Source organism: Nesoenas mayeri, assembly GCF_963082525.1.
Source record: "Nesoenas mayeri genome assembly, chromosome: 4".
Taxonomy (NCBI): Eukaryota; Metazoa; Chordata; class Aves; order Columbiformes; family Columbidae; genus Nesoenas; species Nesoenas mayeri.
Window position 1 is genome coordinate 9,466,547 of NC_137540.1, and position 144,179 is coordinate 9,610,725.

The 144,179-nt window shown below is 40.1% G+C and overlaps 1 protein-coding gene across 1 annotated transcript; it reads left to right on the top strand.

Annotated features, from left to right (window-relative positions):
* Positions 1-63,076: 63,076 nt before the first annotated feature.
* Positions 63,077-105,480, top strand: UGT8 (UDP glycosyltransferase 8; the record flags this gene model as incomplete). The annotated part of the gene is made up of 6 exons (XM_080344355.1): positions 63,077-63,213; positions 80,595-81,418; positions 99,146-99,288; positions 101,752-101,828; positions 103,255-103,474; positions 105,117-105,480. Exons 2-6 carry the CDS (start codon positions 80,597-80,599, stop codon positions 105,478-105,480), a joined length of 1,626 nt encoding a protein of 541 aa, XP_080200481.1. The 5' UTR covers positions 63,077-63,213; positions 80,595-80,596.
* Positions 105,481-144,179: the final 38,699 nt, after the last annotated feature.

Here is a 144,179-nt window from a genome sequence, read left to right on the forward strand (position 1 = left end):
GGGTAACCTAACTGACCAGACTGTCGCTTACCTTATCCTTAATCTCATCATTCCCACCTACAATGTATATTCGTATATAATTTCTAATTAGATGGGAGGTACCTGAAGGCAGGAACAATGTCTCCGCATGTGCAAGAGCCTGTACGCTAGGGTCTCAGTTCTGATTTTTGGGTGTTGCTGCAATACTAATGATAACCTAGGCTTCTAATTAACCTACAAAACGTAGCCTCCATTTGAAAGAGATGTTAATTAAATGCTTACTGGACGTCACATAATGCTAGCATAAAGAGCTTTTTTTTTTTTTTTTAAGACTAGAAGAGATTCTCTTGATTTTTTTAAAGGATACATAAAATATTCAATACAGGACTGAAAAAGTGATAAAAGATTATTAAAATAATGAAAACTATATCTAAATCTTATTTCCTTTTCTGTTTAATTACTAAATTAACCTCAACTGCTACACTGGAAGATTCTAGTCATAAGAGTGATTACTACAAGAGAGTTCAGTCTGAAGTAGAGGTTTTATACCAAATATCTTATTGAAAATTTCAGTGTAAGGACTCGATTCTGCATTACAGCTTCACCATGAGCCTTCTGAAAGAGTTATTAGGCCAGTTTAGCTTTACTGGCAGTTCTCATCTCCCTAACCACATATACCACTTAAAGAAAAAAAACAAACCCCACAAACAAACAAGAGAAAACCCAAACCAAACCAACAAACCAAAAAAACCAACACAAAAACCGCAACAACAAAACAACATCCAAACAATTACACAAACACAGGCCAGGATGTTTTTCATATCATTCATTCAGGATTTTCACTGTTTTCCATGAGCTTAACTTTCAGATCAATTGGGAAAATTAGCTGACCTGGCTTTTTCTGAAGCTGCACACATTGTATTGATAAGAGCACCTATTTATATTCATATGAATATGTAAATATTACAAATATATCTATAATACAAACATGCAAAGTGTTGACCGAGGGCTGTAACAACTTGTTCTGACTATTCGGTGTCAATGACAGCATTAAGAGGTTGAAACATTAGCCCTTGCAAGCGCTGCAGTCTGAAGTCTGTGTTGAGTCTTCAAGAAGGTTCGTCAAACTGCTCAAAGTCATCACACGGTGGCTGTCAGAGGAGGGAAGGTGAAAAAGATGAAGTAGTACAGAAAGCACCACGTGACAACACCTCGAGTGCTGGACTGGCCTGTCTCTTTTAGAATGGTACTGATACTGAAAGGACTAAGAAATGGGCACAAAGCAAACTATCAGGATATGCAAATTCACATGCCACGCCAGTAATGATTCTTGACTTATTTTTCTTCTTCTTATAGAAAAGATGTACTGACAGATCTCTAAGCTGATTTGAAAGTAAAAATCCTGGTTTTTACCTCTTGGTACCTCACATGACTACATTAACTTCATTCTGAAATGCAGAGCATTTTGATTTATCTCCTTTCAGAGGTCGGCCCATGCTGTTGTATGTTGCAGTATTCTGTAACTAAAGGTCATTGAGATTTATTTAACCTAGATAATGTGAAACCTGTTCTAACAATGATCAAACATATGCAGTAATCTACCTAAAAGCAACCACGACAAAGAATTCTAACCTTTTTTTTCTTATTTGCTCTTGAGAGATAGAGAGCTTCACTGTCACTCAAAATTAATTTTAAGGACACACTTATCTTACTTAAATCAGTGTATAAAAGACCCAGAACTTCATTCTATATTCATCTGAAGTTAATGATCTCTATTATTAATTAGGCAGAGCAAAAGTTTGCTGTACTGGAGGATTTCTGTTGCCCTCAAGTATTTTGACTTGCTCCATTATTTCTGAATTACAAAATATCTAAAGCATTCCAAGAAACAGATCGTAAAACAGAATCAATTATTCTCACAAACAAGCTTCTTTTATGCAGCATGGGGGTGTAGAATATTTGTGATGTTGACATTCGTGACTTCGTAAAATCCAAACTGTATACTTTGTACTAAGGCAGCCTACTCAGTGAGAAGGCTCTGTATGTACTTGGCTGTTCACAAGGAGATATAAAAGGAATAATCAAATACCAGAACTGAAAATTTAAAGTGGGGTAGGGCAGCCAAATCTGTATCTTCTACATGAGCAGCCTGAGAGAAGTGATTGTACACGAGTGTTACAAAAGTAATAGTTGAAATAGGGTAATTTGAAGTGTTTTTTCAGCTAATTACATATGAAGACCACACAACTTTTATTACAAGTTTTAATAAGATTTACTTCTGTAACCTGGTCAAGGACCCGATGAAACTATCAAGAGGCCTCAAATGGTTCTACTTCTGTTGGTATTTTACGTATGGATCTACTGCTCTTGGAAACAATGGGATGGTCTCAGATTCTCGCTTACCGTACTCACTGGCATGGTGGAGAGAGCAACAGAGCCCAAGTTCTGTGTGCATCAACCCAGCCTCACACAAGGGTAATAAAAGGGAGTGAGGGATGCAGCTCTGCCATAAGTGCATGGAAGCCTTACTATTAGACTGAACAAGTGTTTTACTTTTCCTATTTGATGAGTTAATAGAAAGAAAATTCAATTAAGCTTTGATATCAAAAGGTCCCAGAATTTCTTTGAACTGTAATTTTAAAAATCTCATAAAAAGATACTACTTTTTGTCAAACACTTTGTCTTCCACTAAATAGAAAACAGAACAGAAACATCCATAAACACGCTTAATCATGTTATTTTGAGGTGAATACATAGGCCTATAGTTTTTGTGTCTCAATTTTTTGTCATGCTGGCTCAAGTCAGGATATGCTGAATCTCTTTCTATCACCACCATCTAAAAAGTGATACATGGATTAATGGGAAAATACTGTGCAAAAAGTGTCACAGACAAGTTTCATTTTGAATCTAGTTTTACGGATCAGTTGAAGTCAACAAGTAATGTAGAATGGGTAATTAAAACACAAAATGCTGTAGACACCCCCACCACAGTCATTACAGAAAAAAGGGAAAAGTTGATGCATATTTTAAAACAAGTATGTATTGTAATTAAAACTTATATAGCTTTATGTATGTACCAAATTTCTTACTCCTGTTGCACTCTAAAAATACTACACTCTAAAAAGTTTGTAAACTTACTGTTTTCTACATTACGTCTTAAAATGAGATGACATACAGCATGTTGCTACCTGTAATGTACACTGTCAATATTTCTAATTTAAGTTCTGTGGGGTTTTTTCCTTCATGCGTTGCTACTGACAACAATACGGTTCACTCCTGATCTTTTAAATGAAATCTGGCTAGCTATATAACCACATACAACACATCATTTTTGCAATAATTTGACAAAACTATATATATTTTTCTAACATTTTCTGTTGCTAGATTGCTTAGCTAACTTCTCAAATTGAAAATCAAAGTAGAAAGATATGATTTATATATTCTCCAGCAGGTTAAACTTGGGAGCTATTGTAATGTATGGCAATGCCCCCTTAAATCAATGTAAAACATTTAGATCCTTCTCTAACATGGGAAATAGACGTTTTCTTTTTGTGCTTGCACGTTAAATAAAAATCTCTTTCTGTTTATTTTTGGATAAAAACCAGACACTATTCCTTGTTGTGAATCTGCCAGCTGTCAAAGATAGAGATGTTAATATACTACTGCTAGGTACAAAGGTAAGATGGCATAAATATGGAATAAATTTCCTAGGAAACAAAATAAAGCAAAAGAAAAGGAAGATGAGGGGAGAAAGAAGATGATGAAAAAAACTCCATTTTCTTGATTCCCTCCAGTATTTTGGAATGAATAATTTGAAAGAATTAGAATATTAAATTGCAGCAAAACTCTAGTAAAGACTTTTAATGGTCTATCAATGCAATGGTAGCAAGATACTACTAAAATGTAGTACATTTAGAATCTATAAAGCAGAATATTTAAGTGATAACATCAAAGGAAGTCAAGGAAACACAGTGAGACTAATTTAGCGTAAGTCAGTCTTTGGTGTAATGCTCTATTACAAATAATTATGCCATTAAAAGATTACAACAAGAAATATTGGGTGAGCAGTAGCTGGCTGAGAGATGGTAACAGGAGATGTTGAAAGTAGAAGCTGAAATGGGGTCACTATTGATATTCTCCCATGAACTGTCTCACTTCATATTTTCATTAATGAATGAGATAAATTAAAATCATACTGACAAAGCAAATCAGCAATCTGAAGATACAGTGTGTTCCTCCTGACATTCATTACAGCATACACCAGAGAAACATGATTTAAACCTCAGAGCACTGTTAAAGAAGTAGCAAGAGGGTGTTAAACTATCCACAAGTAAATTCAAGATGGAATTCAAGACAAGAAGTCTAACACTTTCTTTAATGTTCAGCTTTATAAAGCAGTTGTTGCATCGTATACATTTGGGAGAATGATAGAAGTAACTATGAGTAATCAAATCTACCCCCTTCCTTAGAAGCAGAATCAAGTATTCTAATGCAATCTAGAAATAAGCATTACCTAATTGTTTCTGAAGCTTCTGAAAAAAGGGTTTCTACAGCTTTCCTGGATTCCAGAAGCATTTTATTTCAATAGCTCAGTATATCCCTACAGTCTGAGATGCTTTTTCTAGCCCTCAGCATTTCTTTCAATGTTTTCCTATAATCTCTAATCCTTAACCTTACACCACCTAAGCAAGTGAGGTCTGTGTGGGAAATGCATCTGAGTTTGCCCTTAATTGTTTCAAGTCAATAATTCATACTTGTAAATAATGTTAATTAAAATAAACTTTTATAAAAGTTATTTATACACTAATTTACAACTCTGCTATTAAAGCAAGCAAGATATTATTAGCTTAGCCTGTTGTTTGTTTTTTTATACTGAGACATGTACCACTAGGGCAGGATGAAATGGAAGGAGACGTTGAAAAGGGTGCTGCAGGGTTCAGCTACAACACACTGCAAAACAAACAGCAACTTTGGTCACTGAAATGTCAAGTAGGTAAACTGCTCATCAGCAGGAGCACCTCCTCTATAAAAGTTTAAATCAACAAAGGATGCTGTTGCTGATGCTAGATTCAATTTACTACAAAAATATCAATACCTAACATTTACCAAGATATAATTATATCTACAGTGCTCAGGGATCCACAGTACTGAGTTTATCCACTCCTAACAAAAATGGTTACATTTTTTCCCCCAGAAATGGAAGAGAAAATAGTAGTTTTTGACAATAAATTATTTTGACCATTATGCTCTACAGCATAAAACAAGTTTTCTTTCACAAGCCATTAATACAGAACAATTAAACTCTCAGTCTCTACTGACATAGAATCATAGAATAATTTCAGTTGGAAGAGACCCTCAGGATCATCAAGTCCAACCATAACCTAACCTAACTCTAGCACTAAACCATGTCCCTGAGAACCTCATCTAAAAGCCTTTTAAACTCCTCCAGGGATGGTGACTCCACCACTGCCCTGGGCAGCCTGTTCCAATGCCTGACAACATTTTCATAAAGAATTTTTTCCTAATATCCAATCTGAACCCCCCTGGTGCAACTTGAGGCCATTTCCTCTTGTCTCATCACTTGCTACTTGAGAGAAGAGACCAACCCCCTCCATGTTACAACCTCCTTTCAGGCAGTTGTAGACAGTGATAAGGTCTCCCGCATCAGTCTCCTTTTCTCCAGGCTGAACAGCCCCAGTTCCCTCAACTGATCCTCATCAGACTTGTGCTCCAGCTTCATCACCTCCTCTACACTCTAATACCTCAATGTCCTTCCTATGATGAGGAGCCCAAAACTGAACATAGTATTCAAGGTGTGGCCTCACCAGTGCCAAGTACAGTGGCACAATCATGGATAAAGATTACAGATTATCAATGTGCAGAAAATTTTCCAAGATTCAGCCTAAATAGGGGCAGGAATTAAATAAATAGTTGGGCATTGATTTTAGAGAGAGAGCTGCTTAGTTAACAGAAGCTTTAAAAAGTTCAATGCTGTCATCTGCCATAACTATAGCAGACCTCATCTTGGAGGATGCTGAGTCCATGTGTCTTTGTGAAGTGGTGTAGGACACAACATTTCTTAAAAACGAGGAAATAATTTTTAAAATTGTTACAGCCTTTGTGCAAATTGAGCTCTTTTCTAGCTTTTGTTCTAAGGTGTCTCAAATCTACTATTTCCATGAACAAGCCTCCTCCTAAAACAAAATTACAGAAACAATATGATTTGTTTCTTTACACTCTAAATTCACATCCCAACTACAGGACTACAAAAATGCTGATGATTATAAATACACAAGTGAGAGCACACACTTTCCATCAGTAGAACGTAATTCATGTTATGTTTATTAGCCTGCGTTTTGCATGCACTTTGCTAAAAAATAAAAGGTTTTCAACAGTTCTGATAATCTGACAAAACTATCCCTCATACCATTCAAAAATGTGCACAAAAATTGCGGTAAAGGAAAGGATTAGCAAGAACATTAAGTTTTCATTTAGTCCACAGGGTACATAGCTGACCACATGTCTAGAATTATATAATTATACCCACCAGCTCAGGTAATCTGGGACACAGCAGATCTACATGTTGAAGAAACTGAAAAAGAATGATTTTTATATTTGTTTCGTCCCTGGGAAAACAGCATGGGGAGAAAGCAGTAAAGCTGCTAAACAAACACGATTTTAGTTACAACTACAAATCCATTTCTGAAGTTTTAATGGATATTAAAGCCATTTCTGAAGAAAGCACACAAGAAAACAGGCACATGCGCTTATATAAGAGTGGTAGATCATACTTTAAAAAGCTAACTTGGAAATGTTTGAGGTTTCTGTTCAAACTTGTTCTTAAATACTGTATAAACTGGCATATATTCAACAATGTCACTAAAGGGTAGTACAGTAATCATGCATTCTTCTTCCTTCTGGAAGTACAAGAAAAACAGTTCTAAAATAAGATAATAAAGAGAGAAAAAGAAAACAGTACATAAAATTAGCTTCCCCAGGTTTTCATGTTTTTTCATTAGCAGTTTAGGATCTAATCTGCCTCCAGTGGTGGTAGCTTCAGGAGTAGTGAAATACTATTTCCTGGTGTATAGCTGCAGGTCAATTTTTTCCCTCCTACATAATAGTGCTTTTTTGCAACACACGATCACATCATCATATTAGCTCCTGTTACTATTCTCCCACACATACATAAATCAGTCTTTATTCTTGGGTGTGCTGCTTTATGACACATTACCTCCTGCTCTGATGTCTGCAAATGTCAACAATACCCCACCCATCACTTATGGTCTGTATCCCAGTCTGCTGTACACCTGAGCACACCCACAGAGCACGCACAAATCTCTGGCACTTCCAGCAGCTTTCTTTCAAAAGGAAAAAACATCCAGGTTAAATCACCATTGGAAGATCTCTTCTTCAGTAACATACGCTGCATTAAACATACGGTAATTTGTTTTGGTGAGTTGTGACGTGTTTGAGGGATGTCATTCCTCTCTGTGGCATCATCTAGATTAGATGATTTGGGAGTGCTTTCAGATTCTGCATATTGGATGCACACCCTGGCAGCATCCCAACTCTGTTTTGTAATCTGACTTCATTATGTATTCTATGCTGTGACCTCCATGCAAAACAAACAAGCAAGCTCCGGATGTGCAAGATGACGGAAGAAACAGTACCTCAGGCAAGTGTCTGATCTGGATGACCTGGGAACAGGGCATAGGGATTTGCCAGACAGTGCCCCAGTAGATAAAGCCTGATATAGTCTAATCTCTTTCAAGAAAAACTAGTACCATGGCAGGTTGCAGCCCGTGAAAAAATAAGAGACTGAGAGCACCAGTAATGTTACATGATCACTTTAATAATTACTTGGATGCCCATCCTGTGTGATAGCTGGGTTGCTATTCAGACACTCCCTACTTAAATCTAAACTTATTTTATTTGGCATTTTGAAAAGTATTGCAGTTAATTAGACTTCCTAAGTCGGAGAGATAGTGTGCTGAATTACAAACTGTTTAGCATAACCACCATGGTGTTTGACTGCAACTCACCTTGCTCTAGTGCCAGCACACTTGTATTTATTTCCTTAACTTGTATTTTAATACAGGGTTTGCTAGTACGAGTTACATTGTTTTTATCATTAAGCAGCAAAAACAGTGGATGATCTTGCTGACTAGCTAGCAAGGCAATACAAAACACTAAATACTATAGCAAATACCTGATTTCCATATTGTATTTGCCGCTATCAAAACTAGTTTAACAATGGTTTGAACCCAGAACAAATCACACTTAGTTAAACCTTGGTCCTTGTTTGAAAATGCAGGAGAGTATCTAAACATGAGTAGACGAATAGAAGCCACAATTTAGTGTATGATACTGCTCGGTCCTTGTGCTGCTATCTAGGGTCCCTAAAGAGCATGTTGAGGAACACCACCAAGTATTTTTCATTCTTTTTACTCCTCCTTCAAGTATATATTTTTAAGACACAGGCAACCTCACTCAAGGAACATAGGCAATACAATTGATAAGTGGGATAATAAAAGAAAATAAAAGCAGTGACACCACCAGCCCCATGAGACAAAGACAGCTAGGATGATAGCAAAGGTTATCTCCAGTAATACAGTAACTATGCAGCTGCGGAAACAAACTGTTCTACCTCGCCACAGTAAAATATGCAAATAGGCAGATGTCCTAAGGGACCTTTCAAATTGTTAAAGAATTGTATATGTACAGACTGCTGAAGAAAGGTTTTTCCAGGGGAACAGACTGGAATACCTCTCTCTTTCCCTTTGCCTCTCTTTTGCCCCCTATTTAACCATTTCACAGTATCACAGTATGTTTGGAATTGGAAGAGACCTCAAAAGATCATCCAGTCCAATCCTCCTGCTGGAGCAGGAACGCCTAGGTGAGGTCGCACAGGAACATGTCCAGGCGGGTTTTGAATGTCTCCAGTGAAGGAGACACCACAACCTCCCTGGGAAGCCTGTTCCAGTGTCTGTCACCCTCACTGAGAAGAAGTTTCTTCTCAAATTTACGTGGAACCTCTTGTGTTCCAGCTTGATCCCATTACCCCTTGTCCTATCATTGTTTGCCACTGAGAAGAGCCTGGCTCCATCCTCATGGCACTCATCCTTCATACATTCAGCTCTCTTGCTGTGCCTATCACCACAATTTCTTAATCCTCTAGTCTTTGAGAAGCAAATGGAATCCAGTAAGAGCATAATTAAACCAGCTGTTCAGAATATTTCATCCTGCTGACAGAAGAACAAGTTATCATGTGATACAGACAGAGCAACATAAAAAGACTGAGAAAAATAAAACCAAATCCTCAGATGACCATGTGGCCTACACACATTTTTTTCAGTTCACGTGCTCTGGTCTGGACATTGGCATAGAGTTGTTTTCCAGGACAAATACTCATCTTTTGTATGGTGGAACTAAACAATTAGCTCAGACTCCATGATACATAACATTTGTTTAAGTAAACAGAAAAAATCTTTCACAAATAGTTATTACTGAATAGCAGAGAGCTTTACTCCTACAACTACAATCAATACTCTTTCTTTTCCCCTTTTTATTTTAAAGTTAAAACAAATGCCTTCAGCCTACTTGCTGCAGTGGGCAGCGTTTTCTGGCAGCTGAGGCTACTCAAAGACATTTTAAAATGTATTAAAGAATACTGTCACAAACACTTGCTCAGGGACAATATTCTGTCAAAATCTCAAACAGCATATAGTTATGGTCTTAAAAGAAACTATCAAGTTCCAAAAACATAATCACTCCCTTTATAAAAGAAACTGTGCCTAATTATGTGAGTTATCTCCAATACAGACATTGTGTATTCTCTGGAAGATGAAGTGGCAGAGGAGGTTTGCATACATTCCTTTAAATGCCCACTCTGTCTGGAAGGGAATGTGTGTTGCTAAGACATTCTTCAGGCTTCTGAGAGTCAGCATCATCTACAGCCTACTGCAGTAAACTGCAGAAGAATGACAAGCACGTAAGTAGAAGTCTGTGTGTGTGCGTGTCTGTGCAGATGTGCCAGTGTGTGTGCAAAAGTGCAAATGCAAACAGTCTGAAGTTAGTTGAGATCCTGGCCTGAGTTCAGGAGTATTCAAGACTGATTTCTTTTTCCTAGAGACAGAACAATACAGCATGTGGAAGCAGAAAAACAGCAATGAGGATAAATCCTCTACCTCCACAGTGAGCTGCTTAGAGCCTCAATGAGGTTATGGGAGCATAAATTCAGGGACTATCACTTTCTGAGGGAATCTAAACTCCTCAGGGCAAGAATGATTTCACCACCTTTCCCCAGAGGTATTTAGTTTGATAATGACACTATTGAGACCACTGACCAAATTTTAAAATTAGAATAATGTTCCACTGTTTTGATTCTATGGCGACCCAGCAGGCTCTGCATAACTGAACGTGCCATGGGACCTTGGAGCTGTTTATAACATGTACCCAGCATGGGCAATTCATGTCATTTCACATTAAATGCAAGCACTGGTTTGTGCTCAAGGAAATAGCTTCTGCAGAAAGATGAGAGTGGTGCAATGTGAATGCCGAAGAGTTTTGTCCTTTTCTCAGGAACATTACTTCATTGTGAAATGAGATTCTGAAGCCACAATAAGCCTTCTCTAAAAGGCATGGAAATAGATAACACACAAACAGAAAGAAAATCAATTCTTTCCTCACAAGTACTTAATTTGCATCCCAATAGGATTTGCATACTCTTGAAAATTTTGTGCTTATGCATAGGCTACTTTACTGATAAACACTCAGTAAAACAACCAAAAAAGTGCTATCTGGATTCAGAGCATGAAGGGTCTCCTGGGTACTACAGCTGCTCAATGAACCAAGCAAATGAACCAGCATAAAGTAAGAGCAAGGGAGATTATTTCAGCAATCTCCTGTCAAAAGCCCAGGAAACCTCTTGGCACAGCAGACTCAATGACTGCTGCAAATGACAATATCTGATCCACACAGGGCATCAGGTTTATCATACCTTTTTTGTACAATTCCCCTGCTCCCACTATTTCTGGCTAACCACTTAGGTAGGTGTGAGTCACCCAACTTGTCACAATTGTTGACAGTAGTTAATGAGCTGGTAGGAAAAGGATTTGCAACAAATTTGCTGAACACCACACCTTTTTCATGACCTGAGAAAGCTCTGAAGGGTTCAGACTGAGAATACAATCATAGGATATTAAAAACTGTCCTTCATTTGTTTGGTGTAAGCATATGAATATGATTTAGCTGCAGCCTTGCCTACTGATTTTGAAGTGTTTATCCCCTTTCAACATTGTCACCTCCACATTTGCTTTGACATGAAATTTAGAGTTTCATAACCATAAATTATGGAGCTGTACTTTCTGTTTTGTAAAATCTCAGAAAACAAGTTATGCTGTCCTGGAAATGTAAGGAGGACTTCATGCTGAATGGTAAGTTAATCATGAAGTACACCCTTCCTATAAATGTCTTATGAATACGCCCTACTCCAGCCATACAAATATATATCAGGTAGTTAACAAACTAAAGATTATTCTTTCTCTCTCACTGCTGGTTAGGGCTTAACTCATATTGCACAATAAATAAATTTTTTAAAAGCAATAAGCAAATGACACACAAGGCCTGACAAGTATACACCCAACTCATTTTCAGTATGACACATTCCTGTATTTAGCAGCTTTTCATCATCTTTTCGGTGTACATGGTAGCTAAAATATCACCCTGAAAACCATAGGAAGGATCTCAAATTTTCATTTATTTTTTTAGAATCCAGAATTAATTTTTAAAGTAATCTCAATCTTTATCATCACATCAGACAGAATAACCATCCTTGATATGTGGATCTTTCAACCTCAGCAAGCCCAGGGAGAATAGCATTCTCAGCAGCCTTTGGGAAGTGAGTTTGTCTCAGACTCACTGCTCAGCCTGGGATGTGGAGGAGAGCAAGACCCTAAAAGTCACAAATGCCTTCCTTTCCTTGCTTTCTGCTACAGGATTGCTTTGTTCTACTTCAGTCCAAAACTCAGTTCAGTGTTTTTGCTACGCGTATGATTTTGCTATCTGCAGGGATGTGGTACAGGATGTGTATTGGGTAGAAAGAATGTAGACTGTAAGAAGAGAAGCAGAACATACAATTGTTCAGGCATAAGACATCAGTGACACCTTCACAGCAATAAATCTCTGTAGCAATCGAGGCAGCAGGACTGATGTGGTATCAGTGACACGTGTTATAGTTCTGATGTCCCAGTTGTCCTCAAGATATGACATAGTACATAGAACTTAGCTCTCTGCAGGAGAGCAGGAAAGGATATATTCACGTCTCATCCCTGTTCTGTTTTGCAGAATACAAAGACCTCAATACTGGGATGTGATTTCACCCCTCACATAATAGGCATAAATCTGTGTGGAGGTGCATCACAAAGAACAATTAACTCCTTTGCAGATTATCTCACCATTATGTCAATGAGGGTACCAACTGCAAAACTGTAACAGTGTGTTTAATTACAATAAAGTCTACACACTGATGTGCAACAGCAACCACAGTCTCTCACTTTTCTCAGCCAGATTAGAGAATTCAGACATTACTTGATTATCTGGCAAAGGTTTAGATTGAGTATTAGGAAAATATTCTTCCTGGAAAGAGTTGTCAGGCATTTGAACAGGCTGCCCAGGGAAGTGGTGGGGTTGCCATCCCTGGAAGTGTTTAAAAGGCATTTAGATGAGGTTCTTAGGGACATGGTTTAGTGCTAGAGTTAGGTTATGATTGGACTTGATGATCCTCAGGGTCTCTTCTGACTGAAATGATTTTATGACAGCAGCACCTGAAGTGTCTCGCTATGGCACTACATGACAGATGATATGCCATAGCTCAATAAGCTCATGTCTCAATTGAGAACTGTGTTCATCTAATATGAAATGAAACTGTGGCTTGTAAAAGCATCCAGTCATGACATCCCTAACTGCAAGGTTGACAAACATATAACGTAAAGCACATCAGTTCGAGTACAGAATTATAAACAGAAGAATTGTGATTTGCCTGCTTGTAAATGAAAAGCACTGATACATTTTCACCATCATCACATACCTCCAATGATGGCCCACACGGATAGCTCAAACTGACTCTCAGGTAAGCTCAGCTGAGCATGTATCCTGTGTCCTGGATTCTTCCTTGAGGCACTACTCAGCTGAAATCAAGTAGGCCTATCCTAACTGATGATTATTTCGGCTCTAGTGCATTGCACAAACATGGCTTTTCCTCTCCCATTTTCCCAAGATAACTCTCTGCCTTTGCTGCACTCCCACAGAGGACTGCCTGCCATCTCTCCTCTGACTCCAATTCTCTGCTCATGCAGTTTTATGATTCTCAGCCTAACAGCACTCACCCTTGCTTTTTGTCCTTGTCCAATGACAGCAAACAGAACACAGTACCAAGCTGCTGTGGTATGGTTTTCCTTGCTTCTGTAACATACCATTCCCCAAGAGTCTTGGACTGTTCCTTTGACACTGCAATAGTTGATTTCCTCTGACCTCATCACTGCTATGTATGTGTCACAGTGTTCTTTTAAACATCCCTACTTTCAAATAACGTTACCTGTTTCGGTCACTGGAAACTGCTGATCAATAGCTCATTAGAATCGGCAATTGTTTTGCATCATTAAGGATAAGTTAGCAGTTTAGGGCTCCTTACTAGCCCCAGCACCCTTGCCTCTCACAAAGAATGGACTGTGGTGGTGCTTGACTGCATCTGACTTTAATCAGTAACTCTGCAGCAGTGCTTACGTTTCAGAGATCTCTCTTGCTGATACACAAGAAGCAGTCACAGATTTGCATAATGTATTCCTTCAAGTTCAACTGGATACAATAGTGTAACAGAATACAATGTAGGGTAGTAATACAGCGATACAAAAGAATGCCACATACTACTCAGAGAAACAATTCCGATTATTTTTGTAGCTAAAAAAAAAAGAATTGTGCATGTATGTTTTCAGGTGATGATTGTATAAAGCTAACAATATAAGTCACAATTTAATTATGTAATAAACACTAGTTGGCCATGTAGAATCTGAATAAAATCTGTGTCTCACAAAAGCTTTTGAGGGTCATGATGATGCAAACGATTTGTTTCTTGTCTCAGAGTTACAAAACGGGACAGGTCTAGGAATGAGTACAATCTTTCAACACTATAAGCATATTAAATACTTATATAGAGGAGGAAGTACAAACATTTTCAATCTTTAGTACACATAATAAAAGCTCAGTTTGGCTCTGCAACACACTTCTACCCTCACATGTGTCTTACCTAGATATGTGTCTGATTGAGGAACAGAAAGGTTTCTGCATTCACTCTTTCCTTTTGACACTGCAAGGGAGAAGTCTGAACTGGCAAAGACGTCCTTTTCCCTGTGCAGTCACCCAGTTCAAAGCAGCACAGGACACAGAGTTAAGATTTATGTTATCCTGATGGCAGGATAAGCTCACTAGTGCAAGAGATTGAGCTTCCAGGCTGAAGCTGGCTTATATATAGCTGCCACGCAGGACCAGCTTCTGTTCCTCTGCAGCTGGTGTAGACTCAACCTGTGTTACCTTCATCCATTGCTACACTATTCTGACTTCCAAATTTCATTCTTATTTTGTCTTGAATGCCTTGGAGTATCACTTATATTTGCTTAAGTAGAAAAATAGTTATTTTCTTGTGTTTTTTTTTGTTTGTTTGTTTTCATTATATATAAAATTGTATTAATTCAAGGGGAAACAAAACAAATCAAGAGGTAAATGACATAGTTCCTATACTGTAATATCTTACCAGATAAATGTATCTGTAAACTGTTTTTCCATGCAAAGTGCATGCCTAAGTTGTGAATGTGGCTGACTCCTTAATGCTCCCTATTAATTCTTAGCATATCAGAGTTTATGGGATATAATTCTTATTCTTAATTTTATTCCTTCCCACTCCCTGCCCCTTATTCACAGGTCAGGAGGAGAAAAAGGTACAGTATGACCTTTCATACAGCACAAGCTACAAAATCTCATACGGCAACACCAAACTGTTTGTAGTTCAAACATACCTTACAGATTGACATAATCTGCAAATTCCAAAGTTATAAGAGAAAATCTAGCCACACCCTGTTTCAGTGGCAAAATTCAGCCGCAGTGAAAGGATTATACCAACTAGTTTATTTTTTGTTCTCTGGAGAAATCACATTGGAATATCCTCTCTGTACTTTCATAGCAAGCATTTGGAGGATGCTCAGAACTTTAAGATAGATGAACCTGTTTCTGAGCTTCCGCATAAAAACTTCAGAACAGAAAGTCATCATTCAAATCCCTACTTGTAAAAGCAAAGCTAGTTAACTGCCTTTAGGCATAATCTTAAACTTTGTATATTTAATAATTGTATTGTTATTTGATTAGTTGAGATTTGTAATGTCATACAGCACAGAAGACTGTAGGGAATAGTACAAGAAGCAGTGGGCAGGGAGAAGAACAATCACTAAGTGTCACTCATTAGGTTAAAGAAAGTTTTCCTTCGCAAAATCTTGTGAAAGATAATCTTACCTCAAAAACAATGACAAATCCCTGTCACATCCCTACTCAATTTCCATTTTGGTTCTCCATTTGGAAAAGAGAGCTTTAGGCACTAAGCTTCTGATATTAATTGTGCCAAAGTGTCAGTGAAAAAGTGAATGACACTGATAATAACAGGGAAAGATCTCAGTCCCTTCAAGTTCTTATTTTCATGCAATCACTCCTTAGTATACTAATGATAGAGTAGAACAGGTACATACCTGAGGCATAGACATGCATTACTGCCAGAAAGTACCTAAAAAAATTTTAACATTGCAAAGTCAAAAATTAATTATAGAGTATTGAAGTTATTTTTGCTCCCTTGCATGCATACACTACAGCACAGTCTTCAGTTACAGGCAGAAACTGATTCCTGGGGTTCTCAGTTCCAGAAACAATCAGTGCCACAATCACCTCTGCCTCTTATGAGATTAAATTGCAGGAAAGAGTTTCTTAATGATTGCAGTGCTGGACTGTGGTATATACAGCACACAATCTTAGCAGAATTTCACTTCTAAACTCTAACAAGTCTCTATGCAGTATTTAAAGATTTGTCATGTTTCTGAAATATATCTGTTTTTTCAATAAAATATTTCTATATGAAATGCCAACTTCCTGCTTTTCAGAATAGAGACAGTAAAGGTTTAACAATGCTTATCATTTTCTTCTTTAACATTGCCAAGTATTGCATTCTTCCTGATCTCTCTTTTAAAACTGCTTAGGTCTCATAGCCAAAATCACAACATTATTAGTTATAAGCAGGCAAAAATACCTGGAGAATTTCAGATCAAGCTGTTGAAAAGAGGAAATTCTGTAACATGCTACAAGACAGGATTTTAGGATACAAAGCACCCTGCGGTTTTAACAATAGATGGCACTATCACTTTTTGGTGTAATTAATACTTATGGTCTATGTGTATTTATTATTACACTATACAGGACAAAAAGATCTAGGTTTTCCACATGTTTAACATTTGTTCTTGCTACACAGAAATACAGCACCACCTTCAATAAAGGATTACACTTATTTTACTTAAATGTAGCTTAAAAGAAAAAAAGGGAGTGGAAAACTAATTTTATGGAATAAAATTTTTTGAAATCAAATCTATACTGAATAGTAAAAACCAGAAGCGGACAGAAAACACAGTAGATATTTTCACCAGTAAAGCATATAGAAGACAAGAAGATTGTGAAAATATTTAGCATTTGCCTGATTTTGAACTGAAAAGGAGCTTGTCTTAAGTTCCAGCATTCACGCAAGGGATGAAGCAATCTGCCTGGCACAAGGGTAAACTGAAGGAAGAATTGCCTGACATGAAGCTGGAAGATTGTGCTGCTCCCCATTCAAAACTCACATTTCCTGTTCTACTTAAAGCAGCACCCAAAAGTGCATTCCTCTGTGCTGAAGTTAGAGATGGAAGTTGGCACACTTCGGTGATTATACATGAATATAGAAATCTAACAGACACATTAAAGAAGAATGGAAGAATTGCAGTTGCAAAAGTTTTTGAGAAATAAACTACTGAGCAGCAGAGAGCACTTCTCAGTGGTAGTACAGAGCAGTGTGTTATATAGTAGAGCCAGTATTTGTAACAGGTTTGCACTAGGTGTCATGACACCAGTTCCAGTAGTCAGAGATGCCATTCATGTTGGATTGCAGATCAAATCCACAAAATTATTCAAGATTTCCAAAATACCCTAAATCGTACTTAATTTCCCATTGGTCCTTTACAACAAATTAACTGCACGCTCATCATCCGCTACACATTGATACCCTCAGTTTTGCCTGATGTTTCATAGTATAATTTATTGTATTCCCCTTGCTCATGCATTTTTAACAAAAGATGTCACTAGTTGGGCCTCTCCCTGCCCATCCCCAAAAAAGCAGAATTATGTGTTAATTTGAAAAAGCAGATGTCATCAGGATATACCTGCTTTCAAGCCCTTATTTCTAAATTATTTTAAAATGTGCCAGTATATTTCTACAGAACCATAGTTCAATCATTGCACATTTTATCTCCAGAGGGACATTGCATTTTATTAACTAGTTGGCATGTCTGAAAGTAGATCATGCCCACAGCACAAGCGTTTTTTGAAACAAATTACAAGACACATTACACTGGAGAAAGTAAAGCTCATTACAAAAAGCCTCAGATTCACAAAGATACTTTATCTGCTGTACAATTAATAAGGAAATGCCTGTAACTACACTTTTGATCAGTTGCTTTATAAGTAAACTGATCAGCCTTTGTACGTTTATGCTGTCCACCGCTTTAGGATCATTCCAACTTGGTATCATCTCCCCCGTGATGGGAGGCAACAGTGGTTTTGCCTGCCTACAAAAGCCAAGCCTCTTCTCCTGTTCTTCCCATTCTGTAATGAAAACTGCTCCCAGACTTGGCTGCTTTCACTGGAGTCCTGCCAGTTCAATTTCAGGCATAGAGGGCTCTCTGGAACGCAGGTATTTCCAAGGTAGTGTTCAGAAGACAAAAAGGAGGCACCTCTAAACTGCTTCTAACGACAAGTGAATGAAAGGAGCTCTAACAGTAGTAGCAGATGTCAAGGCGTTAAAAGGATCCCTACCACCATTGCAGTTTTGTGATCAGTGCTATCATGGAGCACAAGATGCAAGGGTCAGTTATTCACACAGCTGTCAAGGTAGCAGCAAAACTCCTCATCTATTAAGGAGCCCTTTAGTGCCATTGTATCTAAACAGAAGATTTCAAAAAGACTTCGATCACTTTGTTGTGACAGCTGTACAAACCGCTGTGAAGGAAGGTCAGCAGCCAACGTGGAAATGCTGTTGGTGTGCCAGTTAGTGTTACGTGCTCTATTTACAGTTACATAGAGAAAGGAGTTAGAAGCATTTTACTTCTCTTCTGATTAAATAGTCTGCCTGCTACCATACTGTATGGATCAAAAAGACACTGACTGTCCCATTACCACTTACCTCACTTCTCATCACTATGCTCAGAATGGGTTTTAGAGAATCGCATCTTAAATTATTTTTCTGCTCTCTCAAATCAACAGGCAGTGACCTTCAGCATCTCTAGCCACTTCCATTCTCTAAGCCTCATTTTGTTCGTTCTCCCACTGTCTGCCCTCTTTGAGCCCTTTCCCAATGTCGGCATTATGAAGATGGCAGAAATCAAATACAATACATGATGCACATGTCTATTGCGTTACCCAGTGCCGAAGAGTACTAAGAAAACTACTCTGACTTACAGTTTAATCTTCAACTAAATGTCAATAAGATTAATGAAAAAAAAAATAAAATCAACCCAGTAAAAGCAAAAAAAAAAAAACAAACCAGCCAGGAGAGTTGAATGAACCTTTACTCCAAAATTGCATCAGTCGGGATTGCTACATTTCTAAGTCACTAAAGTAATTCCAAAGCACACAGCCTTTCTTGAAAATTACCCTTCAAACAGAACTAGGAAGTTACCATCATCTTGATTCTCCTTTTTCACATTATTATGTATCAAAAGCTCTATACAATGGCAGCACCATGCCTACTTGCTGCAACTTCAAATATGCAGAATTTTTGCCTGTACTCACAGCTGGACACAAGCATCAGCAATCTATCTTCACCCATGCCAAATATTTGTTCCAAAGTAACCTAGAAAAAATGCAAGACTAAGACTCACAGGAGTTTTGTAGCTTAGTTACTAGATCCAAACTCTTACTGTGTCCCACTGCAGAGGATTTTTGTTGTTGTTTGGGGTTTGTTTATTTTTTTTTTAATCAGACCATAGAGCCACATAGGAAGACATCGGTCCCTCTGACAGTGGCTTAGAATTCTGAGAAACTATTTAGGACACGCATGGAAATACAGATATGTAATGAAAGAAGTGTCGCAAGGTAGTGTAACAAAATAGTGAGGATAAACATCAATAATCTCACATTTCTGCAAGAAGAAAATAATCCAAATCACCTAGTATTGTAACTCAGATACAGCCTAAGATGAACCACTGTCTACTATTTAAGAAAACAAAATGTAGTTATTGGCAGGAAAATTTAAAAGATATGTTCCCAGAAGACAGAGCAGAACAGTAATAATAGGCACCAGTATTTGATTTGTTCCACTGAATCATTTAACAATAGAAACAGAACTTCAGTCAAGGCAACCATACATAACTCATTTACAGTTTAGAGCCCATTAGCAACATGATGCAGTATACAAGTAATAATTTAATTTTAGTTCACAATTTTCTCTGCCTGTCTCTCTCATACACATATATGGAAAAAGAAAAGGATGCATGAAAGCAATATACACTTAAGTAACTCATAACTCATATGACAGATGCCTATAGCAAATAACACTGTTCTATTTCTTGCATCAATTTCACTGATTAAAGTGATTTATAGACTAAATCCTGTTGGAAAAAAAGAGTAGCAAATATTATAGAAATACATGCTGTCACTGGAAAAAGAAAGTTACCCAGGTGCCACAGTAGTCACACTAGAGGGGATATACTAACTCCACTAGAAATATGCTGGCTACACCACAGAATGGGAAAAGTCAAATGACTTCAAATTGTTTAGGTAAATACTACCAACATATAAGTCTGTTAACAATAGTATCCTATGCAGTCCACAGCTTTTAGTGCATTAAAGGATAGCCAAGAAAGGAACTACAAGGAAAATACTCTTTTTGGAAATTCCTTGCACTGTTGTTAACACTTAAATAACAAGAAAGCTTAGTGTATGAGAAGCATGAGAAGCACATTAATCTGTAGATACGTCTCACTGATGTATAGAAGGTACACTTGCCATGCCACACTTCCAATCTCAATAGCGCTCCTTTTTATGCTCATAAAAGGTGGCAAACAAGTTAACAACCTATTGGTTAAAGTTGGATTAAGTGCCACTGCCAAAGCATTCCTTATGACACATAGTATTAATTTCATACAAATTATACGTATTGCATAATCATACAAGAAAGCCATTGTTATTTATCACTCAGAAACACACACTTAGCAGAAACCGTCACGTACTTGATAACTACAGCCTATTAAAAGATAGATTATAATTATTTTCAAAGGAAGTTGCATCCAATTTTGCTCAGCTGCATTTGGAACATTCATTACCCATTACTCAGGAATTACGCTAAACAACTGTTTACCTGTCCAACTTGCATTCCCTGTTTCTAGAGAAGACACCATGTACCAGTGTTACCTCTCATGAGACTGCAAAATGTTAACTCCAGAATTACCTTTTACCTGTAAGAATGTGCATTCATAAAAGATTGTTAGTTTCTACCTTTTTCTTCCTATACTTAAGTTTGCATTTATGATTTGAGATTTGGAGTAAGTTATACATGAAACAGCTTTCAACCAAGCTCAGCTGGAAAACAGCTGGAGATGGAATTCAATAGGTGGGCTTGGACCAGAAAGTGATTCAACAGGACCAACTTCTGCAATGACACCTGAACTAGACTGGGTATTTCTGCAGTTGTGACAGGGAAGGGACTTGCACATACATAGACTTAGACTTCATATACAACACATGAAACAAGAGCATAAGCAATTAAACAGGATTATTCGGCCAGAGAAGGAATAACCTTATCAATTAAAAAAAGAAAGTTTGAAACAAAAGATAAAAGGATAAAAGAAGAAAACAATGCTGTGTCATTTTATGTTAAATCTGTTACCCCTCCCCCTCTGGAAGACTTGGATGCTTTGTGCTATTTTAATGCTCAGGCTATCATTTTCCAAAAGCGCTTGAATGAACACTGAAGGACAAAGGTATCATTCTGAAGGGTGTAGCTGTTTGTAGCAAGGTAGCCCTGAGATCTTTATTCTGTTGATTCAGTGTCTCTTCCGATCAGATGAATGATAGGAAGTGCATCTATCAGCAACTTTGCAACTTCATCTTTATTGCATAATCCTATGCCAAAGCAAGCAGGTCAATCCACTGATGGCCTGTATCCTCACCACCAGGGGTACAGCCAGAAGAGGATATGGTATTTAATGAGCTACAAAATCTCTCATACACCCCCAAATACACATGAAGTCTGCTTTAACTTCCTGAATTCTGCCTTTGAAAGAAAACTGGAAGGGAAGATACTTCATGACATCCAGCTGCTTTATTGTTTAGATGACCCAGATTGTGTTTTCACACACACTTACTCAGCTGAGCTATGAACTGGCTTCTTTAGGGAAAAAGAATCATGCAGAGCATTAAGGGTGATTAGAAGACATCTCCTTTTTCATTTCTGAATTCAGAGGAGTCCTGCAATGTTCTAAGAAAAATTGGTGAGAAAGATCAAAGAAGGGAAGGCAATTAGCAGATTGGCACTTATCCCTCTTCAAAAGAAACAGTTTTGCAGCTTTTGTTGATAAGAACAAACTACTGTCATATTTTAAGGGGCTTTTAGCAAACTACCATAAATCACAGGGGCATCAGTTTAAGGCTTAGGAAAGATGTCTGTTTATTTTAAAATCTGAATTGGTGAGAAAAATTTTCCCATTCTGGTGAGGGATGAGACTCACTATTCTAATTAACAGTTAAAGATAAAAAACCAAACCAAACCAACCAAACAAACAAAAAAAAAACCACCACACACAAAAACATAAAAGAAAGGACAGTGCAGACTGTATAGCATAAAAGTTTAGAAAGTCAACACCTAAAAAAGGTACACCCTAAATATTACTGCTACTTTTCAATGAAGCCCAAAGGAAACAACAAACCCCCCAGTAGAACCCACCTTGTAGTACCAGTACATAAGTTTCATATTGAAGGTTCCACTTCTGACTGAAGATACAAAATGGCTATGAGACTGATAAGAAGAGCTTACCTGATTTTTTGAGTTCTAGAAAGCATTAAAAGCACTTCAGTCCTCATGTAAATAGAGAAGAGGCTATGAAAACATGCATTAACTAAGCACAGGCATTGCAGAGTGCCGTATAATCAGAGATGTTTGGTAAAAAAATCTTGTTTGGGACATCAAGTACAAAATTGCTGACAACACTTACTGGGTTGTAAAGCAGACCAGGAGACTAGTGGGTACCTTATGAAGGAAGTTTTATGCAGATGTATGAACTGGTATGTAATCAAGAACAAGGCATTAAAGCTATTGCTTGTGTTCCTATTGAGATTTCTCCTCAGCACTGTTATGTGATGGATGGTCTTGTGCAAGTTTTTTTTTATCCTCAAAGGACTCAAGAATGTCTTCAGCCAAGCTAAAATACAGCTGATTCAGTAAGACAGAACATGCACACTGAAGCAGAAATGCAATTTCCCCTTTCTAGCTACATGTCTTATCTTAAAATATATGCAAGGCAATTAAGACCCTAATTATCCTATCGAGGTTGTGTCCAAAAGAGGACTTGTGGATATACTGGATCAAAGAATAAGGAAACAGCTGAAATTGGTGCACTTCCATTATGCAAGACTGGAAAATGCAAAACCAAAGACAGATGAGGCTGGCATCTGCAATCTCAGACACACAAAAATATGCCACATATTACAGAAGAGTGTTCTGGCTTGCAGCTAAACTTAGAACTACAGCTTGAAACAAAAAATGAGTTTATGTTACTAGGTGAGCCAGCGAAAACAGTATTAATTTGGTGTGTTGTAGTACTTAGTCCTGAAAAAATGTTATCAACAGGGAGCTACAGTTAATGGCTGTCAGCTGATAACTTCCAGAGTACTGAATACATCTATACCTAAACCTCAGAAAAAGCAGAGCAAGAGAGATGTAGGAGATGCACTGCAAGTGTGTTTCATCCAGGGCTTCTCTAAAAATAAAACAACAACACCAAAAAATCACCACACCAAACAAAACACCCCAAAACCACAAACAAAATAAACAAAAAAATTCCACACTTCTATTTTAATTATCTGCTTATTCATGGAATGGCATGTCCTTATTTATTTGTATAGACTCCAAACATGCCATAAAGAAGGAAGCTTTTCAGTCCATGGTATAGGAAACAGTCACAAAGTGCTGTGACTTAATGAACAGCACTGCTGCGTCCACAAGGATCACAGACTGATCACTCTGTCCTCAGTTATCTGTGTAATGCAAAGAGCAGCACCAATACCAAAGCACTTTGGCTCATACCTGGCAGACTAACGTGGGACAGGTGAGGTACCAGTGCAAAATTTGTCGACAATGATTAAGGGAAAATTTAAGAATGAGTGGGGAAGAGGGGACACTTAATTCTCTTGCTGTAAAAGGTGGTGGCCATTCTTAAGGCGAAGACAACAAATAACGTCCAAGGGTGGAAAACGGCCCACTCACCAACGTCAGACTGACTCACACTACTGAAGTTTGCTCCACCCTAACATAGTGGCTCCAAAGATCATAGCCTGATCCATCACTTTGAGCAGGTGTTCTCTTTGTTCCCATTCTCCTCCTAAGTTATCACAGTTACATCCAGGAAAATCTGGCATACAGGTGGAAAAATACTGTATTTTTTTATTTAATAAAAACAACCAAACAGATTCTTTTTAGGACAGCAATATATCTTGTCACCAAACAATACCATGGAACATGTTTCCAGCAGTGCTCCTCTCCCCTGGCACACACAACAATCAAGGAAAGTATACAGGGACAGAAATCAGGGATGGCTCTAACTTGGCACTATAAACTCCCAACCCAAGCACATTATCTCATAGAACTGAAAGCAAATGTGTGACAATTCTTAGGAATTCTGTATCATGTCGAATACAAATAACTTCCACAAACAATAACAACCTCAACCACAACAGTCCTGGTAGCCTTCATGAACAACAGTAGCATTGTGTTGTCTTGAAGTATTAATAATAGCATAGCTGAAATAGCACCTAGAATTTCCAGTTTAGGAAAAAACAAACAAACAAACAAACAACAAACCAAAACCAGAAGATGTCTTCACTTATGCAGGTGTCCCAATGATTATCACTATTACTTGGGCAGTTTTTGTGTGAAGCGCTTGTGAGGGCATGATTAATTTGGAGTTGGTTTTGGCTGGTTTAAAAAGGGACACAAAGTAAATGTTTTGTCTTGCTCCACACACAGTGCAGGTACAGCCACAGAATTATTGTTGAGAAGCCTCCTGCAGACCTGCTTTACTCTATCTTTAAGCCCCGATCTGACAGAAGTCTCTAGGTGCCTACTCTGCTTACCCCAAACCACATCATTTACAAGCAACAGTAACTAAGGGATGACATTTTGGCTGGTTTGCAAGTTTTCTTGAAGATAGTCAGCTTTTTTTACTCAGCAGGAACTGAATAAACTGTCTGTAAATACCCTGATTGAGACAAGGCAAGCAGGACCAATTTGGGAGCTGGAGGAGATCCCAGATGACTGGTCAGTCTGAGGAAGTCTCATGCTTTGGCATTTGACACTAAGCAACTACAGTCACAGAACTTTCAAAGACAAAATATTTTCAGCTTTTGGGCTTGTAATCACTGCTACTTGAAAGAGCAATATTCAGATGGGATCTATTTCTTCTGTTTCCTTCTGCCATTTGAAGATGCTAAGCCTCTTCCTGGAAAGTAAAATGCTACATCAGAAAAGTGGTAGGCAGCACTGAAATGGAGATGTACCAGCAACATGCTCTAAACTCACCACAGCATTCAAAACTGTCAGGTGGAAGATTTTAAAAAACAATAGTCAGGCAGTTCAAGAGACACCTGGAAAAGTCAGGGTAGCAGAGAGATCGCTCTCATGGTAAGCACCAAATAAGTCAAGCTTTTGTACTGGGCTATCCTAGAGAATGCATATTTGACATAGGAAAAATCAACAATAAATATATTTATGGACATTTGGTCAATATGCAGCTGTTAATGCAGTTTCAGTTCAAGTGATCTAGTTCTGAGTGAATTTAGAATAACATTGAGTTTGGATGCTCACACTAGAACGGTCTAGATATGATAGCTCAAACAGGCAATAAAAAATTTATTATCCCACTTATATTGTAGGGCCTGGGCACCTACAGGATCCATATAATTTGCTTCTGTTGCTGATAGTGGTCTTTTCAGTTTAGGTATCTAGTTTAAGGATCAGTAGACAATTAACAATTGATAAGCAGCTCAAATAGCTCACTTGATATCTCTGTCTCCAAGGCATACTCCCACACTGTCAGTGTCTCAGTTCACTCTCTCAGCTACACTGAACAATAACTCCAAATCAAAACAGAGGCAGCTGCACTAACAATGTCAATAAGAATAAGGCTTCACTGCTACTTAAAATTTAAAAAAAAATAAATAAAAATCAGCATTTATTGGCTATATTTCTTTTAACATTGAAGTCTTATAATGTGCTCCTGGAAACAAATTATTAAAAGCAGATGAAAGTGTTCCAGAATGCTTGTAGATTGCTGCTTAAGTGGATTTTAATAATTGAAAATGGAAAATTTTATCATTGTTCACTAGAACCTTGTCAGAATGAAAAGTTGCAGAGCTGAGGTTTCCTTTACTTTAGCATTTTATTCTTATTTCTGTAGGATTAGAGGGAGTTCTGGCCCTCTGGTTTCTTCTAATTAAATTATTTAAACTATCTAATAGGCTTTTTAATTTTTCAAGTGCAAAAGACAAGGTAAGAAGCAACTTTGTAAAGAAAAAAAAGGACAGGCTTGTTGTTATATAAATTATATCGGGCACAAATCAAAATGCAATACGTGCATCTGTCACACAGTCACAGTCCAGGAAACAGTAGCCTGCACTGTGTGCCAAGCGGCTTGGAGGTCACGGCACCTGCTACATACACCTCTTTCTTCTTTCTTGATGGAATCAGCATTCCTCGGTCATTAAAACAATGCAGATAACCATATAACCCCAGGGTCATGTTTCCAGATAAAAAGTTTAAAAACCAGTTCTCCCAATTGAAAGTGGTAAAGCACATGAATTGTCTCCTGCTGTATATTTTTTCCTCCTCACCCACCATCATTTTAACTCTTGTTAATACATGTGTTCCAGTCCTTCTGGCTTTTACATCTTTCTGGGGTTTTGCCAGTTCCTGTACCAGAATTCTTCCCTGGAAGAATCAAATTACAAGTTTTTGTCACTGGACCCAGCCCTAGCAGCTAAAAAAAAACCAAACCAAAACACACACACACACACAAGAAAACCCAATAAAACACAAAAACCTCCCATCTGAACTGTCTGGTAGAAACAGAGGCCAGCTACAACACAGATAGGAAAATTAAAATGCAAGTGATATTGGAGTCAGTGATCACAAAGAACAAAAAATGCAATTGAAAAATACAACCTTGTCTGATTTAAAATTCTTCTAAACACATACTCACTTTGCATCTCCCATTCATTTTCCCTTCTGCAAGCCACACACATTTTCCTATGAATCTTTATTTCATGAGGCAAGAATCATCCCTTTTAGAAAATAAATTAAAAAAATAAATGCTTGGATTAGTCAGGCCTTACTGACCTTCCTTCATGAATAAACAATGAGCTTTTCCAGAATGGTCAGAGAAATTCATTATACACAATGAATGTGCTGCTTTGTTGTCAGACAAAAAAATCCAGTGCAGCATCAAAGCACTTTGTTCTGTGCTACTTTCACTTAGCACACTTAAAATCTTGAACTTCTGGAGGGACGAATTAACCCATCCAGGCAAAGGACTCTGAATACTTGTCACACACGAGTCTCAAAAATTACATTGAAATAGACTACATGTAGCACATTTGCCTTGCTGAAGCCCTTGCCACTGAGGTGGATTTAATAAAAATGGGAATATATTAATTCGTTTCCCCCCTTTTAGATTTGGACCTTTAAAAGAAAACTCAGATCCTTTCTGTGTGCATTCTGCATTTTTTTTCCTCCTAGTTGAATAAAAGTGAGGAGGCATTAAGACTACAGTAATTCCAATTAGTCAAATGGTTTAAAAATAACAAATTACACCTTTTTTCCTGTAGACTAACATCCTTCATTGAAGTGTTCCTTTCTGCTTTCAAAATATTTGTAGGCAATAATAGATTTCCACTTAATTATTTCTTTGAATTTCTATAGAACTGTCAAGTGGAGTACAACAAACATCTCAAGTGATATATACCATTTCCAAAAAGTCTTTAGAAAACAAATTATATTTATGGTTTAGGACACTAGATAGGAAAAAGGCAATATAGAGCAGAAAGAAAACACAGAGTTGGGACTGCTTCTGTCATTAATGGGTTTTATAATATTTCCTAATATAAATGAAGTTGATAATTATCTTTTTTTCTGGAATTTTCAGAAAGATTTACTTGTTGAAAGAAACTTTTCATACTGTTGCTGCAAATATGTCTCAGTTTCAAAACAGAACTGTGGTGGAGAGAGATACCAACTTCTCTGAAAAACACCCAAATAGGTTTGTAGGGAGAGGTGCTTTTCACAAAGCAGTGAAAAAACTGTTCAGTTTGTAACATATCAGGTTACATGGCAACACGCAAGCTGTTATTCATGGAGAAACACATACTTTCTATGAGTATTTATTTAGAGAGGAAACAAGAAGTTACAGCCTACTGACAGCCAATGGGATGTGTAAGAACATACTCCAAGGCAGTCTCCTGCCAGTAGCTATTTCTACAGCCTCACCCTCTGCCTCTATGCTCAACATCTATTTTGGAGAAAGATGTCTTTCCCCTACCTTTTGGGGGAGAAGTAGTCAGGGCGTGGCAGAGAGAAGGAATGAAGAAATATACCATCCTGTTCCACCAGAACCTCATGTTGCCATTTTCCTCCCTACAACAGCTAAGGAACAGAAACCACAGTCATAGTCTATACTTAGCGCTTGAATTACAAATGTCAGTCAAATGACTAGACAGTAGTTAAGCTGCATTGGTGAGAATAAGGATGGACCAGCTTCTCACAGAATTTCTCTTATTTCATTCATATTATTCAGTTCTTGACATGTTCATACTAATAATAAATTAGTACTACTGACTTGTCACGCTTCATCAAACTCTTGTTTCATCATCACATGGCTGGGACAAAAAACAGGGAAAAAAACTGATTTAGTATTGGCAAGTCATTTGCAATGTATTTATAACCAGTGCTGTAATAAAAAGTGATTCTCCAAGTTAGAGGGACACATAACTACCTTCAGCTAATGAGCTGGATTTGGAAAACAGAGGTCAAAGTTACAGTACAGATGAGGTGGGAACAGGAGAAAATCTACTGAAACATCAATCAATCAAATCAGACTAGAGTTACAGATGGCACATATTCTACCTGAAAAGCCAAGCTTCAGAAAATCTACCTCTCTGTTACTCCTAAATAATAGCAATTTTTATGGCTAAAAGCATGTAGCTTTCCTTTACTACTATTATCTGCAGGCTTATTTTCCAGGGCCATTCACTATCCACGCCTCTTCTTGGGATTCCCTTTGCTCCATATAAGAAGATCTGAAGTTTGTGGGTATTGACTTCTTTCAGGTCAGTTACTCGTGTTACTTAGTATACCCTCCATAACAAAAGCAAGCACTTTTTTTGGTTTTTTTAAACACAGGACAGAGCCCTTTTCTAAGAACTACATACAGACATATTAAAAACGAATGGGGTTTTCCTGTTGATTGATTGATTGTCATGGTTTGCTCCTTGCTCCATGTCAAAGCTCCTTGGAAGCAAGTTAAAGCTCTTCACATGACAATTGTGTTGGCACCACAAATCATTCCCAATCACGCTTCTTCGAGATGTAACAATATAACCAAGAAACGCCTCTGGCAAATACGCCTTTCAGGTACACTATAAGTTAAAACTGTTCACTTTTAATGAAAGAGCACACCAATCAACCAAAGGCAGAGTGAACTAATCATACTCTTTCTGCACATTAGTTTGCATCGTCAACTTTTGTATTCAGAATAGCTATTCTTCTGAGCTACAAAAGTCTCACTGCTGGTTCTACTGACTAATGTCTACAAAGAAAAAATCTTGCGTTTTGGTCACTGGTTGTGTTCGCCTCGAGAGTTATAAACAGCATTGGCAAGTCATATTGAACTATGGATACAACTAAGAATTGTTCAACTCCATTACATAGCAGTAGTAGATCAGCAACAGGCTGAGTATTAGTAGAGATTGTGGCTGGGAATTCTGGGCTGATGAGATGCTGAACACACTTGAGCTGGATTCAGTTAATACCAAATATTAGAGCAAATAAAGTCCTAGGTATTAAAACAAACAAACAAAACAAAACCACAAACACCAGACAAACAAGGAAAAAAACCCGAAATCTGCCCAAAAAACCCAAATCCCACACCAAACAATCAGACAAAACCTATACATCTACTTCGGGCAGCAGATGAAATACTGTGAGACTGTCTTTGCATCCAAAAAAATAAAAATCAAGTATTTCTGCCTACTAAACTATGCCTAAAACACCACCACCACCCCAAACAAACCCACAAACCAAAAACCCCAACAACCAACCAACCAACTCCAAAACACCACCACCACAAAAAAATCAAACAAAACCCACAACACACAGAGCATACTTCATTTATGGTTACTTGTTTTTACACGTGTGATGCCAAGAGAATTATTTTTTTAATTACAGAAATATAACCTATCCGTCTTAATTTCTGGGTTCTGTTGTTTTTTATTTTTTAGTACCTACTTGCCATTTTCTATACTATGTATTATCTATAACATTATGAGTATGTAAACAGATAAATATTCGTATATAGAATATTACTTATACAGCCTCTTCTGAATGATAGCCATTCACCTATCTGAGAAGCAAAAGAAGTTAAAACAACAAGGTGTTATTTTTAACTATATAGCTAACTCCTACTCCCAGCAACCTCAGTTCCATTTGGGTTAAAAAGGAAGAGATCAGACTCTAGAAATGGAGCCATTGCCTAATAATACTAACCTACATTTTCTGTGAAGAGCTGACAGCACAGCTAGTTCTTTGGGTCTTTGTTATTATTTCCTTCTCCCAGTGCCTGAAAAGATAACATAACCAAAGCTGTCCTTGTATTATGCTTATCTGCATGTTAGGGCATTACTTGTTTAATAGCAGAGAAAAACTGAGAGGCTGCCAATTTTTTCCAATTTCACAGGCTATATAACTTTCAGCTGGACACCCTCTATACGGATTGAGAGGTATGAACATATATTTCCAAAGCAGGGTACAGCAGTGTTATCTCTGCAATGAAAACATTTTAAGAGACAGAATGTCCCGCATCTGCTATTACTACAATGAGAGCATTAATAAGATACAAGCCTATGAAACATGCTATGGAAAAAAATTAATATGCAAAAAGATATTAAAATATAATTAAGAAGATTTAGAAGACAAGTTTACATTGATAAAGTATTCTGTGTACTTACAACTTGATCATACTGCTTCAATCCTGTAAGTCTTGTAAACATAAACTAAGCCAGCTTATTCCTCAAATAACATTTTTTTATTTAAAACTGAAATGATTACATAAATCACACCTTTGCTTTTCTATGACTAAATAGTTATGCATGATTTGCTGTTATTTGCATTTTCAGACACCTAGAATCAAAATAATAATGCTTTGTCAAGATACATAATCACAATGTTAAAGAAATGCTTCTAACTATTTTTAGGGTTCATATTTTACTTATTAAAAAGCAATTCTGCCCATTTAATTACAGGGGAAACCACTTCCATTTAATTGTTATGTTGTGACTTCACACATCCTTAATACCACATAATTGTGATTAATGCATAAATTATCTGTATCAGAAGTGATCGCTGACGTAGTTGCATTTAATTATTTTTGCTATTTTTACCCCTCCCAAGTACTTGATAATTGGACTATGGGAAAATTTACTATTAAAAATAACTGACGGAAAATCCTGTTTCAAAAGGGCAGCCCATAGGTTGGATGGAGTAGCCTAAGAGACGCCTGGAATCATAGAATGGTTTGGGTTCAAAAAGACCTTTAAAAACCCAGAACCCTGTCCAGCCTGGCCTGGAGCACTTCCCGGGATGGGGCATCCACAGCTTCTCTGGACAACCTGACTCACCACACCCATTGTAAAAAGATTTTTCCTTATATGTAATAAAAATCTAGTCCCTTTCAGTTTAAAACTGTTGCCCCTTATCCTGTTGCTACAGGCCCTGGTAAGAAAGTCTGTCTTTTTTGTAAGTCTCCTTTACATACTGAGAGGTAGCGATAAAGTTCCACCTAACTCTGATCTTCTACCTTAGACCCCATCTATTATTATTCCCAATATTACTTACACCCCATTCCCATAGCAAACTTTCATACGGACTGAAAGTTCTGGTGTACACTGCCCAGTGAGGAAGGATGAAGGAAAGATCTCATTTGTATGCAAATATGACTTTGTGCATTGTAATACTTTACTGTGAATTAACAAATGTAGCTATAGCTGACAAAACCTAATGCAAACTCTTGGTTTTCTGTTCCCCATTCTCAATATCTTGAGTCCAGCAGCACTACTTTTGGCATTTCTGGTGCACAAATATTACATTATGCTACCTAGAGAGTACCACTGAGCACAGAAGGCAGCTATAGTCTTGATCTAGGAAGAAACAGAACTGTGAAGTAGAAGTGCTGTGTATTCAGAAGTGATTAAGCTAAATAATGGGTGAATACTTAGAATAAATTATTGCATTCTTTCATTATTTTCAAAATATCATTATATTCCTGTTACTGAGCTTTAGAAGATTATTTCATTGTTTTTGAAAGGATTTTAATACAACAGACATTTAAAAATAATTTGTAAAGGTTTTCTGAATACTATTAATACAGACAAGCTTGCCTACACATCATAATCCCCTGAAAGAAAAAAAATAAAACAAAAAACCCCACAAACATCTACACAAAATGCTGCTGTGAGACCTTGAGAGGACTGACCTACAGTCTGCTGCAATGCTGCGAGCGATCGTGCTACTCAAGCTGTTCAAATTAGGCTCTTCCTGCTGTGGCAGCAGTTCCAGGGTGCACGCATGACTGAACTTTCAAAATGAATTTTTTTATAATATGGACCTTTTAGAAACAACTAAGACTTAAGAATTCAGTATGCATCACTTCTTTTTCTCTCCTATATATGAACAGTAGTGCTCGGAACAAAAGTGCAGCTATATCTATAGTTTTCTATTTACTAGATTAACATTGTTTTTACAATAACTACACAATATTAAGGAAACTTTCTGGACCTTCATTTTAATGTGAACAGTTTAGAAGCTGACCAGCTCACACTGGAGGAAAAATAAAGTAACTTTCAATGGTATTATCTGGGATCAGACCAATTTGTCAACTGTGATATTTAACCTATTCCACCTACGCTTATTTTCCCCAACTAATCAGTACTAAAATACAATACCTCAAGATAGGGCCCAGACTTATCCCCATGGAATTAAATTGTGAAAAGGTGACATTTATAGAGGTTGGTTTTGTGGGATGATCATGTAACATATTGCAGATTCATCCCAGAGCTGGAACAAACCTCTGAAAGTATGACCAGAACAGAACACAACAGGAACTGAAGCCTAATTCACCTGAACATTTGGGTATCCAACTCTCCCTGAAACCAATGGATAGTATGGCTATAATTCAACTAGGCATCCTAAAGCTATTTTGGGAGTTCCTGCCCAACTGTCAGATTTTGCTGTAGAAAAATACACACCTCTTGTAGGTCTTGTGCCATCTGCCAGCTCTACTTGATATTGTCTGCCTCTCTACTTCCCCCTGTCCTGCCTCCAGTAACAGTAATTTTTAGCCTGTGGAGCAACATGATCAAATTGTGAGGATGGCCTGTGCTTCTTTTTAGCTCTGCAATAACCTTCTCTTCAGGCAATCCTCCCAATTTTTTTTACTAATCTCATTCAACTGCTGATATTTTTTTTTTTGAGCAACCAAAATTCCAAAGGGCATCCTTAAACACCTACTAAACATAACCAAAGCACGATCTTTAAATTTGTTAAACATCTTCACATCAAACTTTTCCTCCCAAATGAAAAGTTTTGACATTCAAACACAAAATCTGCACAAGAATGACATGGCCAGTACAGTATTACATAGGTTAGTTTCATGCTGAAGTCCTCAGAATAAACACAGGCAGAAAAGCTGCAGTTGTCCTAACAGTCACACTCCTGCTGATCAATCAACTAGGTCCGTGATTTTCACCAGGCTGCTCGTCCAAATAACAGCTAACAACTGCCTACCCTTTCAACAGTACTAATAACTTTTGTAATTGAAACTGAGTTAACTCTGTCACCATGAAATGAATTCTGGTTGGAAACCACCAGGTTCACTAAAACTGAATGTGCTAGATAGCTGTGATCGTAGAAATAAAAATGACACTTTTACACAATCATTTTTCAAATTATAAACACCCATATTTTTGATTAATACATAGAAATGTGTATATTGATCAACAGAAAAATAAGTCTATATCTGATCAGAGACACATAGGTGTCATATACACAATCAGGAGTTGTACTTTGGATTTTGACTGATATGTTAACCTCTGCTAATGACTGTCAGGTGTACAATAGGTTACTCATTAAAACACAATCTTATATCTAAGTTAGAATATCATCTCTACTCATTAATTTCTATGCACTAACATAAACGGAACTGCAAACATTCCAAACTTGCCCAGTACAGGAAAAACAAAACAAACCAGCATCCAACAGAAAAACAGGGAAGTTGAAACTATTCTAGTTTTCCCAAGATGAATCACCTCTAGAATTCTCCTGCCCTCATGCCTCCCCTCAAAAAAAAAGACAAATGGAAAACAAAACCAACCAACCCACCCATTCAAGGAAAAATCTAAGTTTACAAATGAAAGCCATGCAGTTTGTCATATGAAAGAAAAATGCCTTGGTGTAGCTCACTTGTCTGAAATACCACATCATTAAAAGTCCATACCTTCATACCCTCTGGTTTTTGTGTATGTGTTTTTTATTTGTTTTGTTTTAATTTATTTTGTTTTTCCCTGTTACTATAACTTCACTCCAATGAAGCTAAATAACTGGTTTCCCTGGAAGAAAACCTTGTGGAAGACAAACCTATGCTGCCCATTAGTAAGAGGCCTTTGTTCTCCCAAGACCCAGAGTGCAGCAGCAGTGCTTTACACTTCTTCATGCACAAGAAAGCACCTCTGGAGTCTTATCGCTGTTACTGCAGTGGATCTGCAATGTCAACTATATGGAAACACCACAGAATATCACATAGGCAGGCCCTATGTACAGAGCCTGCCTTGAGCTACTAGCATGCCCTGGAGTCAGTTCTGGCAGCTCAGCTGAAACCATTAACTCATTAAGCTGAAGTTTATATGCCCTGGAGTCCTGTGATGATGTTTTCTGCTCTGTACAGACAGAAGGGTAGATTGCAAGTCCCATTTATTCACACATAAGAAGCTGGGTTTTTTTCAGTTCCCCTTCCCAACACTAGTCTACCTCTGGAATCAGCCTTGCTTGGGTATGTCTCTGATAAACAATGAAGGCAAGATAACAACCAACAGTCAGTGACAGATGAAGCCCACCTTCACACACAGGTGGCACTGGGCAGACTTTTAAAAACAGCTTGTGGTCCCAGGAAAGGTGATCACCTCTTTGAAAACATACTCTGAGCATATTCACAGGCAATGAAAAACCCAAATCGGATGGCCTTTCCACAGACAATGAAAGCTGGAAGTTCACTTTAATTCCAGCTTTATTTTTTACATAATTCTGACTCTAACTTTAAATGTGTTTGTTTGTTTGTGTGTGTTTGTTTTGCCTTTTTTTTTTTTTCCCTCCACCAAACACAATACCTAGAAATAGTATTTTGCAAGAGCTTGTGACTCACAGGAGCCCATTAGCACCTTCCTGACCACTGAGGATCTCTAGTAGAGTGTACACCCCTTGACAGACTTTGTTCATATCTTTAACAATAATAGGAGACTAAGAAATTGTTTCCACAGCAAACAGTATTTTCTGCTTGCATGGAAACAAGACATAAGATGAAAGGTATATTATTCAGAAAACCAAGCATGTAAGTACAGTTTGTTCTCTTGTTCTGTCAGATGTGACTGTCCTGTTCATTGTATCAGTACAATTCTTCGTCTTTTTAGGACCACAGCAAAGATTAAAAATATATATATATATCCTCAGCAAACAGTGCAAATCAAGAGCACGTTAAACTCTTCAACGAAACTGCACTGAAGTGAAAGGTAATCTGTATTTTATTTATTTCTTAGCAAGTAAGAGGGATTAAAGTGCCAAATGCTAAATGATAAATTAGTCCCTGCATCCTACCATTCCAGTTCTAACCAACTGCACTTTACCAATGCTCCAGAGTTCACGCTGCCCCACCAGCACAAGGTCAAGCCTCACTGAGAAATGCCTTTCTATAGGAATAATCCCATTAAGACAAACTTTTGACTTGGTAAATCTATCAGACTGGATTTTCAACTTCCACGAAATCTTTGTGTCTGCACAACCTCACAGCTCTTCCGGGCTTGTTGCTGCTATGACACACCTGGTTACCAGGTGTTGGACAAAGGACTATATAGATGAGTGAGACAATGTTTGCCCAAACCCAGAATCCTTAATCCCATGAGAAATCCTTCATGCATATATATGAGTCTCTGAGGAAGTTATCATCATGACACACAACAGGATTTGCAAGGTAACCAGGTCAGGCTATTGATTACTTTGTAGAGAGGAATGCAAAAGAAGCAGGAGCACGGCAAAGCTCCAAGCCACTAACTTTAGGGGAATGCCAACATTTTTAACAAGTGAGCAGAAGCAACATCAATGTTTCATTACTGGCATCTGCTTTGTAATCTCTAGAACAGATTTTCAAATAGTGGTCTCTCAAAAACTCCTACAACCAGAGCTAAAAAGGGAAAGCCATGCAACACAGACCTGACATAGAGTTTGTTAAGAATGAAATGTTGAAATGTGAGAGAGAAGAGGACATCCCCTAGGGACTTACTCAGCTGCATAGTGGCAACACCCATGAAAGTACAGTTTATGAATAGTCAAATTCAGTCTGCACCTTTGAAACTACAGTTTGCTTACTATATATTTGCTTACTTCCAACAGCTGCAAATCCTGGGTAGGGCACAGTAACTGAGCTATTCAGAGGTTTATATTAAAAAGCCAACAGTCTCCTAAAAACGCTGTAACATTCATAGATGAAGTATTAGAAGACTTGCTGAGTCAAACAGAGATCGCTTTTCTTCACAACCTCTTTCCTCGTCTGCTATCCTCATCATCAAGGATTCACCTTAGAGCTTAAACCAGAGTTACAAACTCTGCTTCAGACTTCTCACCAGCAGCCACCAAGGAACACAACAGCCAGAAGACATTCACGTCCTCTCTCTGCTTGGTCGGCTGGCAAGCGTGGCAGCAGAAGGAATAACAGGTTCCGACATTGCACATCCCGAGGCTTCGGAGGGAGGCAGAATTATTCCAGTGGCAATTCTGAACATGCAGAGAATGTGCTCAGCCTTGCAAAAGCAAGGTCCAACACACTGGATATTGCGCAGCAACAGCAAAGGAATTATTTTTTTGTGAAAAGTAGAAGCTTTACCAACATTCAACGTCACCATCAGATGTCAGAAGAAAGTGGTAGATTAAGTGCCCATGGGCAGTCAAATTGTCTGAGCTGATTAGAAAAGACAGAATATGTTCTGTTATTCTAAGCCACATTTTAATGATTTTTTTTTTTTTTTTAAGTAAGACTTTTCTAGGATTTGGAGGACTCCTCACCAAATCTAAATCTATTCCCAGACTAGTACTTCAGGCTTACTATCTTCAAACTGTTATTCTTTTAAGTGGTATACAGGCAAATTTGCCCGAAACATACATAATACCTTAGTTACAAGGGGACATGGTCATAAAGACCTCACATTAGAACCTAATCTGCTGGAGAAAAACAGGAGAAGCTGTTTCTTTGTTTATTTTAAACTTGTCTGACATTGAAGTTATTTTACATTTTTAACAATGTAACATTGTTACTTGGGAGCACAGAGGACAATTTGGACTTTTTCACCTATGAATCTCTTGAGTCCAGATACTCCCGGAGACAGAGTTTTGTCTGTCTCTATATAAATGGACAGAGGATATAATATTCATGACCCAACCTTCTTAGCTGCTTCTCCCTACTACAGAGTTAACTGAAAAAGAGTTAACGCAAGGCCAGAGACAGAGCTGCAGAATTGCACAGCATATGCCTAAAGTAATCAAAATTTTTAAGACTACTTAACATCTTCTGATCCTTTGCTACTAAAATCAACTCTTCATTTGTGTCTAGACAAAACGTTGTTGTGTGGGTCCAACACCACCAGGGTAAAACCAAGTATGCAGCCACTAGATATTGTGTGAGGAAGCAATTTTGTTACAATTAAAAAAAAAAAAAAAGACTGAAAGTATCAGGACCCAAGTTTTGCTGTCATAAAGTAAACAAAATTCTGCACAAGCCATCACTACCAAAGCAGCCAGTGAATTAAATTGCTCCATGCCCACCCCAGTCATTTACTTTAGCTTACACTGGAGTTTCCCCTGAGAGCTCTGAGAGGCAAGAATGATTTGTAATAATTTGAAGTGTTCAATCTTGCTATTCTGATTGCTCATCTTCTCACTTTTTAAATGTACCTTTCAAACTGAACACATTGTGAAGAAGCTGCTAAATATCCTGTCTGTATTCATATTCATTTAGACATCATCTTTGGGGCTGTTAGTTCACAGCTGTTCCTTGGAACAGTTTTGTTAGACCGGCTGAATGAAATCTCATTAATACTTTTTCTAAGGTGTAGAAAAAAACAAAACAAAAAGCCTTTTGTACCATAATATTGCAAGAAGATACTGCTATATGCCCTCTCTTCTTTCCAAAACAGAAGCATCATCAGTTTTGAATCTGAGTGCTTCCTTTAATGAATGTGCAAAATCAGTTATTTGGACTTACCAATTATTTATATTTAACACTACAGAAGAAGCAATGAGAGCATGAAACCAGGCACCCAGGGCAGCAGTACCACCATGCTCTTTACACAAACAACTGCACTACTGAAAATAAACAGTCTTCATTACCTACAAACAACCTGGCTACATAGTGCTTTCTGAGGCTTTCCTAATCACAACAATAATACCCATTATTTCCTACGGATATGAATGAAATTTCACCTTTACTGATTAATATATTAAACAGAATGTTGTCATATTTAGTATTATTACAAGCACTGTAAAACAGATTTGGAAGAATCAATATTTAAAAATATTGCAGTGGGTTTTCTGGTTTGCTTTTGCCAGTTTTCTGCATGACCCTTTAAATGAAATTATAACTATATATTCAAAGCTGCAAAAGATGCATTTGAAAAACAAGAAATCTGACTAAACCCTGACTTTACAAGAAAGAATACATAATTTTCTTGAAAAAAAAACAAAACAAAAATCTGTACAGGCCTTGACTTTAAAGGAAAGGATGAGAGCATTCTAGGAGTACATGTTTGTGACTTGTACTAAAAACCAGGATATTACCTATAATGTTATGTATGCTATTCAGATGCTATCACAAATCAGAACAGCAAGCATACTACTACTACAATATCAGGGGGTTAAAGATTTATACAACAGATTTTTGTTATTTCATAGCATTATTACTCACTAATCTTATAGGCACATCTTTAAGACCAATGATACAAACGTCAATATTTTGTTTATGCTAATAAATAGAGTTGTATTCTTTACTTAATAACCTTTCACTGAACAGACATAAACACTATATACTTATTCTATACAGCAACAGCTTGGGTGAATTCAAGGGTTCTCAAAGTCCTGCTTGGTAGGAGCGGTACAATGTACGTGAAAAGTGGGCTTTTAATAGCTCATATGACTGGTTAATGAGTGACATTACAATAAGTCTGCTGTTTGTAAAACCTTGAAAAGTGTAACTTCCTGGTATCTAATATGGAGTGCACAGTGTTTAATGACATAGTGAAGTCACAGACAAGGAAGAGATACAACAAAAGTCTTTTAAGCAAATGTAAAAAATCCCCTTAAAATATAAAAATATAAATTAGTATCAAATGGGTGGGGTTTTAAATCTCAATTGCACATTGGATCATTAGATTCTTACGATTATTCTTTAGAGGCCTGGACAATGCATATAATTTATATTAACAGGAAGAATAGTTAGAATTCTCACTGTAAGGTAATGAAAGAGCAAATTAGAGCTCCACAGACAAAAGCAACTGAAGAGTTACTTTCATTGCCCCATCAGCCCTCCTCAGCAAAAAAGCAGTTTTGTTTGCTCATGAGATAAACATCACAAATACATTTCTCTATAAATATACAAAGTAATTTTAAAAAAGACTTTACAATGATTAAAATACAAAACATGAAAAAGTTCAAAGCTGTATCTTGATTTTGAACTAGATTAGACCTACATTTTCCAAACAGCATTTCAAAGCTCTCACTTAGCCAACAAAATCAACAGCCAGGTTTTCCATACCCGCCATCCATTGTGGCATGCATCTAAACTGTGGAGCAGTTGATCACTGCTCTTGACTAACTTTGCATTTCTGCTCTTGTTATTGTTCAGCTGTACCCTCTAGAACTGTCTTCCCTGTTCCTTGATCTTCTTTCAACAAGAAGAGGGGCTAGCGTGCCCTCTGAGTTCGCACGGATGTGGCCAGAGCACACCCCTATGGTCAACACTGCTAGAATACAGTCACAGGTTCCCCACTGTCCCAGCACTTGCTCAGAAATTTGGGATTCTGCCCTTTAAAGATTAAGAAGCCAAACTACAGAGCTGGACAAACTATTGATTAACACAGAGATCCAGGAAGTTCAGATAATTTGATGAGAAGTTCCTAGTCCTAGTACTATTTTAACTGTGAATAATGGCTAAGTCACACTTCCTTACGCTAATGCATCCATTTAGTATAGCTGTGTCAGAGTGTCAGAACTTAAAACATTAAAGCATAACTAATTTGGTCCTGCAATGTCACAGTTCATGAATCATTGACAGGATCACAGCATGGCTGAGGTTGGAAAGGACCTTTGGAGGTCATGCTCTGATGCCTTTCAAGCATACTTTGGTGCTGTCCCAGTCTCTCACAGATCTGACACTGATATAGCAGACTTCACAGACTCTCTGGCCAACCTGTGCCAGTGTTCAGTCACCCTCACGGTAAAAAAAGTGTTTCCTGCTGTTCAGAATGTACATCCTGTGCTTCAGTTTGTGCCAATTGCTTGTAATCCTGACAGTGGGCACCATAGAGAAGAGCCCATCTCTGTTTTCTCAGCACCCTCTCTGCAGATATTAAAATTGTACACATTGATAAGATGTCCCGAGCCCTCTCCTCTCCAGGCTGAAGAGCCACAGCTCTCTCAGCCTTTCCTTACAGGAGAAACGGTCCAGTTCCTTAATCTTAGTGGCCCATTGTTGGACTCTCTCAAGTATGTCCATGTCTCTCTCATACTGAGGAGCCTACAACTTGACACAGTACTCCAGGTACAGCCTCACCAGTGCTTAACACATTGGGAAAAGCTACTACAAAGGCAGTGGTAGCTCTGTACAGGAACTGTGTAAAATAAACAAAGCCAACTTTTCTTAAGCATTCCACGATAGAGAGGGTTTTCTAATACCACAGAAGATTACCATTGTCTGACTTGGCTTAAAGGAAGATCTTTACTTGCATTCCTGACCCAGCTTTTAAATACAGTTAAAACAATTTGTTCCTTGACTATATAGTTCAAAAGAGAAAGTCTGAGTGTAACATTATAACATCAAGTTCCTTCCCAATAAAATAATTTCCAAATAGCTGGATGTTTAGTTTTGGTCACCTTATATTTTAAACAAATAAATGCCATTCAATAGTCAGAATATCAATCACTATTCAATGCGCAGATGATGATACAATCTCTACTTTCACTGAACCCTTTGCATTTTTCTCCTCAGTAGCTTTTCTGAATGACACTGCAAAGTTGATGGCATACCTTCCCAATCCTGCTAAGGGAAACACTTAAAATTAGTTCTCTTTTATGCCTCAAAGATGGATGGTTAAAGTTTAGGAAATAAGTGGCTTTATGTTAATTTCAAAAGGCGCTCAGTTGAGACAGCAAAAGATCAAGTAATTTGAATGAGGTCACAAAAATTTGGCAAAGGAAGGAATTGGAACTATATCTCCTGAGTTCTGGCCTGGAGCCTTTTGAACTTAAACTATGAACTTGTTGATTTTATTGACCATTTACACACATAAAAGCAATGTACACAAAAGTACACAAAGTTAGCAATTATGCATGATAATGTAGCTTCTATCAAAAATACATTAGGACTTCCCTAAGTTGTGACTGCATGGCAGCAACTTTTTTTTTTGGTGGGGAGGAGGTAGCACAGTTCTCATGTGAAATATTTTCCAAAATATATTGCTGAGCAGTTTCTAAAATTATTTTGTAGACCACGGTTTTGCAGAGAGGTGAACCAAAAAGCCAATATAAATCCCATAAGGTTACTTCACCATTGTGAACAAGGTACTTATGACACAGAATTTCAGTTTCATTTGAAAAATCCTGATACAGATAATATATTTCTCTTACAATAGATTGCAATGACTAAGCAAATGACAGCAGGGTGGGAATACAGTCTCTGCTACAGCTAGCTTGATTTATCACGTTACTCTAATTACCTTGACTTACTCATTGTTGGGATCACCTTTCTATTGTGGAAACTTCAGGCAGCCCCAGGCTTGGCAGACTTCAATAAGTATGGGAGTACTAACTCAATACATAATTAAACTTCCAAGTCCAATGCTTTTTAAAAACATTTGTGGTAAAGCATGACATCAATGGATATACAGTGGGAATAGGTAATGTAGAGATGCTCACTCCTATTATACCCATATTAATTTCTTATGAATCAAGCCACTTTGCCTTACGAAAGTTCTATAGGCTTCTGGCAAGCCACCATTTATTTTCAGATTTCTCCTAAGTCAGTAAGAGTAAAACAAACAAACATTACAGTCTGAGTTCTACAATAATCCCAGTAACTAACATCTTTCTTCATTGACTCCCATGTGGCCAAATAATTTGAAGGTTGTCCTCACGTATTGTTTTACTTCTGCTTACAAAACTACATTCAGCTGTTTTATGCTCTTGTAGTGAGATAAAATAGCTTTTTATCTGACTAATCTACCTGGTTAAGGTGGATCTGTAGCAACTTTGGTTCACAAGAATGAAAGAAAACATGTGGAGAGAATAGTTGGATTTGCCCAGATCTTATCACATTTGTCATCAGTTACACATCCGAAACCCCATTTGATGTAAATACTGTTAAGGATACCATATTTCCCAATATGATTTAAAGGCCTGTCCTGTCCCTGCCCCACCCCACCACCACACTTTGTTCTGTAGTGTTTTTATTATATATGTATGCTCAACATACAACATTTTTTGAGATACATTCACTTATTATCAGATAAAATATGCTTTAATGATGATCCATACTCATTCCCTGATAAGCCTTAGCATGCATCTGAGATTTGTTTAGCATTTACAGATATTCGATAAGCAGAAAGATCCCTGGCTTATCTGTCAGTGGAACAGCACAGACCTAAGTTTTACCTAGTACACACACTGAAATTATGTCCAAGACTAATTTTATCTGATCCCAAGTTTGTAAAGCTAAACAAAAAGAGCACTGTCCACTCATGTTCTGAACCAAACTTCAGATGATGCTCTTTTCTAGTGTATTGCTTTCAAGACATTCTGCTTCAGAGGTCCTCTGTTGACTTTTACTATCTTCTCAAGACATATCTCAAAAGAGAGATGGTAGCCAGCTTCTTATGTCAAGGAAGGCAATGAAGTTGCTGTTCTTCCCATGGAAAATGTACTAGGAAATAATATTTTTTGAAAACCTCCTATAACTCCTTACAGATTACTTAGACCATCACAGTAATTTGTGACATTTGCGTATTCATTTTGATGCATAATTTATCTACCACTTCCACTCCCCAGAAAACCATTATTTGATGGAAAGAAATCATGTTTGTGTTAAGCTTTCCTCCCACTAAGTACTCATGAAAAGAATAACGAATCTTTGACAATTACTGCTCTCCAGGTCCTCATGATACTTTGTCACACACACAGGTGACTTCCAAAGTATACATCTGAATCCAGTGCTCCACATATAGACAAAATCTAATGCTGCTTAAACTGATGCTGCTTTAGTTAGATAGGAATCTGGCACAGATGCATATCAGTGCACTGACATTTACAGGTGTGTCTGAGGGAAAATCCAGTCCACCCACTGTAAATAGATTAGGATGGCATTGATTGCCAAGACAAAGTTCAGGCTATGACATGATCCAGTGATTTTTGCCTGAGAGTAAGCATGTTAAGCACTAAGATTAAGAAGGGAAATGTCTTTACCATACATTTGTTATTGTACCATTAACAAGAAGAATTGCAATGTTTGTTCAGATCTTCCTTGGGATTCAAAGCGAGTTTCTCCATACAGATGACTGGCAGACAACATGGCTTAAGAGTGTTATTTAAAACCTAGAGGTTATGTAGTATCCAGTACCTGATGTCCTTGAATATGGTACAGGAAATCTGAATGCTCAGCTTAGCTCACAGCACATGAGTTTGTTACTGTAAGATTCCTTACACAGTATCACATACCAAGAACCCTTTCCTTGCTCTGCCAAGTCTAGGAGGTAATGTTTAAAACTATGGATTCTAAGCAGGAAGTATGCCCCTGTGCAGAGAGCCAGATTGAAGCCTGTATTTAAGCCTCACTGAAGTCCTTTTGGTATCTCACAAAGTCACTAACAATTTCATGGTTTTATGCTGAAATTCTCATCCTAATTTCAGCAGAATGTTTCAGAATCAAGTGGAGAGAAAGAATGAACATTTGGGTTCACATCCGTCTCTCAGTAAAGACTACCTTCTTAAAAATATATACATATATGTATATTAATACTTACATATATACTTACAATTTCCAACTGACAGAGGAATCAAAACAAAATGGGATAAAGTAAAAGCAAGAAGGGTAGAACTGGAAGAAGAGTAAGATAAGGACAGACCAAATAAGAAGCAAGTGGCACAGAGATATCCTGAGTATAATAGATAGAAAATGTATAGGAATGGAAAAATAAGCAAAACAAAACAAAAAAATCCCATGGACAGTGCTTTGCATTCGAGAGTTCTACTTGATAGGTTTCTGTAAACACATTTCATGGGGTTCCCCTCATAGCTGATCTGCCCCGAAGGAGAAGAACAGATGAAGTGCCTCCTATGGCAGCTAATTCTGAGGTATTTCTGGAGCTTCATCCATTTTTTAATAGAAATGTGTAGATACACCCTATAACAACCCTCTGTTTCTCCCTGAAATATCAATAAATGCCTTTTTTATATCAGTCTGAATAAACCATCACTAAAATCACATTTGGGAACATCTTAGCTTTCAGAAGAGCTGGCTTATTGTCAATCAGCTTAGGTATTCAGATCAGTGGACAGTCAACATTTCTTTCACCCTAGCTGCATTATAGTGGAATCAGACTCACAGGAATGTGTCACACCCTTCCGTTCTAATGGAAGATTAGCACCTCTAGTGAAAATAAAGAAAATAACTTAATCTAATAGCCATCACACAGAACAATCCAAGACAGAACAAACAGGAAAAGAAAGCATCAATACAACTATGATTGGGAGATTAGGTCATTCATCAACCACCACATAATGGCACAAGCATCAGTCTGCTATTGCGAATGAAAATCAAGTCAGTCAAAATAAGAAGTTGCACAGAATCAACTGACTTGCAAACACATAGAACTGAAGATAGTAACAGTCATTATGCCACATCTACCTTGTTGACACACAAGGCCTTCAATAAATGACTTGCTTTTATTTAGTCTTTAATCTCATCATAACCTGCAACTATACAAAATGCTAGCAAGTAAAAATGATACTGTTTCACAGAGCAGGGTTTTATCTCGTGGGTGATGGTGTTGGTTTTTTTGGTTTTGTGATATACAAAGAGCAGAAGAGAAGCACAGTTCCCTGATTTTCAGGGCTAATCTGCATTGTTGCACGCCCCAAGTGAGCTGAAACTTGACCAGGTAAATATAACCTCTAAAACCCAATGAATTAGTCTACAACAGGGATATCAAAGTGTTAACTGTAGTATCTTATCACATATAGCTGTTATATAAATTAACTATTTTTCTAGCACAGTATTTGACATTGCAACACTACATAACACCAACCTTTACACGCAAAATTAAAAAATAGTATTATATTATATCTTCCAACCTTTAACAGCCATTTTTTCTAGTGGTGTGACTACTTAGTAAGTGTTTCATCTACTAGGTGCTGCAATTTTGGAAGAGGAGCTAGTATTATTTTTGGCAAGGCTCATGTACTTAGATTTACTTGCATTGTTCCTGCCTCAGCAATGTTCTAGCTACAACGCATTTCCACAAGGGGTTTTGCTTACTGTGCTTTTGTTTGCCCTGTTTCAGTCCATAGATTTTCAATCTGTGTTTCGTTTCATGGCATATATTGCCATGGTATCAGGTGCAATGGCATGTAATTTACGTTGCTAGTGTCAAACAGTGGTAGTCCTATGCATTGCATCCACACATGAAAAAAAGATGCTTAGAGGTTATCAACCCTATCCTCTCTCTAGAGTCAAAAAATTGTTAGCTCCTGCTTGTATGTCTTTGAAAATAACTTGTCTGTTTAAAAACACGAGTGGGATATTTTCCCAAAGAGTAAATCACATCACCTACAGCACCGAGAAACAGAATTTGTTATTTGCTGAGCCAAAGTAAATTTCCTGGATAGCTGTATTTTCTGTACGTTAATGATCAAGAACCATCTTTCTGAGGGCTGTGCTTGGCAGACCATTACTAAAAACACAAGGGAACTAATGTAAATATAATCTGGTTGAATTTTGTTGCCTAAGTCCAGACAAAATATGCAGTTCCTCTCTACAATATGCCCAATAAACATACAATATAAATTCACAAAAATTTCAACAGAAATTTATGGTCACTTAATTTCCTCAAAGTTACACCAGAATTTAAAAGTTTTTCATATGCTTCTTGTGAAACAATTGTGATGCTACTGTCTGTCCACAGCTGGAAGTGACAAATCCTCTGTACTAGACAGAACCCACATGTTTCCAGATATATAATGAATCCTTATCCTTCCCACTACATGGCAATACAAAGAGCTATTAGATTAGTTGCCATACTGAAACAAACATTTTCTATATATGTATATATATACATATATATATATATATTATTGTCTGTTAACACTGTTGTAAAGTTTGCTCAGAACTGTAGAACAGTGGTAGGGTTTTGAAGTCAGTATCAGAATACAACATATATGTCTACACATGAGAAGAGTTGTTGGGAATATTTAGAGAATTTCTGAAGGTTTAGTGTAAAATAGCTTGTTTAAAATAAATTAAAATTTTCCAATAAGATATCTTATGATAATGTATTAATATTTAAAAATCTATTTTGAAAGCCAGATTGAATGGAAATTTGTCTGACTGTCAAAAGGCAAACTAAACAAAGATTTTCATTCACACCTACATCTAAAACCTGGGACCAGAGGATTTACAGGCTTTGGCTCTGTAGTAAACGCCCTTAAAGAGCCTGGTCCAAGAGTCATTGTCTGCTTTCATACACATCTTAAAATCCCCCATTAGACAAGCAATGTTAGTGATCACTAATGCAAGAATTTTAATTAAAATTTCATTTCCTTCACTTAGAAAGTTTAGTGACCTAGCAAAACTTGCAATATAATTTTAGAGAGGAATCAACTACTATTATGCAGAAATTTGTTTAGGGCACCCCTAACACTGACTGTATTTAATTGTGCAAGGCACCACAGCCACTCGCTAGGCACACAAGATCTAGGTGTATCACCATCCACACGTTTCTAGCTAAGTAGAAGCAGGACACTTGTTCTGCAAGAATCTCACCACTGACACTCAAGGAACAGATGACAATGCTTTCTCACTCTGTACTACTTGCTCAACTCCACATACATAAGCTATCACTACACATTATATCAGAAGTTACTGGTAATGTAAGTTTAATTTAATGTGTGTTTACTATGCAATTTAAAAGCATTTCAGCAACCTCTGTCTACATTTCACAGTTGCAATTTGCTACAGCGTCACCATATTAATCATCACACTTGCACACTGTTTCACAGATGCCTTAAGGTTTGTATGATAATTCATACAATCATAATTTGGAATCAAGTTTTTGAGGGTAATTTCTAATCAACACTTACAGTGCATCATTGGTTGCAAAAGAATTTGTATCACTATCTGCATTATGACCTTACTTGCCACATATTATAAAGCCATTGTTTCATTATCTGCTTTGCTGACCTGACTTATTCAAGCACTTTTTGCCTCTGTCCCATCTGTTCTGGCAAGAAAGGAGTGATTCTTTCCGATGGCAAAGCTGGTCATAGCTCAAAGTTTCATGATGTGAGGATACACCCATTTTTATGACTTAAGAAAACATTTATGAGATATTCATCCCACAGAAGATCGAAACTGGTCTGTTAGTAATGTTTCTCTTGCTATGTACTTTAAAGATAACTTACTGCACCACTGTACTTTACTCAAAAGGAAGGAGATACCTACAACTGCCTTTCATCCTTTTTCACATCTGTGCCTGGAAGATACGTGACAATACAATTTTACAGTACTATGGCAGAACTCAAGTCTTTATACTAACAATGAATCCTATGTCTAAGTTAACACACACCTTAGTGCTATACCTTTGTTGTAACAAATAGCTATGACAGGTAAGTGTAAAACTGTCAAGTGTTTTGACTCCCTACATTTTAGATGTATTGTGTGTAGCACAATACTTCTAACAAAGCAACTTTTTTCTTTCATTGTTGATCCTTGGTTATACCAGAAACATGGTATAATGTGGTTCAAACCTGAACGGAGGTTGGACTGAAAATATTTCTAGAATCAACAATGTTAAAGCTCTTTATCTTCGTAATTACGTGCCAATTTCCTGGGTCAAAAAAAAATACAGGATTTCAACTTTCTTCCTATTTAAAGCAGCTCAAGCTCATATGTTCCTCTCCAAATCTTCAAAACAGCAGGTCATACCATATTGTAGGACAAATCTTCGATGGTTTTTCTGATAAGATATTGTACTTAATTGTTAATATTTGCATACTCACTGATCATCATAAAACATGTCTTCCTTGGTATTTTTAACGAAATTGAAAGACACCCCTAGTACACTATAATATGGTGACAACGCAAAGGCAAGGTAGTGTTATTCTGGGAAGAAGAGAGATTTTTTTCAAGGGTCCTTTAGTCCAAGGAATTATTTGATTCAGGCAAGACAGCAAGGTGTGACACCATCTGTTCATCCCTGACATTGTCAATGATAATGAAATGTAGCTGCCTGCAAACATTTATTCTCTTTTGTAACAAAACCCTTAATGTTTGTATTTAAGTAGTCAAAAATTAAATATTGTTCATTAGAGTGGGTTGTGTATATTTATGCTTTGTTCAGTGGCCAGAACAAATCAATTATTTGTGCAAACCATAGTGATGCTCATGCTGTTAAAACCAAGCTGCCACATGGATACAAGAAAGCAACTATTGCCAACCTTGTCATGAACATGCGCAAGTCATTTAATAAATTTGTCATGGCTTTTGATGAACTCTCCATGCAGGAGCACTATTGTATTCAACTGCTTTTAATTCACTAGCTTCACATTAATATTCTCCATGATTTGTCATTCACATTGTTCCTTACTTCCTGGTACTTGGCTGTTTCTGCCCCTCTACCCTATTGGTTTTACAACAGGTGGCAGAAGTTTCCTCTTCCATGCCTGTCATCCTTGCCCTTACTTCACATCCTGCTTCTCAACTATGCACACAGTGTACCTTGGAAGCCAGCCTTCCACTATGTGTCTTTTTGCCAGGGAGTTCACAATATTCCTGCATCTGTATCAAAAATACAAAAAGAACCATAGAATAACTGTTTGGAAGGGATCTTGAGGATCATCTGGTTCAACGTATGGCAACGAAGACGATTAAGGGAGTGGAGCACCTCCCTTATGAAGAAAGGCTGAGGGAGCTGGGTCTCTTTAGTTTGGAGAAGAGGAGGCTAAGGGGGGACCTTATTAATGTTTATAAATATATAAAGGGTGAGTGCCATGAGGATGGAGCCAGGCTCTTCTCAGTGGCAAACAATGATAGGACAAGGGGTAATGGGATCAAGCTGGAACACAAGAGGTTCCACTTAAATTTGAGAAAAACTTCTTCTCAGTAAGGGTGACAGAGCACCAGAACAGGCTGCCCAGGGAGGTTGTGGAGTCGTCTCCTCTGCAGACATTCAAGACCCGCCTGGACATGTTCCTGTGCGACCTCACTTAGGCGTTCCTGCTCCAGCAGGGGGATTGGACTAGATGATCTTTTGAGGTCCCTTCCAATCCCAAACATACTGTGATACTGTGATTTTTTTTTTAGCAAAAGCATAGTCTAGACAAGATGGCCCAGCACCCTGTCCAGCTGAATCTTAGAAGTGCCCAGTGTTGGGGAATCCACAACTTCCCTGGGGAGATTATTCTGATCACTGATTGTTCTCATTGTGAAAAAGTTTTCCTCTTGTCCAATCACAATCTCCCCAGAGTAACTTGTACTCATTGCTCCTTGTCTTTTCCATGTCACTCCTTGTAAAAAGGGAATCTGTGTCTTTGTTGTAGTCACCTTTTAAAAACTGGAGCATGGTGATGAGGTCTCCCCAAGCCTTCTTTTCTCAAGACCAAACAAGCCCAATTCTCTCAGCCCTTCCTCACATGGCAGCTTCCCAGTCCTTTGATCATCTCTGACCATTCTCTGGACCCTCTCTAGCCTGTCCACATCTTTCTCACACAGCAGGGACCAAAACTGAAGAGTATTCCAGGTGTGGCCTGATGAGCACTGAATAAAATAGGATAATGACTTCTTTATCTCTGCTGTTGATGCACTTATTGGAAATGCTCTTAAGCCTCATTTTTAGCAAGGGAAAAACAGGAGAGACAGATTTACCATAGAAAACAAGCACTGAAGCAGAAACAGAACCCTATCCCTAGATCACCTTGATGAGTTTTTACCACTAGATGGTGCTTTCAAAAAGAATCAAACAACAAAAGTCAAAATACCAGCCAAGGTCAACATTTCAGGAGGGAGAGAAAGAAGTACAACAAATAAAATTAGAAGCATATCCTGTACACCATTAAACTACCAATCCTAAATTTCTCTTGTTTACCCACATTGTGGTTCTGTGACAGAGAAGGGAAGCCTTAACCCACACTGCCATCACAACAGGGACATGACCAACAAAAATGTATTAATAAATATTCCTAGCTCCAAATTGCTTCCAACAAAGAATCCTGGGTCATGGAGAGAAGAAAATAAACTAGTGCAGCCTCTGGGCAAGCAGATGTCAATTTGAGACGTAGATTTATTACACCGAAAGTGACCTACAGCCATCTCAGTTCCCACCTGTCATATTCCCTCCAAGTATAACACTGAATCACTGGGCTCAGTGGTCTGGGAAAAGATGAAAAAGTTGGTGTTTATCCTTGTGGATACACACAAATTAAGAGAGGTTTGCCCTCTTCCCCCCCCCCCCCCATCATTTAGAACCTCACAAAAAAAAAGTACAAAAAGCTTCACAATCACCTTTTGAATGATGTTGCATTTTGTTTTAAAGAACATCTAACATTTCTGGATAGACATACAACCCATCTGGTTGGAAGCTTCAATCTGTATTGTTTTGGCTTGTGCTTTAATCAGGTAATGAATAGGACATGGCACAGAAAAATATATACATTTTAATTTCAGCCTTTGCACTGTCTTATTGTTTGTTTAAGCCTGTTCAACTGAGACTCCTTGCACTATATGCCCCTGGTTGCATTCCATTTGAAACAAAGGAATGTTTCAGGGAACTACCTCTCACAAAGAGGTATTGATGAACCAGAAATCAGAGTCTGGACAAATGACCATTTTTCTATAAACACAGCTCTATTGTTTCAGCTTTTCTTCTCCCAGGGAATAAATATTTCATTATTCAAAGCAGTGGCTGAAAAGCAAATGACTCCTCCCCCTTCTACCAATAGTCTTGCCCCACTACTCTAGAAATGTAACTCAATGGTTTTCATGACTCCCCTCTTGCAATATTCATATTAATTTTTTTACTTGTCTGCAATTAAATTTCTGTGGAGCTTAAAAAAGGAAGTTTCCTGCTCCTCTATGACTTAAATCTATGAAAGCCTGAGTCTGTTAAGATGTATACCGTGATACCATGACCATGTTCCCACCACACAATAGTTCTAGTTTGCTCTTTACATTTGCCTCATCTATACTCAACTTTTGGTCATGCACTGCTACCACCAATGCCTTCGTTTTCACTACCCCTGTCCCTTACTCCATCCCTCAAACTGCCTCCTCTGCAATGAGTTCCTTCAAGAGTGCTTTCTCAGCTATTTCACAGATATGAAATAAATCAAAGGGAGGAACCACTTGTGCCGCCCCTCCAGCCTTTACAGGTTTCAAGATTTAATCCGAGTCAAGAACATAGGATTTAAATTCAGTCTCCAAACACACTGTCCTTCTGGAAAACACTGTTTCTGTTCTACATAAAACCCTCTGCATCCAGATTTATAAAATAAGCCCAAGATTTGGGTAGGTGCAGAGGGATATTTGCATGCAAATATTATGTAAAATCCATACTCAAGCAAAGATGGAAAGAATGCAGATGAATAACTTCTCTAATGTCCTGTATCTTAAGAGAAGGCTGAGAGGAGATCTCATTGCTGTCTTCAGCTATCTAATGGGATGATACAAAGAAGGAGTCAGACTCTCTTTGGAAGCACACAGTGATGGTATGAAAGGTAAAGGACACAAAGGCCAATACAGGAACATCTGATTAGACACCTGGGGAAAAAAAAAAGTGTTACCATGATGGTGGTCAAACACTTGAAAATGTTGCCCAGATAGGCTGTGGAATCTCCATCCTTAGAAACGTCCAAAATTCAAGTGGTCAGGCCCCAAGCACCCCAAACTAGTATGGTCTGCTCTGAGTAGGGGTTGAACTACGTGACCTCCTGACATAACTTTCAACCTAAATCACTTTATAATTCCCATGCTTAAGGGTCAAACTATTACTGGCCATGGATACACAGACTCTTCAGAACTTTATTCCAAAATTTGTACAACAGCAACATTAAGCAACAGGCTTCTTGCTTCTATAGAAGCAAGATTTATTAAGGCTTACAAATATTCTAAACTAGATACAAAATATTTCTGTAATGGATTTTGATCCACTTCTCTACTCACAAAACCAAAAATCTCAGTGGATAATCACACATGGCAGGGGTGGAGTGAGGGTGTGGAAATCAACATCTCACTACAAAGGGAAAAATTATATTAACTGCAAACTGATCAAACTTTGCTACGCCTTACCAATAAAAGAATCAACCTTCCAAAATTCCTGGTGGAACTACTAGTGTAGAAGCAAAGATTATTAATTAAATGACAGATTCCTCTTCCCTAAACATATGCTTTTGATTGACTGGTGTTCAATCATTCCTACTAGATTAAAAGGATAAAGGAACAAATGAAAGTGTAACAGGTTACTGCTCCAAACATCTTCATCCTCTTGCATATATTTAACACAGTCTTGGAATGAAACTAAGATCATCCAATTTCCCTTAGTAAAATGTTTCAATATAATATTCAAGGCTCCCAAGAGGGCTTTATTGTAAGTGTACATGGTGAGAGATGCTTAATAGCTTCAATTAAATCACAGAAGGTTCAGTAAAGGTCAAGGTCCTGCAGAAGAACATACATATGACGAGAAAACCACAGGACATGCATCATTATATGATAGCATCAACACAGGACTGCAGAAGAACTAGAAGATTTCTGTAACTGCAAAATGATGCATCTGCTCTCCCCTCTCTCACAAGTTGAGGCTAACCCATCTCTCAGCAATTATCTGTTCTACTATTCTTGTTCAATTTTGGTTCCCCTGGGGAACAGATGGGGATACATAACAATTGACTGTTTCTAAGCAGAGATGTCAGTGTTGGATAGAAAATAATTTCTTCTCTTGTTCCTCATTTCAAGCCAAACAAAATAGAGATCAAATTTCTTCATTCTAGATCTTAAAGTACTTCAGATGTAAAATGTAAGCCTTCACTGAATTCAAATTAATGCATCTATTTCATATTATTCTCTAAGTAAAGAACAGGAAATGTATGCTTGTGACATCTTTAGAATAAAGAAAATAAGATAAGCTGCACTGCTCTAGCAGGTTTGCCAAAAAGAAAACTGAGGTAACTTAGACACAGCATCTGACTAGGATTCTTGACTACATGATTACAACGTTAAACTGTAAAGATGTGGGAAAATAACTGCAATTTCAAGAAAACATTAAGTATTAACATAAGAGATGTAGGGTCATGTGTATTAGAAGTGATTAGTTAAAGCTCCACAGGTCATAGATGCAAGCAAGATTCAAGATAAATAGTTCCACATCCAAACAGCTACATTTGAGAATGTACTAATGGAAAGACAACGAAAATAAACAGAGGATTAATACAAGACAGATTTCCTCCCCAGGAGGAGGAAGGAAGAAAAGATACCTGGAAAATGAAAGCAGACAAAATGCATATTTGAAAAGGAGGGATAACACATTTCAATAAGGTAAGATATTTTCTACAATTTTTTAAAACACATTTTTTCAGAGTTAGTGCATATAGAATAACAGCATCAGTGATACATTCTGCTTGTTTAAAAATAAATTCCTGTTTCTATTTAATACAGCCTTTTGACATTCAGAATTACACCAAAACTATTAAGTGTTTGAAACAAGAACAAAGGTTAGAGCATGGGATAGTCATTAAAAAAAAATATAATGGACAAATATACATATGAGAGCAGTTTAGAGATAAATGGGCTTTCAATTTGTTCTCTGCTGCAAAGCAAATTCCCTGCATTCCATACTTTCAGGCCTATGAGCTTTCTGGTTGTTTTGAGCCCAGGTGCAGCACAAAATAGGTGGAAGAATAACAGGGAAAAATCTAACATTTTAGGAAATCGCACCAGATATACTCTAAAAAACAGATCAAGCAGTACAGAAATAATATTTGAATAATTACACAATGTATTTTTAAGACCACTTATACAGAAAAGGCAATGTAAAATTACACAGCGGGTATTTGAAAGGGGTAACTATAAAAACAAGAGACAGCCTTAGTTGCTAACAGCTTCAGCCTCTGAAACAGATTTTGTTGGTGGAATTGCAGAGTACGGATACATTTCTTAGATGTGAGTGGAAGAAATGACACCCACTATTATGCCTGGAGCATGTAGCTGTGATGTAGGAAGAGGGACCGATATTTGGTGCAAGATGAAAAAAGGCTTCTGCAGCATTCAGAAGAGACCTTGACAGAATGCTTTTATTACCAGGGCTGCTTAAAGGCAAGGAAGATGGCAAATAGTTCTGAACATGTACAATAATGCAGAAAGATGAAATAAGACCAAGGAAATTCTGTGAAAATGCCCGTTACTGTAGAAACTGAAGAACAAAAAGGACTAACTTTCTGGAAAGACTACTTCTCCAGATGAAACACAGAAATGTCCTCTATATCATAATGTTTGGAGAATGAAAGAGAGATATACAAGTGAGGAATTTGTTTGGGATATCTGGCATGAGGATGTTGTTAGTGGCCACCCAAACATTGGGAAACAACTTATTGGTATGTTGTAAATACACAGAGTGATTTTTGGCATGGTTCCTATCACACCCAATGCAAAAGTTATAATAAGATTAACAGGCATTTCTAATGGAGACCCACAGCTGTCACTGGATGAATACTAGAAATTACTGACTTACCAAAGTACTGCAGAGTTGATGAGATATGCTTATGGCACTTGGAACACCATATTCTCTCCATGCTCTGTGGACTTCCATTAGTGGCCATACTTTATTACCTTAGTGGTTTTGATTAATCACATTGTTGGCTTATTTTTTTTCATATCAGTTGCTAGAAACCACTGTCACCTACCTCTCCTAGCTTTATACATAAACAAGATGGTGTATTTGTATTAAATAATCACCTGGCACTGGATCAGTTCAGGATCTTTGCCCTGCACCCCTTGCAAACATTCTAAAAAGAAGGCTAAAAATTACTGTTCCGTTTTTTTTTTTCCTCTCTCAGGTCTTGTAAATCTCTAATCAGCAATTTAGGGTCAAAAGGGACCTCCCAGGTTGAGACTATTAGCCTACTCTTGCGGGAACTCAGTCCTACAATGCCTTTCATAGACTTATCAAGCTCATCTTAAAAACAGAATACTTTTTTGAAAAATGGAAAAGGTACAAAAGGTTACAGCCATTATTAGTTTACCAAGTACAGCCTATAATTATGCATCTAGAGCACTGTCCTAGGAGACAGAAGACGTGTTCAGACATCTAAGGAAAGACATGAATTGTTCTTTTTTGCAGGCTTTAATGCTGTTTAGCAAATGTTTCCAGATTACTGCTTAGCGTCATGTTTGAATACAAAGACATAACCACAGAGAACCCGATATGGCCTATTCATCTTCTCTTGCCTCTGAAAACAGGAAGAAAAAAACAAAAAGAGAAAACTACCCACCTGCATGAGACAGAGAAACACGGAACTACATTTAAAGGAAATTAATGAGTATTTGTTTTGTCAAGCTTTTGCCACTCTACAATTAAGGCTATGAATACTCTGCACAACCATTTATAAAACAGAAAACACACATATACACACCGTACCACACCCCTCTCAATTATCCCAGTATCGAATGATCAGCTAGATCTCAGGTAAATTAACTACTTCCTTGGATCCCTATTGAGGTTTTAGGTGTTAGCTCTATTCATTACTCTCACCTTTCAGATGAGGTAAGGAGAACAAACAAGATGAACAGAGCTTTTTGGGTTTGGTGGGGTTTTTTTAGTAGGTGTGGTAAGACTGTGCTCCTATTAACGAGAAACGTTGCAAGAACCCAATATAATGAACTACTGCTGGAGTAATAAATTTGTTTTGTCGTCTTGTTTCTTTCAGCCAAACAGTGACATGTTTTAGTAGAGTATCCAAACATTATTAATTATTTTATTTATGATCATATCCTACTAACGTTTTCTACTTATACTGGAAAATTACACAAACCGCTGCTTACCATCACGTATGATTTAAGTTGTAACCGTATCTGCAAGCCTAAACAGTACTTCCTAAAGTCACTTATCAAGGAAATTTAAAGCCCAAGTACATTTAGGGATCTTGTTGGATTGATTTACTCTCTCTGCAGTCAGATTTGAACTCAGTATTTTTACAATATGGAGATAATATGAACCAAAAGAATATCACCTGGTTCTGAAAAAGTTACTTGCATTGGTTGTGTATAAAATTAGTACCAGCTCCAAGCTTTGCTAACTGTTTAAAAGACTTTTTTTTTTCTTCTTTTAAGAAAACCTTTATTGTAGTAGCATTTTGTAATTGCTTCTTTAACAAACTCATCAGATTAAGCAAGCCCCATTGGGTAATACACTTTGAACACCTTTTGATACTTTAAAATTACAAAAAACTAACACCAATATATGTTATGTTTACTTTTCCTCAGGCTTAAGAGATAAAATTGTTGCTCTTCTTTAAGAGAGATAAATAGCATTATTTGAACACAGTTTATAAACCTGCAAAATTACAAATTACATTTGGAAATAATATAACATTTTTAATTGCAACTAAAACCCCAGTATTTTAATCAGCCTAAAATCACACAGATGGTTTCTAAGTTTACATGAACCAGCTTGGTTAGAGATATAACAATCATCCAGCATTTGAACATTCATCTGAATGATGCCAACAGCTTTTCAATTTTCAGCTCTAACTTCAACTCCCAAAGAATTAGAGAGTATAACTGAAAACAGAAATTTATGGATACAAACAATAATAATAAAACCTTTTTTATTATTTTCCATGTGCAACTTTAAAAAATATACTTAATGACTTTTCTTCCAAAATAGAATTTAAAATAATTTTTCAACAGACAAATAAAAATATCCATCTACCTTTCTTTTCAAAAGCATGACAAGAAACAGGTTATTGCATAAGTCAAGAAGCAACTGAATGTGCAATGTCAGAAGACTAATATTAAAATGTGAGAACGATACAGAGAGTTCTACAGGTTTTGGACTGACTTCAGTGAATCACAGCTAAATATAAACAAAAAGTCACCAGAGTGGGCAACATAAATAAAACCCTATTCAATCAACAAATATCTACACTATACCTAGCACTTCTTGTGTGCTAATGACATTTCAACTCAACATCTATACTAACTTAAAACTTCAAGGTGCTAAGACATGAACATAGCTTAATCTTCCAGAGTCCACATTTTCTAAGAAGGCACTTATCACCATTTCCTAACAGTAAGAAAACCACAAACGGTCTTTCCATGTTCCCACTACAATCTCATAAACAGAACTCTGTCTAAATCAGCACAAAACTAGTAAAAAATGACTCAATTAATGAGTCTGCATGCACTCTAGTTGAACGTTCTCCCCACAGGCAAAAACAAGCCCCTCTAGGCCACTATGCAGCTTCCAACAAATCGTTCAGAAAGAGCACAGCCACTTTCTAGAATCAATTCCTGCATTACTCACCTAGGATGTTCCATTATTGTATTTGGACAATTACAGGGTAAACCTGTGCCTCTAAAGATTTTTTTTATAGACTTGTTGCCTATGACGCTGCTTTCTCCTTTGTGACCCTGCTGAAACAGCTTGCCTCCCTAACTTCCTGTGGTAATAAAAAAAATCAAGCTCAGCTGCTTTTTTGCTGCAGTTAGTCCACCTGGTTCTTGGATTACAGGATCTAGTAACAGCTGTGTATCTACCTTCTCTTCTCCCTTCCTGGTTTTGCAAATCTTGACCATATCAACCATCAGCTGTTTCCTTTCCACTCTGAAGAGTTCCAGCTTCTTCAGCCTTTACTTTTCAGGCAGCTGCTCAATCCCCTTAAACAGTGTAAGCACTCTTCTCTGTACCTTCTCTAAGCACAGTATGTCCTTCATAACAAGGTACAGTGAAATGGCATGAATAGTTCTAACACTTTTCTACATGAAAGTTTTCTGAGTCTGTGGTCAAAAAACACTCAGAACAAAAATCTCCACAGAAAGTTATTGTACTGCCAGACAAAGAACAGTAAGAGATGAGATGAGATCTTAGTTAAGCTTGTTTATAAATTATTCCTTCTTCCTTCGTTAAAATTTGTTTTCAAGGATATGGAACGTTATGTTTTGTAAATGCACAGGCTGCACTGAGAGAACAACTGCAGGTGCGTAATGGGTTTATCCTCTAGGTAAAAGAGTGATGGAGAAGCCCCACATCCTACTGCTACCCAGATATACATCAGTTAACTAGAAATTACCATTTCACACTTAAAAGATCCACAAGCCAACAAAACATAGTGTGATCATACAGTTGGGAACCACCACACATAGCTGTAATATACAGTTATGAGGGACACCTACATAGGTATAATAAATGTCACTTTTGTGTTAGTGTCAATTATATGAGATAAGGCCAACAGATGCCTACAGCAAAGGCACCTCTATTGTGTTTATAGGCTCTGCAAACAAGGTCACAAGACACGGCAAGCACATCTGGAAGAGATGGTTGTCTGGTAGCACTGCAGATAGACTAGGTAATATACATTTCAGATGATTAGTTCCATCTGGAAAACTGGCAAGGCAATAGAACAAAAAAACTTATTTAAATAAATCAGTTTGTCTGCTTATTATTGCATACCAATTAACAAGCAAAATTAGCTAATGCTGTATCTTAGATGAGTTACAACAGAAGTTGTACTTCTACTTTGCTTGGTGGAAACTCTTAAAGTATGGGCATGTATAATCAAAACAATCACAGCACTAGGAAAGAACTGTGCACTTGAAGAACTGTACATGAATCATCATGATCCAGAAATCCACTGGGGAAATGGTTCTCACTTTTGCCAAGAGACCAGCGCAAATCAGCACAAGGGACATGGTCTCCAATTTAACTTCCATACATTGTCCACTCAAACAGATTCAGAGACACAAATCTGGAATTAACAGTGTAATATTTCTGTATTCTTATGACTATGATAGAAAACTCGAGTGGGAAGAAAACACAACGGGAAACAGTGCTCTCCAGCTGCTGCACTCTTGCCTTCATCCAACAGAGTCAAGTTCTAAATCCCTCTGAGAAATGTTTCATGTCAAGTTGCATTTCTTATTCCTCAGTTAGTAAAAATAACTTTGCTGACATCGGTGTCCAACTTAAAAGCAAATAAAATAAATTCCACTCTTGAAAAATAATATGAAAGCGCCCCTTCGGACAACAATATGCGGTTATTCAAAAACACTTCTGAAGTGTTTATTAGCTCTGCAAAACTTTAATGAAGATTAAAAATGCTTCATATATATAGCCTTTTGTGATTTTTTATTTCTTTATTTTAATCATATTTCCTTATCACAATTTCAAAATCCAAGATGCCAAAATTTTTGCAGCACAGAACTTCTGTGTTACATTCTGTAAACTGAGATTATACTGAGCGGTCAAGCTTGATACTCTTCCGACTCAAAGACATCCTCTTTGAGATCGGGTACTATTGTAACATTTGATACCATAGACAGGGTGTTTAAAAAAAGATGGACCCAATTTCAGTATATTTCATGATGGCAACATGTTACAATTACACAAAAATTCACAAACATTTTAATGACATTAAGTTTTAGTAGCCTTTTAATAAATGCTCTATGTTCTCTCCACCTGCTGTACAGACAAAATTGTGACAACAGTCTCTCACATTGGGTCTATCTTTCTAAAACACTCTGTATTTCAGTGCTTCCCTCAAATGAAAAAAAAAAAAAAAAAAGATCATGCTTGAAAGAAATGCAAAACTGTTAAATACAAAATTATATGCACTCTGGAGTTTGAAATAAAAACAATTTTGCAATAGTATGTAACCAGAACAGGCAAAGACGGGACAATATCACGTACTTTGAGTTGAAATACTTGCACTGAAGAAAGATCAGTACATCATGTTCAAATAAATCTACAATCTTATGAGGAAATCTTTAACTCTGAACACATTAATTTTCAAGACAATGTTTTATCTGACCTGTGCCAGTCTGCTGAAGATAGAAAAATGAGAAGGCAGAACATTGATAAAATCAAGCAACTCTGACTTAATGTCAGTAAAGGTAGAAGGTGTGGAATGAATAAAAAAAAGCTCCTAGAAGTAACATTCTTTCCTGAGTTAGTATTAAATAGTACACAGTAATTAAATTCAAAGTGCTACCATCACTGTGAGACATTTTCAGTACAACATCCTGTGAAAAGACTCTCTATTTTTTACCAAGATCTAATAAGTAATTTTAATAAAATTCCCCAGGTAATTGCACTAATTGGTACTTTTCAGCATTGCTACAACCACAGCAAGAACAGCTTTATTAAAGCTGCTACCAAAGAAACAACAAGAATACTCATAAACATGCAGGAGATACCAACATATCTCAGGGAAGTCTGAACAAAACGTTCACTTGGTTCAAATCTAGACTTAAACCCACTGTTAACCTAAGAATGTCTCTGCCATATTTGTATTTTACTACATCAGTTACCACTGGAACAAGAAGCCAGTTTAGATATGCAGAGGAGCTGAATTTATTCAACTATTACCTATTGCCTTCAATTAGCATTAGAGTTTGAAATTTATTTTGCCTGGAAGTAACTAAAACTATCAACACATTAGTGGTTCTGTATGCTTGATTCTGGGACATTCAACTTCAGAACCTCATTTTGAGAGGCTCAATATGCACCTCAAAGCCAAAGGCCACTATTAGCTTGTAGGATTTGAGTATCATCTACTAAAGCCTAACAGCTAATTTACTGTTAACTAGATATCAATTTGGGCATGAGATTTGAGGAACTGTAATGGTTTATTTTATATGTAAGAAACAGCAGAGCTTTTCAAAGGCTCTATAATGAATATCATAAGAAGTTCTTTGTCCCAAATAAATGAATTAATTTGAATGAAACTAATGTTTCATTTTCTATTGCAAGCCACCTTTACTAGAATGGAGATCAATTTAAAGCTTATGTTCAGTTTTCTTATCATGCATCTCAACTTATCATTTGATTTTCATTAACTTTCTTGTTTTGTCTGATGAAACTTAAACCTTCACTTTTATTGAAGGAATAACGTGATCTTCTGTGAAATCAGAAAGACTGTCTGGAGCAGCTTTTCTCTTAAAGCTCATTATAGAAGCATTTACCTCAGTGGGTCCATAAAACATGTTTTGAACTTGAAGCAAGCAGGAGCAAAGTATGGGTTTTAAAGCGTATGGCAGTAGGAGGGCAAATCTTGTTTTTCCAGATAACTTTGTTAGCTATTAATTTATACTTTTATTATACTACAGAAAACAAACAAACAAAAAACCCCAAACCAAAACAAAACCACCACACCCTCAAAACTAATTGAAGAATTACCGTTTACTATTTAAACTTTCTCAGGTGATGGCTTGGAATGACACCGGTAGGTCTTTACCAGGCTGATGAAGGACAGGAGACATAGGAATATTACATGCCTTTATTCAGCTTTCCCCAAGCAGGGACCAAAGCGGCAGCAAGCTGACCACCTTTCCCTGTGGAAGGAGGAAATAAAGGACCGTGTATAAGTTCAGTAGGCAAGATCAATCGGGCAACGGCGTTTAGCTCCAATGAAGAGGTGAGAAACCAAAGGCTTAGCAGTTTTTGAGCATTTGTGTGTTTTCTTTTTAAACAAAGCTAGAAAAGGAGAATCGATATTAAGGCACAGCTCCGTCGAGACACCCCTCACGGCTACGACAAGCGGAGATCAAGACTCCCGCAGGGGCGCCGGCTTGTGCCCTGCAGATCCCCCGCGCCTCGCAACATGTGCTTCAGCGCACACACGGCAGCGTGCTGGGCTGCCGGCACACACGAGAGGAGCCGCGAAGCCCGAGGCAACAGGGCGAGCACCTCCGCCGCTCCTGCGGGCGGGCGCGGCGGTACCTCCCGCGGCCTCGCCGCCGCACCCGGACTGATTGGCGGAGGGCGGCCCCGGTCCCACCCGCCAGAGGCGGGCACAGGGGACCTGCCCCGCCGGGAACTCCGCGTTGTCCTGGGAGCCGGGGCAGTGCATGGGGCGGGAGGGTGCTGGGGGAGCAGGACGGCAGCTCTCCGCGCCAGCGAGGGGGAAGGGCTGAGGGGAGCCTTTCCTCATCTGGCCGAGGGGCCCGGCGGCAGCACCTCCGCGGGGGTCGACGGCAGCGCTGGTGCATGCGGCCGGCGGGCGGTGGGGTGCCGGGGCGGCAGCGCGACGGAGCGGAGTGGGGGCAGAGGAAAGTGATGAGAAGTTGAGGGAGGACGGAGCGAGGGTGCCCTCTCCTCTCTCGGCCCGCACCGCAGGAGCAGCCCAGCCCCCAGCAGGTGCAGCAGAGCCTGGGCGGAGGGGACAGGCGGGCCCGGCGCCGCAGCGGAGGGGCTCCGGCGGGAGCAAGGGCCTCAGGCCGGGCCGGACGGAGCCGCGCAGCCCCCGCGCCCGCTCAGCTGAAGGAAAAGAGCGGCAAGCGGAGCCCCGAACAGCGGTTCGCTCCAGGCTTCGGCTCGTTACCAGAGGCAGCGACGCAGAGAAACGGCCCTGAAGGGAGAGCGGTGAGGGAGCTCGGTAATACCCCCGGGGGCGGCGGGAGGGGGTCGGGGGACAGGGTGAGGCGGTCCCGGCTCCGGCGCCCCCCTTCCGAGAGGCGGGGCGGCCCGAGGGTCCCTGCCCGGGCACCCGGTCGCTGCCCGGGCACTGGCGGTGGAGTGGTGAGCGAAGAGGAGGGAGACTGTCGTTTCACCTTGCTCCTTTTTTCAGCCCCCCCTTCTGCCCCTGGTTGCTTTCCTTCCTCCTTCCCTTAACGCGAGAGGAAGCCTCGGGCGCCTTGCATCACCCCCGGCGGAGGGGCTGGGGGGTGCGGTGGGGGTGAGGGAGCCGCAGGCTGCCTAGAAAGAAGCCGCAGGGCACCGGGAGGCCGTGGCGATGCGGTGTCCCTGAGCAAGGGGAGCGGCGCGGAGGGGACGGTGTGACCCGGGAGTTGGGGAGGGCGGGGAGCGCCGTGCCCTTGTAGAGGTGCTGAGGGGCGTCATTTCTGGGCGAAAGAGGACACTCCCCCCACCCTCAGCCGGAGGTGAGCTCGGGCTGCTGCCATAGGGAGAGGAGGGTTTTGGAGGGGAGCGCGGCAGGAGCCCCAGCGTCCCCAGGAGCGGGTTTCTGCGCGTCGGGCACGGCACCTGTGTGGCACGGCCTCTCGGGGCGGGCGGTCTGTCCCGCCCCGCTGCCGCAGCGGTGAGTGCGGGCAGAGGCGCAGGGGGGTGCCGGGGCGCCCCACGCCCGCTACGGAGGCCCAGACAGGTGCCCATGCTGCGCCTTGAAGAAGTTGAGCCCCCTGAGCCCGTGTGAGGCGGAGGACGGGGCTGTGGCCGCCGAGGCGAACACTTACTCGTGTTCGGAGCAGCTCGGGGGATGAAGCGAGCGGTGACAGTGCGTGCCGGGAGGGGGCTGCCCGGGGCCTGCGCCGCGACCGTTGGCAGCGACCGTTGGCGCGGCCGGCGCGCGTTACCTGGCGCTCCGCAGCCGGGGCGCTGGGGCCGGCGCTGCCGCAGGCCCGGGCGGGAGCGGGGGGGGCGGTTACTGTCAGGCACCCACTTTGCCTTAGTCCAGCCTTGCGTTTCGCTTTGACCCTCTATACTAACTAATCAGAGCCGTTACTCGGCCCTTGGTATTGCCATGAGGGGCTGTCACTGCCACAGCCATCCTGAAGTTACATAAATCGGGCAGCTACATTTGCTTGTGGATGGCAAATAATTATTTCATTACTTGTCTGCAAACTTGTAACGTGAGGGACCTATATGTGAGTATTTGGCCTGGGACGTGCCTCGAGTGTGCTGAACGTTAACCGAGTTTCAATCAGAACCGTCTTGCCTTTGAAGAAAGAACATTGCATAATTGCTGCTCTGCCTCCCCGGTGGGTTTAAAAAGGAGAAGAAGAGTTAAGCATAAACTTTTAAGGGAATATGTCAATAAAGTTGTGGTATTTAAACAGCTATGAAATAGTATCTTGGTTTTTATTACTTTTTTTTTTTTACATACTTCATTAGTGACTGTGGAACAATAGGAAATCATTAAAAAATACGCAGAGCGTTTTGCATGCTCACTGGAGTTGCCAGGGGATGAACAGCAGTGGGTAACTTTAACAGTAGAGATCCATGAAGGTCTTCCCTCCAAACCAACACCTTCAAACTAATACTTTTGTTTTTCATGTTGTGAGTAGGTGACTTAGTTTTGGGAATAATTTATGTAATATCACTTGTTTCTAGACATTTATTCTAAGAATTGTCTTGGTTACACTTCCAATCTGAAGCTCTGTACCTCGTTCTCCAGGCAATTATCACACAAGGTCACTTACATATTTAGTTTTATAGCCTCAACATAGTATGTAATTTACCTTTACTTCACAATTCCTTGTTTTTGTTCTTTTGTTTTGGTCATTGATCCAGGCTGAACACTGGGTACTGCATTGGCTGTTTTTTCAAAACTACTAACCAGTTCCTGCTAGAGCCTCATATTATTTCAGATGGCTTTTGTGCTGTTGTGAAAATATTTTTGTTGAAATACTAGGAATTGACTAATTGGCCTGAAATGCTTGTATTTTATTCTTGACTTTTGCACAACATTTGCCATCAACAGGAGCTCCTTGTAGGAAGCCAGGAAAGAAAATGATTTACTTTGTCATGGGTGTCTGTTAAGTATATAGACTCTAAGGTGAGAATAATTTTAAAGAGTGCTTTGTAAATGCCCCTTACATTTTATATTCTTAGAGCGCTCTAAGCAATTGGGTTGTTCTGAAGTTGGATTTGGATGAAGAAACCTATGGGACTAACTGGGGCTTGTGGAGAGGGCATCTGAGACAATGCAGGGTGGTGTGACCTGTGCTCTGTAAGTGTCTTCTCCTTGCCTGGTCAAGTGGAGTGGAGGGCAGCAGACTCACCAAGGAGGTGCTAACTAAGCAGTGGGTTGGTTTTATACACTAGTGGGAACTCCATTTTAGTGAATGGCTACTAGATGTTGTAGTTCATTGACAGTCATTGCAGCTACAGATTAGGCTTGGCCTGTGATCAAAGCAGAACTCTGTCATAACTCAGATCGGTACCCTATGATAAACTCACCTCTTTTAGTTATTGTTTAGAGAAATTGAAGGTAGTCAGAACTACCACGTTAATTAAATGTTAATGCTGCATTTATCAGATCTAAAACACTTCAGAGGTCATGTTATCCAAATTGACCCTTTGGAGTGATAACTGTGTTAGTCAGTTTACCTGGAGGAATTCTACGGGATTAGTATACAAATGCTGGGGGTGCTGTGGCTCATGACAACATAGTCTGATCAGTTTGTAAAGGAAAAGTAAGAGGACCTCCACTAATTCTCTGCAATTTGTAGTTTGCTACAGATTGACTTGGTTGATTTCTAGCAATATGTTTTATTTCCAGGAATGGAAAAAACCCAACTTTATCAAAGTCTTCTCCATGTGGTAGCTGTATTACTACATGTGCCGTCATTGAGTGAGAAGGCGCTGTGGTAAGCCTTGTTATCCATAAAACAATGCCACTGAGCATAGTTTTGTGTATGGCCTTTTCTGTATCTGTTGAGAGTTGTACAGATGACGTGTTTTGCTGGAACGCTGCTCCTGCTGCTTCAAAAATGTTGTGCAAATAATTATGAATGTAGCAACAGTTGCCTATCCTGACATGATTATTTTCTAATTGATATGTCTGAGAATGAACTATGTTATTTCTGACTTTAACTGCTGAGTATTTTACTAGCAGCACCTATTTTCCTTTGTTTTCTAATTTGGGCTCTTAAAGGTGCTGCTTTCCACATCATTGTTTTAGTCAGGTTGCTTCCTTTAGAATACTACCAAGAATTCATGTCAGTTTACTCCATCTTGAATGAGTCTCTTCTGAGTTTCCTACTAGAAAATTGCACTACAGTATGAAAAGCTATTGAGATATTTGTTGTAAGATCATATTCAAGAGATGCTTACTAAATGAATTACCTTTTCTCTCCAAATCGTGACTCTTAACAGAGATGCTTTTATTGCTGTTTCAGTATTAGAGTGATATTTAAGAAAAGGATTGTGTTTGAGAAATGCTGATACTTTAGAAGTGTTTGTAATAATTCACCTTCTGTTGTTGGGATTTTTATTTTTTCAGTTTTATTTTTCAATTTTCAGCACTTTTTTTTTTTTTTTAATTTTAGAAACTATCTGGGCTGAAAACTGACGTTCTAATACAGCTCAAAGTATTTGTGAATAGACATTGTAGAGGGCTCTTTGCCATGTTCTCCAGGAAGTAAAATACACTAGAACCATTTAATAAAAGTCTCTGTCCTAAAATATGTAATGTTTTTTCCATTTCTTCCCCAGAAGAATTTACTTGGAGTAAATTTACGAGAGTTGTGCTATAAGGTTTCTTGAACCCTTTGACAAAATATTTAAAGTATTTAGGATGTATGTATCTTAAGTATTCCGTGTATGGGATACTGTTAATACTCCCTTGTAGGGAACAAGTCTTTAAGCTGGTCTGTAAATTTGTAAAGAAAACCTCTTGGAAATTGGTCACCGGTATTTTTCATTGCAAGTCCATTACATTTTTTTTTTTCATAATGTTTTATCATCTAATAGGAAAATAATTTTCAGTTACTAAAAACTCTTTTTTGCTGTTACATAATCACACCATGCTATTTTAAAATTATTTTTATTTTGCTAATTACATGAAAGATTTCATGCTACAGTTCTTGACTAGGAGCCAGTGAATTGGAGCAGTAGTGAGTTCTTTCTTTGGAAGCTTTTGAGACTTTTAGTTTTTAACACAGTTTTATGTGTGTTCTTAATTGCTAAGTATAGAAAGAGTTGATGATGTTACCTTTGGTTTAATGAAATAACATAATTGTTTAGCTGTTAGAAACAGTACACCCAAATAATTATATCTACAACTAAGGAACACTTTCAGTGTCCTTATTAAGCCTTGAACTCTTTGAAGCAGTAGATTTTAAAATATTTTTTTAGAAAATTAATAGCTACTAAATCAGTCCAAAATGTGGGTTTTTATGGGGAAGAAGGGATGGTAAATGGAAAGAATGCCACCAAACTTTGCATTTTTACAACTAACTGTACCAGTTATGATTTAAGGTGTGGAAGAGGGAGTTGAAAGACAATGTAGATGACTGTTTTCTAAATTTTACAGTTCAGAGTTGCAAAAAGTAGTGATAACCTGATTTATTTGACAATTTCTCTTACATAGCACAGTTGTCATGCACATAATTTTATTTGTATAGGGGGACAAATAAATAAATGACTTACGACTGTTTTCCTACTCAATAACTGAAGGGGAAATAAATGGGAAATCATGGGTCAGCTTCAGGTTCTGAACTGAGTTGGAAATGAGCCTTGATGCCCTGGTGAGACAATGAGCTTTTTAAAAATCAAACTAAAAAATTATGAAGGTTGTCTTTTAGTGCATTTAAGGGGAGGTAGCGTTGTGAACAAAAAAGGTAGAGGACCTTCTGAGTTCCTTAATATAAGACACTATATTCCATTAGTGAAATTGTTTTCACCCATACATCAACACTAGTTTTAAGAGAGTTGTTTTATACATTCATGAGGATTGAGAGCATAGCTCTAGCACAACCTTCAAACATTAAATTCTGAAATTCAGGGCCTCAGTTGTGAAGATATTGGTTAAAATGCAGTTAAATCTGCTGAATTTGGAAGTTGAAAGTTATCTGCCTTAAGTCATATGAGTTAGGCAGGCTCTGTAATTTAATGCCAAGAACACCAATTCATAAAATAAAGATATTTAAAAATTAGTTGTATAAACTTCCAACAAAAATACTAGCATTAAAAAAACCATGGCCAGTACTCATGTGTTGTTGCTTGCCTTTACCTTTCTTTTCAGGATATCATTGTTGTCCTCCAAATTTAATGCTTCAAATGAGAAATTTTCAAATCCAGAGAAATGTTGGGCATTTCTTAGTTTGCACTGTAACGGGATCAAAGAGGCACGTCTCTCTGAATGAAGTTTGGGTTAGGAAAAGGCATTCTGGTCAGAATACTGCTTTAAGCAGAATAATTTAAACAGCAGGTAGATGCACAGGTGGCTTTTGAGGTGAAGTGGGAAGTACATTGGAGGGGCCCAGTGCAGCTGTCAAACCCAGCAGCACAGCTGGATGTGCTTTCTGCAGCATGCAGTGTCTGGAGGGGGAAGCTGCTCTTCTCACTGCACTTGTGTCTCTCCTCTTGGCTACACTTGTTTCTGAACCAATTGCAAATGCAGATTTAGTTATTAATTTGAGTCTGGTTTTGTTTCATGGAAAATAATATTTTCCTTTGCCCCACCGTTGTTCGATTAAATGTTTTTGGCTAAGATGAAGCATGGAAAATAGACATAGGAATAGCAATGCAAATATGGGAGATGTTGTGCCCAACACATAAGCATTTCATACTGCTGGAAAATTCTTTAATGAAATATTATTTCAAGTGAGCACTTAATTTGGCTTCTCCCTTCTCCTTTCAACAGCTGTTACTGAACTGTGGTGGTAGTTTAGGGTGCTGCACCACTCTTCCAATGGAAAAGATTTTTCTAGTGTCAGTCTGAAGTTTTTAAGCTACAGTTACTGTTCCCTCCAGTAATGGCAAACTGATAGCCAAGGAGTTTGGCTATGGAGCTAAATGGGAAGACCTGCAAGGTGAATTGTCTAAGATGGAAACAACAACTCCAATCTCTGCAATTTTTTTTGAAAACTCTTGTTTTTTATGGGTTACTGCCTGGTTGCCAAGTCAGGCTTTTGTATGTGACTGGTCCTCAGGGCACCAGCTGAAGTTGTGTTTATAGCTAATGGGCCATAGGTAGTGCTGGCTGCAAATGGTATTGTAGTGTAACAGGTGCATTGTTTTTTCATAGAGGAGACCTGCCATGCTGTTGCTCCATGAAGCAGGCTGCTGGCCCTGCCAATCGTCCTGCTTCTCTACACCTTGCTGGCAAAAAAGATCTCAAATCTCTCCTGCTTTTTCTAGGGTTCTCTTCCACTAAGCCTCTTATGCCTGGGTGAGCTTGGAGGAGACTGTCACAGTAGTCTAAAATGTGTACATCAGTGTACTGTAAATACTGAGAAAGGTTTGTTGCAGAATTAGACCCTTGATTAAGCCTTGCTGGTTCTTGGAAGAATGTTATTTCCTGTACCTGGGAGATTTCAGTGGACTCAAACTAAATTTCAAGAGGTGTATGTTGGTATATATGGTGTTTGGTCCCTGAGCACAGAAGTTTCTCATAAGAGATCAAGCATAAAGTGCTTGTGGAAAGTTTTGTTTACCGGAGTTTTTCTCTACACTACTGTAAAGTGGAAAATTTAAGGTGTTTTTTAGTAACATGACTAGATAGGCAAATCTAGGGTTTGGGGCATCCTTTGGTTGTAGGGCCTGAGAGTCTGTAAATGCGAGCTGTTGGTTGATCCTACATTGTTACCGTAATTTTTAAACTGTTTACTAGTGAAGTAACTTTACAGTCCACAGCAGGGTTGTAGTTCCAGTGTTTGTCAGGCTATAGTGACAGTCTTCAAAAAGTTATAGTTTCTTTCCAGAAGTGGAGGAGGATCTTCCCATGTCCCAGAAGGTGCAGTTTCACTGGGTAAGAACACATGCATGTGCACGTGTACAATCACTTGATGTGTATCTATGCAGTTTATTGTTGATTTTGTTTTGGTTTTACACCCCAGTCATCCTCTGTGAATCATAGTCTTAGAGCTGCAAGTCATCTTTATCCTGATCCTCTGCAACCTTTGGATCTATTTATTTATTTTTTTTTCCCCCCCAATATTTTAAAAGGAACAGATTGTACTTCTCAGGTTGTTTCTGAAAATTTTACATTTATTACCAACACCCCCACAAACCCTATCTTTAGATCCTTTCCTTTCTGAAGTTATAATCTGGTTTTATTGGCAGGAAGTTTGTGTATTTAAAAATGCTTATACAGCTGCTGTAAAAACACCCCTGAGTCTTGTTTTAACCCTTCCTGGAGTGTAGTCAGCACCTTTCCAGAAGGTTCCTCAGTTGATTTCTGTCCTTTCTCATTCTGATAAGTTATGTGGTCTTGCTCTTAAAAATCAGAGTCTGGGGATTAAATTATGTAGAGAGAAAAGCCTGTATAAGATACCATTATCTGCATTCTAACTACTGAATCATAGTAGGAAGTAGTTCAAAGCAGACACTATGAAAAGACAGATCTGAAAGCATTTGCTTTAACTTGTAGTTATAAAACCCACCTGTAAATTTCAAAACAGAACCTAATGATGAACAGACTGAACAAGCTGAACATCAATGGAATGTATTGCTGCATAGTCTTGAGCAATTCAGTTACTTTAATTAAGCTGAATAAGAGCAAAACATTATTAAATCGTGTATTTTAACTTTGAATAAAGTTGTATTTCCCATTGAAGAAAGGACCTGCTATACTTTCTCTCCTGATTCTGTTTGTGTGACTTATTAAAATGTAATTTGCTATAAGATGAAGTCAGAATCTGAACAAAGAAATTCATTCAAGGCTTTTGGGTGTCATGTAATGGCGTGACCAGGGAGAGCTTGTACCAAGCTGAAGCTAGCTGTAGTGGAAAATGAAGCATCCTCCCAAACAATTATTACGGTTAAAATAAAATCCCAGTAAAACTAACGTTTCAGATCCTGAGGCTCGCTTATGAGGCAAAATTCATGCCCACGTGGTGGTAGCCTATAACTATAGGCTGTGTTTTTCACACCAACAAATTAAACTTACTACGATGTTGTGCCTTGCAGGTTCTTCCAACCTGTTCTTCAGAGGGTCATTTTATCAAAAGAGAATCTGTCACTGATGAACGTGTTTAAAATCAGGCAGAGTCAGGTTTTTTCTTTTTTACTTTTTCTCTCTTAGTACTTTGTTCAGCTGGTATTTCAACCTGTCTTTTGATGCCAGTGTGAAAGGGAATGCTTCCTAGGCAGCTCTGACCCCTCCGGAGTAGCCTCTTTCTCTATATTTGCTGCTGTGACACTCATGCCCCCTGCTCTCTCCACATAAAAGATTTTCTTCGTTTTCTTCCTGCACTTACTCCTGTAGCTCTTGATTGTGCAGCGTGAAGCAGATTGTGCTGAGTTATTCTGTTACTGAATTCTTTTGGGCAGCGCAGTGTTGCGCAGCAGGAGCAGGGCCAGCAGTCTGTGAGCCAGTAAATAACATCTTAAGCAGCACTGGTGTCTCTAGGAAATGTGGAGTAACCTGTTGACTTCTCTGTGTTAATACCCTTCCCCCTCACCCTCAATGTCACAACATTATTTCTGGTTGCTTGCTTTGTGGTGCAAAACAGCTGGAGAAGGTTGAGAAATGCTTCTCTTGCATCTCAGTACATGGAGGAAAGGTCTCCAGAAGTTGAAGGGACAATGTCAAGAGACTTGTATGTCGGTGCCAAAATATTGTGTCTTCCTTGAATTCACTGTACCTGTGAGGAAGATGTGTAATTTGCCAGAAAACATTGTCACATTGTTTTGGATGAACTAGACAAATCCCTTCACAAGGACTTTACGTGTCTCGCTTTCAAATGGCTTTTTCACTGTATGTAGTCAGCATTTATCTTTCCAAGGTGCTGGGGGTGGAGTCACCGTGGGCAGCAAGGGGAAGACCTGCATAATAGGGAGAGCCAATGCGGAGAAATCTGAGTTGCTTGCACGCTGACTCAGGTTGCACTCCGTTGAAGGTGCATAGGTTTTGGAGCAGGCTTTTTGTTTCTCGGGTTTCTGCGCTATGCTTCCTTTGTCTTGAGGCCCAGGACGGCACATCAGCTCTGTTGCAACACCACGTGTGTGATCAGCTTTGCTCTGGCACAGGGCCTGGAGCTATTACCACAGTAGGACCCGAACTATCCCACTGGTGTGTTTCTGCGCCACTTTCCCCACTGCTCCCAATCTGGGGACACAGCACAGCTGCTGGGGTGTTGGGGCTGGTGGCCTGTTCTAGGCTTGCTGTGCTATTTTGGACCTAGGCCAGCAACAGAAAGGTTTTTGTTCATGCAGCACTTCTAGGCCTGGCTAAGCCTTACCAAAGAATTTGCAGTAGCACTCAATTTTACCAAAATATTGACTGGCAGCCTAGTATTTGGAAATGCCAATCCCTGATATGTAAGGTGAAAGATGTATAGATTATAAGGACTTTAAAATACCCCATTTGACGTGCACAGGGGCACAAAAGAGAACTTGAATCTTCTTGCTTTTTTAACTTTTGCTTGGGTTAATATATATCCTTGAGGTATTTTGAATTGTTTTAACTAGCTTATGTGGTAGGTCTGCAAACACCAGCATTTCATAGGGTGCAAAATCTTTATGAAACTGACTTTAATGCAGTTAATTAAACTGAGTCTTGAAAATGGGTGCTAGTACACTAAGGGCATTCAATAAAGTATATCTTTTCAACTGAATACTGTTTGCTCAGTTCTAGCGCACAGAGTGTTAAGAGATGCAAGTTGTGTGAATGGAAATGTGCGTTTGCCCTGTTGTAACATACTTCGTGTTATGAAAATATTGAATTAGGCTTTAATCTTTTATCCTCAGGTAAATTTCTTCTTGACTGATGCTGTCAATACTGCAGTATTATCATCCCAAAATATGCTGGCGTTGCTGTGGTTTACAAGTGACTTCGTTTAAAAGCTTGAATGTATTACTGTTAATATCTTTACAAATATTGTATAAATTTAGAATATGTTCCCAGAATAATAAAGATAATATTTGTAAATCCATAACCTTTTTAGATATAATCAATCTTTTCAGAAGTTTAGGATTGTTTTCCATAACCATGAAGACTCACTTAAAGCCATTATTTTGGGAAGCCAGTGGCAAAGTGCTAGCTAGATTGGTCACTTGCTATAAATTCATGTTAATAGGACATTATGCCTTGCATAACAACTCTATTCCCATGTAATTTTTTAGAACAGATTTGCTAGCACGTCTATTGAAAAAATATTTTTGTGTACTAGCTGTAAAACGTGTTATGAAAGATAAGTGCATCTTCTACCTCGCTACCTTTTGTGTGACGATTTTTATAATCACTTTCCCACAAGTCTGGAGTACAAAAGCTTAGGTAAAATCCTTCAGTTTTTGATAAAACCTGTTACACAAATAAGTTTTTACTAAAAAGGGTTTCATAAATTGCATATGCTTTTGACTCTCTCTTAATAACTCATTAGCTGTTTGCATAACTGACACAGTACGTCTCTGACAGATGGTGACAGTGACATTGTAGCGCCTATAAATCTCCCTCTCACTTTGTGTAGGTGGCATTCGTGTGCTCATTGAAATGCCTCAGTCATTGGATAGAAGAGTTGAAGAAACTGTATGAAGTTAATGCAAAAGCCACCTCTTCTTTATGCACACGTGATTTCTTACTAATAATTTCCACTAATTTCTTAATTTACTTGGTTGAAACAAGAGCCTGTAGTTACAAGCTGAATCTTAGAACTTATCTAAAACCTTGCAACACAAAATAACTATTGTTGAAATCAATAACAAGATGTGTGGTAGGAAAAACTTAAGAAGATAAATCTGAAGGTTTTGCAATACCTGTTATGAGAGCCTCTTTGTGGATGATATTATGGCTTGCTGCTCCGAGGCTCTGTGTATTGATTGACTCATTTCTGATGCTTTTGTCTGTTTTACAGCACGTGGGTTGCTAAGTAGCAGCTACTTCCTAATCTTAAACTGCAATTTGCTCCCTGAAGTCAGTTTATGGGCCTAATTTACTTTAATGTTCCTAAAGGATTATGGAGGAGTATTTCCTATTACCTACAGAACATGTACGGTACAGCACGCAGTATTATATACTAAGAACACATTTTACAATTGCTAGATTAAAGGGTTTAGGTGTCAAGTTGTACTTTAAGCTTGAAGAATGTGGTCTTCCTTATTCTTGTCTGTTATGCCACTAATTAAAGTCTTCCTGTGTCTATGACAATTTGACCTGAGATATGTTGTTATATGTGATTTGGTTAGTGCATTTCTTCACATTGGTAGCATTTCCTTACTCTGGTGCTTGGCAAAAAATATTAACGTGGACTGGTATTAAATCTTAAAGAAAGTGTTTTGACGAGGACTTGAAAAAGTATTTGTATTGTTTCAAGAGATGTCTAGAAGACATCACAGCTGTAAAGTATGACCTCTTCTCTGTTCACTCTTCCCCAGTTTTGCATAAATTCACTGAATTCATGCTTGCGTGTGGGTATATTTTTCTTTTGTCTTCAATATCAGCTGCTTGCATGTGGCTGGTCCAGCTAAAATTTGGGTTGAGTGCATGTATTTTTATCATGGAATCATCCTGTAAGCATTGTTAGAGAACCTTTTATTTGTCTTGGAATATTTTCTTCCTCTTTCAGCTTTATGCTTAACTGTAAGTGCTTTTTGTTAGTCATTCTTTGCTATCTTAGGCTTGATAAAATGCTTTCGTTACAGGTCCTTTGGTCATGCAACTAGCATTGTAGGGCTTGGTTCTGTATTTGCTTAACTGAAATGTTTACAAGCCTGTGAAGGTTGGATACCATGTTTTATCTGTAAAACTATGTTTAATAACAGTAAAGCAAACAGATTTGCACATAAAATAAGGTAATGCCAATGGGATTTTGAGTAGGCAGGGAAGGACTGGGACTTCAATAAATCAAGTAACACACCAGGTAACAATCTGCTTTTTAAACTGTCTCATGCTCCACTGTGTAAAATAGATCTGTGCTCATCTCTTTATCCTCTTTAATGGTTCTGTTTTATTAAGAGCAGCAGTAAACCAAAGTCAGGATCTGCTCCAGTTGTTTTTTGAAGGAGTTCATAGCTCTGTCAGTAACCAGTTGTATTTCACTCATCACCTAGCTCAGGATTTTACTTAACATCCTTTTGACTGTGCCCTTTTTACAGCTACAACACATACTGTCTTCAAAGAAGTAAACACAGAATGTGTTTATCTGTGGTGGATGCGGTGGTTGAGCAGGGTAGAGTGGGGCTGGCTGCAGATGTGACACTGCACAGATGCAAATCTAGTTAGTAAGCCTGCTCCTTTTAATGTGTATTCACACCTGGTAAATTGTAATGAGCAGCCTGAGACCTTGGGGTGAGGTGGGAGTGATGAGCAGCTGGAAAGATTGCTCCTTTGCCGCCATTGCAGGGATGCTGTTTAGTATGAAGGGCACCTTTCTGCGCATAGCTCCTGGTCTTCTGACTCCCAGGCAAACTCAACAAACTTTAGCAAATCTGAAGAAAAGCCGAAAGGAAGGGAGCACCTTGAAAAACGTACTTGCATCACTCAACACAGTCTCTGTAAAACTTAATTTCCTTCTTTAGAGGTCAGGAGCGTTACGTATTGCTAGTAAATAAAAAGGACTCTTTTTATATCATTACAGTATGTGCAAATGTGTAAGAACAATTTACTTTTTTGAGTAGTGATAAATATTTGTGCAGTTTTAATTCAAGTTGTGCTGCATACAGAGCTGCTTGAGAGCCTCTTTTGCTTCTAGATCTCACTGCAATGGAGAAAAACACTGAAAAAGTTGTTGCTGGCTTGAAAATGATTATTTTTGTGAGATTTCAGAAATGGTAGGTAGGCAACCAGGGGTATAAAGCATAAAACACCCCTCAAACATGCTTGTAAGTTTTAATTACAGAGTGATTAGCAGTTTATTAAGGATTGGCAGTAAATGTAACCCTTGGTATATATTCAAGTACTGTAATTGACTGTTACATAAATAATTAATTGGAATTATTTTAAAAACATTTTAAAGTTTGAAATATAACTGTGGTTCACTTGCATAATATCAATTTAGACATTAAGACTTTTTCATATAATTTATATAAATGTCAATGTCATTCAGTTGGTTTCCACATTGCCCCATTTTCAAGCGTCAGGTCTTTGAACAATGCAGGGGAAGGATCCTCTGAAAGCCACTGATTTCTGTGCACTCACACTTCTTGTACTAGATCCTGCTTGGCCTTTCTGGGTGAATGAAAAATATTTCTTTAAAAAAAAAAAAGGCAGAATTTAGAATGCTTTTGGCTGACCAAAATGCCCCTCCAGCAGCCTTCCCTGGACATGCTTGGTTTTCTGTAACACACTCTAAAACTTGTACTTTCTCTTTCATTTGAAAAGCCACATGTAGGTCATTAACTTTACGAGGAGCCTTTGGAATAGGTTTAATGTTTAACCTCATGGTGTTTCTTTAATATTTAACTTTTCTTGCTGCACTCCAGTAGGTGAACTCTTTACAGCAGCGGTTGGGTTCGCTCATATAAATCTGCTCTGCCTTTTTTTTCCCTTCCATATCTGTTTTGGCTTTTAGAGCTTTTTGGCTGAAAGTAGTAATGGCTTCGATTCAGTGATAGTTTTGTGGGGTGTTTTTTGTTTAGTTGGTTGTTTTTTTATAAAAATTTTAGAAAATTTGGATTTGTCTTTTCATTTTTGTACCATTTGTTATAAAAGGATATATACCAGCCCAGACTAAACCATCTCATTTAATGAAGGCACATCCTAAGCAGGAAGACTTCAGATAGAGGTAGAAAGTGGTTTTACACTGTGAACTTTGGAGAAACACGTCATCCTCTGTTGTTGGGCTTTCTTTCTTTATACCTGGTATTCAACAACAGGAAGCAGTTGCATTGGGTGTTGATCCTTTTTATTTATTTTGGCAGGTGATATATTCTGGGAGTTGACTGCTAAAGTATGATTGGAAGTGAGTGGGAAGAGTCCTTGTGGGCTGGTGTTGATGGGCTTCCAGCTTAGCACCACCCCTTAATTTTCCCAGCCCCTTCAAAGCCCCCTCTGCCTGGGAGCTGCCAACCACTTTTGGAGATGAGGAGGTTCAGAAATTCCTATTAAAACAGGGAAGCCTCTGCAGTTCTCCCTGTCTTGACAGAAATACCTGACATGCTAGAAGATTCATTGCTGAGGATGTTTGGAGGAGTGTCCATTGTTGGGACTGAGGCTGGAGCTGAGCTCACGTTGCACATTGCTGCCCTGCTGATGACACCAAGCACCTTCCTCTTCCTCCTCCCCAGTCTGCCAAATAGGAATTAGGCCTGTGATTATATGTTTTGTATGTCGCCCTCATTTCTGCTTAATACAAACCTTCCAAGCTCCCTACTTCTGCCTGGCCAGGGGATGAAATTATGAGGCTTCATCCTGGAGGTTCCTGCCAAAAGTTCAATATAAGGTCAACACTTCTTTTCCCAAAAAAAAAAAAAGTCACTTAATCAACATTTCTCTAATAGCATCATGTGTTGAATAGTTTTGTGGCTTGTTAGGTCCTGTGCATATATTTTCCTGTCCCTGTGGAAGATGCTTATGTTGAAGAGGGGAGTTGCATAATATATTTCTGAGAACTGCTTTCTTTTTTTAATAAGTTCTGAAGATACCACAAGTTACTGACTTCTTCGGAAGTGTGTTGTGTCATCTCTTGGTGCTGATACACCGCAAGAGGAGAAAAGCTGACGTTTTGTAAATTGCCTGTAGCTATATTTTCAGATTTTTATGTTAGATAGGTAGTGCTTTATAGTACCTTCAAAAAGAGTGAAATATCCAGTGCAAATCCCGTGTGAAACGCTGCTGTTGGGTGCGGGCGGGGATGGGAGGTGATGTGGCGATGCTGTTGTCATCCCCTGGAAGTGCAGCTCTAGTTCCCCATGGCTTTTGGTGGCGGGTATGTGACCCTATCTGTGGAGAATACACCTTGGAGCTAAGGATTGTGTTTCCCTGCCAGCGCTGTGCTCTGAGCCTGCATTGGGTCGGGAGATTAAAATACAGCCTGGTGTGGCTGCATCTGGCAACTTCATGTATTGTGACTAGCCCTTAGGCTCCCGGGACCTTTAATTTATACCGCTGATAGAAACATTAATGGTCTGAGTTTCCCAATCCTACGCCCCCATTCATGGTTTTGTAATATCGCTGTTGTAACTTAGTACCATGGGAATGCTTATAGCATGAGGAGGTGTAATCAGTAATGAGTTTTTTCTTGGATATTACATTGAGAAACTCATATTTATTTGTTAAAACCTCACCTAGTGAGTGTTATCTTCCAGTGGTGCTGATCAGTGTGGCCCCGTTGAAGACATCTGTGCATGGCCTGTTGGTACCAATACTGAATGCTGTGCCAAATCCATGTTCTTCTGCACTTGCACAACTCTCTGCTGCAGCTTGAAACCTGCAAGTTTTATGGGCAGGAGCAGAGTTGGATGGTGAGCAGACTCAGCACTGGCACATCCTTTGAACAGGAGCTCCTGGGAGGGCAGCTGAGCTCTGTGGGGTGCTGTGGTTTTCTAGAAAGGCTTAAACTAAAGTGGCAATTTAGTGCCTTAAACTCTCTGGCAGGTCAGGCATTCATGCTGGGAGGTGAGCAGTTTCTAGTACAGTAAAAATGCTTTTTCCAGTTTCATTAGAGAATGAAAAGAGTTGCTTTTAGTTCAATTTAGCTACTTCTATTTGCCAGGGAGGAGATGTTTTAGGGTGATATCCAACACCCTAATTGAGACAGTTTAAGAAACAAATTAATCTCTCTGGATGTCAGATGATGGTGCAGTATAGTGAAGATTTCGTATGCTACTGGTCATATTTGCACCAAGTAGTTTCCTCTCTCTTCTTCTAAGTGTTAATCTCTGTAAAACTGAGATTTGTGTCTGGAAACAGTGAAGCTCTGAGAACTTCCCCAAACATTCCTTCAGCCTGTGAATGTGGTGGTGTGAAGATCTCAGTCAGTTCTCCATGTTTCAGTTCCTCACTCCCTGCACATGGGTACCATAAGGTTTTGCTGTGCGTTTTGTGCCGTGGCTTTGTCCCAAGAAAAGAAATCCACACACAAAATCCACGTTTCTCTGTCTGAATGAACTCATTTGTGCAAGCATGTCTGTTTGCACACACTACTGCTGGTGGGTGATAATTCATTTAAAATTCATAGAGTTCTTTAAGTGATGACTGGTAATCTCCTAGGCTGTGGCTAACACCTTCTTGAAAATAAGTGTGGAAGAGCTTTCAAATGCTATAAGAAAATTTTCTACGTGAGAAACATGATTTAAATAGTCAGTGTACCTTATAAATGTTTCACAGTCAAATCACTTTTAGAAACTGGAGTAGGAGAAAATTGGGGCATCTTTCAGAAAGCCCAATATTATATTGTAGCAATACAAATATGAGATGCTCTGTTGGTGAGCTGGTACCCCATGTAACATTAAAAAATAGAATAGAACATAGAATCACTTTGGTTGGAAGAGACCCTCAGGATCCTTGAGTCCGACCATAACCTAACCTAACTCTAGCACTAAGCCATGTCCCTAAGGACCTCATCTAAATACCTTTTGAACACCTCCAGGCATGGTGACTCAACCACTGCCCTGGGCAGCCTGTTCCAATGCCTGACAACCCCTTCCATGAAGGACTTTTTCCTAATATCCAATCTAAACCTCCCCTGGTGCAACTTGAGGCCATTTCGTCTTGTCCCATCACTTGCTACTTGGGAGAAGAGACCAACACCCTCCATGCTACAACCTCCTTTCAGGCAGTTGTAGACAGTGATAAGGTCTCCCGCATCAGTCTCCTTTTCTCCAGGCTGAACAGCCCCAGTTCCCTCAGACGCTCCTCTTAAGACTTGTGCTTGTAAGAAATGTGGAGGTGCTGTATTGTGTCCGTGTTGGAGGAAATCTCTTGTCTACTCTTAATGCCAGATGGGAGGGGAGGGGAAAAGGCAAACTCATTGGAAACCAAGCACTGCCAAATGCTCTCTGAAGCTGAATGTCTGTCTTGTTACTCGTGACCACTGCAAAGACATCTTTGAAACAGGGAGATGTGATCAGCTTCTTTGGGACATACTTGGTGATGCCACATAGTAACTGTTTTTTTCAAGTTTCCAGGTAGCATACAAACCTGTTTTCTGTTGATGTAATGCTTTTGTTTCTCATTTCAGCTATGAAGCCGTACGCTCCAGCTTTCATTCTCCTGTGGAGTGCTGTCGGGATAGCAAGGGCTGCCAAAATAGTTGTTGTGCCGCCAATTATGTTTGAAAGCCATCTTTATATTTTCAAGACTCTGGCCTCAGCCTTGCATGACCAAGGTCACCAGACAGTGTTTCTCCTCTCTGAGGGCAGAGAGATTCCTCCGTCTAATCACTATAGACTTCAGCGCTACCCAGGGATCTTTAACAGCAGCACCTCGGATGATTTTCTCCAGTCCAAGATGAGGAGTATCTTCTCTGGGAGACTGACAGCCCTTGAACTGTTTGATATCCTGGACCACTATTCTAAGAACTGCGACATGATCGTTGGCAACCGAAACCTCATGCATGCCCTGAAACAGGAAAAATTTGACCTGCTCCTGGTAGATCCCAATGAGATGTGTGGATTTGTTATAGCTCACCTTTTAGGGGTTAAATATGCCGTCTTTTCCACTGGCCTCTGGTATCCAGCAGAAGTAGGTGCTCCAGCTCCCCTGTCTTATGTTCCAGAATTTAACTCGCTGCTCACAGATCACATGAACCTATTTGAGAGGATTAAAAATACTGTTGTTTATCTTGTTTCAAGATTTGGAGTCAGTTTTTTGGTTCTGCCAAAATACGAAAGGATAATGCAGAAACACAAGGTTCTTCCAGAACGGTCCATGTATGACTTGGTTCATGGATCCAGCCTGTGGATGCTTTGTACTGATGTAGCACTGGAGTTTCCAAGACCCACGCTACCCAACGTTGTTTATGTGGGAGGAATCCTAACCAAACCGGCCAGCCCTCTGCCAGAAGTAAGGTTTGCTGAGCTTTACAGTAATTTCTGTGATATCTGGTTGACTTTGTATGATGAGTGGCAGTTTTTTAAGTAGTGAATTTCAAATGGGATGTAATGTCTTGACACTTCAAAGGGTCTTTTGTTGTTGCTTGATGAAATATGCTCTTGAAGTCACTGGAAGTATCTTGGGGTGGTGGTGAGGGGAACTGTTAAACATGAACTCATCAAAATGAGTCTTTTGTGGTTGCAGGAACTATTTGAGTTAGGTACTTAATGGTACAGTAGAGAAAAAGCAGTGCAGACTATCTTGGAAATTACGTCTGTAGCTTCTAACCAAGTGTGGGTTAAAATGGGCAGAAGGGAGTATGAACAAACTGCTTGCGCTTAAAGAAGCCCGCTAATAGGTTATACTGTCTTATTAGTGTTTTATGGAGAGTTTGTTTCCCTTAATTTGATAAGTAAAAATGTCTTGAAAACTAGCTGTATATAAGAAGAATAAACTATTTATAGGCCATCAAATGGAGATGATGTGAGTTGACGTAACTGGTACCAGTACGGTACTCAGATGTGATTTTTTACTGTACACTTACTGGCCATCAGGTAGTGAACTTCAGACTGAAATAGTGATAGTGACTGGATTGATTCCAGAAATCCTGGCTGCACAGATTAATAATTAAGTTTGATTACTTCAGTGTACCATGTGGTCTTTCATACCTGATATACAAGAGTGCCTCTGTTCAGCAACACAATGGTGAGTGACAGGCAGAACAAAATTTAACAGAAAACCATGTCATTTACACTTCTTTTTACGTGTACATGAACAAATAGATCTTGCATTGGAGATGATTAATAACAGATGCTTCTGTCTGGGAGATAAATAGGTAGGTAGGCCTGCAGTGCTCAACAATTTGCTTCTAAAAATGCCTTGTTCAGCCTTTGCCTTTTGCATGAAAAACATCAGGTCTGCTCTCCATCTCTTTTAGTCTGAAAACTGGCGTGGAAGGCTGTGTGGGGTTGTTGGGGTTTTTTTTTACTCCATCAGTAGTATATTGACTTAACAGTGCCTTTTTGTACACAAACTCAAGAAACACCGGGTGATTCTCGGCTTTGGGCTGCAGAATCTGGAGTGCTGTGTCAGTTCCCTCATCTTTTTTTCCTCCCTTGCCTGACTTCAAATGCATCTCAGTTGAATGAGAGCGAGCACTATGCATCGAACTCTGAAAGCACTAGTGGTTACATTAATATCTTGACATATGCTGTTGTGTGGTATATCTTCTGATAAACTTGGCAGTGGGCTGGCTTGGTCCAGGCTCAGCGCTGGTTCTGACACTTGTGTGGGTGGCCTAACTTGCACAGGAGGGTGAGCCCTACAGTGGCAATTTGGGAGTGAAGAGCATGCCTGAGTTTCTTCCTTGGAGCCCTTTTTGCAGGGTCTGTCTGGCATTTTAGGATAATTTTGAGCCTCATTTAGGGCACTGTAACAATATAAGGAAATGTGGATAGTGATGCACAGGGAATACAAATCTGTTAGATACTTGTTTTTTATTGCAGAAGTTCTTACTGTTCTCCAGTGTGTCATCAGAGGTGACCATAACAGTGCTACTCCTACCTGATTCTTCCTCTGTGTACATTAATGTGTGTTTAGAAAGTGACTGGCCTCACAGATATACTGAGAAGGTGGACTAAAGGTAGCCCTGTGCTGTCTGAACAAAGTTGAGCTGTATTATCTCCAGAGAAACATTGCTGGATTGATTGAGTTTCAGCTCTTAATTTTCCAAACTGATGTTTTCTTGTTCTGCAAGAAGAAAAATATCTTTGTTGTGTGATAAATTTGGGCACTACACCAACGCTGTCTGTTTTTTGTCTCTGTGGGTTGGTCTTTAAGGTGAAAAATTAACTGTCCCCAAAAGTAGAGAGTGGATTGTTGTTGTTTTTTGTTTGTGTGTTTTTGTTTGTTTGGGTTTGTGTTGTCTTTTTTTTTTTCTTTAAAATGGGATGGAAGAAAATGAAGGAGCAGTTTTCTTTCAATATTTTGCTACAGTGATGTGCGTGTATAGATACAGAGATGTATATATGTACACACACATATAAATATTTTGAGCCTTTGAGATTGTAGTTCTGTGTACTTTCTAAATTTACTCTGGAACCATGGATGTTAACCTGTTACAAAACCTTAAGGTGCAAGAAGGCGGAAAAGTAATTAAAATGTTCAATATAACCAGAGTGACAGTGACCTTGAAGTAGACCTGTAGGTAGACTACATGCTGGCAAATATTTACTGCAGTGGGGAGAACCGCACACCCCCCACCTAATTATTTGTGAATGGAGACATTATTTACCTTCTATTCAGTTTTATTGGGATATTCATTCTCATGGTATTCTAAGCACAGGATTCGATTGAATGCAAGACACACAAAGTGAGTGCGTTCATCTTTTATCGTATAATTTGTCCATGCCTAAACTGTTACACATAATTCTACTATGGCACATTTTATAGTTAAAGTATTGGTCAATCAGTTTGTTTTTACTGAACAGTTAGATAAAATTCATAACTGTTGCTTTACTCTGGCAGATTAGAATTGAATAGCTAGTTCTGTTTTCAGCTATTGCTGTATCTCTAAAGGAAGAGCCTTTGCTAATTTGTTTTCTGCAGCTTTTAACCTGGTGTTTTAAGATAAGCCACAAGTGGAGCTGGTTCACATTTCTGTACTGGGCTGGAAATGGTGATGCTTCAGGAGCCATCTCATAAACAAAAGTCATGTTCCTGCCCAGACCTGATCATCCAAAAAGAGGGGTATGTGTCCAGAGATAAGTTTTAGCAGCCTAATTTAATCTGCTATTACAAGTCATTCAGATCTCTTACATTTTTAAATGTAAACAAAATGTAGTTTGTTTAACCAAATGAAAATTCCTACAGATAGCTGCGAAGCCCTGGTTTTCTGTAACTAAGTAAAGTCTTGAGAAGGCGCAGAGTAATAGTTAAACAATCAAAGAGGAGACAAAGGTTGAGGCCTCTTAAACTGTTGGGCGATTGCTGTTGTTTAATTCTAGGGGATGCAGTAGCTCTGTTTTGCAGTTGCTCAGTCTGCACCTGTGTTTTCCCTAAACTCTTCTTTAAAGAAAAGTTAGAAAAACACAGCCTTGAAGATAGCATGTAGTAGGGAGTGCTGAATATCCATGACATGTAGTAGCGTGTGCATGTGTGGAGATATTAACCTGACTCTTGCTTTGTTCTGTACCTGTCAGATCGACATTAGTATTTTGGTTCTGGGCAGTGGAAGGGCTTTGTAAATCTCTCGGTTATCCTCACTTAACTGCATGTGGCTTCTCTTTGCAGAATATTTTTTTTGGTGCAGGTAAACTAGACCTATTCTGGAAGACGTTAAGCTACAAGCTTTGTTTCACCTGCCAACGAAACATGTGCTGGCGTCTAATAGGAGACATAAGGGTCTGTAGCAGCGTTTGGCCTTTTGGGTGGCTTTAAGTGACGCGGTTCATGGGGCGACACGCAGATCGGGGACCAGAATAAATGCAGCCAGAGCGAAGCTGCTGGAGGGCACACGGTGCGTGTGCAGAGCCGTGTCCGTCCTGCTGCGCTGGCACAGGCTGCGGTCCCTTGCAGGGACCGTATGTTCTCTGTGCATCTTGTGCGTCACCTGTGAAGGGAGCTGGCCTAACCAGGACATATCCTTACTGCCCTGCACACACCAGGAACCGGCAGTAGCTGATTATGTGTGTGTGATGGGCATGATTTTTTAGCTGCTGCTGAACTCCTATCACGATTAACAGCTGCAGCATGCAGCATCCACCTGTGGTATGCAAGCTGCAAATGTATCTTTGGGATGCAGCCTGCCCAGATGCCTCGGGAAGCCCTTGCTGGGCTCTGATCCTCGTTTTTGCTCTCCCTCTGAGGCAGTGCTCCGGTGCGGGTCTGCGCTTGGTGCAGCATCCCTCGGTGCAGTTGCAGTCCCACCCAGGAGCAGGAGGCAGAGGGGAGAGCAGCAGGTCCTTTTGGAGGTCAGCCCCCTGCACCGCGCGCTGCTCTGCCTGGTTCCGTGTGGCAGTGGGACCTTTCTCCTCGGGGTAGCGGGGTTAGCCTTGCCCTTTGCAGAGAGGAGGTGTGCTGGTGGGTAGCTAAAATTCACAGTGGTGGTGCATTCCTGCCTGTGCTCTTCTGTTCACTGCTGCAGGTTGATGAAGCTGAGCTCAGCTTACGTTGCTCTGTTTGACTGTGGCAAGAGGGCTGATCGTCACTTCACAGTATCACAGTATGTTTGGGATTGGAAGGGACCTCAAAAGATCATCTAGTCCAATCCCCCTGCTGGAGCAGGAACGCCTAGGTGAGGTTGCACAGGAACATGTCCAGGTGGGTCTTGAATGTCTCCAGAGAAGGAGACTCCACAACCCCCCTGGGCAGCCTGTTCCAGTGCTCTGTCGCCCTTACTGAGAAGAAGTTTTTTGTCAAATTTAAGTGCACAAAGCTCAGTGTAAGCAATAGATACCCCACAGTTAGGAGTCATCTTCTGTGGCTGTTTTCTGCAAATTTCTGCATGCTATTTTCCCTAGTTAAAGTATGTAGATTTAGACTGTGCTTAGTGCATAAATACTGTATCCTCTCTAAAAGCACGGAGATGGTTAATGTGTCTGCACCTGTTACTGGTAAGGGAATAAAATCTTACATGTACATGGGAAAGAGCCTGGAGTTTGTGTAGTTAACTAAAAAGAGCATTCTTTAAACTGCCTGTAGGACAGTGTGAGCAGAATTAGCCTTAAAGGATCAAAAGCAAGAGACAGACTGAATACCGAATCTTTAAGGTCATAGCTGACTTAAATTATTCAGTGTGTAGTGTTAGCTGGTGGTATTTTCCAGATAACTGGCAGTGGCCATTAGGAAAGTAAAAGGCTCTTCTGCCTCTTTCTTATTACACTTCTCCAGAGGGATTTTCTGAAGCTGAATGAAGCTGGCTTTTTAAAGTAACACACATCTTAAACAATGGGGAAACCTCTGCTATGGCATTTATATTTTGTGACTAGGTTGATAATGTAGCTAGGCATTAATCAGCCTGATAAGATACGTCCTTGAATCAGGGCAGAAACCCAACGGGCACTACAAGCAGCTGCCTTGGGAAATACCTGGTCCCTGTTGAGAAGGGAGTGAAGGGCGCTAGGAATGAGCAGGTGTCTTTGCCACAAGAAAAGCAGTTGAACGGTCTTTCAGGAGGAGTTGTTTCCATCATCAGTTGGTTAGGTAAGTGTGTTTGGAGGTAGGTTGGATCCTGCTGTTTATATACAGTTGAACTTGAGGTAATCTATGTCAATATTTACTAAAAAAAAAAAAAAAATCACTGAAACTGAAATGACACATACCATGTAATTTGTGAGTTTTGCTTCTCCTGTTTCACATCAGCATAGTTTTTAAAAGTTTCGTAACTACCTCTGCGGAATGCTATGCTTTTCTTCAGTGCTGATATTGATGGACTTCTTTTGAACTGAATGGGATTTGGTGCTCATAGGAAAAAAGAAACAAATGACAGTCTTCTGTTTTGTCTTCTTTTCTAATTCCTCTGTACCTGAGTAAACTAAACTTATACTACAAAGGACGGGGTTCATTTTTCAGAAGAAGCTGTCCTTCCAGGCATAGCTGTCAACAGAGAGTTATTGCAGTAACTTACTCGTTTCCCTGTAGATCTCTTATCTAATCTTGTTATTATATAGAGCTGGATCTATGTAACAAATTGGTGGCTTTGAAATATCTTCACTAAATTTTTTTTTCTTGCCCGAATCTTGCTGACAGTTTAATGTTTACTAGGCTAGTGTTAGCTGATACTGGTGTTTATCTTTAGAATTAGGTAGAAGAGTAAAGAGACATTTTATTCCTTAGATTTTTCTCCTTCACTCCAATTCAAGGACATATTCTATAAGCTTTTGCAGGCTATAGCAATAGATTTTTGTGCATGGCATAGCACCACCTTTTATTATTTTTTTGAAGTCTGGGATATAGTTCTTATACAGCTACTTTTGACAATAAATTTCTGGTGATGTGAAGCAAATCTAGAGCCGTTTTAAAATGCATGTGATTGTCAACTTGGAAGGCAAAAAATCTTTTACAGATGATGGGGCACTATGTTCTGTGCTAAACCACATTATCATGTATTTTGGCTCTGAAATACATTTCCAGATACAGCTTCCTTCCCCCCAGCCCCAATTGATTTTTTGCTACACAAGTAGGCATTGCCTGAGCTCTTCAGATGCGCAGTGACACAGCTGCTGTACTCTGGGTTGCTTCAGTACAGCGAGGCTGGTGAACCGTGTCTGTAACAGCCACACTGCAGCATTTTAAATTTGGGAAGATACGTGACTCAGCATCTGTCTTGGTAGTGTAAGGCACAGGGAGAGGATGCCAAGGCGATTTCAGAAGGCAGTGAAGTATCTCCAGGAAAACTTGGTCCAGAAGGCAGGTACCTCCCATGCTGACCATAAGATGGCTTCCAGCTCTTGGTGAACAAACAACAAGCCTTCAGCAAGCCTGTACTGTCCATCAAAAAGCAACTTTACTTGGTTCGCAGATAGCAGTAAGATGGTTGCGTGTATTGGGAATGGAAAATGCAAGGTTCAGGCCTTGAGTGTTGCAGATCAAATTCTTAAAGTTAAAAGCAACATAAGTTATTTTACTGTATTTCTTTATCTACAAAAAACCCCAATGGTTTAACATAAACTAATGTTACAAACAAGTTTGGTTTTAAACATTCTAATTTTTCGTTTTCATATTGAAACACACAAATCAACAAGATTTGTTCACTTTGGTAATGCACAGTGCTTTAGCTGTGAGTGTTACTTTTAAGTTTTTAAGACAGTAGTTTGTAGAACAAATAATGAGCTGGTTTTGTTTCCCTGGTCTACCTCTCTAGCATACTGTATGATAATTTCTAACATATAGAGAAACAAAAGATAGGAACATAATTTCAAAGGCATACTTTTTTCTGTTGTATTTGGAATATGCTTGAGTTTGAACACTGTGTTTGTATAGTTTGGGATGTTGGGCTATGTTCAAAGCTGACATTTGAGAGCAGCAAGCCTAGCTAGTAATATTATTGATTAAAAAAAAGAAATAATCTTTGCAACGAAGCCAACTTCTTGGATGTCCTAGCTGCTTAAAGGTTGTTTAGGTGAAGTGGATAACTCGTGTTGTGCTAATAATATGCTTGGGCACTTATACACCCTGTGTTTGGGTCAGCGTGAGGCAGCACACATTGTCTGGGATGGTGAGGTGTCCGTGCTCATGGGGGCTTCTGGGACAGATCAGTGATTTCTGAGGAAGAACCGAACAGGGTGGATGGGGAAGAGAAATGGGTTGATCCCCGGCCTGGCTCCCTGCCCCAGCATTAGCAGCTGTGAGCAGGTGGTTCGTGTCCTCTTCTGCCATTGGGAACAGCAGTAATGCACCTTCAGCTTCTGTGCCTAAAAAAGCATCTGGCTTCCATATAACACCATTCTCATTTAAAACTTGCCTTCAAGGAAAGCGTAGTTTTTGGGAATCAGTTCACATTTTGCTGAAACCTGGTGTATGGTAATTTTTTTTAGTGCCCAGGTTTGGTGGATTTATATTACTTTATGGATGTCCTTCTTTTATTATCCTTACTGAGCAACCCTGACAGTGGATTTGTTGTAGGTCACAAGAGCGTGTTGAACAGAAGTTTGTGTTTGTTTTGTTTTGTGTTTGTTTGTTTTGAACTTGTGAGTAGAATTAATTTTTAACACAGGAACATACCCCTGTAATTGCATTTCAACCTTCAGACGCTCACAGCCCTGTGCTTGTTCTCCCTGCTCGGGCTGTGCCCACCAACCTGGGGCTGTGTCCCGGGAGAAGTAAAAGCTGTTCCATCTGAAGAAGAAATGAAGAAGGACTTGCCATCATGGGAATTTTATCTCCTGCCATCCACAGAGCACAGGTGTTGTACTGGAACAATGAAAGACAAAATTTCACCCCTAAATTTATAATGTGGATTTATGGATGGGGCTCTATTCAGTATTCATAATGCAGAAGTCCAGATTTAAAGTTCAGCTCCTTTTCAATTTTCTTTTTACTGTATTCACTGTAATTTAATTTGACCCGATGTTCTATAGACAGAGTAGGTAAAAACAGGCTCCATACTTAAAAACTGTCTTAACTGTTACTTGTACAACTTTGCTACTGCATATGCAGCTACTGAAATTGTAGGAGGGTTGGCAAAATGTTGGTTTGCATTTGCATTTAAGAATCATAAACTTTTCTGTGTATGCTTACAAGTTACATATTGGGGCTTCACACTTAGGAAAGCTAAGGTGTTTTTGGTACTTTTTTAACAGAATATTGCCCCTGTGGTAACAAGTTTTTAATTTGAATCCTGGGTTTGAGGACACCTCTACTGCACCTGCTACTCTATGCAGTCATTTTAATAACCTCTTTTGAAGGGCAAGCTTCTTATTTTCTACTACCTTCCATTCATTTGAAAGGCAAGGTTGCTTTCCCAGGGTGCTTGCCAAAGGTGCAGTGAGTAATGGATTTTTGACGAAGAGTGTTGCATCAGGGAAGTACTTGTGCAGCAGTTTTCTGGTTGACCTCTAGTTTTAGGCAGACTGTGTTATTGGAGGCTTCATTGGATATGCCTGTAACTCTAGAGAGAGCTGAGATATGGGAGAAAAGACAGAGGCTTGCGATACTGTATTTCTTGCCTGCCTTTTGAGGCTGAATTTCATTCCTCTTTAAAGTTAAGTAGACTTAAATGCTCTGGTAGTATTGAAAGTTAAATAGGAAAAGGCAGTAGAGGTCAGGGAAAAGAAAATGCAACATTTAGGCATTAAAAAGCTTCATAAGGCTTTAAAGACTTTTTGTGGGGTTTTTTTGTTGTTGTTTCTGGTTGTTGATTTTTGTTTTTCTTTCTTTTCCCGATGCATTTTGATAAGCCAAATACGCAGTGTATATACCAAATAGTTAGTGAGAAACATGGTAGGGAAACAGTCTGTATTTCAACAGGACTCAATCTGTGTCTCGTACTATTGAGGAAGCACTTTATCAGCGGCACTGTTAGATTAATATGTGATGACAGTGTGCTTGGGGTCCCAATAGAAAACAGTTCAGACCTTACAGTTTGTTTCACAACTGAGAGTTTTAGCATGGCTTTAACCAGCAAGAAAATTGAGGAATTTAGTCTAATTCCATAATCTGAGGGTTTGTTGGTTTTTTTTAACGTAGTTAAAAGTATTGTTTTGGGAATTGTATTACTCTATGCTAATATGAACTACAGAATAACGTGAATATTAACTGCGTGGACTTTTTTGTGTATTCTAGATGTCGCTAATAGAATAAGATTTATCAGCATTTTAATAGTATGTGGCGCAGGTCAGCCAACACCAATATATTAAGGGAAGACAAGATGTAAAGCCTGTCAACACTTCAAAACCACCACCTTTTCTGTTTCATTTTCAGTTTGTTTGACTTTGGACAGGAGAAAAAATGAAGGGAGAGGACAGGGGAAGAGACCAGAAAAAATACATTTAGTTACAAGGACTGACAGTGACTTGTACCTGAGGAAACAGAACAATTAACTTGCAGTTAATCCAGAGGGAAATGAAAGGAGGAAGGATCTTGTACTGATTGGGAGCAGCCTGGCTGCCGCTGATTGAACCACCTGAGCCTGATGATACAAAAAGCAACAAACAAATAAAATGGAATGAGCACATTTGCCTTGTGACCATCGCTTTCAGAAGGCAGGAGTCTGATCAGCAGAAAAATAACCTTGGGAGCGGCGCGGGGTGCTGGTCCACGTGGGGCGGTCGGGCTGAGCCAGCAGCGGCGGCTGGAGGTGTCGAGTCAGGGAGGTGCGAGCGTCCTCTGCTTGGGACGGACACGTGTTCTCTCTGCTGTCCTGTGTCCTTTGCTCGCTACAGCAAATTAAAGACAAATCCCCAAACCTATTTTTGGTTGTAAACTGATTTAGGAATTTGCAGCGAGTAAATACAAACAGCGTACTTTGCCTGAAGTGATGGCATTTCTCTGGGTTTGCTGGAAACTGACACATGATTTTGTAACTTTCAGGTTATATGATAGGGCACCGTTTGTTCAGTGATAATAAAGGTCATATAATGGCATGTGTATGACCTTTAACTGCCTGTGCTGAAACGCTGTTTTTTAATAAAATTTGAAATGAGGTTAAAAATGTGTTACGATAGCATTTAAATACTTCACATGAGAAAAGTACTATGTAGAATATTTCAGAAGAGTTAGGACACTAGTAAAAATGGTCTGTGTACCTTTCTGTTTATTTATCAGTGAGTCTCTAAAGATCACTTCATGTGGCTTCTTATTTATTTATTTTGAAATAGATCTGGTTTTGTCCACTCTTAGCAGCATTTTGTAGTAGAAATTGCATAGTATGCCTGTGCTCCCCATTGGGGAATGATGATTTGCAACCATATTCAAAGAAGAGCCACTTGTGCTATTACACATTTGAATCGAGCAGCTGAACAGGGAAAGCTTCGGATATTAAACCCGGTTATGTTTGTATTTGTGTACTTTGTTTATCTGAAACAAAGCTCAGTATTAGGCACCACTGGTTACTGCCAGCTGGGCCCTCACTCTATAGTCACAGCTGTGCATTTAGCATCTAAGCCTGCTAAGAATAGCTAATTAGAAAATCAAACAGAACAAAGCTCACATAGTGGGGTCAGCACAATAGCATTGCTGTCTGAGAATGGTAAAAATATTTATTTATTTTTATTTTTTTTTTATTCCTCCCTGCTTCGTGTCTATAGTACAGCATAGATCAGTAAGTGCTTATTCTCCCTATACAAGCACGGGGAGAAGCTCAGTAAAAGACCAGTACATAGTCTAAAACCTTCACTCTTGAGCAGAATAGTGTCGCACAGAAATCACAGGCAACTGAAGTCGCAAAAGAGAACAAGGCAAGGTCATAGTATCTGCTCATATGCAAAGCTCTGACTGCAATAACTATTACCCATGTTGAAGAAGGTGGAGCCTGCTTAGGCAACCTGTGAACGGCCTATCTGATAAGCTCAAGGAAAAGCTTTAAAAGCAAATGTGTGACTTCTGAAAGGGATGGCCAGTCTGTTGCTGTATGAGAGCTCCCTTCTTGGAGAAGGAAGGAAAAATAGTGTCCTGCTGACTGCCTTTGGTGGCCTGTGCAAGTGCTGTGCCTCTTTGAGGAAACCCCGAAGTTGTTGAATTGTCAGTTATTAAAGGGGTTTATAAAGTGCCTCTGATGTGAAATACAGTGAAGATGAATTGATACCTCCTTTGGGACTTGGTGTGCCAGGATCAGTCAGTCAATGGAAGCAAAACTAGAGATTTGAATGAGCAGGTTGGGACTTTCAAAAGGAATTTTATCGTTTCAGTCTCTTACTCTTCTGTTTTGCCCAAAGAACGTGCTTTTGCTTGGAAGTTAACAAGAAAACAGGCAGAATCCTGACATGGTTTGGCACAGTATTGTAATTGGGACTCACTTAAGGTTTTCATAACCTAGTGTGCATTGATTTTATTTTTTTGTTAATCACTTAAGTGAATGTGTTGAGTAATTAATGCCAATTGGCTAGAAACCAAAATTCAGATAGAAAATTTAGTCCACTATTCAGTTCAGAAAACCAACATCTGCTGTAGTCGATGACTTTGGCAGGTTTTCTGTCTTTCACATGGTCTGACCTCACCTGAGGTTGTGCTGTGCCTGTTGGGCAGGTGGGGGTGGGCAGGAATCGGTGTGATGTGTCCAGCTGTAGGTGCTCAGATTTATCCTTTGCATCAGCCTCTCCATTGACTGTTGAGATAGTGCAGAGAAAACAGCCTCCTTCCCTCCTGTCATTTTTGTGAATACCTCTCTGGTCTCAGGGCTTCTTAGCTATGTTTAAGGCTCTTAAATTTTCTGGAAAATCCTGATATGCACCTGTGTATCCAACTTAATACTTCATTGATGTCATCTTGTTTTCACTGTGACCCTACAAAGAGGAATAATTACATTTTTTTAATGCTTCTTCAAGTAGAAGTTATATGTGTGCCTGATCTTAAGTTTTTTCAGATATTTTATAGAAAATTTTGCTCTCAAGTTCTTCAAGGCTCAGGGGTCATTCTTGTTTGGGGTTTGATTCCTGATTTGGAAAGGGAAAGCCAGGTCTTTGTTTCTAAGCGTCTGGTCCAGTTCGTCAAGTTTTCAGGGCGGCTTCAGTAAAGAGAATGTTGTGCACTGTCTGTGCTCGGGCTTCACGTCATTGAGGCAAGATGTTCTTCTTTCTGCATAACAAAAACTGAAAATGCTTTTATTTGGTGAAAAAATAATTAATCTGACACTAATAAATGCTCTGTTAGTAGTCAGTGAAAGAGATAACCGTTCAAAGATGTGCCTGGCTTTACCACGTGTGTAAAGTGTGAATTAACTGCAAAAGTCAAAGGTGTTCCCTTCTCACTTTTGTGTTCAGTTGAAGCTCGAAGAGTTTGAGGAAGGCTCAGTAGTATAGCTCTTCATGTAATAGACCCCGGCCCCAAATCTTCACTGTAGGTTTAGATCTCAAAAGTTGTAATTTCAAATACGAAGTATCCTTTCCATAGGCTAAGAGAAAAATCACACTGAATTTACAGTCAAGCTGAGCATCATTTAAACTGGGCAAAAGGAAGTTGTTTTCCTGCTGCAAGGGAGGAGCCCTAAAACGCTGCCTGAACAGCAAACAGGGTTTTAACAAAGGCAGCTCTGACAACGCACCCTGACTCAATGTGTTTTCATACAGTGTGTTGTTATACTGGGAAGACAAAACATGCTGGAGGTTAAAAGTGTAACTGGATTAGGAACAAGGAAGGGGTGAATTCATAGGGAGTGAGCTTATGTGTCTGAAACTTTTTAGCATAGCATTTAAGTGGTGATTTTGCTTGATTCCCAGTCAAAGTCATGAGGCTTTTTGTTTGTTTTTTTTTTTTCTATGGTTACCAGTCTTCAAAGCTCAATAACCAATAACTTAGTGTGTCCCTTCTTTCTCTCTCCTGCTGAACTTGAAGCTGATTTCTCTGGTTCCTCTTCCATTGCAGAAAATCCATTGAGACTAACACTGTGGTGGCAAGGCTAATATGGTCTAAATTAATAAAAAGGTAGGAAGGTGACTAAAGGCTATACTGGCTAGATATGCTGAAACTGTGGGCAAAATTGTCCTGTAGCATGAGTGTGTTCTCTTCCTCAATTCAGGTTTTGCAAGAATAGGTCTAAGATTGTGTGTTTTGCTGCTCATCCTGCATCAGTCATTGTCGTGTCCTTCCTGAAGTAAACATGAGGAATGTAGATGTGTGAATTAAGGTCATAGTCGTAGTAATAATGGTCATAGTAATAATGCTAGTGAAGTATTCAGTCTTTCATGTGCCAAGATCATAATCTGCTTTTTATCTACTGTGTCACTCCTGTACCTCACCGGCCACATAGAGAACAGGGAAAGTACAAAGAAATGCTGAGCCTTTGACTGTGACGTGGGTAATTGTATCAGGACATTCAGATCTGTTTTGCAACCAAAGACCTACGAACACCACTCGGATTCGGTTTTGCTAGATCTTCAGTTTAGAAAAAGCTGTCAAAAGAAATAATTATACAATTAAAGGAACCTGGGACTAATAGTCTTCTTCAGGTCACGAACTCAGGTGGCTCTACAAGGATGCATTGTTAAGTCCCCTGTTCTTAATTTCATCATTTTTATCCCACTCTTGCATTTTTAGCAATGCTTAGTGATCCTGTTTAATTAAAGCTGTGTTACGCCAGGAGTTACATGGATGTTTGCAAGGAGAACCCTTGTCCTGACAAGTCTGTAGTTAATTTCCTGCAGCCCATGCACAGCTCTGGTCTCCAGCACCCCTCTGGGGAAGCGCATTGGAAGGGGGCTGCGGATCAGAAGGCAAGGCAAGCAATCCCTCTTGCTACCAGCACAACATAAAGCTTAAGTAAAATTAGGACAAATTTGTGTGGGTTAAAAAATAAACTTTCAGTTGAGGTAGAATATAACAAGTTGAGTTAAAACTCTTCTGGATCCTTTCAAGGTTGGCACAGAACAACTTTGACAGTGTAAGGAATTAAAATTTTATTCTTTCTAATTTAGCATCCTAAAAGAAAACCCAAGGAGAAGTCCAAGTTCCTTTGCTTCTGATTTTGAGGGCAAGCCCATGGTAGCCATGAGGGCTCTTGTTCTGTCTGAGATAAGTCCCCACCTGCTTCACTCCCGTTAATCCAGTTATGTACCTGTAAGATCAGACTTGGTTTGCACCTGTCCAACTTGGAGCATGGGAAACTTGGTTTCACATCTCTTGCTTGTGTAGACCCATGTGTAGTAGTCAGGCATGCTTCCCCTGAATTTAATGAAAAACCTTGTGTGGACGTTTATGTTGCTTAGAAAACGCTTTGAAAACTTGCAAGTGCACATTTGTGTGTTGCCACACTTAGGAAATGGGTCAGGAAAGGGAGCACTCGTGTAATAAGTTTCAGTTTCTCAAAAGTGAAACCATTTGTATTCTCATTACTTTAATATAGGTATAATCCCGTTTAAGATGGCAAACAAATTCCATCTTTTGAGCCTGATGGCAGGATCTTGTCTTGCCTGTCAAGATTTTAAATTTCCATTAGTACATGTTATGTTCCACTGAACATGTGGGATTACCTTCAAAGGGAAGGATTACAAAGGTTTGGCTATGAAATCAACCATAATAACACAAAGCAGACTGCTTTGCTATTGCACAATAAAATGCTGAAGCCTAGTGTAGGGTGGCAGTAATGCCATGGTACATGGCAAAGTTCCTTTCTTTTTTTCTCCATACATAAAAATCTGAGTACTTAATAGCTATTATTGTACGTGGGGATTTTTGAATGGTCCTTCAGAAATTCCTTTATAAGGAAATATTTTATACTTCCTCTATGTGTATATAATGATGTATCATTTTAATTATGTGAATACATCAGAGTTGTGCAGTTGCACAGAATTTCTAATTAAGCATAGGGAAACAGTAGCAGTAGACTTAGGAGCCATTCCTCAGCTGGAACAGACTGATTCCTATCATAAGAAACCATGTGTCTCAGTCTAAGTAGTCACAGGTAAGGGCTTCCTGATGCTGAATGAGAAATACTTGAGCGATAAATAGCGCCAGCTAGCCTGTTTTTTTGCTTACTAAAAAGCAAACATGCCTCCAGCTGGACTTTGTGCCACTGATCACAACCACTTGGGCCCCGCAGTTCAGCCAGTTTTCAGTCCCACCTCGCTGTCTGTTTGTGTGACCGGTAGCTTGTCTGTCTGTCTGAGGCTGTGAGGAGAGGCAATGCTGAAAGCCTTACGCAGGTCGAGGTGAAAAACATCCACTGCTCTCCCCTTGCTTGCCAATCTTTGCATCCCAGACTGGTTCTTCCTTGCTTGTTTGCATGAGTTCCAGCAGAGTGTCTCCCCTCATTGGCTTCTTGAGCACCTGTGTCATGGAATTGTCACCAAGAAGGGACTCCAGAACCCTCCAGGTTTCTGCTCCTCCAGCAGGTGTTCGGGTGGTCAGTTCTCCATGAAGACAAGGGCCCACGAATATGGGGCTGCTTCCAGGTGTTGGAGGAAAACCACCTGTAACATGTAGCTTCAGCTCTCAGAATAAACCTAGATCGAATGTCACAAGTGGGGACAGAACTGTCTTGATTGCTCTTTAGAACAGGTTGTCCTAGAGCCCACAAAAGGTTATTTTCTATTAGGCTTTAAACAACAAATAGGAAGTAGTTCAAGATGTGACTAGTTGAACCACTAAGCAAAAGTGACTATAATATAATTACGTTTGCAGAATGCTTTAGGTCCTTAAGTAAAATTCAAGGACAAACTCTATATAAATCACAAAACCACTTGGAAACTTTCATGTCAGAAGTTTAGCTCATAATAAATGATTCAGCTTCAAGGCAGGTTTCAGACACTACTCCTTTTCCTTCTTCCCCCTCTCTCCACTGCCATAGAGAAAAAATGGAAAGGGAAGTACACTGGAATAGATGAGGAAAAGTGAAGAAGTGTGAATTCTAGAGAAAATAGAAGTCCCTTCTTCACTGCGTAGCAGAGACTAGTGTACAGTTCCCAGTCTAATGTGCAGGTCTTTGTTTCGTCTGCTGGTTTTTGTGGCAGCTTTTGTGGTTTTGTGCTCAGATACGATAGCACAGCATTACTCTATTCCTGTCTGGCCTGCTATTTATTACCAAGACAAAAGATGCATTGTGAACAGGGCTCTTAATTTTCCTTTTACACATTTCCTATTGCTGTACTGGAGTTGAGCAGGCTTATGCTTAAATTTGGTGAGACCAGAATTAAACCATATCCTAGGTAATAAAAGATGCTCTTTGGCAGACTGACATATCTGTATGTCAGTGGAATCACTTTTTGAGTTTCTACTGCCAACAGTTGCATTGGAAGAAATAGCATTTAAATGTGCATTTCCAAAAGCAAAGGATACCCTGAGGCGCCTTTTTTTTTTTTACTTCCCCTATCCTGAACATAAATGACATTGTTCTTGTGTTTGAGACTTGGTTAGCTGGCAGCCCTTCTCTGTCCCATGTCCTAGAATGGTTTCCCTGCTGTCCCGTGGTGGTTGGTAGTCACAGCTGCTGGCTTGCTTGTCATCAGTGACACAAACCCCCTTTCCACAAAGTCAGCCTTGGGTTTTGGGTGTTGCTGTCCCCTTTGCAACCTGTGACTTCCTTGAAGCATCAGCCGTGAAGGAATTACCTGTGGCTGGACCCACTGTGCTGAAGGTGTTCAGTGCAATGAAACGCCCAAATCTGCTTTGGGTTCTGCTGTGCCGATAGAGGCTTTCTGACCTGTGGTTTTGGGTGACTGTCAGGTTACCCCCAGCAGGCTGACGTTTTATCAGCATTTGTAGTACTTGAGAGCAGTGCGGTACTGCACACGTCTGCTTTTGGCATTACCTTTCTCTCCTAAGTTGAGGCAGCCCTTGAATCAAGACGGTCGGCAAGAATTGGTACTGTGGGAGACTCTATTTCAGAGTAATTACAGAAGGAGAATGAGCTTAAGGATGTTAAATGGCTTTGGCCTTTTTTTACACTTTCCTGTATTTAATGTAATATTGGTAACTTGCCATGGAAGAGGCACACAGTTGTCTAAGTTAAAGTATGTAGGTCCAAGAAGGAGGAGCATCCACCCCTGATAAACTTGCCATACAAATGCAGTGTTGTTCCTTGCTCCTTGAAATACTGGAGCAGTGGAAACTGGAGGGTTTTTTTGAAGCTCTGGCTTCTTTCAATTTGTGTTTGTTATCTTTATATAGATGAAATAAAAACAATCTGTCTAAAGTCCTCTCACTTCCTTTAAGGCTAGCAATCACATAGTTGAGTTCCAGCCTTCATTCCTGTATTTCCTGTGCTGCACTTCCAGGCTGATGAGATACATCTTCTTCTGTTTTGCTAGGTTAAAACATAGTGTGTTAACATGTGAATATGTGTCAGCCAATCAGTTAGGAAAGGGCAAATTGTCATACGAAACTGGTTGTTAATGCGGCAGCTAAAATGAACCAGGAAGAATTTTGCTGATTACAACGTGTACCACGGATTTCGAATCATTGAGTCATTTGTATCAATAATTTCTAAACTGTTTGACTTTTGAAATAACAGGCACCAACAACTGTTTCTCCTAGGCAATGTTTACTTAATCCGTTTCTGTGGTTTACCAATGCTTCTACAGTGCTCAGTATAAATTTTCACTTTAACAGGATCTCCAAACGTGGGTGAATGGTGCTAACGAAAATGGATTTGTCCTCGTCTCGTTTGGAGCTGGAGTGAAATACCTGTCAGAAGATATAGCAAATAAGTTAGCACATGCTCTGGCAAGACTGCCTCAGAGAGTTATTTGGAGGTAAGTGCAATGATAGATGTACTCACGGTGTTTTCAAGCACACTCAATTCCTTTTGTGCTCTCTTGATCAAGAGCTGCAGGAGCGGGAGCTGAAATGGTGACAGTCTGGGTGGCACTGAGGACCTGACTCTTTTGAAAGATGCTCTTTGTGGAAATGTTGCAGTCCCCCGGTAATAAGGAGAAGTGATGATTTTGTGGCAGAATAAGGCATAGGTTATACTCCTCTACTGAGTTTATATCCTAGAAGGACTGTGGACAGTGAAAATAGAGGCTGAGGTTATGACATGCTGTCATTGTTTCTGATAAAGAAGCCACCACAGGGAGCAAGAATGACATACTGCTGATTTAATCATAGATTTTCTTTCTTCTATCTCTTCTCTTTTTGCTCTTTCTCAGACCCTTTCTCCTCTTTTATCTGTCAACACAGACTTTAATAATTGCTCTTCTTACTTGTCTTTATCTGTGAGAAATTGGAGGAAGAAAAATCTGCAGGAGTAAAAATCAGTAATAAGCTTTCTTGGCTCTAAAAACATCCTCGAGTGTCTCTCTACACTTACTGTAAAAATCCAAGAACTGTTTAGTCAGCTCTGCCTCACATGGAGTGTCACTCTGGAGCAGTTCACGTGAACCATTGGTTTCCAAATAATCAGTGTCTTTACAATTTATGCCCGGTGCCCTTGCTCCTTCTGGAGCTGTATTAGGTGCCTATCTAGTGTCCCATTCCCTGCCATCACGTAGAGGCCATTTTCACTGCTATGTGTAATTGAAATAGTGAACCCCACTAATGAACAAGAAGATGGAAATTCTTCAGGCCATAGCACAGAACCTTTGGTAGCTGTAGTAAAGTGCTCATCAGTTTTTGTTTGGGGTAGAGCCGCTATATATTTCTTTCTTATGAAACCTGCAGCACTGCTTGGCTTGCCATTAATTATTAGTCCAAATTGATCTTACTATTATTTTTTTATCATGTTTTCTGATTTTCCTCACTAGTATTTCCTTCCCAGCCTGTGTGGATTTTGGTTTTATGGTGTTGTTTATTTTTTGTTTTTTTGTTTGTTATTGTTTGTTTGCTATGTTTTTGTTTTGTTCTGGTTTTGTTATCTGCAATCTATTATCTATGACTTTTTGGATAAGGGAACCTTCCTGCTGTTTTTTTCAGTCATGATTCATGCAGCAGGGAGATGTCCCTGAGACCAGGTGTAAGTCTTTGGAAGAGCTGAGCAACTGGCTTTCAGTCACCCCAGTGGGAATTTGAGTTCCTTATTTAAATACCTGAATATGAAACAACGAACCCAACTTCACTTTGATTTTTTTTTTTTTTTTTTAAATTGTTCTTTAGATCATTGACCTATGGTCTGTGTTGGATGCAGGTGGTTTTTATACTAGACCTGTCTGAAAATGGGAAAGGTAGTACTGCTTGTCTGTCGTATTTCACAATGCCAAATCAAGGAAATCTTTGTAGTTCTTCATATGCTTCCAATTGTGCAGTACTAGTTAGAGCCCAGACTAGTAACATACTTTGTTTTTTTTGTAAGTTAACATAGTTAACACAGACTTTTTTTCAACATATAGGATGTATAAGCCAGTTGTAAAGATGTATGGCTTGCTTAATTTAAGAATATGTAGGTGAATCTTTATGACACTATAGTTCTAATGCTCTCTAATAACCAGAATATTTTTAAGTTGTCTGATGGAGCTGTCACAAAACAGCTCTATTTGCTAGTAGTCACTTAATTTTTTCCATCTTTCTTTTCTGTTTAGAATATATTTAACTTTCTCTATTAACTGCATGTAACATTAATATGTAAATAAGTTTGTACTTCAAGCCCAGATTTTATGGGCTAAACTTTTCCATCAACCTCAGGTGAACAAGGTGTTACCAATGGGTTTCAAGCAGTTGAGCAAGTAAGAAGAATAGACCTGTCTCACAGGCTGGTCCCAGCCTTTTCAGCAGTGGCCCTTTGCCTTATAAGCTGAGATGTCACCCTTTCTCTTCCTGGTGTTAGTAACACATTTTAAAATGAGATGGTGTCATTAATCAAGAGGTACATGGAACTGGCCAGTTGAAAGGAAATGCCTTGTGTTGATGGTAGGGCTCGTGTGTTGGTGGAGTTATTTAGCTAGTACCAGGCAAAGTTTTCAGTAAAGCGACGGGCTCAGAGCCCTGGGGAGGTTATAAAACTCCCTGCCCTCACAGTTGGAGTTGAGAAGTAACCGTGTTGCCGTAACATTAATAGAAAACATTGCGTTTCAGTCCAGACTGCAAGGAAACCGAATGATGAAAAAAAATATTTTGAATTTCTTAGCTATTTATAACATTTTGGTTGAGCCTATTTCGTTGTCCTGTGGCGGTGAGTAAATGCCATCCCCATGTAACTGGAAATCTGCTTAGGCCTCTTGAATTATTTGGGTTGATTCTCTGTTTTGAGTTTATGCATCAATTTGATTTCATTTTTTTTTTAGGTTTTCAGGAAACAAGCCGAGGAATTTAGGCAACAACACAAAGCTTATAGAATGGTTACCACAAAACGACCTGCTTGGTGAGTATCTATTTTGACGACATATTGCTTATTCTCACTTGGGTGAGGTGGGTTGCTCTTCCAACAATATTGTACTGAATCAGCAGTCATCATAAATCTAGGATAATTTCAGTAATATGGAGGTCATAGAGCAGGAGTATAGAATTTGTCAGAATTTCAAGATGATGAAATCAAAACACATTCTTATAGTTGTCTTTCCCTGGTACTAACTGCATTTTTTTCCTTAAGTTAATTGGGTGTAAGGAGATAGTTATTCTAAAGACTATTTGACCTAATAAATGGGAAAATGTCTTTAAAGCTTTGTATCCCATAGAACCTATGCAGTTCAAGAAAAAGTCATTATTAAAGATAGAAGATAAATAAGTCGGAGTCTTCTAAAATATACCATTTTAGGGAGCTGGTGACTGTAACTGTTAATTTCTCTTATGAGAAAGCATGGTATGATGTTCACTGGTCTCTTCATGGAAAAGTCATGAAACTGAGCATGCAAAATCTATTCACATTGCATCCAAACAGGTTTTAGGGGTGTGTACATACACCTGTACACCTTTCTGTTTAATTAACCTGAGGTACTCTGGGTTCTCAGAGGTGAAATTTGATATTCTTCTGTCTTTTGGTAAAGATTATGTTAAGAGTCTTTGTATTTTTATTTTTTCCCCCTTCCTTCCCTGCCGAAGTGTTGCTGAATACATTGCAGATCTGAGGGACCGCAGGGTATTTATGGTTGTCTCTGGGATACCGGGATGTTTGTGTTCACAAAACAGCTCCGGTGCTACGATGGCACTGGTGAACGCGTGAAGCGTGTGTGTCACTGTATGTATGTCTGCTGGAGTATTTATCGTAATGTAGTGATGAGGCAGATGACTTCTAAACCAGGTGGATTTGTTTTGGTTACTGAATTGCTCTGAGGCAGTCTCATTTTTCCATTGCATTACTCTCCTTATTGTCAAATGTTGCTAGCCTGAGGTGTAAGGCGTGTGAAACTCTAAACGCAACATCATTTGTCTTGCCGTTAAATAGCTTGCGTTTCATATGAATAATGAGGAAAAACACTCCCTGGTTCATTTGTACTGCTAAACTGGTTGTAGTCACCACCTGCAGTTGCTCAGGAGTAAAGAGTGTATTAATTACTCTATTAATAATTTTTACACAACTCGTATATGTAAGAATTTGGTTTGCCGTTTTGCCATTCCTCCTCTCTTAGTGTATAAGGAAATAATGTAATGCATGGGAAGTTTCAGCATTGTGGGTTTAAGGGGGAGAACTTTAGAACAAATTGCCCTCATTTTACCTTCCTGAATCTCAGCCATAGAAACGTGGCAGCACATGTGTTGTACCCATTTGCCTCAATACCTTTACATCAAGGAATTGTAAATATGTTGGTTGGTTGGTTGTTTTTAAATCCTTATGGTTATTCTGTTTTCAGGGCACTCTAACATCAAGGCTTTTCTTAGTCACGGAGGTTTGAACAGCATTTTTGAAACCATGTACCATGGGGTCCCAGTGGTGGGGATTCCCCTATTTGGAGACCATTACGACACTATGACTCGTGTGCAGGCCAAGGGCATGGGAATATTGCTGAACTGGAAGACGGTCACTGAAAATGAACTGTATGAAGCCCTAGTCAAAGTTATTAATGACCCCAGGTATGGAATGAGCAATCGTTTCTTGCTTTTATTTCAAGTTTTTGTTACAGGTTAAATAAGCACATACAGAACCTTTGTGCAAGGGAAAAGAAATGCAGATTGGGCTTTATTTGCATGTACAGTGAGGGAAAGGGTGGTTGTACCATTTCACAATATTACTTAATTGATCAGGGTCTGTGTAGGTGCTGAGCTTGTTGCTCAGCCTACCAAAACTCAGTGATCTCATCCATTTTTTGTGATAGTTGCCATGTGAAGGACAGCAAGGTTATATTATAGAACCAAACCTGTCCCTATTCCTTGTTGCAGACCAATGTTTCTCTTTGTGTCTCGATTACTCCATATTTAGCAGACTGTCTGTTGTGCTGCCTAAGGGCCCTGGAGCACAATACACCTATGCGACTGTCGGGTGACATGTTTGGATTACAGCTGAAAATATGGAGATATTAAAAAATAGTGACTTTTTAATTTTTAAAATCGAATTCTGGAACTTCAGAAAAAAAGGAGAATATTTTCCTGTTCTGGCCAGTAATACCTTTTTTAAGGTCAAAAAGGTCATTTATGTTTGTTGCAATGGCAATATTCTAACAAACTGTTATGAATATAAGGACTCCAGTCTGTTTTTTGTAACTTTTTTGTCATTCAGATAGAATAAGTAAAAGACCATGGACTGGGTTTTGTAACTCTTTCTAGTCAAATGAATTCGCTCAGAGATATTAAAGTGCTAGGAGAGTCACTTCACAAGTTTGCTCTGAATAATTTTAAAACATCTATGTTGTTCAGACAATCTCCAGATTCAAAAGAATGATGTTTTAGCCAGTGTTTTATTGCGCTGGGCTACCTATAGTTTTGGAGCACGGTGATGACGATGCTTCTTGCTTTCATGGGAGCAAACTCTGCAAGCGCCGCTTGCCTTGGGAAAGGAGAAACCTGCACGGAGCCAGCAGCAGAACCGCAGCGATGGGGAATGTTGCTAAAGAGATCTCGATAACATCAGTTGCATCACCTTTCCCTTGTGCAATTATCCTTAGCGTAAAGGCAAGTCCTGCATAAATAACCTGCCGACCTTGCAGCTGCCGCAGAGGGGGAGAAGGAATTTGACAATGGTCGGCACCTGGGGGCAGCCTGTGGTAAAAACCAAAAAGTTTTAGGCTGACCTCTGGACACCAGTGGAAATACTCTCTTGCACAATCAAAACCGAGTTTCTTGCTTTGTTCTGTGTTTCTCTAGTAATTCAGTTGCACAACAGCACAAACGAGCGCTGTGTTAGATGGAGTATGTTGCCACTTTACAGTGGGAAGGGCAAACACGTCTCACTTTGATAGGATTCATTTTGGATTAGATAAGATTGTTCTCTGGCAGCAGGTCAGCTTGGCTCTTAATCGCTTCGCTGGAGGGTGAATTTCTGCCTTTCGTCACGCACCGATCGATCTGCTTTTCTAGTCATTCTTCATCAAGGAGCTGTAAGGACTGACTGGAAGATGGATGATCCGCCATGTCTGTTCCTCTATATGCTGGTGTATGCAAGAGTCCCGCAGCAATACACGGCTTGATCTGTAGAGGCTTAAGCATATTTATGTGTTTGCAGCTTGCATTGCTCAGAGCCCTGATGATGATTTTTCTCCTTTCTTCCCTTTTCTGTCAGCTACCGGCAGCGGGCCCAGCGGCTGTCTGAGATTCACAAAGACCAACCCGGTCATCCCGTTAACCGAACTGTCTACTGGATTAATTACATCCTCCGTCACAACGGAGCGCAACATCTACGTGCCGCTGTTTACGGCATCTCTTTTTATCAGTATTTCTTACTGGATATTGCCTTTGTTGTACTAGTAGGTGCTGCCTTACTTTATTATATTTTGGCCAGGATAACAAAATTTATCCGCAAGCAAAGCAAACATCTTTGGTCCAATGACGAACATAGCGCTGTTAATGGACATTACCAGAATGGGATACCAAATGGCAAGTATAGAAGAAATGGCCACATTAAGCATGAAAAAAAGGTGAAATGAGCCAACCGCCCCATGTAAAGTAATAATGAATGAGACGAGTAATTGAATTTTATTGCTGTAACTTAGTCTAACAACTACTTAAAACCTCAATAAGCAGTTCTAACACTCCCCTACAGTATGTAATATTATGTGACAAAATTCTACAGAACTAAGAGAAGTCTTTAAAAAACAAAAAGGCAAGAACAACCTAAAATGGAAAATATGTTATTCTTAATACTGATGCAGAGAGGTTATTTTGGCACTGAAGTTTTTAGAAGCCTTCATTCTCTGAAGTTATACAATGACCATATTTATGAATTTTCAGTTTTTAAAAGCTAAGTGTTTGTGTCCCAAACGAGAAGTTTCATTTTATTTGCAGAGGTATTTTTTCCTTTTATTTTTTTATTATTTTAGTATGTCTGTCTTTTAGCTGAGAGAACTTTAGTGCTAGCTCTGTTTCCTTTGTTGAAGGTTCAATGTGTTGCATAAAGATGCTGTTAAAACATCCCAATCTTTGCGCAAGAAATAGCAAGTTGCAGACTGAGAACACAGACATAAAAAAAGAAAATCTTAAAATGAGCACTGAAGAAAAATGGCAAAAATATGTACTCCTTTTACTGATAAGCTGCATGATTCTTCTGCTCAGTACCAGTACTTTGGAGAAAAGGGTATTGAGCGAGTCTACAATATGTCTTAATTTTTAATTTATACAAAATCTTATTTGAAGCCTTTCTCTGCATACATAATTTATGCCATGAAAATATTACGGCGTTTTATTTCAGTTTAAATTATGGCTGTGGGGGAAGTAGATTTGCATAATTAAGAAAAATAAATGAAATGAACAACAACAACAACAACAAAGAGAATCTGGCCCTGTGCTTAATGGAGAAGGTTTTGTAATGGCCCAGAATCAAACCACTAATTGGTGGTTGTTTTTAAAAGCAAACAAAGACGACCCGCCCTCCCACTCCCTACCCCCAGTTGAATGTCTTTCCTATTAATTCTCATTTAGTTCTTTCTGAATCGCAGTGTTGTAGATGTTCTCTTTCAATGGTTGTATCTGGAAAAAACCAAAATATTACCTTCTATTAATCTGGGCCACGCAATCCATGTTCCACATAGTTGCCAATGAGACTCCCCAATGCGGATGGGGAGGGCACTCTGGGGGTGGGGGGTGAGCAGCCACCCCTGCCCGGGCGCAGGGTTTGCAGGGGGGAACTCAAGGTTTGCAGGGGGGCTCGGCTGCCCTGGTCCCCCCCGCAGCCCCTCCCCGCGACAACCGCTGTCAATCAATGTCGCTGACACGGGCGTGAAAAATCATAACGGCCCCGCTGAACCAAAGTTGGCAACTATGAGTTTATTTCCATGTCATTCTGTTTACTTGGAATTTGCACTACACATGTTGTGAGTGTATGCTTTATTTATATGTAGTTTGAAAATCCCATGCCTGAAAGAGAAAGGAAAGAAACCCATTTACCTGGTGATGTTCACTAACATAGGAAGAGTTGTGACGATTACAGGACGCTGAGATCATCTTCATACACGGTGATGTAATATTTCACTATCATTCCATCAGGAGCCTCTATCCTATAGCAATAAATAACAGTACAGATATGTTTATAATATACAGTACAGCTACGTGTACTGCTTTCTGAATACTTGAAGAAAATGGTATTATAAATAAGCCTATTAGCTATACCTTTTTACAATCTTGCAGTTTGTGGCAACTAAAGGAGCACACAGAGGCGATGAATGGTGGGATGCTAATAAGACTTCGAGTGTATGAATGACTTGGTTTAAATGGTTTTTTTGGCATTGAAGGAGGTACAAAAGCACTGACCGGATGATTAAGCGTAATTTAATCTCCACTGTGATAAAACTTAAGCAATAAACATGGATTTAATAGAGAAATCCTGTTGTTTGAAGTATATTTTTATTCAAACGAATGCTGTTTATTTCAAATCACTCAGAGTGTGTGTGTGTGTGTGTGTGTGTATGAATGTGCATGCCTATTAGGATGCATGAATTCTTTGTTCTTAGTATGTATCATGATGCATACCTGAAATCAACAATTATATTTTGTGAATGTAGATCTGTTGCCTATAGATGCGTTGAATCAGTTGAAAGACTGGATGCCTAACCAGACTTTTTTTAAAAGTTTTTTAAACTTTCCTGGTAAAATGTAAGTATTTTTTGGTATGTGTTAAGTTATACCCATTTCTTAGAAAGCAAAACAATAATAATACCTCTTCTCTTCACAGATACTGTCTTGTACTTTCACATATGATCTGATATTGTAGCCATTTTTAATTTCCCACCTCAATACAGGAACCTGTACTAGACTAAGTGGGTGGATAATGCCACTGGTTTGGGGGGAAACATTTTGACAAAATATGTTTGATGGGAGGAGAGTAAAACTTGTCTGTTCCTGGACAGGCAAAGCAGCACAGCTGTGGAACCAGCAGCTCTCTGAATGGGCTTCACTGCTCAACCAAATATCTGCATATTCAAAAAAAGGTAATTGGATCAATTGATGATAATAATAATAATCTGTGGGCAAAACTGGCAGGCAAGAAATAGCCACAATAAGAGGTATAGAAGACACATGCCACTTGCATTAAAGATTTTCAAAGACGCTTGAGACTTGAGCACTCGCCATAGGTTTTGGTATCCTGCTTTCTTCTTTCCTATGAATAGCTCAATGCTTCAAGACGAAAGCAGCCATAAAAGCAAGACAGTTTAATTATCACCTACAGAAGTACGTTCTGGAGATGGTTATCAAGTATTCATAGTTTAAGGAAATCAATAAATGCGCTAGCATTTTTTTCTTCCCAGATCTCTTGCAAAGTCAGGCTTTTTAATGCCATTCTGTGTCAATCTGTTTGATGTTCTTGAAAGATGCCACTTAGCATGAAGTTGATTACGTTCTTTTTTTATCCTATGGCATGGTAAGTATGTTATATTTGCAGCAGTTGGTCTGATCTGTACACCTGCAACAAAGAGACACAATTAAAATACGTGTGTTCATACATCTGAGCAAATTAATAGCCCTGTTATTTCTAGGGTGCTAAATTTTTCCCCATAATTTGTTTGGGTACCTATAAGTTGGTGTAAGAAATGTAATACACATCGGTACTAGTAACAAATAGAAGGTGGCCAGCTTCTTTCTGAATCTGAGCTGTGCCTCATTGGCTTTGGTGATATTCACAAGACATGAGCACCTTTAATAAACCTTGGTGTTTTTTTGGTGTCTTGACAGATGGTTCCTATCTCCTTTGCTGTACAGCAGTACAGATGGATAGTGGCCAGCAAATATGGCCTCTCATTCTTCTTTTGTGTGACTTAATTTTTGACATAAAGATATTATAATTTTTCCTGCAATAAGATCACTTCTTGTTTTCTTTTAGAGATGTGATTTTTTGGGGGGGCATGGGGGGTTGGGTGTGTGTTTAAAGATGGATACAACAAATCCAGTACTAGACAAGAAATTGTGTGTATAGTCTTCCGTACAGGAATAAACAGTGCATATGCTTGCAAAAAGAAGTGGGTGGTTGTACTATCAAATACTTGCATTGGGGGTTGCCTGGAGTAGTAATATTCTCCCATTTCCAAGAAAGAAGGCAATGCCTTTTGTGAGAATGTTCAATTACATAAATCTCTGAAGTTGTGTTGCTGCTCTTTTTATTCCAGGTATCCTTGTGTGACAGAACAAACATGAAATATACCCTGTTGACCTTGAGTTTTGAAGAAAAATGTTCAGGTTTTTTTTCCACAGTTCACAAACAGGATCAAGATCCTTGTGAGGGGAAAGAGAAGGAAGGAAGAATTTTCCTGAGAGAAGTTTCATGTTTGTCTTCTGTGAGTGTGCTGCTTGTGGTTTGGTTTGGTTTGTTCTCAATTCTGGTCCAGCAGCACTGGTTGAAAAGAGAGAGCTATATTCAAGGAGGCCATAACTCCTTCCTTTTATTTGCATAATTATTTTATTCAGGAAATGCAGAAAAAAAAGCCCCAAACAAAACCACTAACAACACAATCCCCCATCTTGGTTCCAGATCTGCACTGTGAACAATGATGGGAAAATGTCACTCTGCCACAGCAAGCAAAATTTCCTGTATTTCAAGGCAAGGGACTCCCCGGTGATTGGTGTTGGTGCTCAGGCAGCATTGACATCAGCCAGATTGCTGAACGCATGTTAAAAAGGTGTGTTTAAAAATACATGTGTAACTCCAGACTGCATACCAAATCGCGATACTAAGCCTGAGGTTTTAACTACTTGATCGATATCATTTATTATGCATTGAACAGAGATGATGGTCTTAAAAGAGAATTACTCTTCTGAGACAGCCTTCTGTTATTGCTTGGTAAATATCCCAGACCAGTTGAGGTGTATTTTATCCTAATGAAAATGATACCTTTCAGCTGTGTCTGATTCATCTAGGGCTGTGGGTGTGTTTGCTCTTTTAAACACATACCAAACAGTGTTTCATTTTATTTGCTTTGTTGTCAAATACCAAAAAATGGCTAGAAAATACTGTGTTTCGCATACGTGGAGGGGGACAGAAGCTTGAACAATAGTTGGGGAAACCTCTGAAAGTATTCACTGTAAGTTTCTGTTGTCTTCACATGTTCCTTGTGGCTAAGAGGAGGTTCATATTATTTAAGTATCATATGGGAGCTAGACAAATGGAGAGATGAGGCACACCAAAGCTTCCTGGGGATGTTATCGTGAGCCGGGTCAGGAATTGTTCCTTACAAGAACAACATTGTACATTTCAGCATGAATTGGGGAAATTTGGATTGAAGGATCACTCAATTAATGTGCATCAGATTGATGTCTGAACCACAAACAGCAGCCTTCAACGAGCTTAGAAGTGCTGTCATAAAAGTACTGGTCTATGAAAATTACAGACAAAAGCATCATCTTACAAACAGACCATAATTGCCCTGCATGGAGCATTAATTGGCTTTTTACTGTTGGTATGATTATGTGTTAATGAAATAATTGTTATGTAGGTGTAAGAACTGAGGCTGGTGAGGAGTGATTGCTAAAGCAATAAGCAACACAGACTGTAACTTTTTGCAACTGAGCATGAAGATTTTTGGCAGTCAGATAGTCTAATCCATGCTTGGTGGTATTTTGAAACCAGATTTTCTTCACACTTCTAGCCAGGTGCTCAGTGCCTTCCAAGATTCAGTTTATGATACCATCATCAACTCATAAAATGAACATTCTTGTAATGTCTTTGTCTCATTGTAAGATTTATGTGATTCTTCCAGCGATGATGTCCTGCCATCTATTGAATTTGCCACCACCTTAGTTTTTATGATTCACCTCAAACTCCATTGCTGACGTTTTACTCTTGCATTGGATATCTCTTATATTTACAGGATATGGTCAAAATCCAGCAGCCCAATGTGTTGACTTGTTCCCAGTACTGTCCCATCTCCTTGTATTGCAAAAGCAGCTAAAAATAACTCTTGCCAAAGTTCTGCCTTCTTCAGGGCATTTCTCCAGAGCAGATCTGGAGACATTTCACTGGTACAGTGCTTGACAGAGAAGTGATTTTGTATGTTGGTCTATAAGAAGGTTCTTGCATAAGGATATTCACACCCGTTTACATATGCAGGTGCGTGATCATCTGCTTTACCAAGCTTAGATTCTCTTGCAGATACACAGTTTAAACTTTGCTTCTTGTAGTTTGCCATGAATGTTAGTAAAACACTTTTAAATGCCAAGATTCTGGCAAACCCTCAAGAGCAAATGTCCCAGCTACACTGGAGTTGTAGTTGCTGGCATGGGATTCTTGTCACCTTTGTTTTTCCTTTGTGGATGGAGAGAGAACTTTGTCAAAATTCATTATAAATTAAGGTCTCGGTATGCATATAGGCATTTTTATTCCAGACCAAGAGACTGGAATACATCTCGCAATTGGTACATCTCTGTACCAGTAGTGTCTACATGGGAGCTGCGGAGGGATTTACTTCCATGTGTGGCTGTTCATCTTGTTTTGCTTGTGCTTAATTACTGTATGACAAAACCAAATTTCACTAGAGTTTTATATAAGTCATTATCTGAGTTCCATGGAAGTAAACATTTTACTACATTCCTGTGTGTTTAAGATTCACCTAGGACAAACAATGTTTCTAGTCTCTGTTATGAAGAAAATCTTGCCAGGTCTCATAAAACTGAGAGGTTACCTATGAGGACAGTGATATAATGTAGCTAAATACATAAGCACAGATTCATCCTTTTTAGATAAATCTTTCACACCGGGAAACAAAACAGTGAAGATGGGAGTAGGAAACTGTGAAAGGGTGGCAGTGAAAACTAAGTGTTTCTTTTCAAATCAGGAAATCAGGAAGGAATTTCTTGTCCCACATTGCCTGACACAGCCTAGCACTGACTGGGCTGTGCAGAGTAATAGTTAACTTGGGAGAGATATGAGTGTCATTTTATGTGTTTATCTGCGCTGGTGTTTTAATAAAATGCAGAATTACATTGGAAGGGCAAGGGTCATGTAGGAACTGCTGACCAGGCTCAGTAATCTGGACACAAAGGTGAAGTGTGAGAGAGGAAACTTTAAACAATTGGCTTGTTCGAGATGAACTGCAAGCAGTGGATATAAAATGTTCAGCATCCTCTTGGATGTCTTCTTGCATGTATCAGCCCAGTGCTCAGGGATAAACCACTAAGTTTCTCTCAACAGATAAAATGGACAAAAAAATTGTTCCACGAATGAACGAGGACAGGAATGGAAATTGTTTGGCTTGAGGAAAAATAAGAGGCAGAGAAGAATGGTTTGTATTGCACCAGCACAAGGCTGAAGTAACCACTGCCTCAACAGAACTGTCGTGTAACCAACTTCATGTAATGAAAGGCTCTAAAATAATAGGGCACAAAAGCAAAACTGAACTCACCTGCCTGCCTTTCCTAATGAACTCTCAAGAAAATTAAAGAGCAGCACATTAAAAAATGAATCATGAAAGCAAAATACTGTATTGCATAATATGCAATTAATCTGAGCTATTGCTGTGTTGCCATTTAATAGAAGGCTTCAGCAATAATCAAGAATGACAGAATTGTTTGGGTTGAAAAGGACCCTTAAAGGTCATCTAGTTCCAGCCCCCATGCCATGGGCAGGGACACCTTCCCCTATAAGTGGTTGCTCAAAGCCTCGTCCAGCCTGGCCTGGAACACTTATGGAATGGTTTGAGTTGGAAGGAACAACCCTTTGTTGTTATAGATATGTGGTGCATATGCCAGGGTCTATTCTTGCTGAGGTTAAAGGGTTGTGGACTTCCCTTATCTGCTCAAGACATAAGAAATAGCTAACCAGAATTGGGAAGAAAGTTTCCCCTTTGTTGTTAAAAAGCTTTGCCCTTTTCCCTGGTATCTCAAATATGGCTTGTTTGGGAACAAATTTTTGGGCTTGGTATTTAAGTTTCAGTTATGGGCTACATCTGCAGTGGCATCATATTGGACTTTAAAGATCATTAATCAGATTTGGCTTGGCAAGTTTGGACTAAGTATTAAACCCACATGAAGTGAAGACAGATGCGATAGATCTCTGCTTTGGATGCTTCTGTAATTTATTTATTTTCTGTTATCTGTACTTATAGGGTGGCTAAAGCTTATATGGTCATTTTCAAAATTCATTGTGGAAAGATACGCTGAATTCCTGTGGCAGCTTCATAGGAAGAAAATGTTCTAATTCAAAACACAACCAACTTGTTTACTTAGTGAAACTAAGCAGCAGATATGCGATAATCTCAGATACAGGCTTTGAATAAATTCCTTTCTTTTGACTCCTGGGAGATTTACAGCAAGGAAAAGATTTTTCTGCTCCAAGAGACACTCACTGAAAAAACTCTTTTATAAAAGACAGCAAATTTATCTAAAAAAAATAGAGCTTCAAAGGAACTAAAGCATTTGCCTGTATTTATAAGCAATTCTTCTCTATTGTGATGTGCTTTTCTAGTCTTAACCTTTATGCCTCCTTTTCTGTGTGTATCCGTATCTTCCCTTTTTAGTGCATTTACCTTTCTCACTAGAGTTTTAGTGTATATAGTTTTTATGCATTCTAGGCATGGATTTTCCACTTCACCAAAGCCCCTTGGTGTTCACCAGTCCTCCCGGTAACTGCTTTCCTGGTTAACGCTCCCGGTGGTAAAGTAACTGTGCCAGAAGCTGTTCCAATAGCTCCATCCCAGTTCTACCTGTATAAAAAGCTTCGGCAGATCCTTATGTCCTGGCTGGGCTCTGTTGCTCCGGGGAATGTTTCCAAGCTCTGATCTAAGACCGTAAGTTTGCTTTCATTGCAGGTAACTCCTTCCAATGTGGTGAGCCTCGCCTGTAGCCTTCCTGGTGGGAGGAATGTTCATCTTCCTTTTCCTTTCTGTTTCTTCTGGCTCTGCAGCTTCTGTCTGACATTTCAGAATAAGGTGTGATGTTGGGCATGACAACAGATATTTCCTTTTTAGATAAAATCATGTAGTATTTTATAGTATTTATAGTGTGATTGATCACAGGGTACAGCAAAGACATCACTCTTTTTTTTTACATGGATCCCAACACTCGTTACTCAGGTGAAAGAGCTTTTTATGTTCTTTTTTTAAGGTCTCCTTGCTGCTGGGCACTGATTCTGCCGTGATGCAGCTCCCTACATCCTCATTTATGCAGACACTTTTTTTTGTGGAGGTGCACCTTAAAACCAGTGAAGAAATCCAGGCTAAAAATAACCCTGCAAGAATAAAACCTAGGTCATGCCTTGTTTGTTTCTTTTAGAACGGCCTTACAAAAGCTACATCAGGACAACAGATCAAGCAGTGAAGAAAGCAACGGGTGAGGAAGGACATGTAATGAGGGGAAGGGACCATATGACTCCATACTTTTGCCGAAAAGGCAAAGGAATCCACAGCCTGTGTGTGGCACATAGGATTCCTGACTGACTCATCAGCTTCCTCATGTTTTTTCTTTGATTTTTTAAAGTATGTGTTTAGTGGACATAAATAACCACCTCAAGCCACAACGGTAAATGTTCCGGCCCACACATGACACCACTGATGGGATTGCTGTAGGAATTTAAGTTTGTGAAGAAAAAAAGCTTTTAGTTAACAAGGTTAAAGTAACAATATGGGTAAGACTACTTTCTTTGTCATAAACAAATTGTCATCACTGATCAGATGGTATAAAAGCCATTTCCTTTAGGACAGGTAATTCCCAGGCCTCTGACCAACTTCCCTAATCCTAAAGAAATATCTCATTCTTGGCTTACGGGGTCCTGACAAAATTTTTGAAGTCCCTGTGCAGATGGGAGGCCAAGACTTCTTTCACTGCATGCTGGGGTCCTTCAGGTGGACATGCCGGCAGGCCTTGGGATCTCCTGGCCTCCCGCAGACATCTGCTCAGATCACACCAAAGGAGTCAGGGTGATGTCTTCTGCTTTTTCAGGGTGCATTTTAGCAGAGTTGACAGCCCACTGGTGACCTCTGGGTGACTATAGGGCAAGAAGCAGCTATTTAGCCATGTCTGGTGCTGCTTTCCTTCTTGCCTTTCATCACAGTGGCCAGTCAGGCCAGGATGGCCACATGTCAGCATCTTGTGAGTAAGTAGGTCGAGTGAGCACTTGTTTTTCTCAAGTTGTTGATCAACCTTCTTTCTGGCTTCCTCCTGCTGTTGTTTTATGAGGCAAAGGGTAAGAACAGACAACCCGGGGCCATTCCTGTGCTGGTAACATCAGCCATGGCTGCTGGAAACCAGCTCCAGGGAGATGGTCCAGTTCTACCACAGTGGGCTTGGCTAAGAGCCCCTCTTCAGAAATACTGCTCCTTCATCAGACTGGAGAGCAAAGGCCCCTCATGTTGGAAATGAATGCAAGGGTTGTAATTCAGGGGGCAGAATGATCCACCTGGATCCTGATCATAGTTCAACCTTTGCCTTTGTCCACCTCTGCCCATCAGGAAGTTTTTTTGGCTGGACTTAGCCTGTGTAACTTTCTATCCTGCATGTTATTTTGAAAGGGTTTCAGAGGTGGGGAAGCTGGCACAGGGGTGTACTGGTGGTAGTAGCCAGCTGAGGCTCCTGAGTAAGCATGTCCTCTCAAGAATAAAGGGAGAGGCAGAGACTTATTACTGGATCTTCTTTTGGAGCAAAACAAGTCTCTGTCCTTTGGATATGGACTCAAACAACCTCACCAAGTCTGCTCTTACGGATACATTTTGGACAGTCCGGCTTTCCTGGGTGTGGAAGTAAAGTGTGACGCTTCCAGTTGTGTAATATAAGCCAACACACGTCCAGCTGCATGGCGTCTCAGGCTGAGGGCACACCTTGATATATGTGCAATGCTGCTGTTGCTGTAAGAGAAAACCAGGGATTATTCTTGAGGGGTGGGGGACGAAGAGCAAGCATGTGGCCTTCTCCTTTCCCTGTTTTTCCATCTTATGGTGAGGAGCATGTTTATGAAAGCTCACAGGAGTTCAACACTAGGCCTGTCCCACCATGGCACTGAGTGTCTTCTACTCTCTGCCTCATGTTCCTTTTATGCCCTTGAACCCTTTTTCAGATCTTCGTCCTGTGGAAAAAGGGCCTGGCCTTCACTGGCCAAGCTATTTCAAGATGCAATCTTCAGGAGTGTGCAGAATCACTCCCCTTCCATTGCAGGGCAGAAGGGGCTTTTTCTACCACACACTGGTTGATCTTCGGCAATGTTCTGGTCTGTGTAGGGTGTCATCATAGAACCCCCTCATGTCCTCCTGTCTCACCCACATCACTCCCTTGTGCTGTTGGCTGTGATCAGATATTGGCGCAGATGTTCCCGACTGCCATTCTTGAGCTATTTAGCAAGTTTTAGACCTGTACCATTCTGTGCAACATCTGGTTTTTTATGTATGTACCTGCAACTTCCCAGCTTGCTGTCCTACCTCTATTAAAATATGATCTTTCTGTACAATGCCTTGCTACATACACCATTTCTAGGAATTATCTTATTCATTTCCTTACGTTACAATGAAATATACTAACACTTAGTACCACATTTCTCCATCTTTCCCCAAGTGTCATCAGCAGCCAGGTCTCCATGGATGGTGAACCAGGAGAAGGCAGATGTCCTGTGTCTTGTGGGGTGGCTGTGCTGCCTGTGCCTGCAGGGCTGTGTGGGGCTGCTTGTCATCCTTCTCATGTAGAGGAACTGGAGGGGTTTGGCCAGCTCTGCCAAAACCCCAGTGCTGTGAGGAGACACCCCTTGTCTCATAGCAATGGTTGGGAGCATTGGCTGCCTCACAGTACAGGAGTGGGGAATAAAGGACTTGTGAGCGTGGATGGTGTGTGAGCACCACAGCGACTGCCCAGATGTTTGGATCAGATTAAAAGGGAAATACTGTTCAGGCTGAAGGGCTTCAGGAGAGTGCTTACTTATTTAAGCAACATATCACTTCTGCCACTCTCTAAGTTTCATTTCCTAAGCCTTCAGCCCTCTGACAGTAAACTGTATTCTGGACTGAGTTGCTTTGATCCCTGTGATCTTTGTAAAATAAAAGCAAGCTTGTAGGTCCATCTTCAGTGTCCAGAGGAGATCTGGGTATAAAGAGAGGGGCCTTTTAGTCTCCCATATTTCTGTGGTTCAGAAATTTCCTGATACAGTACAAGCAGTTCTCAGGCTGCCAGATCTACCAGAACACTTTCCAGTCCTTGCCAAATACCAGACCACGGCCAGGCACATAGTGTTGTCTTAGTGAGATTATCATCAATTTCAAGATACGAGTCATGCAAATCAAACCAGTTTACTTCTTAATTATGTGTGGGTTTTTTTTCTGTGTCAACCCTATTCAATTCAGTTGAGCTGAATACCAGTATTCCTACAAATACTGAAGTATTGCTGTCCTTTCCTCCTCATTGACTTTGTGTTTTCCTGCTCACCCTGGTCTCCATGAGAAATCTGGAGGAATGATCTCCCAGAAAAGTCCCTGCTAAGCAGGAGTTCCTCTCTACCTCCCCAGCACTAATGCCGTGAAATGCTGATGTTTAAACAAAACCACACAGGTTACATGTGTGGGAAAGAGAGGACAGGGTGCTGCCTTTATCTGTTATGTTGTGAAATGAGGTGTTGAAAAATGGGTATGCCTTTTGTGCTGCTTGGGTTTTGTGGTTAGATTGCTACAGCGTATGCTTGGCTCTCTGCTTAACAAACTTCAGATCAGCAGCTAAGGAAGTGCTTGGCAAATATCCAGCTCCGTGAGAAGAGCTCGTAACAGAGATACACAAGATAAAATCGTCAGATTTGCTGAAATCACAGGAGGAAGGAGACATCAGAAAACAAGCACCGAAATCCTCAGTGACCAGAGGTGGATATGGGCACATGGTCCAGGGGCAGTGGCTGGCGAGTTGTGATACCTAAGGTATTTATGGTAGTTGAGGTTGCCGAGGTCTCAAGAAATCTCTGCTCCAGAAGAGACCGGATGGGCTGCAGGATAGTCACTGTTAAAGCTGGAGAGGTTGTGCCTGACTGGCCATTTGTGGTCATGGTCACCTTGTTTCACGCAACTGCGTGTCACCTGCACGGCATTTGAATGCTGTTTTTCGCTCTGGGCATTTGCAAAACCCCTGATCTGTAGGCAGTGATGACTGAGGGTCCATCCTGTCCCGCTGCACACCTCAGGCACAGCCAGGGTAAGCCACAGGAGAAGTTGTGCTATCGGGGCATCTCTCTCGTCCCACTTCTCCTCCCAGCTTAACCCCAGCAGCACAGGCTCCTTGGGGACAAGTGGCCTTGGAGCACATGATTTTGAGGACTTAGTGGTGTGGCTGCTTTATTACCACTGTGGAGGCTGGCCATTTTCCAGTATGGAAAGTGCCCTGTGGTTGCCCTACAAGCTGTCTGCATCCCAAAGGCTTTAGCATGCTGACCCCGAGACCTATTTCTGAGGACAGCATGAGGCCCTTGGTCCTGCCCGGCCTGGGCTGCAGAGCATGGAAAATGGTGAATTTGTTGACACTGAAGGTATCAATTTCAGGAAAGGAGAAGCTAATTCTCAGGATGAAACAAAGCATTTGGCTCGTTCAGCCTAGCTAAAAGACAAAGGTGTAGAGGAGATACGACTGTACACCAGCAGAACAGTAAAAAAGGACTTGGGAAACCGTTTTAGCCCAAGAATGGTCCTGAGGCAAAACCAGATGCGTAGAAGTTGGCCAGGAGAACATTTAGGTTTTGGTAGCTTTCTAATTTTAGCATGGAGGTCCAGAACAGTCTTTTAAATGGAGTTATGGGAGGGAAATGCTTCTTGATTTCACCCTGGATCTTGATAAATTTGCAACCTGCCCGTCCTGCCACATGGATTGGAAAACCCTGGGGGGGTGCCTTCCCCTTCTCGATTTCTAGACGTTTCTGGGTTTGGAAATAAGGTGGCAAAAAGTTGTCAGTGCAGAAACAGCCCACTTCAGTGTTTCCACCGAGAAGCTTTGCTTCTCTCAGTTATCTGTCTCTACATATTGCTTTCCTCAGAAATGCATGCTATTTTTTCTTTAAAAAGGTATTTTTAAAAGCCTAAACCAGACGTGTCGATTGGGGACACACACACACACTCCTTCCCCCCCAATAATGTATATACGCCTGTGTCCTGTGCGTGTCCATGTGCATGCACCGTGTGCGCGGCCACTGGTGCTGCTCTTTTCAGGGGCTGGAAGCACCAGCAGCCCACGGGCGCTTTTCCCGCCGGACGGGTGCGTTCCTCGCAGGCAGCCTGTTACAAACCTGCTGCTTTTTTCTCCCCTTTCTCCCTTTCCCCCTTCTCTTTTTCCCCCTCTTTTTCACCCCCCCCCCCCCCCCCCCCCCCCCGCCGCTGCCGCCGGCCTTGGCTGGGGCTGCGCTGCCACCTGGCGTCGCGGCGGCGGGAGGGAGGGAGACGGGAACGGGCGGCCGGGGGATCCATAGGGAAAAGTACTTTTCCTCTGCCTCTCGGGGCCGTACGTTCCCCAAACCAACCAAACAGCTCCCCCCGCCCCCCAGAAACAAACAAACAAAAGGCTGAAGCAGGGCGAAATTATTAGCACCTCAGGCAAAGCTAGACCGTCCTCATTTGGAGGAGGTTTTTGTTAGGTGTTATTATATATTCTTTACTGTCTATTATTATAATTCAGCTGGGCTTTGAGCCCTGCTGCAGTGTGCTGTCCCTTTCCCTATCCCCACTGTTTGCCTCTTTGTAAACACCCATATAGGGATCTGTAGGGGCAATGGGTATAAACTGGAACACAGGAGGTTTCATTTAAATTTGAGAAGAAACTTCACCGTGAGGGTGACAGACACTGGAACAGGCTGCCCAGGGAGGTTGTGGAGTCTCCTTCTCTGCAGACATTCAAACCCGCCTGGACACCTTCCTACGTAACCTTATCTGGGTGTCCCTGCTCCGGCGGGGAGATTGGACTGGATGACCTTTGAGGTTCCTTCCAATCCCTGACATTCTGTGATTCTGTGATCCCAGCTGCCTCCCTGCGTCCCTCCACTGGCGCCACCCCAGACGCAGACCCTGCACTGCAGTGTTGGGGGGCTCCAAACTTGGGGTCTGTCTGGTGGTTGCAGAGACAGCTGTCTGCTTTGGTTCTGCTGCTTGCAGATGAGATGCCTCTGTGGTCAGTATAAGGGGCAGCGCTTTGTTGTCCTACTTTGGACCAGTAATGTTTTCTATATAGTTGATAAGCTTGTGAAATTTACGTAAAATTAAATAGGGATAATGTAAAAGATACTTACAACTGGTAAAGCGGAGCCTTCCATGTTCACGTATTACCTTCCTACTAAAGGATCACTGTGATACAGGAGATTTCACGTATTGAAATCAACTGGGTCATGCAAGTCTCTGAGTGCAGGATTAGGCCTATCACAGTTGGGGAATGACCTATTAGAGAGCAGCGTAGGGGAAAGGGACCTGGGGGTCCTGGTGGACAACAGGATGACCATGAGCCAGCACTGTGCCCTTGTGGCCGGGAAGGCCAATGACATCCTGGGCTGTATTAGAAGGGGGCTGGTCAGTAGGTCGGAGAGGTTCTCCTGCCCCTCTACTCTGCCCTCGTGAGATGCATCTGGAATATTGTGTCCCGTTCTGGGCCCCTCAGTCCCAGAAGGACAGGGAACTGCTGGAGAGAGTCCAGCGCAGGGCAACAAAGATGATTAGGGGAGTGGAGCATCCTACCAGGCAAAAATCATAACTGTTAACATGCCTGACTTTGGAGTTGAGAGCCAGTGAAAGGTAAGGGTAATATTTGTTTTCCCTCAGCAGAATGTGAAATGACCCTTTTTTACAAGAAATTTGCCTTGCAAATGCTAGCTGGTGTTTCTGGCTCTTGCTTGTTTCTGGGATGGTGCCGTGTCTCCAAAGAGCGAGAACCAGCCTTTTCCCTCGGAAGAAATCCTGAATAATCACTGCTCAGGGTGAACTTCCAGGACAGAGGGATGAACCACAACCATCTTTCTGAAGCACAAACTGACAGTATCACTCCTGTCTCCAGACTGCTTCATCCTAAATAATGAGTCTGCATCAGCCCGCGGCACCTTGTGACAGGCACCGCTGACCTGCGATTTGCCCCGTTGTGGTCGTGACGAGTGATGTGACTGCTGAAGTGGAAGTTTGGGGCCTAAATAACGCTGACCCCAGCTCTGTAGAAATAAAAAGGAAACGTTTCTCCCTCCTCCAGGCTTGTCCGAGCTTTTCTTCCCAGTGCGCTGGGGATATGTTCAGAGATGCCATTTTGCAAAAAGCCGGATAATACTGAGTGCTGTCTGTAACCGAGTACAAGGCAGTAATTCAGTGGGATGTTTCTGTTGATGCCGTAAAACACAAAAGCGCAATTCAAGTGGAGCAGCCGAATTTCAGGGATGAAATTGCAGCCCTTGTGTTATGCCAAGGATGGGGCCTTGTTTTGCTAATCTGCTGCAGCTCTGCGACATTTTCAGTTTTAAATCCGAAGAAAATAAAATCTGGATGAAAATGCAGTTGTGAAAGGGGTTACTGATGATGAAGAAATGTCATATGGAAATACAGCCAGAATGTGCAGACAGAGATTTATTTTGGACAGGGAAATCACGTCCATGCAGGCAAGTGCAAACACAAGTTACCAGTTTCTCTAATCTACCAGGGCAGTCAGCTTTAAGAAATCATGGCTAGGTACGGTGCTGTGTCCTTAGGCAAGGTCAGTTTTAACATATGCAAGGTTCTGTTTTACCCCTTAATTAGGCTGGATCCTCATTCTCAAAGATGTGTGTGTTTTTAAACTGTATTGCCACCCTCTTTCTTTATTTGGGCAACTTCCCCAACTTCTTGGGTCAGAAATGAACACATCTTCTCAATGTATTTTCCCTTGCTGTCAGATGCAAAAATAGAGTAGATTGTATGGAGTAGATAGCATAATCAGGTAGTAAATACTGAAGGACAGTTGCTGCTTTGGGACTTTAGTGTATTCCTTCCCTCTGTCCTTACTCAGGAAAGATGCAAATGAGCCACAGAGTGGAAGTCACTGTATATTACAAATAATATTTTGTTCCTGATAAATTAACACAGTAACCTTCTCAAGGCAACTCTGAAGGTTGTTCAAAGCATCAGTGGCATTGTTGAATTGCTTTTCTATGACATTCATCTTCCACCCAAACTGTAATAGTTTAGAAAAGAAAAGAAGAGTTAATACTTTAAAGACTCGAGAGGAAATCTGCTTGGCTGGATCTTGCTCAGAATACGGGGGAACGTTTTGTTTCTTAGAGATGCGCTCTTCAAGAGCTATTATTCCACACCGAGACAGAACAGCTGCAGTAGTTTTGTCGATGTATTGTAAAAACAAGTTAAGCTGGTAATATACAATCAGAGTTTGCTTCTTCTCTAGAAGCTGGATCCCGAATGAGGGGGATGGCTGCGAGCGTGGCAGAGCGCTGCAGCACAGCAGCCGGGACCTCCACAGACGGGTTTTGTCAGATCCTCTTTTTGAGACAGAACAGGGAATTTCTTCCGTGATCGACCATTCTGCTGAGATTTCAGAGCCATTTAAATCCACCAAACAGGGGGGGAAATACTCCAGGTGTTATAGCTTAAGCAGCACCTCAGGCCTCTTATCAGCAGAGGTGAATCAGACCATCACAGAAGTGAAGGGTTTTAATTCCAGCTTCTTATTTCAGTTTAATCTGTATACAAACCGTTCTGCTATATCAATGCTGTTTATTGTGAGATGATTCGTGTGACACATATGATTCCCTCCAGGACATGTTTCCTCCTGATTTTGTTTGTTAACGTGTGGTTTTATTCCAGCAATGCTTTTTGCTTCAAGCTTCATTAATACGGTGGGATATTTACCCATACCAGACCATGCTATTTGAGTGCTTATATAGGAAAAATTATTGCAAAGAAGATTAAAATACATCTTGGGTATAGCCTGAAGTTCCAGGGGTTAGCTTCTCCAAAGAAAAAAAAGCAACCCAAAAAACAGTGTATTAGAAAAGCTACAGTGTAAAGACAAAAGCTCCAAAGATGCAAGATCACTGCTGCATTTAGCAGAGGATGGAAAGATTTGCCAAAACACAAGGTCTGATTCTCCTGCCACAGAGCTGTTCTGGTGACCTTGGTGGAGGTATTCCTGAGTGACTAAAGTGAAATCCTGGCCCTTATGAAGTTAATTCGAACTTCAGGAATTTTTAGGTGTAGGTGCTGTCTATATGTATTAAGCCTGGATTACTGTTTGTTACGTGCAGTGAAACTGCATGGGGCCAGGTAATTGGTGATACAATTTTTTAAAGCTTGTAATAAATTTTGTGTTGTCAGTTGGCATTTTAATAGGCTCCGGGCTGAAAGTTTAATCCATAAAAAAATGTGTCAAGTGGTTGATGAGTATAAATTGCTGAATAATGTAGGCCTATGAGGCTGGAGGATGCAGGAGAGAGACATTTCTGTCTTCCATATTGAGGAACTGGACTGTGAAATTAAGCATACGGTTTTGCAACCTTGTTATTTTGCCTTTCGCTTCTTGGAGTTCCATTGCTGCAGACGTATTCAATTTATGAAGACACCCAAAGAAATAAGAAATCCCCTGTGACAAAGACAAAAAGCAAACAAACAAATGAAAAAAGCTATAGGAAGGAGGTTAAAGAGTGCAGAAGTCTGGTAGGGCTTTAGAAAAGCCCTCGAGAAATCCAGATGTTATCCAAATGACATGTAGAGTACTACATCTTTTTCATCCTCAGGAAGGATAAATATACAAAATATCCTGCTGTTAAATACAAGGCAGAAAACATTCCTCAACACATGTCAAATCTCATAGCTGAGCATAATCCTACATGTGCTACGTTAGATTGAGCCGTGCCCCATTTTCCCAAGTTTTTCTCACAGCTCAGCTTTAAGATCAGTTTCTGGGCTCATGGTGGAGCTCTTTGCCTCTGTTCCTGGGCTTAGCTTTGTGCCTTTGCCTGAGGTAAGATCTGACAAAACTTTCCACACAGCAGAAGAAGCAGGTGGCTTTACTGCGCTCTGCAAAAGGTGGAGGAGCTGGAAATATGACCATGATGTGTCTAAGGGAGCCACTGGCTTTCCAGCCCTACCACAGGGATGCGTGGGGCCTCCCTGCCTGTCCTGCACCCCCTCCCCACAGGGGCTGTATTGGGGGTGCCCTCCAGGGAGAACTGTGGATGTCAGATGGGAAATAATGGGTTTAATTTGCAGCATGAAATGTTCTGGCTAGGCGTGAGGAAAGCCATGTAATGTCAAGGCCAGCGAGGCATTGCGAGAGCTTGCAGGGGGTGCTCTGCTGTCAGTAATCGTCTTTGATTACTCAAGACAGGTGGGTCAGGCACCTTTCTGCAATGCTATAGGTACACCTGAGCTTGATTTGGGGCTAAAGAATGGGTTAAGTGACCTCTCACGGTCTATTAAACTTCTCTTTTTCTGCAGTTCTTTGATGGTGAGGAAGGATTATGCTTTCTTGGTCTCTCTGCTAGAGGCTATTGCTCATTCTAGTATCACACAATGTCACTGAGCTTTTGTCTATGAGGGGCTGTGTGTCTGTAGCTCTCTTCTGCACAGGTAAGTTTCAAGTATTTTTATTATTATATTAATGTGAGGGGCTGTGTGTCTGTAGCTCTCTTCTGCACAGGTAAGTTTCAAGTATTTTTATTATTATATTAATATCAAAATAATCTATTGCATTCAAAAAATTATTCTACAAATAAGAGAAAAACAGTCCTTTTCTAGAGAGCTCACCATCTGTAGGTTGGATAAAAGATAAATCAAGACCCAAAGTTTTAAAGGAAGGAAGGCAAGGGGACAGCCTGAGCAGAATGAAGATGGATAAGTAAGATAGATCACAGTTTGCAGAAGTCAGTCACATATGCTAAAATAATGTAACTGTTGTTTTCCTGTGCTCTTGGTACACACAGAAACCTAAACCTGGGCCTGGCAAAATTTCTGCCTAGCAGTTGTGGTCTGTAGCCAAAGATTTGGGAAAATATATTGGAAATACAGATAATCGTGGTCATGCCATGCCCATCAATCGGTCCTTTTACATCTTCCTAGATGTCAAACTGTGTATGCCCCAGTGCATTTGCAGCCAGCTGGTGGTCCCCCTTACAGTTGTATGGTATATGCTGATATTTTTTCCAGATAAATGCTCCCTGTGATTTCTAGCCTGCTAATGGCTCTTTCCACAAGTTCCCCCCAGTCCCTGTGTCATGGCTGGGTATTTGTTCCCTTGCTGTCTTCTCCAAATTGTAGAAGACTTGATTAGTCACTGAGGAGTTACCACAGGGCTCCTTCTTCTGAACCAGAGTCCTGTTTTGCTTTGTCTCTCCTTGAATGGAAACCACGTGATTATGTTTCTGGTACTATTTTTCTTTGCATTTTCTTGTTCTCTGTACCTCTTTTGGGGACTTTCTGCAAGAGCTCCCCACCTGTTTGGATGATTCTCAGGAGACACAAGCATGGCTGTGGGGGCACCTAAGCAGATGTGGGAGGGCACAAACTGTCCTGGGGCAAGAACATCTCAAGTTGTCCAGGCACTGTCTGTCCCTTCTGGAGTTATGTTGTACCTTCTTAGATCCTTCAGAGGAAAATGTGCTTTCCCTGTGTAGGAAAATGTGACTTTCACAGGCTTTGAACTTTGGTTTAGTATTAGCATTATATCAAAGCAAATGAGGTGTATAATAAACAGCAATGCATAGAGGCTTTTCTGGTCATTACTCTAAGCTAGGAAAATAACCTTTCTTACACTGCTTGACTGAAATCTTGATGGCTTAAATAATTTTACTGGCCAAAAGCTTTGAGAAAAACATTTTGTTAAATTCCTGATTATGACAAACAAGCAGAATAGACTGCACTTCTCAATTACAGTGGTAATTTCAATCCATCTTTTCTTACAAAAGACGTACTCAGGAAGACAGCTGACATACAACTAAATCCAAATATAAACGAGGCATTTCATGTTGCTTGTGGAATGGGAGGCTATGGTGTTTGCAGCTGAGGCTCACAAGGGAATATGAAAGTTTCGACATGGAAGATGTTTTCGGTTACATTCCTGTTTACAAAGTGTGCTGCCACATTTTGGACATGGACCAAATAGATTATAAAGAAAAGGTTCATTTACTCTGGATGGATGACACTTTGTAAAATAAAATATCAACAGATAGATTTTATCAGGCACAGAAACTGCCTTCTAGACAAGGTCTTCACAATGGATGAATTTGGAGATCTGAGCTTGAGCAATTTGACAGGTCTGCCAAGATGACCTGAGTTTCACATATTGCAACTATTTTGTCAGGGCTTCAGCACATCCCGCAGCCTCTACATGAGTATCTGTGCAAGATGGGTGTGCTCCAGGGGTCTGGTGGCCTCACAGTCTGTTTGGGGCAGTTTGCTGAAGGAGATGGGTTTTACAGGCATAATGCTAGAAACAGACACTTGCAGGCTGTGTGAAAGTCTGGATAGTGCTTCTCCGGGAGCCTTGGCCAGTTGAGTTGTGGCATTGTTGTCCCCACAGGTGCATGGCCCTTTGCTGTGCCTTGGCCAGGAGAAGAGCTTAGTACAACCCTTGGCTATAGGTCTAAACACTCACCCTGATGGAGAGTGGCAGTGACATTTCATTGGCTCCACCACCAGCCTTTATTTCAATTTCTGGGAGATCAGGTCTCAATGGCCACCCTGGCCAGCTGAGAGGGACCAGCAGGGGCCCAAAGCTCAAAATTGTGAGTGGAGGTCGGTGAAGGACTCTGCCAAAGCACTGGTGGCAATTGGCTGTTACCTGATGTTATTGGTCAGGATCAATTAAAAACATGGGGAGGTGCATATTGCTCTCCTCTACCATCTCCTTCACATTCCTGGCACCACCAGCTAAGGACAACAGAGCTCAGGACCAGTTAGAAAAGAGGCTAGAAAACGTGTTCTCAACTCTACCACAGGCTTCTGTGCTTTTAAAACCTTAGCTGAAGTTGTTCACCCTCCCAAAGTAGGGAGTATCAATCCATTGCATGCTTGCCCTTTAGCACACTAGTGGTCCCACAGCCTTTGTGGGGAATATTTACATGCCTGAGCTCATGTTTGTATTTCTTCTTCCTAGAATAGAAAGTTCTTGGAGGATCAAGCCCTGATTTAAATAAGCTGTACTATTGTAGCTGACCTAGTGTATTTAAACTGTTCAGTGATGAGAAAATGCCCAACATATTTCCTTTGTGAGGGCCACCAGAGAGATGTTAAGTGTTAATCTAGTTCTTGGTGACAGAGTCTGGAAAGTGATCAGCTGGATGGCATTTAAGGTGTATTTTCGCTGTCAGTCATAAGATTTACAGAAACTCTATTTTGCTCTCCTCTAGTGGTGCCTCCTTAATAATCTCATCTTCTGGTAGTTTGGAGGAAAATGTGAGGAAAACACAAAAGTTGTGTGTTCTGTTGGGTCTGTTGGGCACCTTGGGGTCGAAGGGTGAGGGAAGACAGGATGGAAGTAGTTAGGGAGTTGAATGTAGTGGTGAAGAACAAGCTTAAGCATGGTAGGGCAGGGAGAAGCTTCCTTAAGACTGAGGTCTATGTGAGTCCTTATTTTTTTTCCTCAAAAGCCTGTAGCATTGGTCACTGCTGGGATTTAAACAGTGTATCTGATTGACAGTAGCGATTGACATCTGGTGAGTGAGTTCAGTCAGTGGCTTTATATGTAGGGAAATAGAGTGTACAAAAACCATGAGTCAAAATTTATATATAAACGAGGATAAACATGCTAAGTGCATTGACCTGCCCTTCACAGTCCATTCCCCAGCCTGCTGCTGTCTTCTGGAGTGCCATTGCGAAAGTCCTGCTCCCTTGAATCGTTGCATGCAAAATGGAGACACTTGTAGTATAAATAATAAACCCAGATGGAAGATCTGGGGCTTTGCTGTCAGCTGGAAGGAGGGCAATGCCAATACTGGGTAGTGAAAGCTGTACTTTTTATCTGATTCTTGATTCCCCAGAGGCACCTGACAGAATAGTGATAGAAAGACAACAGTCTTTGTTATTGCAAAGGGCCACCACTATGCAGCATGCCACGAAAATGAAAAATTCAAAATGAGCAAGAGCTACAGTCTGCAGGGCACGTCCTACTGTTTCTACTTTATAGTATATTTACTTGTCAAGAGCCCCACAGGTGGTATAATGAAACCCTGTCAAATTGTTCTTCTGTAATAAACCAGGGACATGTAAGCAATGCTGCCCTGATTGCAAAAAATCACTTCACAAGGTAAAAGCCTGCCTAATACCTGCAAACATGACCAAGGCAGCTTGATAAATACCAAGCACCCATGGGGCTGCCACAGCTACTGGAGAGAATCCTTGACAATAACTTAGAGTAAGCAAATGTTTCTTTACTTACAGATATGTGATAGGGTGAGAGAAAACTGCGTGAAGTTACAGCAGGGGGGCTTATATTGGGTATTAGAAAAAATTTATTCTCGGAAGGGGTTGTCAGGCATTGGAACAGGCTGCCCAGGAAGCAGTTGAGTCACCAACCCTGGAGGCGTTTAAAAGAGGTGTAGATGTGGCACTTGGGGACACGGCAGTGTTAGGCTAATGGTGGGACTTGATGATCTTAAAAGTCTTTTCTAACCTAAGTGATTCTATGATATGTTTATTAACCAGGGGTCTTCCATCTGAGCTAGCTAGGGACACTCACTCATGGTCCAAATTCTTGACATCTTTCTTGGAGCTAACAGGAAAGAAAACACATAGCTCTGAAAAGCAAATGTTGGCCTTTTTTCTTGGTGCATATTTTTGAGGTAAGTGGGAACAGTGTGGTGAACCTACAAAATTACCAACTGGATGGTGCTATCTTGGTTGACTTGAGCGTATAGGACATGTTCTGACCACGTGGGCCAAGACTCAAACAGAAAAGGGGAAGCAGCTGCCTCTATTCCAGCTCTGATGAGAGATGAAGAGAGAGAAAATGATCTCTCTTTTTTAATAACTGTGGCTGCACAAATGAAGTAACTTTTTTCCCCCCGAACAGATAGCCAAATCACTGTCTCTACAAATAAATATTTACAGAAATTATTCATTTACAAATAGCTACAAACTACATAGTAATTGCAAAATAAAATGTAGAAATACTTGGAAAATTAGTTCCTGTTTGTTCCCAGTGTAGCAAATGCAAAAAATTCTGTTAAAATGTTTCTTTGTCGCTCACTAAATATATAGAGAACTTATTTAAATCTAGTGATGATAGGAGCTTAACATGTTACTTTATTTCCCTTTACTTTGCCTGTGTGCCATAAGGATTAAATCTGAATCAATCTTTACATTTGAATGCAATCCCAAAGAAGAATAATACTGAGTAGGCTTAGATCTGTGCTACAGAATATGCTTGAAACCACACATTTTGAACAAATAGTCTAACTTTACTGGTGAAAAGAATGAATAGCTTTGTTTATTCATTGTCCAAAGCACATTGTTATGACAGAGGGCTATATAATAAATTGCACCAGTAGCAATACAGTTCTTAAATTATCCTTGTAACTATGAAGTTACATCTAGAAAATTCCAGAGCCAGGGAGGAGCGATGGTGTGGTGTAAGCTGCAATGACTAGCAGCACGTGTGGGTGTCTGCAGGGACCTTGCCATCAGCAGACAATAGGTGTGCTTGGTGGGACTTATTTTCACAGGGACACAGGAGAAGTCTTATTTTTTAGAGAGGATAGGGTCAAAATTGCCCCTGTACTAACGACTGAAGCAGAGCAGCCTTTTTTCTGCTTGAGGGACTTTGTTCTGGATGAAGCTCATACGATCCTCAGGATGGTGGGGACCTGGCAAGGCCATGGGTATTGTACCACAGCAGCTGCCAGCAGGGAATTTCTCTATAAACGTAATGAAGGAGCAAAATGTGTTACATCTGCCAGCCTGTAACTCTGAGCTCATGATGCTCCTTCCCTTGGGATTTCACAGCTTTCTCAAGGCTTTGGTGAGCCTGGAGGTGGCCTCGGTTCAGTCCCAGTTGATCCCTTGCTACGAGTCATTCTAATGACAATGGAAAACAAAAGCTACGAGAGCAAAGGTGGCAAAGGATGATGTGCTTCTCCTTGGAAAGAACTTCAAGGCTTAAGTTAACAGAGGAGTTCTAACAAGGATGGGCATCTCATCTGGTCACCCAGCCTGCACTGACAGAATTATGTGCCTTAGTGTGAGTCCACTTTCTGTGGGGATAGTAATTTTATCAGTGCAGTCACTAAAACCCCTTACTTTCATATCTCTCCTACATTTATATCTGAAAATAATTACTTTTGTATCACTTACATCTGTTGCAGAAGTCTTCATGTCACAAATTGTAGTGTGTAAAACCCATGGCTTTGTCTTTACCTGATGACTGAAGTTTTCCAGTTTGAGTCCTTCCCTTGCTATTTATTTCCACATCCTCCTGGAGGGGCTGTTTTATCTGTAAAGAGAAAAATATTCAACATGTTTCAAATAACCTCCATCAAATTAGCAGCTGAGTGGGAAATGTTCCCACAAATGTTCCCTGGAATTCATAAAAGCTGGACATCAAAAATTATGAAATTATTTACGGTTTTATTTTCCACAGCTAGAACAACACAAGATAAATTGGAGAGACAACATAATGTCTTCCGAGTGTCTGGATCCAAAGCTTTTGTAATTTTCTGTGCATCTGTATACCAGAGACTGTATCTACTTCCCTTTCATTCATATGCAGATTTCTCTTGCAATGCACTGGGAAACTAACACATCTGATATTTAGTGGATAAACATTTACAGAACAAAGTATTATAGTTCCCAAAATAATTTAAAAATTGGCCTAGCTGCAAATTACATTGAATGATGATCATCTGTGGGCCCAATAGGATGCAATTAGCATACGCTAAAGTCAGCAGAGCTGCAGGCGGGGGTGGGAGGAGGCTGGGGAGGGAGCCTGTCCGCGAAGGAGGGGGAAGAGGTTTGTCATCAGCTCCCATTTGAAAGCTGCTTTCGTCTCTCCCGGCAGCTGTTGGGTTCGGGGGATGTGCGAACAGGGTGGCCCTGTGGGATCCTGGTTGTCAACCAAAACACATGGGAGTGGTACTGCTCATCCTCTCCCTAGTGCATCCCCTAGTGATCTGTGATTCTTCAAGTGGCCTTATAGCCAACTTCATTTAAAGGGTAATTTTTCTTTTCTCACACATGTGCTGGAGTACTGGTTTACCCAGGATTACTAAATACTCAAGTCCAATGACATGGGGTAGTGGGTGGATTTGCCACTCAGGAAATGTTTGTTTGACAAGCTGGACACAACAAAACAGATTAAAAAAAAGTGTTTGCCAGTGGAAGTGACAACAGGTCTGTTTACCACGAGCCAAAGTAACTAGGTTTATTCAGAGAACAATTAACCCATTCTTATAATATTTACCCATCCAGCAGCTATGCTGCATGGATGTGAGTGTTCTGTTACCTTTGTTGTCTGTTACAAGATACCTTTTCTTCTCAACAGTTTAGCTTTTTGATTTAGCAGTTGGTTTACTGTAATGTTTAGCTATGTTCAGATCTTCATAACTTTTTCCCTGCTGCAGTGTTACTATGAAATGTCTATGGTACTTCTCTGTGGTTGCCTCTGTTGGTGGAGACTTTGGGAAAAAGAAGCTCAGAATAATTTAAATCAGAGTTATAAAATCCACAGACTAAGGAAACTCGGTTAGAAATTAGGAAGCCTCTCTTTTAAGGAAGTGTTTTATGAGGTGGCCGGATATTTATGAATATACCTGATGCTAAGCCATTCTACCAAGCAGTGGCGAAGGCAGGTGGTGCTTGGATCAGGATTGAGAAAGGGAGCCTCAGGGCTGCATGGACAGTTCTGTTTCAGCTATAAATCTCTCAGTGCTTGTCTTCATGCTACCGCTGCTATAATTCACATGTACTGCTAAACTGTCAGCACATTTCTTCCTGTTAATAAGAAGTCTAAAACGGGTTTTATTTTTCATTTCTGAGAGTGAAAGATTTCAGATGATACTAAAAAAACAGGTCGTGACATTTTTCTCAGAGGAGGACGCCAGACATCGTAATTTTATATTACAAAGATATATAAAGGAAGATAGAGGAAAATAAATGTGCAAAAACTAAATTATTTGTCAGAAAATCATCTTTATTTTCCATAAGAGATCATGGTTCAGATAGACATTTATCCATCTGCCCAAAATTTAAGGCCGGGAATATTCCACTGTCATATATTCCTTTGCTTTAAGCTAAGCATGTCCTTAAAAACCTAAGTGCCTCGCTCTGGAAAATTGAGATCAAACTTACATGGCTGACCGCATAGAAAAAAAAAAGGTCAGTTTGAAAATGTATGACCAAAGTCAAAGTGCTCAGGTTCAAGACCCAATGACCTCAAGAGAAAATGTGCCAGTTTCAAATTCTTCTCTCCATAAAGTGTTGAGGAGAGGTAGGTTAGATGGAGTCTGGTGAACAGAAGACAATGGACTCGCAGCAGCTGTGGCCACAGCAGGGAACGAGGCAGACGTGGGGTCTCCCCTGTGCACTTGTGTTTACTCTGTAGGCACTATTGCTACAGATGAGAATTAGTACAGGGAGTTGCAAGGTATGTAAAACTAAAGGAAAAAAAAAGTAACAGTTCTTTGCTCATGACAGTTTTGTTGACCACTTATTAAATTACATCCATTGTACTATTTGGGAGGACTCCTCATTTTATCTTAACAACCCTCAGGATTGAAACAGTAATAAGGCTCCGTTGACAAGTGCCCCAAAGGTGCCTTTGTTTGCAGAGCCCCTCTTAAATTTCTGCTTGATCAGAAAGCAGATAAACCCAATGAAGTTCTCACTAGGCGATTTTAGGAAGAGGAGGAGTGTTGTAAGTGCTCAGTTTTAGCTAACTCTCCTAGAAGACAAAATCTGCTTTAATATGTTTTATGTTTAAATGCTTTAATAGCAGATTATGTGTGTGTGTTAAGCCTGCAGAAGCCAGAAGCTGAGGCGGAGAGGGTGATGCACAGGTGACAGCTTCGTACGGATGACTCAGAGACTCAGTCTGTTTAACTAGCACTGCTGAAAGCTGCGGTTATTTATGCCTCTTTGGACAAACAACATAAACTTCTTACCAGGGCAAGGCTGCCTTGCTGACTCCTGTGCTCGGGGTGTGTAAGGGCTGTCTGAGGCTTGTAGCAGGAGATGCAGGCACAGCCAGCTCGCAGTAATGAGAAATGGCACCATCTGATCTCCCTGAGTGCTGATGGTGAAAGGCAATGCAATATCACTAAAAAATGCAGCTGTCATGGATATTTTTGGGTAAGTGCTAGCAGGATTTCAGAAGGCCGTGTGTGTGGATCCTTTTTTTCCTTCTAGCTTGATCCACCCATTCTCGCTGAACCTGCTCTCTCCAGGGAGGGAAGGCGAAAAGGGTTTACCCTCAATCCTGGGGGGCTTGCCCCGCTGCAGCAGTCTGTGGCAGAGCAAAACCATGGGTAGGGCCCAGCAGGGATTTCTCCCAAATCTGCTGTCCTAGCACTGATGTTGTGCAGGCAGTAGCTCAGCTCTGCTCAGGAAAAGGCTGGGGAGAGGTGCTGCTGCTCTGCCCTTCCCCATCACTGCAGCAGAGAAGCCCGTAGGGGCAGAAATACAAGCAAACCAAAGTAGGTAGTGTGGCACCGATATTGCTGGTATTGGAAAAAAACATTTGCTAGTTTGGGGATTGATGAAGATGTTGTATGTTTAAAATCCCAATATGATCGTACTGATAAACTGCTAATTGCTGCCTGTCACAGAGGTGAGTAAACAGAGCAGAATGAGAGACACCACATCTTGACACTGTCTATATAAATACTCTCTACCGAAGTGGAGCCATCAGATTTTTAGACTTGGTACAAGACATTTTATAATGAGACTAGCAGGTGCCCCTAGAACAGCAAAGCCTCCTACCTGGCAGCATGTAATTAATACATAAAAAATAAAGTCAGGTTCTCTCTTTGGCAGCTTATAAGTATTCCAGGCATTACAATGTTATATACTTTATGATAGCTTTGAGCTTAAGGAATAAAAGAAAAAAAAAATCTATATTCAGTAATTTGATTCTAAGTATTTGAGATCATAAACTCCAAGGGTGAGATTTTCTGCTGCCTTGGACATTGTGTGGTGTGTGGAAAGCAGGGCTCAGGCTCTGCCTGTCTGGCATGATGGTATTCCCCACCTGTGGAGGCAAATCCCTACCCCCAAAACCACACTTGATTCTGATTTCAAATGAATTGGTGTAAATGCAAAGTAGTTTCTACAAAATAGGTGCGGATGGGCCAGGGGAGGACTAGAAGAATGCAGATCTGTGGTTTGATGCTGACGGCGGAGCAAAGAGCTGCTCTGGCTCTGGGAGCGGCTCATCAGTATTCTGCTCCAGGCAATGATCTAAACACCAGCAGATTTCCTAGTTCAGTGACTTCCTGAACCGCTGCTGGAACCGTCCCAGGAGAAGCCCCAGCCTGACCTTGTGCAATCTCTTTTTGCCAGGGAAAATGGTCCGTCAGTGGCCTGTTCTTACAGCACATTGGTGACAGGCCAGGGATCAAGGCTCCTGTGCACAGGAGTCTGTTGTGAATCAGCAGATAGGAACGATTTAAATTTAACTTTTATTTGTGCCTTAAATGTTAAATGATCCTTTTTTTTTTTTTTTAACTACTTTATGACACTAAGCCGTACATTCCTGGAGCAGCAATTTGATGGAGGGTTTGGAGTGGGTACAGAGTCCCATCTCTTCCCTGATCTTAGCCAGTGATTAGGCAGCTGTACTATCTCCCCTGGGAACCATAGCTTTTGGTGGAATGTTTTTGTGCTGATTGTTTAGGATACATTCACCTAAAAGTCTCTCACATGCACAGGGGTGGGAGACAAGCCATGGTTGGCTTATTGCTGCACCTCTCCCACTTGCTATAAATCCTCCCAACAGGTCAGTGATCTTGGCATGCCCCCTAGGCCAACATTTCCAGGCTCAGTAGTAGGTTTGAACACATATAAATTGTTTACAACTGAGAGCAGAAGAGGGCTGGCAGATTTTGGAAACTTCACTAGGTGCTGTGGTTGCCTGGTGCCTCTGAGAAGTGGGGTGCCTTGATTTTCCTGCTTGAACACAGAGTGTATCACCCAGTGCTACCAAGGGACCAATTCACAGCTGCTGCCCTTGTCCAGATCATTGGATATGTTAATCCAGCTGATAGATAACACTGGGCACAGCAACAAAGTTCCACATTCCTGGTGCCCCAGTGGCCTTGGTGCCTGTGGTGCATCAGCACAGGGTGCGCAGGCACCATGAGCACAGCCTTTTTGTTCTTCTGAATTCATTCTTTGTGCTGTTATAAGTACTGGCATTTGAAAAGATGTCCTCAGATAGCTCGCACGCTACTGGTAGCCCTTGCAAAATCAAGGTGGTGGGAGGGATAGGAAAGGGGAGGCAGGCTGTGCGGGGCCTGCTCTGTGGTAAGCTTCACCCAGGTCTACTCACACATTCATATAATTCACACTGAAAGGGGGAGAGTGGGATTCTGAGTTATAATGAGTATTCAGGAAGAACAGATGTTTTCCCATTTTTTTCTGAGATGGTCACTATCCTTGGCAGAGCAAGATGTGTGAGGAGAGGAGCGTAAATACTGCATGTTGTCCAAGTCTCTTCCTCGCATCGTGGCTCATACCCACAAATTATCTGAATTTCTTCCAGACAATGGCACTTTGAAGCCATATATCCATTTTACAGACAAGAAACCTGCAGCCCAGGCAACCTATAGAAGCTGGGAAGCATCCCACAGTGGTGGAGATGAGAAAGAAGACCCCGCTGCTTCCCCCATCACTTGGCCATGGTGGTCTGCTGCATATTTCCTCTGTATTTGTGTGGATGTATGGGAAAGGGCAGACCCTAAACTAATGAACTCCATGCAGAGATTGTATTAATAGCTGAGTTTTGTTGTGGCTAGATGTAGTCCTCGAATTAGCATACACACAAGGTTGTGGTAACTCAGTATTAAATTCAGAGATGTTCTATTATATTACACTAATTTGGATTGCTTGAAATGATCAGGAATTGGCAGATGCAACACTTTAGAAAATAAGCACATTGAACTCATGACGTGTGATTCCCTGTGCAAATAATTTGAAATAACAGCTAGCTTTCACGCTCATAAGCCATCTGGGTTCTATATTTCTTTGTTAACCACAAACCACTAGTGAAACAAGGCAGGATTTTGTTACTTTTTTGTGGGTAGACAATAAGTATGTAGATACATTTGTAGTCTTCAGGATTTATACTAAGATTCATTAACTATATTGAAGTTCAGCAAGTTAATGCCATACCATCCAGGAATAGCCTTTTGTTAAATACATTTCAAGATTTTATGGCCTTCCTACTAGTGGAATTTTTTTTAAAGGGCATAAAAAAGATAGCTATCTTCTCTAGCATTGCCCCAGAGAATTGACCTTCCTACCAAGAGAACAATCTTTCAGTAGGAAGTGTTTGGGCATGTTTTTGCTGCCCTTCAAGTTAATTTTGCTGAGCACATCCACACGGTCTCAAAGCAAGAACAGATTGTTGCTATTAGCCTTATGATGAAACTTGATATTAACATATGTATAAGTAGTATATAAATGATTAACAGATGTTATTAGTCTGTAGTGGCTACAGAGCCTGTACTATATGCATATTCCAGGTGGGTTGGTGCTTTTGAATGATAGGCATCATAAAGTGCCAGCAACACTTCAGTCACCTTTTTGACCTTGTTTGACTCTCCAGACTATTAATCATTAACGCCTGCTAATTATTTGGTGTATCTTTTCATAGTGTATAGCATAGATAGCATAGCATGAGGAACGCTTGTCTGTTCATACTGGTTTTGATGAAGAAGAAAGGGAGTGAGAGCTGCAAAGACATGGATGCAGGGTAAGTCCCTGCACCTCTAAAGGATGCACTTCTGAGCTGTATGAACCAAACACAGCTTTATGCTGGTTTGTTCATCTGTGCCCATTCCTACCACCAGGAACTTTGCAGGCTGCTGAGAGCACTTGACAACAGGGAGAATGAGGGAAGCTGGAGCCCATGGGAATGGCTGTAGAAGCTCCTTCCACCAAACTGCCTGATAGAGACATTTAATGGTTTTTATTAGGGTAAGCTTGCATTGCAGTGTGGTATAGAGATAGCCAAGCCAGTGCACTTGGCAGTAGCATACGCTTTGGGAATATTCTTGTGCTTCTGACAGAGCTCTGTGGGAGTGGCTGCCTTTGCTGGGCAGTAAAATGTTGCTGTGCTGCTGTGTAAGGGTGTGGGTGGGATGCTGTAAGACAAAATGACCATTTTGATGTGCAAGATGATGACTCTGCTGAGAGTCCAAGGAGTCTGGAGCCCTACTTCAAAGGGGAAGGTTTAAAGCAATGTGGTGATGTGAAAGAATGTTTAGTTGAGACTGAAACACCCGTTGCTTGGTGCTCTCTGTAGATTAAAATTGCAAGGCTGGCCAGCCTTAGAGGAATAAATGCATTAAAATTAGTGCGTTTGCTTCTTCAGTGTTTGTGTGGACTCTTTACCAGCACTTGTTTCTCATTGGTTTGGACTTGTGTTTGTACCACAGTAATTCCTGGGAAATGAGTTTTCTCTTCTGGAAGCAAAGTTCCTTGTCCTTGTACTGTTTCCCTGCTGAGACAGCAATACCTCTTCCTGCGGAAAGCCCTTGAGGAGCACAAACTATGTGTTCAGGTGTTAAGGCAGTTGACCTACTGAATTAAGATAACAAGACTGTTCCCCAAAACACTGATTTTTCTTGAACTCTGGTGTGAGTTTTCCACCTGTACTGTCCCATTTCACTATCTATGAAATGGAAAACCTGTCCTTTAGGACTCAGTCTGTACTCAGCAGCCAGGGGTGTCACCTGGGGTCTGGGGGTGGTCCTCCTGGCCTGGGGGCACAGCTGGGCAGTGATGGGCACCCACCCCTGTGCTTCTCCCCCAGGCGGTTTTACCCTGAGCTTTCCAGGGCAGCTCAAGTAAATATCCAAATGTGCTCCTCAAGGACTATGGTAATATCAATTGCTTTAGAAGTGCTGGGTTTAAAGAGATTGTTATTATTACCCGCGGTTCTTTCTTCTGTGTTTAGGACAGAGTTGCTGCCCCAGATAGTCATGGGGGCCCCGGTCCTGGTGTTTATTTTGAAACTATCTTCAGTGGCTTTTTGTGAATTTTCTAACTCAGCATACATTGCCTGGCCCAGAGGAACTGGATTTATCAAGGCCTTTGCTTCATTATCCAGTACATGCTAGCTTGTTAGTTTGCACCTGCTTGCAATTTGTCAAAGTCTCTTTTAAATGAACAGGAAGGTGTGAAAGGCAGAAGCTATTTAGCACGTTCTGAGTAACTGGAGGTGTGTCAGACACCTAACAATAATGTGTGCTTCATATTGCTCCATGTGATTTGCGATGCAAAGTAAGTGTGAGGGCAATTTTCCAGAATGAGTTGAAAATGTATGAATTCACTTTTGTCAGTCAGAGCAGCAAGTGCAGCGGCTGGACACAAATCAGCTACAAGGACTAAGAGTGTTGCTACCCCATGTTCTTGTATTTCCCCAAATCCAGGTGGGTAATGTTTACACTTGTCCTTATGCGCTTCCACCAGGGAGCTTCCTACTGGATGTGGATGGTCCAATTTGGTCTGGGAGCATGGTCTGAAGATCATGGCCAGGCTACAACATGCTGTGACATTCAGCAGCCTTCCATAACCGGAAAGCTTGTAAAACCAGAAACGCACGTCTGAAGTTAGAAATTCTAGTTATTAGTGTGCTAAACACTTAATTTATATACGTGTTTATTCTGCATAGAGGTACTCTGTATTAAAAAATAATGGAAGCTGCTACGTCCAACATGAGAAGTGAAGAAACTCAACATTAAGATTGACTAAGCAATTTTAGTTTGGTGTCCTTATTTGTATATATTAACTTGCTGGTTTCATTGTGTGTGTTGTATTCTGACTTACTCAGTGCTCAGAAGGGGTCCATAAATGAGTGGCTGTGTGAATTTGCTACAAAGTGAGTGGTTTCCCAGAGGTTTCCCAGTGGTATGTGTACTCAGGTACAGGACACTCCACCACAGCGACTGAAGTATCACAACACAGAATCATAGAATCAACAGTATGTGAACACCCTCCCAAGTGATACTCGCTGTATGAACTGACTACTTCTGTTTGACAATGACTGTTATTGTTCACTATGAATTGACAAGAAACCCAAAGTTGAAATGATCCGATTCATTTAGAGTATTAAATAGGGATTTCATTTTTCAGAGAACGTTGCTTCGTGTAGCTCGCTCCTTAGTCCAAAAGGCATCTGTGGGAAGACTGGGCAGCCAGAGAAGTCAAGGAGGACATGCAGCCTGAGCTAAAAGAACAGTTTTAAGCAAGATGTCCTGCCTCTTGCAGGCCATTGGTGGCAGACAGGACAGCATTCTTCAGGAGAGCATTCAGGTACCACAGTGGGGATGTCTACCCTTTAATCTGCATGAAGAATTGCAAAAGCAATGCATAGCTTTGGTGTTTGGATGGCTGCACTGTTTCAGTTCAAAAATCCCTCTTCCTCACTGCAAATCTGCCTTGGACAAATGTCTATTATGGAAAGTTTCTGTCCTAATGTTAGAGCCTGGCAACACTGCAAGCAATTTTTTCAAGAGAAGTGCTGGGTAGCCTCCACCATGTGTCATGCCACTGGCCCCAGCTGTAATAAAGAATATAGCTGCTCTTGTGAGTCTGACTGTAGAGGGAAGGAAGGATATCCTCATAGGCAACGAGCATTTGTTTTAATCATACCACCCCCTAAAGCTGGTATTCACATCGTTGTCAATGACATTTTGCAAAAATGTTGTGTATACTAAGGATTTTAGGAATCCAGTCTTTTCATTAATAGAGCTATCTCCCTTGGACGATGGGATCTGTGACCCTGTTACTTCAGCCCTATAAAACTCATATCAGACTCAGCTCCTGCCTCCAGACATTCTAGACAGATGTACAATGAGGGGAAAGAGGAACAAAATATGAAGTGACTTGCTCAGTCATAGAGGAAATCAGTTCTGGGGCTGGTTTTCTTGTCTTCTACACAGCACCTGTTCACTAGAACAAGCTATGTCTACAGGGTATTGTGCTCTGCTTAACTTAATGGCAGCAATAAATCCTTTCTAGCTTTAATTCAATGTCTTGGCTACTTGTAGGCACTAAATTACGTTAAGAATGGCTACGAACAACATTGCTGCCAAGGGATGTGACAGTGATATCTGTAAAAAGATGTCAGGAATGCCTGGACGAGTGGTCATGCATGTATGCAGCCGGCAGCACGAAGATTGCTCTCTTGAAAACTGAAGACCGAGTCTGGTATTCATCAGTTGTCCCACTGTTTTGTCCTCAATGTGGAATGGCTGGGAAACCAAGTTTAGAAACATTTATAAAATTTCAGTGAAGGAAAGTTTAAAGAAAATTAGTTGATTTTTATTGGGGAAGGAGAAAGGGCAGGGAGAAAGAGGAAGCTGGAAAAGGTAATGGTATGTAAAAAGCTGTAATGAAATAGACAAAAATCAGCTGTTTTCCTTGGATGATGAGGAGTCATGAGCTTGATTTATTAAGAAATTGGAGAGGGCGGAGCAGGGGGGTAGCAGCCATGTGTTCCCCCTCAAAGGCCTTCAGACATGGGTGGGCAGCTGCCCCCAGCTGCTGCTGGTCCTGTGGGGCAGCTCCCCTGCAGCCCACCCACCCCTCACCAGTTTTCCAGTGGGACCTTGAGTAGAAGTTGTTGTAGGGGTAATAATACAGAGAATGGGCTGGCTGGGGTTGCTGCTAAACGTCATTTGCAGAACGCTTACAAAAGCTGGATTGGACTGACATCTGCCAGTAAAAACTACCACGTAGCTGATCCTGCTGCTGTAGCTGATCGGTGCCTGGTAAGCCACTGAGGCCCCTTCCAGTGCCGGGTTTCTAGTTCTTTGCTTGCGTGTGAGGAGGCCTGGTGACATTTTAATGGTTTTCTTATTCTACACTGGATATTGCTTCCACATTAAGCTATTTGTAATATTGGTATTATTGTTTTCCTTTGTGCTGCTCTAACTGTGAGTGGTGCTGTCTTTCACATCTCTGTAGCATCAAAAAACTCACGCTAGGCAATTCTGGATATGTTAATGTGTAAGTGCTGGAGTGAAATTGTTACTAGAAGTCCCATATAAAACCAGGAAATTCAATGAATACAATAAATGGTGCACTCAATAAATCCAGTAAGCTCCACTGTGCTGTTTCTGCCCATAAATGCCATACTGAATACATACTTGGAGCTCTGTTGAATTATGCATCCCTGATTAGCTGTGCTGCATGGAGCCCTTCTCTGGTGCATCCCCTTCTAAGCATGGCTCTTAGCTTCTGCACAGACTGCAACTAAATCCTGTCTCCCTCTTGTGCGACAGACCGGAGAATTTTATTTTGCTGTTTTGTTTGTGAGAATGAATAACACAGCCTGACCTGTAATTACTTCTCTGTCTCATGTTACTTTGCTGGGTTTTAATGTTAAACTAGTCCACGCTTTCAACTTCCCAGATTTACATACTGACAACCTGTAGCTTCACAGAAGTGGCTTTCAGGGAGGATGGCAGAGATTTTGGAGGCTGGAGGGAGGTGAACTCTGTAGTGAAAGTCCATAAACTACCACATTTCACACCTGGAGAATATATGGAGCCTGCCCATAGCAAGATTTTAGGTGATAAACTGCACACACAGCTGCTCTCCCTTGCTCCCTTTTAATACATATATATATATGTGTGTGTGTATATATATAGTATAATATATAAATGCCACATTCATTAGCTCTGGGTACTTTTTGTCCCCCTTCTCTCAAAGGTCAACACAGCTTAAAAAAAATACATGCCCATAATAGGAGAAAGCTGATAGCAGCACCTGAAAGCTTTTATACTCCTAGGACACCACCCAGCTAATTAATTTCCTGAGCTGAAAGGAGAAAGTTTCTTGTCTGCACCAGGGCTGGTGAGTGGAAAGGTAAGGTGGTTTTGATTGGCTGGTTGTTTTTTGGGGACAGGAGGTCAGGTGGACTTTTTTTGTTTGTATTTTTGTAATTTTTTTTATTGTGTAATATGGGGAGTGCTGTGCATGTGTAAAATACAGCTCTTATTTGAAAGAAATTTCTGTTTCTGAAAGATGTGGTGGCTTGCTTAGGCAAGTCAAATCTCTTTAAGAAGTTAGGAGCCTGGATCTGTATATCTAGAGTGTTTATGGGGAAACTGAGGCAGGTCACCCAGCAGAAGGTGTAGCAAAGATTTAATAAGAGTAGCATTAAGAGGCATGTTAATAAGAGCCCCAGTAGGTTCATGCAAGTCTAGGAGCTTTATTGCTGGGAGTGAGTGTGAAACTTGATGTGTGAGTGTGGCTCCCAGTGTGCTTGGGTGGCCTCCAACATTACTACTGATGGCTTTCCTGTGGTCTAACTTGCTGTTGGAGGAAGAAGCAACCACTAGCATGCCTAAGCAGGACTAAGACAAATAAAATACCTGTGCACCTGGGCAGTATGGATTAATTTATATTTGAATACTGGGTTTATATTAGGCTATTGCAGCTAACAATTTTCCCCTTTCTTTTGGTGAAGAGCTGTGTGTACCCTCTGCCAAGCTCTAGTCCCAGAGATGTGCCTGCCCTTTGCGGGGAGGAAGGCTCCACGTTTGTACCTTGGTCGCAACACCGGGATGCTTGGTGAGCCTGGAGGAAAACGGTCCATTTCTTCTTTGTCTTTTGCTCTTGTTGCTGCAAAATAAATGGGGAAGGTGGCACTGTGGAGCTTCACACCCGGGACGCCTGGTAGTGTTAGAGTGGAAGGCATTTGTGGCTTTTTAGCTCTGCTTTACTTACTGCTACCTCTCTGATCTTACGTGAAATATATCTAAAATACTCAGTTCTTTTTTTATTTATTTTTTTTTAGAGGAAATGCATTTGATTCCAAATAAATAGAACAGTTCTTTGCTATTGAGAGTATTTAAGCTCTTAAAAGTGAAGACAGAAGAGTTCTGTATGAGACGCTGGTCACCTCACTAGCAAGCTAAACTAGTATTGTAAAGATGTAAACCCAGGAGAGAGAAGTGGTGGAAAAGTCCTTTTTGAGGGCATATTTGCCCTCTTTTTCCTGATAACAAAGGGTAAATTCTTGCCGATTTCTCATTTCTAATGGGAAAGAACTCTGGCCAGCCCTATGGAGGGGCAGGTTTAAATACCTGAATTCCCAGAGCGGTCCCTTCCTTCCAGCCCCCGTCTGTGTGTCCCTGCAGCCAGAGCCATGTGAAGCCCCGCAGCTGTCTACCTGTGTCTTCCACCACCCTGTTATCTCCATGGCTTTTCTGATGTATTGTGACAAAGCCACAGCTCCTATGGCTTGCTGCAGGCATCCTCTAGAATGATTAGGGTTTAGCGAACTGAATTCTCATCCTGTAGTTTTGAACAGGAGCAAAGCTTCCTTGTCTGCATTGTGTTCAGAGTTGAATCGCATGCATCACTTGGGTAGATATTTATCATTAGGATATTTAGCAAAGGAAAAATATGACATCCCCTTCCAGTTGCTTCTGGCTATGGTCATTTTTATATAAATGTTTGCTGAAGACAGAGTGGGATATGCTGCCTGCAGAAAGTTTGTGAGTTCTTGGGAAACAGCAGCAGATGCTTCCCATAAATAATGGGGACAAACAGTGCACTAGGGCCGCAACACAGATGTGCAGTGAAACCTGCCGAGCAAAATACTCAGTAAAATACTTGGTGATGCATGTAACCCCATGTATTTTCTTTTGACTCATTCTGGGTGCCTGCATGCTGAACTGGTACTGTGGTTGTGTCTTCTGGGGCACAGGGCATCAGTTTACTGACTTTCAAGTGTTCTGGTGCATGCAACATCTTATATTTTAAAGGAAAAAAAAATCATCCAGTGCACATCAATAGTCACGGATCCGGCAAGTACTTCAGTGCAAAACTGTCAGTATTATTTTGTGGGGAGAAGAGATTTTCCACATTCAGAGACAGACTATATCTCACACTCCAAACAAAGCTTGCAAAAGAAAAATCTGTTCGATATTCAGTCAGCTAAAATGAGCCACACTATTTATTCCCAGAGCTGTGATCTCTATAAGTATCAAAGGTGTTTCCAGCCAAACTACTGTGCTTTTGACATCAGTAAAAGACAGGCACCTACAGATAACTCTTCTAAAATAGTTAATCAATATATCACA